This window comes from Triturus cristatus, chromosome 12 (genome assembly GCF_964204655.1).
Source record: "Triturus cristatus chromosome 12, aTriCri1.1, whole genome shotgun sequence".
NCBI classification, from domain to species: Eukaryota; Metazoa; Chordata; class Amphibia; order Caudata; family Salamandridae; genus Triturus; species Triturus cristatus.
The window spans coordinates 862933347-863077525 of record NC_140595.1 but is presented as its reverse complement, the minus strand read 5'-3'; the positions used below and the strand labels follow the sequence as shown (position 1 = coordinate 863077525).

The 144179-nt window shown below is 47.5% G+C and overlaps 1 protein-coding gene across 5 annotated transcripts; it reads left to right on the top strand.

The window, feature by feature from the left end:
- Nucleotides 1-29939: 29939 nt before the first annotated feature.
- On the top strand, nucleotides 29940-115621 carry LOC146783134 (uncharacterized). Of its 5 annotated transcripts, XM_085640064.1 has the most exons (5): nucleotides 29940-30118; nucleotides 50452-50568; nucleotides 60315-60403; nucleotides 60877-60977; nucleotides 111102-115621. In XM_085640064.1, exon 5 carries the CDS (start codon nucleotides 111760-111762, stop codon nucleotides 112621-112623), a length of 864 nt encoding a protein of 287 aa, XP_085496190.1. In that variant the 5' UTR covers nucleotides 29940-30118; nucleotides 50452-50568; nucleotides 60315-60403; nucleotides 60877-60977; nucleotides 111102-111759; the 3' UTR covers nucleotides 112624-115621. The 5 variants fall into 5 exon arrangements, with proteins under 5 accessions (XP_085496190.1, XP_085496189.1, XP_085496188.1 ...); XM_085640063.1 differs by lacking the exon at nucleotides 50452-50568; XM_085640062.1 differs by lacking the exon at nucleotides 60877-60977.
- The last annotated feature ends 28558 nt before the right edge of the window (nucleotides 115622-144179 follow it).

Sequence of the window (144179 nt, the reverse complement as noted above, 5' to 3'; positions counted from 1 at the left end):
CTCCTGTCTTGCATCTGGCTGTTCACTTACACTGGGACACAGCTAATCCCATGGCATGGCATGTGGAGGTTCACAATCTCCGTGTGTAGCTGGGTCTTGGTAGGAGTGTCAGCTGCCAGCCATACGTGTCCAGGGCATGTGGCACATACCTGACTCCGTATGTAGAATATGTGTATAGACAGATTAACATGTGCTCAGGACAAATTATTTGTTGTTGTGGGGCACTCACTCTTCCTTGTCACTTCCAAATTCATGCAGAGCGCCGCCTCTTTCCCGAGCAATTCCGGACTTGGCTACCATGCAGGAGAATGATCGGATCCGGTGCTACCGCTTCCCCCGACGGTTGATTCTGGATTTGACTGCAAGACTGGCACCACACCTGGAACCGCTGCACAGGTATCCTACGGCACTGACACCCCAGCTGAAGGTAATGGCAGCCCTACATTTTCTAGACATGGGTACCTTTCAAAATACCATAGCTCATGTTGGTGGCATGTCCCAGAGCATGTTCTGCCATGTGCTGCATGATTTCTTAGAGGCCATGTTGATTCACCTGGATGACTTCATCAAGTTCCCTACCCCTGAAATGTTGACTGGGGTCAAGCGTGGATTCTATGCCCTGGGAGGGATGCCCCATGTCATTGGGTCCATAGATGGTACACATGTAGCTTTGGTACCGCCACACGCACGGGAGGTAGCGTACCGCAATCGGAAGCACTACCACTCCATCAATGCCCTTGTGGTGTGTCTGTCCAACATGGTGATTTCACATGTCTGTGCTCGTTTTCCAGGATCAGCACACGATGCCTACATCATGAGGCATAGCAGGATGCCTGAAATGATGATGCAGCTGCGCAACGAACGAGCATGTGTTGTTGGTGGGTACAGTCTGTCTGTCCTGTATTTTGCATAGCCTACCAGCACGACCACTTCACCAGTTCTAACGATGTCCATGTGCTTCCCATGTAGGGGACGCAGGCTATCCCAACATGCCATGGCTGATCACACCTCTCCGCAACCCCATCACGCCGGCCCAGCTCCGCTACAACACCGCCCATGGCCGGACAAGGCGAGTGATAGAGAGGACGTTTGGCCTGCTGAAGAGCCGATTTAGGTGCCTCCACAAGACCGGCGGCGCGCTCCCATATGCCCCTGCGAAGGTCTGCAAAATCTTCATGGTCTGCTGCATGCTGCACAACATGGCAGTTGAGAAAGCTGTGCCACTCACCCTGGATCAAGATGATCAGGACCATCCACCCGTGGAGGACGAAGGGCTTGGCAATGGGGCTAGTAATGTGGAGGATGTGGAGCCGCAAGAGGACATCCGGACTCGGCTCATACGCGACTTCTTTGCTTAGTGGTGAGTACCAGTGTCTGAGTGTGCACACATTGAACCACGTGTGGCATGTGTTGTGATGTGTGTTTCCACCTGCATGTATGGCACGTGAGTCAGAGGTGTGTGTGGGTGTGTCACTGGAGTGATGGTGCCAGTGATGGTTGTATTTCCCCAGTCATAATTGTGACCTAGCATGTTGTCATCCATAAATGTGTCGAGTTCATGCATATGCAAGTGGCTGTGCTTTTCGTGGCTGACTTCTTGTGTGTCTCTCTTGCCCAGGTACTTGCGCATGGCGTCTGCTGGTTGCATTGTTGTGGCACTGCTATTCTTCATGGACACGTCATCGTCTGCTGACTCAGCGTTACACGCACAGACAAGTTTGGAAGTCTCCTTAGGGTAAGGGATGCATCAGGGGTGTATTGGGTGTGGCAGTTGTTCACGATGTATGCACACTGCCCCTGTCGCTGTTTGGTTCCTCTGCAGCCATGTAGCATCACCATGGGACACGACATGCAGCTGTGTACACCTGAATAGATGGTCTGACTGGTTGACAGTCATCAGTGATGGGATAGTGGATTGTGATGATGGCATCGATGTGTGTGACACTGCCCTCGGGCACATACGGTTAGCATTGGCTTGACATGGTGTGGGACTTCTACATCAGCGGACCAATGGTGTATGGCAATTTCTCCGTGAGCAGCTGTGGGTGTTTAGCTGTTAGCCGACAATTGTGTGCCAGTTCCATGGCTAACACGCATTTGTGCTGCAGAAGGGGGGTGCCAGTGTTGGACCCACATGTTACTCCACAAGAAGTGTTCATGTGTACTTCAATTTGCCTCTGCAATCCCGAATACATGACTAATAAAGGTGTCCCAATGCCTCCAAGGTGCCTCTTCTCAGTCAATGCTGGTGTGTTGCCACGGTGCATCCAGCATGTCTGGCATGGTTTTCCCGGATAGTGGCTATGTGTCGATGTGTCGAGTAGCAAGATGCAAGCTGTGTGTGTGGGCTGAGACTGTGTATTGGGCAGGATGTCCATGACTGTGTGGGCATTGTGACATGTGCAATCCCCATGCATCCAACGTTGGCCAGGCCCCCATTCTCTGCATCCACCGGACTCAAGCTTGCAGGACATGGTTCTGCCACCTGTCTACACATACCTGGGTGCCCCCCAGGACACTGGACTGGATCCCTGACCTCTGTGCATTACTGTTGCTGTACTCAATGTGTCTGTCAGCACGGTTGTGCATCCACCCCCTCAGCTGGTTGGGCCCATCACGGGTGTGTATGGTGCTCCATGTGTGTCTTGCCTAATACACTGTGACCCGTGTGTCCTGTGCCAGACTCAGGCCCCAGGGTGTGGATGGTTGAAGTCAAAAGAGAAGTCAGGCATGTTTAGACTTTACAAGACACATGTAAGGTAATAATGCAACCAGCAGGCATCTTCTCTTCATGGTGTGAATTTTTATTATTGGGGGGGGGGGGGGGGGTTGACGTGAGGGGCTTTCCGGGAGTTTGGAATCCAAAGTTCAGTAGGGGAGTTGGTGTCCTTGCCATTGGGAATCCTCAGAGTCCATGCCACAGTCTTTGTCAACATTGGTCAGACAGTGACCAGCAGGGCCATGTGGCAGAGAATGTCTCTTGATGCTGTGATGCTGTTGCTCCAGTGGGCCAGGTGCCAGGCCAGGTGTCCTGGGAGATGGTGATGTAGCGCCGACCCTCACGGTCCTTTCCGTGGACGACCCGGCCTCCTGCGGGAACCCTCGGAAGCAGGCCGTGACGATGCTTGGGAAGCTCCGTCAGATGTTTCCTCCTCCTCCTCCCTCCCTGTGGGTGGTGATGTTCTACGCCTTCTGGCACAGGGAGGGTTGCCCATGTTGTCGGCCATCCGACGGAGTGTATCGTGAATCCCCTGGAACACCGTCACTTGCTCAGCCTGTCTGTCCTCCATACTCCGTTGGTGTTGCAGTAGACAGGCATGTTGCTCGGCATGTTGCTGGGCCTGCTGGGTCTTGATCCCCTCGAGGATGGACACAACCTGGGCCATGCCCGTGGTGTCCTGCCGGTATGTGTCCAGGATGTTACGGACATGGGAAAATACCGGTTCTCCAGCCAACTGGTCAGGCTCGCGCCTCCGCCGTCCTCCACTCCCACCACCCCTGCCCACTTGCACCTGGCCTGCCCTTGTGGGTACATCGGGTCTCCGGGACCCCTGAGGGGTGGCATTGGCGTTGTCGCCTGCCTCCTCCTGGGTGCCCGGGACACCGTGTCCCTCCTGGCCAGCCTGGCTGCATTGTGGTGGTGGGGCAGGGATCCTGGGTGTCTCCTGGGATGTGGCAGGAGTGGGGGTGGTGGTTGGCCCAGTTGTACCTGATGCAGGTGCTGCAGGTCGTTGGACACCAGAGGGGCCAGGTCGGTCGGGGTCGTCCACAGAGTGGTGAGAGTGGTCGCTGCCGGTGGGATCGGGCTCCTGCAGATCCGGGTCCTGTGAGTCTTCCCCCCCAGTGTTGGGGGGTGAACCACGACGTTGACCTGTGTGTGAGAGAGACAATGTTAATTTTGGTCCATGCTACATCCATGTTTCATCAGTTTCAAAGTTGGCACTTTTCCTCTTGGAATTAAGATCTGTCTTACATTCCACTCACAGTGCACTTGTGCATGGGTGTGTCCCTTGGGCACCACTTTGGCCCCTTTAACTATATGTGGCACAGTCTTACTTGCTGCGTCAAGTGTGACTGCAGTCAGCAGTGGAGTGGGCAGGTGTGGCGAGCCATGCATTGGCGCCTTCCGTGTAGCACTGTACATGTGCACATGGAGTGGATCCACACACTTATATAATGCAGGTAGCTGTCGTGCTCGTGAACAGGTTGTGACATGGCCCTGTGTTTTGCCATGGGGAAGAGGGGGCGTTCTCGCACTGGCCACCCTTGGCTACATGCACGCAGTCTATCTGCTGACGAGCAGACATTTCCACACACCACACGGCTGATTTGCTCTCCCTGTGTCTCCCTCCCTCTCTGTCCCCCTCTCCCTCCCTCTCTGTCCCCCTCTCCCTCCCTCTGTGTGTCAGCCTCCTCCCTCTGCCCGTCTCCCTGTGTCTCCCTCCCTCTCTCTCCCCCTCTCCCTCCCTCTCTGTCCCCCTCTCCCTCCCTCTGTGTGTCAGCCTCCTCCCTCTGTCAGTCTCCCTATGCCTCCCTCCCTCTCTGCCCCCTCTCCCTCCCTCTCTGTCCCCCTCTCCCTCCCTCTGTGTCTCAGCCTCTGTCACCTCAGCCCAGCTTCCTGGCCACACACTGTTAGCAGATCTTTGAATGGCCCTTGACTTGTTGATGTGCGTTTGTTTCTGATCTCCAGGCACCCATTGGGTGTAGTGTGTGTCTGTGCGCTGCTGCTGTGGTGGTGTGTGCTGCCACTCTTTCACAATGTTGGCTGTTCATTAGCTGCTGTCATGTGCAAAACAGTGCCTTCGCCCCCATGTGTTGATGCAAGGCGTCCGCCATTTGCTGGAATGGCTTTCCTGAGTGGGTACACACTGTTTGTCTGGCTGTGACCTAGGCCATATGGGCAGAGGGCATTGTTGTCTGCTTCTGAGTTGCACTATGTGATTTTTGGGGCCCACCCTCCCGCCATCCGGGTTACCGTGTCATGTGTTGGTGTCTTCTGTGGCCTGTGACTTGACATTGTCCAGCTGGGTACATGGGGCATGGTGGCGGCAGTGGCATGTGCGTGTTCATGGAGTGTGGTTGAGTCATGCGATAGGTTAGGGTGGTTGCGTGCCTGTTAGTGATTTTGGTTGTGGATGACGTTCCCCCCATGTGAGGTGCGTTGTTTGTGTACTCACCCGGGTCTCGGAGTCCTCCTAATCCTTCGACTGCCTCCACCGGCTGTATGGCCATCACCCTCTCCTCCCAGGGCTGGTAGTGTACGGGTCTGCGGGAGGGCCCTCCTCCAGTGGCGTTGGCCTGGTTGTGTTCCTCCAGCATCTTGGCTCGGACCCTCCTCCGCAGATCGTACCACCTGGATTGGCATTCCTGCCTGGTCCTTCTGGTGTCCGCAACAGCATTCACAGCATCGATGATGGTCTGCCACATGGCTGTTTTTTCTGCCATGCTGGTCTGTCTGACCAATGTTCCAAAGAGCTGTGGCTCGACTCTGAGGATTTCATCAACAAGAACCTCCAACTCTCGGTTACTGAACTTTGGATTCTTGGTGGTGGGCATGGTGAGGGGTGTGGATGGTGGGGGGGGGTGTGGATGGTTGTGGGTGTGTGGGAGTGGTTGTGCAGGTGTGTGTGTGTGTGAATGTGATGAGGGGGTGTTTGTGAAGGTGGTTGTGTGAAGGTGTGCAAGTGTAAGGTGTGGTGAAGCTTGTAGTATGGTGCTGTAGGTCTGTGGTGTCTGGCAGCAGTGAGTCTGTTGCAAAGGCTCATGGTTTGTGTGTGTGGGCCCTTTTTATTGGTCCATTGGTGGGTGTGGCTGTGTTTGAATTTTGGGTGGGTGTGTTATAAGGAGTGGTGGTGTATTGGGCCTCTGTTTGTTTTTGGCAGTTGCAGGTCAGTGAATGTGTTATTTTAGTGGTTGTTGGACATGTTTAGTGGCTTTGTGCCATTCGAATGGTGTATTCTTGTGTTGTTTTGTTTTGTCCTGGTTGTGTACGTGCGTTTTTAGCGTGTGTACGGTGTGTACATGGGCCATTTGGTTGTACGGTGCTGTCCTTGTGTGTGGCTTGGTACGACTCGTACATGCGGTCGTGATGTTGGGGCATGGGGTGCGCTCCGTACTTAGGAGGTTGTGGTGGGGGTTCGACTCTGACGTACAGGGGTGTCCATTCAGGGGGGTATGACACGTACAGGGGTGGGGGTTCGACTCGAACGTACTGGGGTGTCCATACAGGGGAGTACGACACGTACAGGGGTGGGGGTTCAACTCGAACGTACTGGGGTGTCCATACACGGTGGTATGACACGTACACGGGTGGGGGTTCGACTCTGACGTACTGGGGTGTACATTCAGGGGGGTACGACACGTACAGGGGTGGGGGTTTGACTCTGACGTACTGGGGTGTCCATACACGGTGGTACGACACGTACACGGGTGGGGGTTCGACTCTGACGTACTGGGGTGTACATTCAGGGGGGTATGACACGTACAGGGGTGGGGGTTCGACTCTGACGTACACGGGTGTACATACAGGGGGGTACGACAGGTACAGGGGTGGGGGTTCGACTCGAACGTACTGGGGTGTCCATACACGGTGGTACGACACGTACACGGGTGGGGGTTCGACTCTGATGTACTGGGGTGTACATTCAGGGGGGTACGACACGTACAGGGGTGGGGGTTCGACTCGAACGTACTGGGGTGTCCATACACGGGTGGGGGTTCGACATGTACATGGGTGTACATACAGGGGGGGGTGTACATACACGGGGAGTACGACTCGAACGTATGGGTGCTGGGGGGAGTGTTGGTCGCGTATGCGGGCACATTTCTCCATGGTTGCTATGGGAGTTCGGTGCGGACGGTGTTTTTACCATACGGTTGTACAGTCGGACGCACGGGTAGGATCGTGATTCCTCGGTCGGACTTCACTTTTCACATTTGTACGGTGAATCGTCCGAGGACGTGTCGGACACATTTTCCGACCCGAGGACGTGTGGGGAATGATTCCCAATGCGGTTCGTATGGACTTTTTACCATGCGAATCGTAATTGGCAGTTTGTACGGCACTTGTACGATTCGTACGGTAAAAAGACCGGATACGAGTCGTACGGGGACATTTTTTACCGGATCGTAATCGGCACCTGGGTGTATCTTGTAAAGTGAGTAAACACTGGGTACATCTTGTAGTAAAGTGTGTAAACACTCAATATTTCTTGCACTAAAGTGAGTAAACACAGGATATATCTTGTAAATGGAGTAAACACTGGGTATATCTTGCAGTAAAGTGAGTAAACACTGGGTATATCTTGCAGTAAAGTGAGTAAACACTGGGTGTATCTTGTAAAGTGAATAAACACTTGATATTTCTTGCAGTAAAGTGAGTAAACCCTGGATATAGCTTGTAAAGTGAGTAAACACTGGCTGTATCTTGTAAAGTGAGTAAACACTCGATATTTCTTGCAGTAAAGTGAGTAAACACAGGATATATCTTGTAAATGGAGTAAACACTCGGTATATCTTGCAGTAAAGTGAGTAAACACTGGGTATATCTTGCAGTAAAGTGAGTAAGCACTGGGTGTATCTTGTAAAGTGAGTAAACACTCGATATTTCTTTCAGTAAAGTGAGTAAACACAGGATATATCTTATAAAGTGAGTAAACACTGGGTATATCTTGCAGTAAAGTGAGTAAACACTGGGTGTATCTTGTAAAGTGAGTAAACACTCAATATTTCTTGCAGTAAAGTGAGTAAACACTCGATATTTCTTGCAGTAAAGCAGGGGTCTTCAAACTGTGGGGCGCGACCCCCAGGGGGGCCGTGGAGTGATGCAAAGGGGGTCGCGCCTTCCCAGTCACACTTCTGCTCAGGCCCAAGGGCTTCAGCCCCCCCCCACACTTCCCCCGTACTGTCTCAGCCCGGCCTGCTGCAGTGAAACTTGAGCTGCTGGGGGCTCAGCTGGGCAGTGTCTGGATTCCTATCTCCGGCACCCCCGTGTTTTTTCACAGGTCTTTAAAGACCATTTAACATGCCTTTGTAAACTGCTTACAGAGGCTTAGGTTTTTTTGCTGGTTCCAGTACCCCCTGGGTCCCCACTGTGCCTATTCCTTACATTTGGATTTTCCATTCACTGCCGTAGTGTGAGAATGCATTTCATGGAAAGGAATACAAAGTTGGCTTCCTGGGGGCGCTGTGAGTGAAAGTTTATTGTGCTTTTGAAGCACCTGCTGCAGCGTTTCTTTCCCCAGCAATTACCAGGCCTCACATAAATGTCAAGATAACTTGTGTGATTAATTATCTTCCTGGAGAGAGATCAGAATGTTGTATAGTTGAGGTTTTGACTTAGGTGATGTTAGTGCAGAGGGTTAATATGCCTGCTGCAAAGAACGTGTACCAAGTAGATTACAGAGTGCGTATGATGTAAACAGATCAGCAGGTTACTGCTTTCAAAAGAGACATCCTTTTGTTACTTGCAATTTATAACTTAAAGTCCTAATAGAGAATAGTGAGCTATTAACTTTCATCCTAGAACAGCATGCACACTACAAAGAATACATTATTAGACCATTGATTAATGTTGCAAAAAGGGTTAATTTGGCTAGAAATCAATTCTTATTATTAAAGGAAACTCCCAACTATGCTGTTTCTTTTTCGACTCTGCGTTTGTGCTTCTCCACACCAAGCACTCTTGAACTATACTGCCTACCAGTATGGATGACATGTGACTCCTATACTTTTAGTCCTTTGGCTTATGTAACATTTCCTATACACTGATTTACACACTTATGATTGATTGTCTCTGTGTAATGTGTGTGTGATGCAAAGTGCTCGGACACCCTACACTGGTATGAGTGGCACTAAATTCAAATTCAAATTTATTTATTATGATTTGGCTCTCAAGGAGGGCCACATAAGCATGTACAAACAAAACAACACAATCATCAGAAATACAAAAATTATAAAAAACATAGTATTCAAACCATAATAGGTACACTACAAACCAACAGTCCCACATGGCCGAGCCGGCACAATCTTCCAGAGAATTTAATAAATAGCTAAAAATCCTTTAAAAAAGTTAAAAACATAAGCACAAAACATTTCATTTGGTGGGCAATAAAGTGCATGAAGAAAATCTTGTAAAGTGACAATGCTGAGGCGAAGACAAATTACTTTAAGCCATCGCTTGCGCAAGCTTCGTAACATAGGACAAATCAAAAGTACATGCATACAGTCCTGATTATTTAATTTACATAGATTGCACAACGGTGAAGTGCCATGCCATTTAGACAACAACACGTTAAGAGGGATTAAGTCATAACGTAATAAAAACCAAAACCTACGAATCCCATGTGGCAGGTTCCACTGGGCATATGGTTGGGGCTGTTTCAACCTATAGGAGGAGACCAGCAGCTCCACATTCCTTTTATCTCCAACTGTTTTTTTGTCGGATTGAAAACAATACTCCCACGAGGCCTCCCTGAGGACCTGCTTTAACTGCGTGGGAGAATAGGAGAAAAGAGCGCTTTCATCCAGTCTAAGGATTTTCACAGCCCTTCTAAAATTGGTAACAAGTTTAGAGAACTCCTTAAAATTGCCCAAAAGTTCATTTTTGAGTAAAACTCGCAGGGTTCCTTCTCTCGCTCTGGCTAAGTTGGCTACCCACCTTATCAAGGCGCACAGCCCCTGAACCCAGGCACTCCTGAGTCCGAAATCCAGCCTGCAAGCAGCCAGTGAACAGGCGTTATTAAAATTCGAGAGGGATCTTAGGAGTTTTCCCTCAGTCTTATGGCAAAAGTCCCAATATTTTATCTCAATTATTTCTATACCGTACAAGATGGTTGCGGGGATTTTAGCTCTAAATACTTCTAGAAGACTAGAAAAATGTCTTTTCCCCGTTGCCAGGTATAGGGACTTTAACCCATTGCCTTGGGCAAGAGCTTTGCAGGAGCAATGCTCTATATGAGAATTCCCGCTCATATTGGCTGAGAATATTTTCCCTAAAAACGTATAACAAGTTACGACCTCCAATCTAAGCCCTCCGATGGCCCAACCAAAATTTGTAGAGCGACATTTCTTCCTACCAGCAATACACATCACTTTACTTTTATTAATATTGATCTTCATATGATGCTCCCCAGCAAAGTCCTGAAGAGCCTGAAGCCTATTAGCCAGACCCACGGGAGTTAAATCGAGCAATAACACATCATCGGCATACATCAGACAGGCTATTGGCACCCCTCCTATCAACGGTGCAATCCCCTCACTACGGGACACAGCTGCAGGGAGGTCAGTTGTGTATAGGGAAAACAACAGGGGCGCCAATAAGCAGCCCTGTTTAAGGCCATTCTGAGCTGGTATTTTAGCCGACAGCCCCCTTTCACCCCCCATTAAGACCCTGCACCAGGTCTCAGTGTGCAGAGCCCGTACCAATTCCAGTAGGGGAGTAGGGACACCCATCCTCATCAATTTTCTCCACAGCGTACCCCGATCCACTTTATCGAACGCTGTGGAGAAGTCAATGAAGGCGGCGTATACAACACCCCCTCTAACCTGGACATATTTATCAGTAATAACCTGAAGGGCAGTCAGGTTGTCCAGAGTGCCATGTTCCCTTCGGAAGCCAGTCTGTTCCAACGGCAAAATGTTGTGCTCCTCGACCCAATCAGAAAGAGATCTCAGGAGGCATTTCGCAAAGACCTTTCCGATGGAGTCGAGGAGCGCAATCATGCGATAGTTACTGGGACTGTCCCTTACTCCCTTTTTGAAGATAGGGACCAGAATGCTTCCCCTCCACGATGCAGGGACACATTTAGTAAGATGGCATGCCCTAAACAGGGGGTACAAGATTTTACTCCAGGTTGAAGGGTCTTGTTTTAGGACCGTCATCGGAAGCTCATCCGGTCCCATAGCCCCAGAGGATCTCATATTTTTTATAGCCAACTCGATTTCCTTCTCAGAAGGAGAGAAGACCGAGTCATCAGGGGCAACATGCATGAAGTTATCCACACCTATGGTCCCAATCCCTGCATATAATTCTCGGATGTGAGAGGACCATAGATCTTCTGATATAGCTATGGGAGTAGGGGAGTGGCGAGTACCACATCCTTTCCCGATTATTGCCCAAAAATCTTTAATGTTGCCATAAGCAGCAGATTCCCTTAATTTAATCCATACTTCATCCTCCCTATCCCTTTTAATTTTTAGCTTAAGTCTGCTTCTCTTTCTTTTTAACCTAGCGATATCTTTCCCACGTTCCAATACCCTTTCGACGTACTGTGCACGGATTAGTTTGTTTAATTCCCTATTCAGATTACGGAGAGTTAGAGGAACTACCTCTCCTTTTTTCCTAGGGGGAACAGTTTTTTTAGCATTCAATAAAATCTTTGCCATGAATTCCTCAAAACAAACTATTTCATTTCCGTTCCACTCTTCTAATTCCTTAAGGGTATCGGTCAGTAACTCCTGGACCCCATTAATGGCAGCATTATTCCAGAAGCATCTTCCAGATATCGAGTGGAAGGTAGCCTCCCTGCCAGTTAGCGACCAAGATGCCATATTCATAGAATTTGATGAAATTAATAGTGACAATATACTATGGTCGCTCAGAGTCGTGGGTATAATCTTTAAGTCAAGAATCTGGGGAAACAGACTATAGCTGGCGATAGCATAGTCCAAAATGGATGACCCAAAGGGGGATTTATGGGTATGACTTGCAGGGGCGTCGGATGGAAATCTACCATTTAAGATAATGCCATCCCCGATCAGTAATTCTTTTAACAAAATCTTCCCCCTTTTATTTGTCTTTAAGTTTTCAGGGAAGAGCGTCTGGGGGATGCAATATGCTTCCTCCTTAGCTTTATCCCTGAAGAGTTTTAGACTAGCATTTGAAATTTTACAATTCAAATCACCGATAAGCAAAGTTACAGGAAAAGGAGGCGAATTTTTTATCTTATCCATATACTGGAGAACCCGCTGCAATTTATCATTAAAACATTCCTCAGGCGGAATGTACACATTAAAAATTACCATGGAATATTTTACATTGTCATGGAACATATTTTCTAATGTTATTGTGTGGAAGAGTCTACTGGAATCAATATAATGGGAAAATCTCCATTGGAACTTATTTGACAGTAAACAGGCGAGCCCCCCCCTAGCATGCCCTTTCTTAGAGGACGCAGCCGGAACTTCCAAAACATAGAAATCTTTTAAAGGCGTTAACCTATCTATGCACCATGTTTCCTGGATGCACAATATATCCGCCTCCAGAGTGGATAAAAAAGTCATTTTCTCCGGGCTACTATGGAATCCGGCCGCATTCCAGGAAATTATATTTAAGGCTGGGTTAAAGATGGTGGAACAATTTGGGGTTATCCTTATTTTTTGTTGAAAGTGCACTATGTAGCCAATTCCACCGGTTATTATCATCATTGAGTATAGAATTCTCAGCTAGTGGAAGAGGCTTCGCGTGCGATACTATGCGTTTTCCCCTGGATACCCAAATTTTCAGGTCACTCAGAGGAGAGGTTACCCCGTTTTGTTCACCACCCCTCAACCCCTGTTTATCGAAAAAATTTGGCTTGCCTGGGGTAGAGATAGGTAGTATATCAATACCTAAGCGTTGAAAATTTTCTGCCTGTTCTAGTATCAGATTTGTTATAATGGGGGAATAAAATTTCACCCGAGTACTCACAACCCGACTACTACCCAACAAAGTTACCAATTCAATGTCTCTAGACTGAATGTGATAGAGACATTCAATCTCACTAAAACACTTGAGAAGCCAGGCTCTATTTAATAAGAGGTCAGTATCAAATAATGGGACAAAATCTAATACACGCACATCCACAGGAGCCTTTGACGTAATTACAGGCCGGGCCGGAGGGCGAGTAATTTCAGAGCCAATTGTTACCACAAAGGGGGGGGCCAAAGGGTTTAAAAACCCCGATGAATTAGGAGTTGGACCTCCAAAAGCACTCCGAAAAGGAGAGCCTGGGAGAGAGCCCCCAATTAGTGGTAAGTCCTCCGGGGGAGGCAGGCTGCCTTGTTCAATTTCCTCCTCGACCAAAGCTGAAGAGGATAAATTCACACCAATGTCCACTTTTAAAGCAGTAGAAAAGGATTCCCCATTCCTTATTTCATTCTCCCTTGTCTCTATGCTTTTTTGGAAAATGATCCTCCGTTGCTTCTTCTTTCTATACTTTCGAGTGGGTTTCCTCTTACTAGCTTTGGTACTTTTTTGTTTACCATATGTTCTCTTTTCTTTATTGACCTCAGACTTATCAGCCAAGAGGTCTTTTCCGCCATCCGAGACAAAGATTGGAAATAGTTCCTGAACCGGTTTGGGTCCTGGCAAAACTTCATCCTCCTCCTCTATCTCCAGGACTAAATTCTTGATACAGTTAGAGGCTGCAGTATAAGGCAACTCCTTATGAGGGACCATAGAAGACTCTTCATTTTTCCTAGATTGTTCGCTTCTAATGGCTTTAAATTTCCTCTCAGATGCAGCTTGTTCAGACTTAGGGGGAGAGACCTTACTCGCATCCGGCACTTTCTGCAGCAATACCTTTAAGATCTGGGTAACTGATTCAAGGATACAGTCCGAGCTGGCTACAAATTTCCCTAGAAGCAACAAGATTGAAGCAAGGAGTTGTTCCAGCGCGATCATGGACTCAGAGATCGGCTTTTCTCGTGCTTCTGCAGAACAGATATTATCCAGGAGATTGAGGTCGGGGCTCTTGGAAGAGTTTAACAAGTCAGAGATCTCATGACTATTTAGCAACGGGGTGCTACTATACAGCATTAACCCTGATGGGGTGGCTCCCCCCTGAACTTTAAATTGCTCCAGGGATTCCACTTTAGCAGGGCTTACGTAGCGTCCCCAAAGTTCCAAATCAATGGATAGTGCAGACAGGTCATCCCCTGGCCTGTCATTCATTGAGAACTGAGGGGTCGATGGTATGTGCACTGGCTCACTTATATTCATCAACTTCCCAACTGTAGAGTCCCGCAAGGGAGACCCTTCTGCCATAGTTTGGGGGGCCCCCTGCTGGACCTGGGGAGATTGAGGCACAGAGGTAGTTGGTACATATGCTTCCAAGACTTTGGTGTCAGGATTATGTAGAGTTGCACATTTAGGCTCTTTTGTACCAGATGGGACCCAAAGTTCAGATAACAAACATTGTCTTTTTAAAGGTGGGATGGTTACAGCCTTGTGTCTTGTACGGGAGGTAGTTAAAGTCTGGGCAGGATTTTCTCCCACTACCCTTCCTGAGCGTAAAGTTTTAGACATTTTCCACAGTAATTGGTAAGAAATGTGACAATATAAAATGAATAAAATCTGGAGTTGAGTCAGTCACTGGCACAGCAGGAAGGGTGCAGGATAGCTATCACAGTGTTTGCATTACATTGCCCAACTACTCTAATGGGCACGAATGCAAACAAGTACTTACAGTGTGAAGAAAACAAGAAAAACAAATATGGGAGATAAGGGACCGGGCCCGGCCCGGCCTACCTCGGTCACTGAGGGCCACAGAGGGCCCGCCCTTTGCCCGGGCTTAGCCCGGCGCCGCCCGCGCGCGTCCCGCGACGCGGAGGGAGCCTCCTTCTCTTAAGCGCCTCCGTGCGCGAAGATTCAATTCAGCTGGTGAGCGCTCTGCCCTCTGGGAGCTGTAGTCTCCCCCTGCGATGGCCGCGCGATGGCAGGTAGCGGCTGCAGGGGAGACACACAGCGTCAGGGACCCGAGGGTAAGATATCAGGTAGGAGAGAATGCTTGTGATTCCTTCAATATCAGGACAGCGTCTGAGTATTCACCCGCTCCACCGAGGGAGCCTCCTTCTCTTAAGCGCCTCCGTGCGCGAAGATTCAATTCAGCTGGTGAGCGCTCTGCCCTCTGGGAGCTGTAGTCTCCCCCTGCGATGGCCGCGCGATGGCAGGTAGCGGCTGCAGGGGAGACACACAGCGTCAGGGACCCGAGGGTAAGATATCAGGTAGGAGAGAATGCTTGTGATTCCTTCAATATCAGGACAGCGTCTGAGTATTCACCCGCTCCACCGAGGGAGCCTCCTTCTCTTAAGCGCCTCCGTGCGCGAAGATTCAATTCAGCTGGTGAGCGCTCTGCCCTCTGGGAGCTGTAGTCTCCCCCTGCGATGGCCGCGCGATGGCAGGTAGCGGCTGCAGGGGAGACACACAGCGTCAGGGACCCGAGGGTAAGATATCAGGTAGGAGAGAATGCTTGTGATTCCTTCAATATCAGGACAGCGTCTGAGTATTCACCCTGAGTATTCACCCTGAGTGGCACTATATAACTAATTCAATGCATCTGAGAGTGTGGGGTTATAGAGACTTGGTCACTGTTAAAGGGTGCTAGAGAGAGAATCCGTGGTGGGGGTGGTCATTGTGGGGGGCACCAACAAACATTGTCGCACAGGGCACCACCAGCACTAAAGCCGGCCCTGGGAAGTATGCACAGATAAGCGCTGAAAATACCGCTTTAGGTGACTGCTTTTTTTTGTACCGACTGGGCCACCAAAATAATCTGCTGGCAACCCTAACCATAGGACTGGAAGTTTGTTGCAGGATCAGCACATTATTTATTTCCTTCACCCTCGATCCCCGATTAATGCCGCAATAGTTTAACTTAGATATTAAAGTCTACGCCCCCGTCAATAACATGCTGAGTTACTTCATGGGTCTGGGAATGCACCCTGCATTCAGACAACTCATTCCTCATTCTCGCCCTTCATTGTCACGCTCACCTTGCACTCACAGCGATCACAATGCACTCACACTGATCACCATGCACTTGCACCATTCATCCGCTCACCTTGCACTCACAGTGATCACAATGCACTCACACTGATCACCATGCACTTGCACCATTCACCCGCTCACCTTGCACTCACAGTGATCACAATGCACTCACACTGATCACCATGCACTTCCACCATTCACCCGCTCACCTTGCACTCAGTGATCACAATGCACTCACACTGATCACCATGCACTTGCACCATTCACCCGCTCACCCTGCACTCACAGCGATCACAATGCACTCACACTGATCACCATGCACTTGCACCATTCACCCGCTCACCTTGCACTCACAGTGATCACTCTGCTCTCAAAATGCACTTGTCCTGCTCACAATATACTTCAACCTGCAGTCACACGAGTACACTACTCATCCTGCACTTATGTGACACTTCACTCACCTGTCCCCCTCACTACTCAATATGCAACTCACTCAAACAAGCCCATCAGTAATTATACATTCATTCATCCCATTCTGAACTTGCATCCGCACCCAAAATGGGAGAGGACAGCAAGGGAGTGAGAGAATTTGATTGAAGAGGTCAGGGATGAGGAGAAATGTGAATTGCCGAAGAGAAGTGTGGACACGCAAGAAGTGAGTGTGATCCAAAGGTGAGGGCTTCTGTTAGAACAAATGGGAGATGTGGAAGAGGAATGGGGGGACTGGAGAGGTGTAAGATACAAATAGACAAAAATTTGAATGAAGAGGCGAGGTGAATGAGAAGTGCTGAGGGGCACGGGAGGTGACAGGGCCAGAGAGGCCATGAGATACATGTGAGAGACTGTTAGAGATGAGGGCAGTGAAAGGACAGAATGGCAAGAGGTGATTAAAGGTGAAGTGAGAGGTTGAATGGGGAGAGTTCAGAAGTTGTAAAAAGGGGTGAAAGAAAATGACCTGCAAAGTGAGAGAGGGATCCGGGGTTAGGAGAGGAGAGAGGGATGGAAGGAAGGGGGTGAGAGGAAAGCTGCATGGGTAAAAGGCTTAACTCTACACAAAACCGACAGGGTTTTAAGGGACCCCTGCTTCTTCCGGTCAGGGCCAGGTGAGCTTCTAATGTGGCAGCACGTATTGCTGCAGAGTGGAAGGCCCTTCACAAAGGTTGACTTGAAATCTTTCTGATGATAATTGCTGTATTTTGGTTATAAATGGGTACTGATTGGGTGAAATCTTTCCTCAGCGTTACGGTGTGTAACAAATATCAAAATAATGAAGCAATGCTATCCCAAAATACGCGGCATCACATAACCTTATTTACATTTTCATCCCACGCAATTTAGTCAACAGGTTTAGACATTTTTGTCAAGAGGGGGTCCTTACGCCTCAAAATGTTGACAGGGGGGTCTCGGCATCCAAAAGTTTGAAGACCTCTGCAGTAAAGTGAGTAAACCCTGGATATATCTTGTAAAGTGAGTAAACACGGGATATATCTTGTTAAGTGAGTAAACACTGGGTATATCTTGTAAATTGAGTAAACACTGGGTGTATCTTGTAAAGTGAGTAAACACTGGGTATATCTTGTAAAGTGAGTAAACACTGGGTATATCTTGTAAATTGAGTAAACACTGGGTGTATCTTGTAAAGTGAGTAAACTCTCGCTATTTCTTGCAGTAAAGTGAGTAAACACAGGATATATCTTGTAAAGTGAGTAAACACTGGGTATATCTTGCAGTAAAGTGAGGAAACACTGGGTGTATCTTGTAAAGTGAGTAAACACTCGATATTTCTTGCAGTAAAGTGAGTAAACACAGGATATATCTTGTTAAGTGAGTAAACACTGGGTATATTATGCAGTAAAGTGAGTAAACCCTGGGTATATCTTGCAGTAAAGTGAGTAAACACTGGGTGTATCTTGTAAAGTGAGTAAACACTTGATATTTCTTGCAGTAAAGTGAGTAAACACTCGATATTTTTTGCAATAAAGTGAGTAAACCTTGGTTATATCTTGTAAAGTGAGTAAACCCTGGATATATCTTGTAAAGTGAGTATACACTGGGTGTGTCTTGTAAAGTGAGTAAACACTTGATATTTCTTGCAGTAAAGTGAGTAAACACAGGATATATCTTGTAAAGTGAGTAAACACTGGGTATATCATGCAGTAAAGTGAGTAAACCCTGGGTATATCTTGCAGTAAAGTGAGTAAACACTGGGTGTATCTTGTAAAGTTAGTAAACACTCGATATTTCTTGCAGTAAAGTGAGTAAACACTCGATATCTCTTGCAGTAAAGTGAGTAAACCCTGGATATATCTTCTGAAAGTTCTGATCATCCTGCCTGCGCCCGCAGAGCGGAATAAGGGCAGATAAATCCTCTCCCAACGGGTGAACCGACGAAAGCTGTCCTCCTCTAGACTCTAAGGGTATTTGAGGGTAATTCTGTCTGAGTTAGGAGTGAGATGCACTCCTTGCCCCATCTCTTTACAGCTGCGCAGCACTTAGTGACAGCTGCAACGTTTAGATTTGCGTAAGTACGCACCCTGGTCTTTCACTGCATTGGCAGCAGCCCAGACATTCTGGACACAGGGCATTTGAGCCCCTTTGAGATGGCCAGTTGGCCAGGGGGACCGGGAGGTTTGTAGGGCGCCAGGCCCTAATGTGCATTTGTGGTGCTAGGAAATGTATTTCATGTAGTTTGATTTTCGGACCCTGTTCTGGCTACCTCTAAATGTGTTTTTATGATTTTGAGGTTGTCTTGCACACTTTGGTTTATGCTAGTGAGATTATGTTCCACCCTGTGCTTTATGCCCCTAATGTTGGAGATACTTAGGAGGTAAGCGTCTAATATTTGACTGTTGAGATTTTGGGCGTACAATGCGTTTGGGGCCTATTGTGATGCTGTGAATAAGGTGGTTTATGTCACAGGATGATGATAAGTACAGTGATTTTCCTCTTACACCACTCCTTCTTCAGTCCTATCTTGTTGAATCAGTCCTGCTCTGAAGTAACAACCTGTTCCTAATCGCCTCACTTTCCCGACTCCACATTAGCTCAGATCCCTTCACCCAACGTCTGATTATGTGCCCCCTTCTTGTCCTTATACTTCTCATCACCGCTGCTTTCCTAGCATCACCCTTCCCATATCCCCACCACCCTCCTCCTCCACAATTTCCCAACATTACCACCACTCGAGTTAAGTCTGGAATTAATTGCATTTACCCTTCTAACCTGACTAAAGCTGCAGCAAAACGTTTCAAGCATAACACCATTCAATGTTTCCCCGATTCCCTTTTTGTTGATCAGTTTTACAATGGTCGTTATGGGAGGCTCAAAAATGATCTCATTTTTTTCACTCATGACATCCCCTCTTGGTCTACCAGCTTTTACAACTCCCTTAACGTCACCTCCTCCTCCTCCTCTATCCCTCATGGGAAACAGCTAAAAAGTTCCCCCTCTGCGTGTTTCAACGGCTCCCTCACTGTCTCACTCTATAACAACAGTACTGTCATGATCCAAGCCAAAGACACTTGTCTCTCTCTCTTTGACCCCCTCTTCCCTTCCCTACTCCCCTCCCCTGTGACCGGGCTAACCCTTGACTCTTCATCTAGCTCCACCAATTACTCCCTTTCTCCTCCCCTGACCCCCCCACTCTCCAATAGGCTGCACCCTTGGGAGGCACAGGTCGACCCTCTTCTCTCCCCTCTGCCCTCCCCTCCCATTCTTCCCCCCTCACAGTATGCCCCCCTTCTTCACTTCAGCCTTACCTCTTGCTAACACGCTTCTCGTCCAATCTGCACCATCACGGTACTCCATTCTCATCTCCTCCCCCCTATCCCTACCGGCCACCCCCCTCCTTAGACCACCTCTCCTCCAGCCTTCTCCCCTAGTTAACTTTCCTTACGTTCCCCTTATTCCCTCCTCCTCTCTGCTTTTCCTCCCCCTCCTCCCCTCACTATGTACCCCGATTTCCCCACAAACACATTGCATCTCTCTCCTTCCCCACACTCCTCCAGCAATGCTGTGCTACCCCCTTCCCCCCCTGGTAACCCTTTCCCTCCCTCGGACCGAGCAGAACCACTTCCTTTCTTCAACTTCCCTATCTCCCAATCGCCCCCACTCTGCCGGGTACCCGCTCCCTCACAGCCACCTCACCTAGCTGCCAGGACCTCTCCAACCCCCTCCCCTCGCTTCCTCCCAAACCTCCTTCATCCCTATGACTCCACACACTCCTCCCCTCTCCTTCCGCCCCACCGCCTCACTCCTCCCCTATCGCCCCCTAATTTTGTCCTTAATTCCTATCCTTCTTGCAACGCCAACAACGACAAATCTCCTCCCACCCCTGGTGCACCAACTCCTGCTCTCATCCAAAACCTTTCCCCACCTCTGAACCCTATACCCCTACTCCCCTCCCGTTCCCCCACCTCTCCCTGTCTTCCACCACGAAGTGCACCCCCTCCTGTTTCCATCGAGCCACCCAACATGCCGTGCTCTGCCTTACTCTCTCTGGAAAATAAGCTAGGCTCTCTAATCACCTCCATCTCCCACTTTGAAGCTACCATTTTAGTTTTAAGCTCCAAGATCTCGACTTTTCCATACACCTCAATTCCTTTGGAAAACACTCACCCTCCCAAGAGATGCACCTCGCCCCCACACCCCATAATAGCTAAGCATAGCCTGTCGTCTGCATATTCACACAAGCACTCGAACGCCACCTGTCTCCCACTTTCACTTCCCAGTAACCCTGTTATCTACACTATTGCGACCATCTCCTCTGTCAGAACCACTCATCCACCTAAACCCTCCCGAGCGTCCTCATATATGTACAATATCCCCATCACCCCTCATAGCTCAAGTGCCCCCGTCACCAAAACAGTCGTGACAGAGCTGCGCTGTATGCTCCACAACTGCAGATCTGCAATAAATACAAACTTGAAATCTCCGATACCATCAACTTGCACAATATTGACATGCTCTTCCTCACAGAGACCTGGTTCAACGATACCTCTCACTCTATGTTTGATCTCCTTATACCCACAGGCTATTCTTTACTTAGAAATGACAGAATTGACAAAGTTGGGGGAGGTGTTGCAGTCATCTTTAGAAACTCCCTTCAACTTAAGGCTCTTCCTAACAGCTCCTTCCACACTTTTGAATGCCTATCTCTTGAGCTTCAATTGCACCACCGCTCACCTCTCAGATTCCATGTTATCTACCACCCGCCTGGTAGCAGCCCCTCGTTTATGGAGGAACTCACCGACTGCATCAGTGACCAATACTCGCAAAGTGACAATCAGATCTTCGTGGGTGACTTCAATGTCCACTTGGGCTCGCCTCAAGACACCTATGCGAATTTGCTGGCCACCTTCCTCTCTGCAAACGACCTTATCCAACACTGCACTGAAACAACACACTCTAAGGGCTCAATCCTGGACCTTGTTATTTCTAAAGCAGGCGTGCTGACTATCGCTACCCCTATTCATGTAGACTGGTCTGACCACCTCCTCATCCCATTCTCTCTTCACCTATCACACTCTATAACTCTTGGCCAGCCTAAGAGGGCTACTTCCTGGTTTCGTGACACTAAAAATATTGACCTCAGTACCCTCTGTGATTCTGCTTTGCTATCACTTCCAAGACTAGACCCGGACCTAGATGTTAACGAACTCACCTCCCAATGCCTCACAGTCCTTGCAGTCGAAATCAATAATGTTGCTCCTCTCCAAAGCAAAAAGAAAAGGCCCACTACCTCAGCACCTTGGTTCAACAAATCCCTCTATGAAGAAAGGAAGTACCTAAGAGCCCTTGAGAAACAATGGAGACAAGCGCCCTCCACCGAAAATTTGGCCATGCTTCGTTCCGCAAAATCCAAGTACCACAAGCACATCTTCCTTGGAAAAGCGTCGCACTTCAAATCCCTCCTTGACTCAGCCAAAAATAGACCCAAAAAACTATTCGACCTCATCAAGAACCCAAACAGCTCTCCCCCAACCTCCAAATTGGAGGATTCCACAAAGAAAGCAGCGGAATTCGCTATATTCTTTGACGAAAAGTTGAAATCACTTGTAGATCAGGTCATTCATCCTACCCCTACAGAGGAGCATAAATCCTTAACCATTTGGCAAAACTTTGACCCCATATCTGATGATGCCCTCCTTAAATGCATCCTCGACACAAAGCCCTCTAACCATTCTCTTGACCCCATCCCTAGTGCCATTGCCATTGACTTCTATACCCATTCTCTTTCCTATTGGACCACTCTGGTCAACCTCCCCCTCAGTCAAGGCTCCCTTCCTGTTTCCTTCACAGGCGCGTAGCTAGGGGGGGGCGGTGGGGGCGGACCGCCCCAGGCGGCACTGTTTTTAGGGCGGCCGCTCAGCACTGGTGGCCCGTTGCGGCTGCGGCGGCCTTTATAATTTATTTAGGGACAGATTTGACTGTCCCTAAATAAATTATAAAGTCAGCCGCGGCCGCAACAGCGCGCGCGGCCGGCGGCCCAGTTAAAAGTTAAACGTCTTCAAGCAGCGCGGTGAGCGCGCTGCGCACTGCACGCACCTGACGCTGACCAGCAGACCTACTTGTTTGTGGTGCGCCAGTGCGTCAGCGCCTGCTGCAGTGCTGCCTTGCCATCATGACGTCGGTCGGTTCCGGTTCGCCAAGACTAGAGCCAGGACTTCGTATTGGTCACCAGCCTGCTCCAGGGCCTCGCGATGAGAACGTTACGTAGTGGTGACGCGTCACGCGCTTCACCACTACGCACTCGTGAGGACCCAATTCTGTGCTGCAGAGGTCGGAGTCGGATTGTCGGAGAAAATACGTTTGTTTATTCCTATTCCCCTTTCCTGACCCCTGCAGCTGCTTATCGCATCAGGCTGTGACACAGAGTTCGACTAGTAGGTAAGAGAATGTGTTACTATTTTTTTTCTTTTAAAAATATGTGCAGGCCCAGCAGGACACATACTTCTGTGCACGTCATTTAAACAGTTTTTATCCTTCTCATGGCCGATGCAGGACACAATATGACAACGCAATTCAGAATGCCCAGATAACGCTAGTGATTAATGATCCTGCTGGAGAGCAATCGTTTGTCTGTTGGTAGTTTTTAAGTGCAGATGAACTGTATTTTATGTGGATAGCTCAGTGGGTTACTGCCTTTGTCACAGAGATCCTTGTGTTACTTGCAGTTCAGAAGTCACAATCCTAACATAGGACAGTGACCAATGAACTGTCATCAAAGAGCTGCATACAAACATGAATGGTATCGTTTTTTTTTGTTTTGTGATATAGTTAGAGCTTCCTCAGTCTTTCATCATTCTAATGTTGCTAAAATGAGTATGTTTGAGCAGAGATACATTTTTATCAGTAAAGCTGATCCCCATGGAATACTCTTTTAAATCCTAAGGTTGTGAAGGTTGTGTTTCCCCAGACCAAATCCTCTCAAAATATACTGCCCACCAGTATGGATGACATGTGATTCCTACACCTTGTAATCCTCATTGGCTTATGTGACATTCCCTGTAGACTGATTTACATACTTGTATGATTGATTGTCTCTGTATAATGTGTTTGTGGTGTAAAGTGCTGACACACTACACTACACTGATATGAGTAGCGCTAAACAACAAATGCATATGAGAGAGGGGCTACGGAGCGATGAGAGGCACTGGTGGAGGGTGGCAGTGAGGGAATCTGAGGAGGAGGTAGTTGGAGGGGCTGTGGAGCGATGAGGGGCACTGGTGGAGGGTGACTGCAGGGCTCGAGTCGGGGTACCAGGCGGGTGGACGGTGTCCCCTCACTTATTTTAACGGGAGCTCGATTACTGGAGCAAATGGAGCCACACATTTACTCTTTGGCCTCTCTGGGGCGAGATTGGAGCTCATTCAGAACGCTGCTCACGCGCTGGCTTCTCTGATGCAATGGCATCTAAGGGGTGAGCGAGGGGAGGCAATGAGTCTGATGGTGCAAGCCACTTTCGTGACATTACTTCCTGTTGTGACGTCAGCGTCCCCATACTTCTTTTTTTAGGACTTGTGCCCTGGGTGACAGTGAGGGAATCCGAGGAAGAGGTCATGGTGTGGAGGGGGAGCTAGGGTGAGATGAGGAGCACTGGTGGAGGGTGGTAGTGAGGGAGTCTGAGGAGGAGGTCATGAGGGGGAGAGGCTGCAGAGAGATAAGGGGCACTGGTGGATGGTGGCAGTGAGGGAGTCCAAGGAGGAGGTCATGAGGGGGAGGGGCTATGGGGAGATGAGGGGCACTTGTGGCGTGAGGCAGTGAGGGAATCTGAGGAGGAGGTCACTAGGGGGGCCATGGAGGGACGAGGGGCACTGTTGGAAGGTGGTAGTAAAGGTATTTACAGAGAAAGAGGTTATTAGTGTGGCGCCAAAAAAGACTTTCGCATCAGCGCTAAAGCCGGCCCTGTCATGGCCTTTCTGTTTTTGTTTATTTAATTAGCAGTCGGGTCATAAGGGCTACTGTGGAACATGCTTTAAAGTGCTGCTAATTATATTTACTGCTATATTCAATGTTTTAAGTTTTAAGGTGATTTTACTAATGTTTTTACCGGGAAAAAGCAAAGTGGAGCTCGATAGTGCCTGATATGGGGCTGGGGCCCAAGGACAGCTGTGAGAAAAGGTGCACTGGAGAGAGGAGTAGTGGATAATCAAGCCTGTAAGGGAGAGCGTTGCCGAGTCCGGGGTCAGCTGGAGGTAGTAATGAAGAGGGATCCTCCATGAAGGCTCAAACAGATGGAGCCTGAGTAGTATCACTTGCCTGATACTCCCACCTCAAAAAAATCCTCTTCCCATCAAAGGAACATTACATGGAAAAAGCACTTTTTGTGAGTGATAATATTTAGAAAGAGATTTGGAAAAGAGTGAGTTTTACTGGTCCTTATAAGGCTAAGAAGAGATAAAGGAGGGCTCTGAAGCAGGCCTGCCCAGACATATATGCGACAAATCGAGCCCGCAGTGGCCCACCCAAATGCACCCTTGGCCCACCCAAATAAAAATTCCTGGAGCCAGGCCTGATGTGTGGCAAAAATATTTGTGCATGTTTGTTATGTGGCATTGCTCTGTGGTGGTGACTGTTTTTAAGCTGCCTCATCTGGAGGCATCCGACTGGGCCTCAGTGGGTTTATCCTGCTGGCTACGATGCATGCTAGTATTTTACAATGAACATTTATGTGCGATGGGGATAGTGATATGTATGGTTAGGGTTGAATGGCCACACAGTGTTAAAGATCCTCAACCCTTTACGTTCAAAGAATGGGTGAGCACAGCTCTAAACGGTTTGAAGCTGAAAGGCTCTCCACAGAGAAGAGGTATGGGGCTTCAAAAAGCATTCCATAAGCGATCAATGACTGGGTGTATAATAATGTTAACAGACAAATCTTGTGGTTCCAGCAACTGAGCAGTACTTCCAAAATTAAGACCCATTACACACATTAAAATCCCACTCCACATTGAGGAAGAATGTAACAGCTTGGACCCAGGGGCTTAGTTGATCCTCGACCATTTACATTCAAACAATGGATGTCTGGAGCTGACAGCATGGCACTCCACAGAGCAGCCCTGCCCTGGCACTGCCTCCCAGCCCGTGTCTCTCTCGGCAGTGGCTCCCTTCCTGTGTCCTGGGTAGACTTGGGGGTAAGTTACAGGCTCAGCCCACAGGACAGGCGGCTCTCGGCTTCCCACCATTGGCTGCACTTCCAGCCCATTAGGAAAATGAAGACCCCTCTCCGGTTGCCCGAGCGGCTAATGCCGTTTTCTGGAAACCCTCCTCATTCTCTTTATCACTCCCTGGCCTCTCTCCCTCACACTGGCCCTCCTCATTCTCTTCCTGTCTCGCCTGTTGGTCGCCCCCCTAAGTATGTGCATCTACAGTCCCTCTACCAATTTGCCTGCCTCTACTCCTTCATTACCTCCCGCTGCTCTCTGACACAAGCCTGACCATGTAATTGCACGTTCTTTTTTCTTCCTGCATCGCGTCCTCTTCCATGAGGTTCCCTCCCTGTCCGGAGTGTGTCTTGCTGTGCATTGCCCTCCCAGGTTCTTTTGTGTCCTCCGTCCCCAGACGTGAACCAACCCCTGCCATAGAGACCCTGGCTCTGGCTGCCACCACTGTGGAGTGCTGCTGGAGGCTGAGTGAGGTAAGAGCTAAACGTTTTCAGAGGGGATATTTAGTGAGTGGCAGAGTGGCAGCATAGCTGCCAAGGTTTCAGATGTGTGACATTTTCTCATAACTTCAGTGTAATTATGATTGACATTTCAACGATTATGAGCATAGCTCCCAAGGTTTCAAATTGCTATGTGTGACATTTTCAGAATTCAATTGTAGTTGTGAGTGACATTTCAACGACTATGAGTGACACTTCTTTGCGAGCAAAACTCAAGCAATGAAGACGAGGGAAACATATATATATATATATATATATATATATATATATATATATATATCAGTAATTACACCCATTTGAGCAATGAGAAACTCTAAGAAGACTAAAACTGGTACAAATGTCTGCGGCGGCGGACTCATAATTGCAATAAAATTATGAAAATATCACACCCAGCAATCTGAAAGCTTGGCAGCTATGCACTTTGAGGCTGCTATTTACCAACTGACGTTGGAACTACTCAAAACAACAATGTACAGTAGAACTCTTCTTACTGTGTATCATCTGTGACTTGTCCATGCACATCAAGGGTTGGATCTCTTTGGCAGTACCCCCATATAAGTCATATAGATTGCACAATTTTCTTCTCTAATGTATAATTCAGATGTAGCTTACTCAAATTATTTTAACTTATGTTGGTAATAGATTTTAATGGGCACATATAACAGGGGGGCACAGTAGTATAGCACAATACAGCCCATCCCATAATCTCCATGATTATCTCATGTACATCCAGGGTTCGATTCCCTGGCTTTACATCCCTTAATTTTCAGTTTGATTGTTATTGTCTTCTTTAATTTAGCCATAATGTATGTGTGGTATTAGTTTGGCAATATATTTAAATAGACACACCTAACAGCATCTCATGTAAGTTTAGCATAATGCAGCCTACCTGGTATGCTCAAGACTCACCTCTGTACATCTACTTCCTTTAATCTAGATGTATTTCACTTAAATTTTAGCAGCTGACAATCACACTTAACATGCTTGATGTCGTCTTTGTCTTGTATCTATTTATTTGCCCTGCACATTTCTTTATTTCGAAACATTGACCATTCTTGGCCGACATCACTGTGGTTTAATATTTCTTGTTTCTTCTGAATATTCAAGGAGTGCCGCAGCGCCGGAACAGTTTGTCCCGGGTCTTGGATAGAGTTGAACAAGTCCCCATGGCCCCCACAACTGTGTTTAAGGATTGTGATCATAATGTGTCGGCCCTCCCTGTATTTTAGCTTTGGGCCCCCAGGCAGGCTGTGCACCATGTGTGTGCTGAGGCTGCTGTGAAGGAGAGATGCACTATTACAAGCTGGTTTTGGGTACCAAGAGCACACGTCTTTTCATTCCCAGGGAGTTGGTTGCTGCTGCTTTGAAGTAATGACAGGGAGCGGCCCCTGGATGTTGCCTTTGGGCCACCAGAGTGGGCTTTGTATCTGGTCTGTGTTGGCAAGGTGGAGCTGACTGACCCCTTTGTGCTGCGTTTAGTTTTAAGGGCACACAGTGAGTCATTCCCTGTGAATAATTAATTTGCTGTTTTTGAAAGATAAAGAATCACAGGCTTCAACACTGTTAAGTTGGTTTTGGGTCCCCAGAGCACATCACGTTCGTGCAGGTCCCCACTGCTTTAATGGTGGGACCATGATGTATGGTCATTTAATGTCAGCTGTAGATGAAGGTTACATGAACAGTGTCATGTGTGTGCATGTTTGCATTGTGTTGAGGGGATTACCAGGTAATTGTTCACGCAGCTCTCTGATGGATGTCATATGAGGTTTTTCTGAGTCCCCAGATAGATCATGCAGTCTGTGTGTTCTCTTTTGTACTGCCAGTCACCGGTGTATTCAACTGTGTAGCCTTGGACCGTGTCATGTATGTGCATGCAACTTGCATGATCAAGGTAACTATTCGAGGCGATATTACGTTTTTTTCAGACCTCTTTGAAGTGCATGCCCTCCCGCCAGGGGGGGGGGGGGGGGGGCGGCAATCTGAGGGATAGCCCCGGGCGCCACAAGCTCTAGCTACGCCACTGTTCCTTCAAAACTGGACAGGTCACCTCTCTGCTTAAAAAACCCACCGCTGATGCGAACGACCTCAACAACTACCGTCCCATCACTAACCTACCCTTTCTTGCGAAAATCACAGAAAAATGTGTAGCGAAACAACTCTCTCGCCATATCAAGGACAATGATCTTCTTGACAATTTCCAGTCCAGCTTCATTCAAAACTGCAGCACTGAAACAGCCCTGCTGCTAGTGATTGATGACGCGCTGCGGATACTCGATTCAGGGGAGTCTTGCCTTCTAATTCTTCTTGACCTTTCTGCAGCCTTTGACACTGTCAATCACAACACTCTCCTTAACACTCTTCAACAGAGAATGGGCATGGAGGGCACTGTGCTCAAATGGTTTGCCTCCTTCCTCTCTGATAGATCCCAAATGATCAAAATAGCGAACAGTCTTTCATCTCCTTTAGCGGTCGGTCAAAGTGTTCCTCAAGGCTCTATACTTGCACCCACACTGTTCAATCTCTATTTAGAACCGTTGGGAAATCTCCTGAGTAAATTCGGGATCCACTATCATCTATATGCGGACGACACTCAAATCTACTTTAAGGTGGCCTCCACTCACGATCTCTCCTTCCTAAGCTCTACTCTCGACTCCATTCAAAACTGGTTGTTAACTCATCAACTGATCCTGAATCCCTCCAAAACAGAATTCCTCCTCCTCTCCTCCTCACTTTCTCCTCCCCCAGTGCAATCATGGATGGATCAGATTAATCTACTGAACAATAAACCCATCATTGTCGAGAGCGCAAAATCCCTTGGTGTCATACTCAACAAAAAACTCAATCTACTCTCCCACATCGATGCCATTGCAAAGTCTGCTCGATACCAACTGCGCCTTCTTTGGGGGATTTGTCGCTTCTTCCTGGAGCACGACCTTAAAACCCTGGTCCAATCGCTGGTTCTCTCCAGATTGGACTACTGCAATTCTCTTCTTTCTGGCCTCCCCAAATCCCACCTGTCCCCCTGAAGTCTGTTCTCCATTCAGCAGCTCGTTTCATATATGGGGCCAAATGAAGCGACCACATCACACCCATTTTATCCACCCTCCGTTGGCTTCACATAAAGGCAAGATCTATCTACAAGACTGCCTGTATCACCCACAAAGCCTTGCACTCCTCCTCCCCTCGCTACCTGGCGAATAAACTGAAACTCTCTGGAGGTTCCAGACCATCACGTAATGCAGAAAATGTATTGCTTGAACCTCCCACTTTTAAGAAGGAAAGATCGATGGCCCAATCCTTTTCAGGCAACGCGGTGAGAATCTGGAACTCACTTCCGCCTCAGCTCCGGACCACCACCTCTTCCCAGTCCTTCAAAACTGACCTCAAAGCTCTCCTCCTTCAAAGACACTTCCAAATTTAATTCACCCTCTATTTTCTGAAGGAAGTCCTAACATTATAGGAAATTCTGTTCTCCATGCCTATAGAAGTGCCTTCCCAGTGTGTTTTTGTGTTTTGAGTGTCTGACATTTAATGCAGTATTATACCTCTACTTGTACTTTGTACTCTTTTGTAACATGCACACGTCCCCTTTCCTTTTGTAATGTATCGTTTGCTACCTCTTGTATTTTGTTTGCTTTTGATATATGCACAATTCCACTATTGCCTCATGTAACGTAACTTTTGTTTTAGTGTTTTGAGTGTCTGCCATTTATTGCAATCTTTTTACCTCTACGTGTACTTTGTATGCTCTTGTAACCTGCACACGTCACTTTTTCCTTTTGTAACGTATCGTTTGCTACCTCTTGTATTTTGTTTGCTCTTGATACTTGCACAATTGTCACTATTGCCTCATGTAACGTACTTAACGTTTGATTTTGTAACATGCTGACTTGTAATTTTTCTCCTTATGTATCATTACTGTTCCTATTGTGAAGCGCTCTGACACCTTCGGGTAAAGCCCGCGCTATATAAAAACGCATTAAATAAATAAATAAAGTTCCGCCAGTGTGCGGGCGCCTCCTGCAGATGGCTGAGCTTCGCGTGGACTTCCGCTTCCGGGTCGCTGGAGGCAGAGTCAGCACCGGCGTCCATTACAGACACGCGACCATCTCGGTTAGAGGGGACACAGGCAGACCCTGGGGGGCCGCACCCCGGTCCCAGGTCGAGAACAAGAGCCCGGAGGCGTCTGCGCCGCTCCCGCCCAGGTAGGACGCGAGCGCCGCTCTCAGCCACGGAAGGGGCCGGTTCATGGACCCTCCTCTGTGCCCCAAATCCTGCCCCGGGGTGGGGGACAGCGGGGACCCTCCTCTGTGCCCCCAGGCCTGGATCCGGGGTGGGGTGCCGCGGGGACCCTCCTTTGTTCCCCCAGGCCTGGCCCCGGGGTGGGGAGGGGGGTCTGGGGGTGTTGGAGCGTCGCTTGTCAGGGGCCTGGGAAGCTTTCAACTATATTCGGGTCTCTTTGAAACGAATGTAAAACTCGAGTCCAGGTCAGAATCTCCGGCTCCTGGTAAACCCCTGCAGGCGGGAGGGGTGGGGAAGCGCGATTTTAATTTGTTTTTCACAGGTTTTTTTGCTAGTGCTAACATATTACTCTGCCCTTTTTAACGTCCCCGCTTCGGGGATCCTGCTCTGGGACGCCAGGGTTCCTTCTTAAGTGATTCAAGCCCTCCCACCTCAAGTTCACATATGAAGGATGGTCCGACGTCCACGTTGGCCTCGTTCTGTCGCCTCTTCCCTGCAGGGCCTTGTCCTCTTGATCTGCTGCTGGGGTTTCGCGCAGCTGCAGTCACCCAGCAGATCCGGTTTCTCTTCTCGTTTTCAGGGGTTCAGTCTTGTATTTTCTGTACCCTGCCCAACTCTCCTGATTTCACACGGTTCCTTCGTATGTGGGCTACCTTCCCATGGCTTCCTTGCACGGGTTTCACGACTGTTGTTGTCAGATGCTACATGTAATGGTTAAATGGCAGTCTGTCGGCTTTCCCCCAGCCCTTCTACATTTCAAGGATTGTAGCTGTGTTAGCCTTCATTTTCACTCCTTTCCCACTTTGAGCCACGCCCCCCCTAAAAAATACCTTGCTTCCTGTGGTTCTGATTTGATCTGTCTGATGCAAATGTCATGTTAAAATCATTTATTCAGCGCAGACAATTACCCTGGGATATTATATTCACTGTTCATTTGCAGGACGGCGGATGCAGCTCTTTTCTGGATTGTGGTGTTGTATGGCAATTTTCCTCTCTCCCAGAAAATTATTACATTGAGTTTGAAATTCGCTAACCTTGCTTTTGGTTTGAGTCATTGAGAAAAGGTAAAGACCTTAAGAGTGTCCAAAATACATTAAAGGAGGGTGGTCTAGAGAGAAATCACTACATAGGAACAATCAACCTTACTTTAAGATTGGTGGTGAATTATCTCCTGAGCAACATAATATGCTGTTGAGAGGAGACACATTTATTCCCCCAGCTGTTTTAAGGTTTAAGATGATAATTCTGGAATGTGCAAAAAAAGATTCGAAATGTCAATTGTATTGCGTCTCATTTTATTTATTTTACAGAGTGTTATATAATGTGAACTTGACCCGGTATCGGGTATCAGAGCGCTTTACATAGCACCAGTTGCGTTACATGAGGACACATTCACTTTTTGTTTTTTTTGTTAGACACAGGAGATTAAGTGATTTGCCCAGAATCCCAGGATGATCAGCGTCATTGCTGAGACTCGAACCGGGTTCCCCAGATTCGAGGTCGACCGCCCTAGCCGTTATGCCAACTCCTCTCTCCATGTTGAATAACTACTTTTTAAGGCCTCACAGTGACCCAAATTGCCATTTTTATAGACTTTTCCTCCTACTCAGAAGCTAATAAACCATGGTGTAAAATAGCATTTAATTTTATTGTCTTTTTCAGTTCTCTACTATGGTACCCTAAGTTTCCCACAGTTCTAGTTGATTATTATATCAAATGGCGAGAGACAGAATTAATTGAAAAACCCAACACTAAGCCAACCCTTCATAAAAAGTTGTGCTTTTTTTGTGAAAGTTTTTTGTGAGGGGAAAATGTGAAGCATCACCATATAACACTCAGGCTAACGGTTTGGTAGAGAAAATGAATTGCACAATGAATTGCACAATGGTTGTGTGTGTCCAGTGGACAATAAAAGACAAGTTTGATATATCAGAATTGTTGATAGCATGTTTTTGTCACATCACACTAGTCCAAGCAGTGTCACAGGTATATGTCCTTTCAGGGTCATGAGATGTAGCATTCAAGATTAGACAATCATGGTTAAGGACATGGTATCCTCAATCTGGATATTAACACACAATGGGCATTTTGATTCAACCCATTAACCCTGAACAAAGCACGCGGGGACACCACCATGAATAAGAATGCCTCTCTATTGGAGAGGGAGAGCGGAGCGATGTGACGGGCTGTTCTCACAGGCTAAAATTACCAACGGTCTCTCGACCCACGTCAGTGCATCTACAATACATTGCAGATGCATGCCGTGGGAGAAAGACGAGAATGCAACACCACACATCTTCCCCACTTTACAACACTGATACAGAATGAGAAAATAACAAAGCAGGGAGAAGTAATGGTTAAGAACAGATGGTTTGGAGGATTGCAGCCAAGTCAGGAAAAAAAACATTCTAAGGACCAAGGGTCCAAGAAATACATGGTAAGTGCACACAGCGTGCATAAATAAGAATGAGCACAAGGAACAAATTCCTAATAAATTATTGTGTAATAAATATATGATAAGAATAAAATAAATACAGGATAATTATAGACAGCGACCATAAATAAGAATGCGCAAGAGGAACAAATCCCTGATAATTAACTGGGGAATAAATAAATGGTTAACAATGGTTTCAGCATAACGCATTTTAACCGACATAGAATATAGAGCATGACAAAGTTCAAGTAGGTTGCATGTAAAATTCATCATATCTTTTTGGTAACACAATCGTCCTACCCCTTCTGCTGAATTTAGGAGAGGAATGGTGTGAGTGTTCAACTCCTTCCGGGGATTCCACCTCAGGTTGGGTGACAACCTCCTCATTAGTGTCTAGGTCAGAAGAGGTCATTGCGTCTGAATTGTCAATTGCACTAGGTTCTGGATGTGGTGTGCTGGGTGTGTGATTAGAATCGTCTGTTTCCTCTGACTAACGGGAACTGCCCCATGCTACGCTAGATGCTAATTCCCTGTTGTCAGCAGTGGACCCTAGGCCTTTACATCGGACCACCATCACTCTCCATTTCTCTCTGTATTTCCCATGTCCTTCTTCCACCATAACATTTTATTGCATTTTGCCATTTTCGCTAGAGACCATATTTTTCCGTTACTTAGCATAGCTGAGCGGGAATAAAGCTCCTTGATCTGTAAAGGTTCACTGAACCTACTGCTCCCTTTCCTGCAAAGAGTGCCTAATTTGACTCGGAACTAATCCCCCACATTTAGGGAAAAGTCTTTCACTCCATGTTTCTTGACGTAGTACTCCTTATATATCTTCTGTGCTTTCTCAAGGTTGTTTTTACCATGGAAGGGGACCACATGCTCTGTAGTTTGAGGTTCATCCATACATTATAGTCTCTGGTGTAGGGCTCCCTTCCATGCAAAATCTTAAAAGGGCTGCATCCGGTCAGGGTGGGCGTTATATGATATGCCCATACCGGTTTCTCCAATTCCGATTCCCAATTCTTTCCAGCATTTATGGCAGCTTGGATCAAACCCATGATGACACAGTTGAAATGTTCCGCTGATCCATTCCGCGCTGGGTGATGAACTGGGGTGTGTTTTCCCTAATTCCGTTCCTCTTCAGGAAAGCAGTCCATTTGTCCGATGTGAATTGTAGGCCATTATCGTACATTATGCTCCGGATGCATGGCCACCCATTCTTGCCAATCTGATTCTAGGAATCTCGAAGACTTCCTGAGTAGACGAGCGCAATGCACGGGTGGGTTGATAGAGACGTACCAGATTTTGCAGATATTCGGGTGCAGTGCCATTCTTGATTTTAAACATGTAGCTCAGGGCCTTGAACTTTGTTCGATTTTCCACCCTGAGCCAGTGCAGATCTCTCACGGCATTCGAAATAGAAGACATTCTAGGAGTACCGCAAAGAAGTCTAGCTGCAGAATTCTGCACCAACTGAAGCTTAAGCATCACGTCCTTGTTAATACCCAAAAAAAGAATGTTACCGTAATACAGCCGTGAAGTTACCAGTGCCTGGACCACAGTCTTTTGGGAACCTGCAGGAAGCATCCAGATTTTTTTTAACCATCGGAGAATAGTAAAACAGGTGGCTGCAGTTTTTACTGCATGTAGTCTCATTGACAACTTGTCATCTATGATGATGCCAAGATTGCGAACCTGAGAAGAGGGCACAGGTAGAGGCCCCATTTCAACAGGCCAATGTTGCGAGCCCCAGAGATCTGTGTTTTTTCCCAGAATGAGGACCTCCGTTTTTTCCCCATTGAGATTGAGCAGATTCAATTGCATCCAAGATGCAATATTACGCCGGCCCGCTTGCAGGGTAGAAGGTCCAGAACTCTTTTCAACCGATAAGGAAAAGATTATCTGAGTGTCATTGGCATAAGAAAAGAGTGACAGCCCCGCTTCTTCCGCAATCACTGCCAGGGGTTGTACGTAGATATTGAAAAGAAGTGGGCTTAAGACTGAACCTTGTGGTACCCCATAGGACGAGGGATAAATCTTGGAGGCCGCCCTAGAGGAAAAGTGCGGTTGTCTAAAAAAGAAGACAACCAGCCAAGTGCCAATCCCGAGATACCTAGGGACCGTAAAGACTTAATTAATACTGTGTGGGAGACCGTATCAAATGCGGCACTTAGGTCAAGCAATATCAATGCCACTGTATTGCCTGCATTCAGACGTTGACGCAGCATTTCCGTTACGCCAAGAAGTGTTGTCTCCTTTGAGAACCCTGCTCTAAAACCCGACTGAGAGGGATGTAAAAATGTCGATGCTTCAACGATCAGTGACAGTTGGGTGTTTACATGTTTTTCCAGAACTTTAGAGAATACTGGAAGAAGAGAAATGGGCCTAAAATTGGTAGGCTGGGAAGGATCTGCATTAGCCTTTTTTAGCAGGGTAAGTACCATTGCATGTTTCCAAATTGATGGCATCAATGCCTCATCGAGTGAGGCGTTAAGTAATTCCATAATAAGGTTCAAAGATGGCTGTTCGAATTGCAGAAGCACCGACGCCGGAAGAGGGTCAGAGGGAGAGCCCGATTTAATATTGGCTAAAATGTTTTTAAAAGAGCTTATATTAAGAGGCGCCCATTTTCTAGATTTATATAGGGAACATCCTCAACAAAGAAACAGGAAATCCTGAATAAGTGACGTAGACTTAGTTCCGTCTAGCGTCAGGTAAATTTGTTCCACTTTATTTATGAAGAAGTTAGCAAGAATGTTGCATTGCAATTCATCCAGAACAGGAGAGCAAGGTTGCGTGTCCGAGCCTGCTAACTTCTTAACCATAGAGAACAAAGTGCGAGGGCAATGCTGTGCCCTCGAAATGGAAGAGGCAACATACTCTGCTCAAGCAGTTTTGCATAGAGTTCGATATCTTTTTAATGCAACTTTATAAGTGCCTTTAGATGCAGGGGAGTAATTCTTCCTCCACTGTCTTTCCATGACCTTGCACTTACTTTTTTCCATTTTCAATAGCTCAGTAAACCAAGGAGCCAGGGAACGATGTTTTTTTATTTTTTTAATAGAAGGTGGAAGACAGGCGTTAGCTGTCTCTATAATCCAATTATAAACATTTTCCACAGAGGAAAGTGATATAGAATCAGAGTGAGGGGCGCTATTAGACAATATTAAATTACATTTTTCAATGTCCAGTTTACCCCAGTTCCTAGATTGGCCATATGTACCTATTGGTGGTGAGTTTGGGAATACTAAAGTTGTAAATTCAAATTTAACAGCAAAATGGTCTGACCAACATAAGGGGAGTGCAGGAGGGCAATTAATGTGTGATAGATTCGAAAAAATTGGGTCCAGTAAAGGCCCAGCTGTATGAGTGGGGCCATTATTACAGAGAGGTAAGTTCATTGCAGAGAAATCTGCAATCAGTGTCCTGCTTGCAATGCAATCATTATTTTCCAGGTGAAGATTTAAATCGCCCAATACTGAAAAATATGCCATTTTAAGTAAGAAAGGAGCAATCAAATCGGGGAGTAAAGACACCCAGGGACCAGCTGGGCCCGGGGGTCGACAAATTAATACCACCGAAAAAGTGAACTGGGCTGTTAGAGTAAGTTTGAAGAGGTCTGCACGTTTGGTCCCAAGGGTCGCTAGTATCTTTGTTAATCAGTCACAACCGCTTTTCCGAGCTGTAGGAAGGTTCAGTTTTTACCTGTTTTCTGGAGCGCCTGTAGTTTTAAGTCCATGCTGTTATTTGTGCAGTCTAATATATTGCGTATTTTATCCACCGGTACTAGAGCGCTCTACAATGAAACGCAGCATTTCATGGGAGTTTAGGAGTGACACGTTATATTGTTTACATCATCTCGTTCATTCCAGCCACCCACCCACTACACGCTGAGCTACCGGACACCGTTACTTTGCAGCACTCCAACTTCAAGTTTATTGTTGTTGCAAATTGGCGCTTTACAAAACAAACAATCTGAGTTCATAAACTGACACACTCTCGCTCTCTCCTGCGAACTGGGTGTGTTCACGGGCCCTAATTATATGCTGCTGGACGTTTGTGTGTTTCTCCATCTCAGTCTGGGGAACTCAAATTAATTAAAATATTTTTAATAATGTTGTACACATTGAGCAGAAACTATCTTTTAACTCTAAATTGAATCCCAAAGTCGGAAAATATCACCCTATTTTCTCAAGCGGTTTTCCAGCCCCTGCCATTCCCAGGATACATTGCACCCTGTGAGTTGTGAAAATAACGCGGATTTCTGCGCTCAGGAGTGTTCTGCGTTCTTACAGTGGGTACCTCAACTCATGGAAGCTGTTTCCAGCATGTTGAAATAATTATCCGCTCCTTTGCTTTGGAGAATGTAAGTGTAGCAAATTCACGTGTCCCTCCTGCACCCCTCTCTGTCCAGGAGCGGTCATAAAATGTTTATTTCACGGCTCGAGTTCTACTTGTGTCTTAAAAAGTGCCTTGATGTGTCCACTTGATCTCTGACATGTGTTGACTGAGGGACACGCCTGCAGCGGGCACGGGTCGAGGCCTGGAGCTGTTGTGCCCTCCTGTTCGGAGCTGTGAAGTGCTGTCTAGTTCCCTAAACTCAGCCCCGGCCTGCCCACAAGAGGGAAGTTTAACAGTTTAAGATTCAGCTCTTTGCATAATACATGCAAACAAAGCGGCTCGCGGGGAAGTGAAATTGATTTTATTTATGCTTTTTGCATTGTCTTTATTGCTATTAAAGTCTAAACTCTTGGAATCTGGGGTGATGAAAGGCGGCTTGTCGGCCTACTTCAAAGCGGCGAACTCCGTTCGGCATGAGCGGCTTCACAAAGAAAACAGGCAGCCTCCCCGGTAGACGATTGGGGGGGAGGTGGGGGGCTCTTGCACTGTTGATGAGGACTTTGTTGAGGGAGGGAGCAGGTCACCGACAGTTCGTTTTACCAACGCAGGTCCTTAATACACATTTTTTTTGCCCAGCCTTATTTCAATATAGCCTTTCCCCTGCGCCTGTTATGGCACATACTCTTCTGAAGGGCCCAGTACAACCCCAGCAGTCCATAGGGAATACATTCAACACTTGAATGCACCTGGAATCGCTTCTAGGCGCTTCTCCTCGGAACAAGCTTTTTACCTACATTGCATACTTACTAATTTTACATTCTAAATCCTCGATGTTGGCAAGTTGTATAATTGGGGCAGAGGGATGCAAAAAAACACACTTCTCGACGCTATACGGGGGTATGTAGCGCTATATCATTTAAGGCTCGCAGCCCTTCGAAAAAGGGAGGACTATTGAAACAGCAAGCCTTGATTATAGTGCCCACTTACACTTTATTTATTTTATTTAATTTATTTAATGCGTTTTTATATAGCGCGGGCTTTACCCGAAGGTGTCAGAGCGCTTCACAATAGGAACAGTAATGATACATAAGGAAAAAAATTACAAGTGAGCATGTTACAAAATCAAACGTTACGTTACATGAGGCAATAGTGACAATTGTGCAAGTATCAGGAGCAAACAACATACAAGAGGTAGCAAACGATACGTTACAAAAGGAAAAAGTGACGTGTGCAGGTTACAAGAGCATACAAAGTACACGTAGAGGTAAAAAGATTGCAATAAATGGCAGACACTCAAAACACTAAAACAAAAGTTACGTTACATGAGGCAATAGTGGAATTGTGCATATATCAAAAGCAAACAAAATACAAGAGGTAGCAAACGATACATTACAAAAGGAAAGGGGACGTGTGCATGTTACAAAAGAGTACAAAGTACAAGTAGAGGTATAATACTGCATTAAATGTCAGACACTCAAAACACAAAAACACACTGGGAAGGCACTTCTATAGGCATGGAGAACAGAATTTCCTATAATGTTAGGACTTCCTTCAGAAAATAGAGGGTGAATTAAATTTGGAAGTGTCTTTGAAGGAGGAGAGCTTTGAGGTCAGTTTTGAAGGACTGGGAAGAGGTGGTGGTCCGGAGCTGAGGCGGAAGTGAGTTCCAGATTCTCACCGCGTTGCCTGAAAAGGATTGGGCCATCGATCTTTCCTTCTTAAAAGTGGGAGGTTCAAGCAATACATTTTCTGCATTACGTGATGGTCTGGAACCTCCAGAGAGTTTCAGTTTATTCGCCAGGTAGCGAGGGGAGGAGGAGTGCAAGGCTTTGTGGGTGATACAGGCAGTCTTGTAGATAGATCTTGCCTTTATGTGAAGCCAACGGAGGGTGGATAAAATGGGTGTGATGTGGTCGCTTCTTTTGGCCCCATATATGAAACGAGCTGCTGAATGGAGAACAGACTTCAGGGGGACAGGTGGGATTTGGGGAGGCCAGAAAGAAGAGAATTGCAGTAGTCCAATCTGGAGAGAACCAGCGATTGGACCAGGGTTTTAAGGTCGTGCTCCAGGAAGAAGCGACAAATCCCCCAAAGAAGGCGCAGTTGGTATCGAGCAGACTTTGCAATGGCATCGATGTGGGAGAGTAGATTGAGTTTTTTGTTGAGTATGACACCAAGGGATTTTGCGCTCTCGACAATGATGGGTTTATTGTTCAGTAGATTAATCTGATCCATCCATGATTGCACTGGGGGAGGAGAAAGTGAGGAGGAGAGGAGGAGGAATTCTGTTTTGGAGGGATTCAGGATCAGTTGATGAGTTAACAACCAGTTTTGAATGGAGTCGAGAGTAGAGCTTAGGAAGGAGAGATCGTGAGTGGAGGCCACCTTAAAGTAGATTTGAGTGTCGTCCGCATATAGATGATAGTGGATCCCGAATTTACTCAGGAGATTTCCCAACGGTTCTAAATAGAGATTGAACAGTGTGGGTGCAAGTATAGAGCCTTGAGGAACACTTTGACCGACCGCTAAAGGAGATGAAAGACTGTTCGCTATTTTGATCATTTGGGATCTATCAGAGAGGAAGGAGGCAAACCATTTGAGCACAGTGCCCTCCATGCCCATTCTCTGTTGAAGAGTGTTAAGGAGAGTGTTGTGATTGACAGTGTCAAAGGCTGCAGAAAGGTCAAGAAGAATTAGAAGGCAAGACTCCCCTGAATCGAGTATCCGCAGCGCGTCATCAATCACTAGCAGCAGGGCTGTTTCAGTGCTGCAGTCTTGAATGAAGCTGGACTGGAAATTGTCAAGAAGATCATTGTCCTTGATATGGCGAGAGAGTTGTTTCGCTACACATTTTTCTGTGATTTTCGCAAGAAAGGGTAGGTTAGTGATGGGACGGTAGTTGTTGAGGTCGTTCGCATCAGCGGTGGGTTTTTTAAGCAGAGAGGTGACCTGTCCAGTTTTGAAGGAAACAGGAAGGGAGCCTTGACTGAGGGGGAGGTTGACCAGAGTGGTCCAATAGGAAAGAGAATGGGTATAGAAGTCAATGGCAATGGCACTAGGGATGGGGTCAAGAGAATGGTTAGAGGGCTTTGTGTCGAGGATGCATTTAAGGAGGGCATCATCAGAGATGGGGTCAAAGGTCAAAGTTTTGCCAAATGGTTAAGTATTTACGCTCCTCTGTAGGGGTAGGATGAATGACCTGATCTACAAGTGATTTCACCTTTTCGTCAAAGAATATAGCAAATTCCGCTGCTTTCTTTGTGGAATCCTCCAATTTGGAGGTTGGGGGAGAGCTGTTTGGGTTCTTGATGAGGTCGAATAGTTTTTTGGGTCTATTTTTGGCTGAGTCAAGGAGGGATTTGAAGTGCGACGCTTTTCCAAGGAAGATGTGCTTGTGGTACTTGGATCTTGCTGAACGAAGCGTGGCCAAATTTTCAGTGGAGGGCGCTTGTCTCCATTGTTTCTCAAGGACTCTTAGGTACTTCCTTTCTTCATAGAGGGATTTGTTGAACCAAGGTGCTGAGGTAGTGGGCCTTTTCTTTTTGCTTTGGAGAGGAGCGACATTATTGATTTCGACTGCAAGGACTGTGAGGCATTGGGAGGTGAGTTTGTTAACATCTAGGTCCGGGTCTAGCCTTGGAAATGATAGCAAAGCAGAATCACAGAGGGTACTGAGGTCAATATTTTTAGTGTCACGAAACCAGGAAGTAGCCCTCTTAGGCTGGCCAAGAGTTATAGAGTGTGATAGGTGAAGAGAGAATGGGATGAGGAGGTGGTCAGACCAGTCTACATGAATAGGGGTAGCGATAGTCAGCACGCCTGCTTTAGAAATAACAAGGTCCAGGATTGAGCCCTTAGAGTGTGTTGTTTCAGTACAGTGTTGGATAAGGTCGTTTGCAGAGAGGAAGGTGGCCAGCAAATTCGCATAGGTGTCTTGAGGCGAGCCCAAGTGGACATTGAAGTCACCCACGAAGATCTGATTGTCACTTTGCGAGTATTGGTCGCTGATGCAGTCCGTGAGTTCCTCCATAAACGAGGGGCTGCTACCAGGCGAGTGGTAGATAGCATGAAATCTGAGAGGTGAGCGGTGGTGCAATTGAAGCTCAAGAGATAGGCATTCAAAAGTGTGGAAGGAGCTGTTAGGAAGAGCCTTAAGTTGAAGGGAGTTTCTAAAGATGACTGCAACACCTCCCCCAACTTTGTCAGAATAGCCTGTGGGTATAAGGAGATCAAACATAAGAGTGAGAGGTATCGTTGAACCAGGTCTCTGTGAGGAAGAGCATGTCAATATTGTGCAAGTTGATGGTTTCGGAGATTTCAAGTTTGTGTTTTATTGCAGATCTGCAGTTGTGGAGCATACAGCGCAGCTCTGTCGCGACTGTTTTGGTGACGGGGGCACTTGGGCTATGAGGGGTGATGGGGATATTGTACTTGTATTAGGGCGCTCGGGAGGGTTTAGGTGGATGAGTGGTTCTGACAGAGGAGATGGTCGGAATAGTGTAGATAACAGGGTTAATGGGAACTGAAAGTGGAAGACAAGTGGCGTTCGAGTGCTTGTGTGAATTTGCAGACGACAGGCTATGCTTAGCTATTATGGGGTGTGGGGGCGAGGTGCATCTCGTGGGAGGGTGAGTGTTTTCCAAAGGAATTGAGGTGTATGGAAAAGTCGAGATCTTGGAGCTTAAAACTAAAATGGTAGCTTCAAGTTGGGAGATGGAGGTGATTAGAGAGCCTAGCTTATTTTCCAGAGAGAGTAAGGCAGAGCACGGCATGTTGGGTGGCTCGATGGAAACAGGAGGGGGTGCACTTGGCGGTGGAAGGCTGGGAGAGGTGGGGGAACGGGAGGGGAGTAGGGGTATAGGGTTCAGAGGTGGGGAAAGGTTTTGGATGAGAGCAGGAGTTGGTGCACCAGGGGTGGTAGGAGAGTTGTCGTTGTTGGTGTTGCAAGAAGGTTAGGAATTAAGGACAGAATTAGGGGGCGATAGGGGAGGGGTGGGGCGGAAGGAGAGGGGAGGAGTGTGTGGAGTCATAGGGATGAAGGAGGTTTGGGAGGAAGCGAGGGGAGGGGGTTGGAGAGGTCCTGGCAGCTAGGTGAGGTGGCTGTGAGGGAGCGGGTATCCGGCAGAGTGGGGGGGGATTGGGAGATAGGGAAGTTGAAGAAAGGAAGTGGTTCTGCTCGGTCCGAGGGAGGGAAAGGGTTACCAGGGGGGGAAAGGTGGTAGCACTGGAGGAGTGTGGGGAAGGAGAGAGATGGAATGTGTTTGTGGGGAAATCGGGGTACATAGTGAGGGGAGGAGGGGGAGGAAAAGCAGTGGCTTTTGCTAACCCTGTTCTCTTCAAATTAACCAAGAAAGAGGCAAACTAAAATCTGGAGATGGGGAGAATCCACTGTTCTCCTCGGTCTGCCTGTACACCCTCAACTGTTGCTTTACTTTGGGCAGAGAAGGGTAAACCTTCCCAACCTTAAAGATAGTTTCTTTCCATTTCGTAACTGCATCAGTGATGGAAAGATCGCTCAGTGGGTTTGTGCTGTCACTGCAGCTGTTTCTTTGCAACTTGAGGGGACCGTTACTACTAACAGCATTGCTATTACTTTTCTAGTGTGTCCAGGGCCCCCAGGTCCAACACCGGTTGCTCTTCACCCGCTGACGCAACAAAAACAGTACTCCGAGTGAAAAACAGCATCCACGTGCAGTAATTCAGATATCTCTGTATATGCGTGGACAAACACAAAAACAGTTTGTACATTTGCGACGCTAGCCCCCATGAAAAAGTTGGCATACATACCCAGAGCCTTTTGAAAGAAAGTTTTTATAGTTTCGCTTTTGTTTTTACAAAATTAGAAAAGACGGGTTTGCCATCTGTCCCCTCTTGAAAGTTTAGAACAGACTTTAGGGTGCAAGGATGTGGGCTGGGGTCGACGGAAGGGCAAGAGGTGTTGGCACAGTGTCCTTCACCCCTCCCGAAACTACAACTCAGAACCTATGAACATAAGTGTCTGTAGGAAGAGTGACTGTGAACTGTTGCCTCAGACCTGCCGGCCAACAAATATGAACTGGGCTGCCCTAAAAAATGATGACCGTTGTGCCCTATTCAGAAGGAACAGCAAATAAGCGAGTCCTTATTTGTGTAGATACGGTGTCACAACCAGAACGCAGCAGCATGTGCATTAGCCCCCTGAGCTATCCCTACCGTTGGGAGAAACATTCTCTTCTGAAAAGCCTGACTGCTCGGCACTGAAGATGGTGTCCATCAGTGAATAGCGAGATTTTTTGGGAGCGAGTGTGAGGGGGTGTCGGTTGGGGGCAGGGTGGAAGGCAGCATGCAACTTGAATTTGAAAGCTAGCTAAACTGCTGAATGGTGGGATTAGTGGAGGAGAAAACTGCACGAAAAGAAGAATCGCTTCATTGTGTCCAGTCTTTACTACAGGGTGGGGCGTAGAGAGGGGGTGTTGTGTGTTTTCTTTTTCTTTTCTATGACGGGTCTCTCCTGACAGAAACTGTGCTTCTGCCTTCCAAAAGTGCAGGCAAAAGACACCTTATAGACTGATTTCTCCACAGATCAACAAAACTCTCAAATTTGAGTCTGCCCAGAAATTATGGGAACAAAAATTATCCAACGTTTTTTGTTTCTGCTGCTTTGCTTCATTCTAAAATTTTCAACATCTTTCCTAAAATCATTGCTTTATGCTTTCAGCACCCCTCCCCAGTCTTTGCGCGCTCCCCGTGCTTATAAATCGGCTTGTTCTTCTTCAGATGCAGAAGCAGCTAAGTCTTTTCCTCAGTCCTAGAAGCACGCTGTAGTGTCGTCGGAAGTAAGACTCAGACACTAGGTGAGGTTCACAGTAACTTTATTCCTTGCGACTTACTTCACCGCTTGCCTACTCTACTCTGTCCTCCTTTCCCGGGCATTTTCTGACCCCTCCCTGGTCCCGCCCTGTCCACGCCTCCATGGCCGAGGCGGTCCTGATGTCCCCTTGCTCAGCGCTACATTACATCTCCCCCTTTCTTAAGCAACTTGAAAACGCTCATCATTTCACTTTGCATGTATACCCAAATAGTGTCACAATGATTACAATTCTTCGATCAGGCGACTCGGCCTCTTGATGTGCCGGCGGGGGCGAACATTGGCTTCAGTACGATCATCGTCCCCTCCATTAGGGGCCGCTCTTGGTGGCAGAGCGCTGATCTCAGTTTCACGTGGACATATTTCCCCTCTGATGGGAGCATCGAGAGATTCTTTGACTTTGGGGCTACACTTCTGAAAGTGCGCCACGTTCCTGGTTATTCTCTTATCATCTGACTCGGCAGTGATCATAGTCCCTTTTTGTTTGACGACCACCAGTGGAGTCCCGCTAAAGCGACAGTCAGTCTTTCTCTGCTGCTCCTGTTTTACCAAGACCCAGTCACCTTCCTGAATCCCGGACGGGGCAGCTCGCCTGCGATGATCCGCATATGTTTTCATTTTCTCCTTCCTGAGTTGGTCCGTGTGAGAGATGTCATCAGTATCAGATTCTGGCCACACTGCTTTGTCAGTCCAATCAACCATCGGTATCCGAGTGCGTACGGACCTGCCCAACATTAGCGTGGCAGGACATTTGCCCATCGTGGAGTGAGGTGTGTTCCGGTACGCACGCAGGACTTCATTTACCACTTTCTGAATGTCTTGTCGCGCCGCCTCTGCTTGTTGAAGAGCTTTCTTTAAGGTGGACATGAATCTCTTGATCATTCCGTTAGCTTGCGGCCACAGAGGTGTGATTTTGCGATGTTTGAAATTCAAGTGCTTGGCGAAGTCTGCAAAGTCCTGACTATTGAACGGGGGCCCATTGTCCGTTTTCACTGTTTTGGGGATGCCCCAGGCAGCAAACACTTCATCCAGCACGGGTATTGTGCTTGAAGCTCTGGTTGATGAAATGATGTGGGCAATAGGGAAACGAGAGTATTCATCCATGATAGCTAAGATATATTCAGGGCTCGACAAATCCACTCGACCGCTCGCATTTGCGAGGTAAATTTTAAGAGGTCGAGCTATTTTTAGGTCCTACTCGCCCTTTCTGGCGAGTAGAGAAACATACTAACTTTTGTCCTCCGTCTTTGAAAACGGAGCAAATGTGACAAGATAACAAGATTTAAAGGCCTTTTTATTGCTCACAAAGCAAATGAGCAATAAAAATGCCTTTAAATCTTGTTATCTTGTCACTTTTGCTCCGCTTTCAGAGACGGAGGTCAAGTAGGTCACTGCTAGGGCGAGGAGATTTTTCAAGGTACTAGTCCTGCAGGACTAGTACCATTTTTTAGATTTTTCGAGCCCTGATATTGTCCCGACTTAAATGGTCTAAAGAAGTCTACGGCCACTTGCTGCCACACACCTTCCGGTAATCGGGACATTTGTAGTGGAGCGGGAGGATCCGGTCTGCTGACTAGTTGGCATTGGGGACAGTCTCTTAACGTGTTCTCTACCATTTGGTCGAGACCCGGGAACCACACTCTTTCCCTCAGAGCTCTCTTGGTGGCCACGATGCCTCGGTGGCCTTCATGAGCTAGATTGACGACGCCCTGGCATAGACGTCTGGGGATGACTATTCGATTGTCCCTTAACAGTAATCCGTTTGGGGCCACTGACAGGTCCTCCTTCACGTGCTTGAAGGCAGCAAGATCAGTTTTGTCGACCACGCTGTTTGGGTCGTCAGCGTCCAGATGTCTCCATTCATTGTTTTGCGTTCGTCGCTTCACTTCTATCAGAGTAACATCCTCAAGAGTAGCATCTATGATGGCTTCTACCGGGACCGCGGGCGGCCGGGCTTGGTCCACCACAAAGCATATGTATTCTTCTGCTACTGATGATCGGCACTTTGTTGTCACTTTGGGGTGCCTTGACATGTAGTCAGCAGGATTTTCCGCTTTTCCCGGCTTGTGCACGATCGTATAGGTGTACTCTTGTAGGCGAAGGCCCAACGTTCTATTCTTGGTGGCATTTTGGCCCGTGAATTGCCAAAGATGGTGATGTGGGCTTGATGATCGGTGATTAATGTAAAGTGTTTTCCATACACAAAGATGTGAAAGTGTTCACAGGCCCAGACAACGGCTAGGCTTATCATTCTCGGGTTGCGAGTACGTTTTCTCTGCCTCCGTCAGACTCCTGCTCGCGTAAGCGATTATGTGCCGTTGGTCACCTTCCGATTCGTATTGGGCGAGGATTGCTCCCAGCCCAACTGGACTGGCATCCACCGTAATCTCTGTTTTCTTTTTTTGATCAAAATACGCCATGTTGGCGGAATCCACGGCTGCCTTGATTTCCTTGAAAGCTTGTTCACACCCTGCTGACCTCTGGAATGGGTGACCTTGTCTCGTTAGCTGTCTAAGAGGATAGCTGATTGTCGCATAGTTTTGGATATAGCGAGCACAGTAACTGGCCATCCCTAAGAAGGACCGAACGTCTCCTACATCTCTGGGGCTGGGGGTGTCATTCAACGCCGCCACTTTCTCTGGGTCCGGTCTTATTCCCGCTTGGGAGAAGATGTGGCCAAAAAAATTCAACGTGGATTTGTGGAACTCACACTTAGCTTTGTTTAATGTGAGATTGGCTTCCAGTAGTGCATGGCAGACTCGCTCCAGAGCAGTGTCATGTTCCTGTGTGTTGGACCCATATACCAGGATGTCATCACTGTAGTTGAGGGCATTAGGAATATGGTGAATGGTCTTCCTGATGGCTTCTTGGAAGATTTCCGCCGCGGATGATACACCAAAGCTAAGCCATTTGTAACGGAAGAGGCCAACGTGAGTGGAAAAAGTTATGTATCGTGATTTCTCATGTAGTTCTAGTTGATGGTACCCTTTATTAAGATCCAGTTTGGAGAATATCGTGGCTCCATTAAGTGACGCAATCATGTCACTGATGTGCGGACCTGGGTGTCTCTCTCGCTCAATGGCGGTGTTGGGCGCCCTCATGTCGACACACAACCTGACTTTGTCAGGTTCACCCTTCTTTGGCACTACGACCACCGGAGAGACCCATGGTGTAGGTCCATCTGTTCGTTCAATGATGTCCGCATCGAGCAGATCTTGTAGCTCCTGTTCAACGGCATGTTGAAGATGGAAAGGAATCCGTCGATGATGTTGTGCTACGGGAGCTACCTGTTCATTGATGTGTAGTCGAATTTGGCAGTGAGCCATCTTCCCCAGGCCAGTGAACAACTTTGGAAATTTTCGTGTCACGTCAAGTTCATCACCCACGCGGTACAGGATGTCCACCAGGCGTAATCGTTCCGCAGTTGGAAGACTCAGGAGGCAGTCAGCTTCCGGCCCTTCGATGACGTGGATGTATGCAGTAATGGTCCGATCTCTGTACGTAAGCTGCGTTGAAAACTTCCCCAGGCATGGGAGTGGCTTTCTCGACATCCATATATATACTTTCACATGGGCAGGGCTCAGTGGTGGACGCGATTTGATTCTCTGGTATTCGGCTACTGGCATGTAGTTTAGGGAAGCTCCGCTGTCCATGACAAACTTCGTCCGGTGTTTTCCTACTTGTATGCTGAGCCGGGGATATCTTTTGAGTCGGTCAGGATCTGCTACCATGCAGACATACTCGTCACTATCTTGTGAGATGGGCGATAGTGACCTGGAGTCTTGAGATGACGTATGCCGAGGTCTGTAGCTTTTGCTTGATTGACAGCTAGAGTGAGAGGAGCCCGTTGAAGAATCCCGGTGATACCGTACTGCTTTGGCTTGATGTCGCGTGCCTGCAGATCGAGATGCCCTTTCATGATCTCTCGGTGTACTTCTGTGATTTCCGCATACATTTTCGAAATGATTCTCCCCTCCAGTCATAGCCACAGCGATAGCACTTGAGACGCCGATTTCTCCGTCTGGTGTCACAACTGGAGCTACGATGTCTCCTACGCACTGGCTGTTGTTCCCTCTTGGCTCTCGACGACCTAGGTTTCGCCGGCGAGCGTCTACGTCCGTTGTGAGATTGAAGTCTGAAGGCTTGCTCGCGCTTCTCACCTCTCCCAGCTTCCATTTTTTTGGCATGTTCTTCCGCTTGGTCGTGCACGCGCGTCATCTCTTCAATTTCATCGAGAGAGTAGCTCTTCTTCAACAGCTTCCGTCTCGGTGATTCGGATTGACACCCTTCAATGACCCTCAGGCGAAGGGCATCCTCGGTCGAGAAGGAATCAAATTCGCAGTAGCGAGCCAAACGTCTGAGACGGGTGATGAACGTGCACATGGGCTCATCTTTTTCTTGAGCAGCAAGATTGAATGTGTATCTCTCGTAATCGATATTTCGTTTGTGAAGGAATTTCCTGTTGAGTGCTGCGCACACATTGGCGTAAGATGTCGCGTCTGCAGCAGGTAGTTCTTTTATTATTTGCCCGACGTCTTTGCCTATTAGGTTGTGTAATGGTATTAGCTGTTGACCAGGATCCGCCACTTGCGATCCTTTCATAAAGTCTTTGAAGTCCTTGAGCCATTCTTTCCACCGGAGGCCCATGCCTCCGCCTGTTTCAAGGACCAACGGTTCAGGTGGGCGCAGGAATGACACACCGAGCATTCCCATCTGACCAGCGGTGGCCAACTTAGACCCAGATGGGCGGACCGGTGACGTAGACATGGCGGGAACCCAAGCCTTTAGTTGAGATTAGCACGTTGTCGTCAACTTGCAGCTTACAGTCCGGTGAGCTCGTCAAGGCTTGATTACTTCAATTCTTCCTTTTTTTTTGTTGTTGTACTTTTAGGCGTGGTTGCAGTTACTTGATGCTATTCAAGTTCGTCTTGTTACGTTCGCCAATGCTTATTAACTTTAAGACTCTTTTCTTTTGTGTTGGCCAATGCTGCTTGATTTTCTGGGCTTCCAGTTGCATGAGACTATGCTTATTGCCAAATTCTAGCTTCTGCCTGACTTAAAGATGGCCGCCAAGGTGACCTCGCAGGGGATTGGTGCAGGCGCCTGACTTCAAGATGGCCGCCCGCTCAGACACGCCCCTCAAGGCTCGATCTCCCCACGCCGGTTACAGCGTCCTAGCCAGTCCAGAATGGCTCCACACGTGCCACAATAAGGAAGGCACTCACCACGAGTCTTCCAGCGCAGGCAGCGCGCGACTGGGGTGGGCTCCCAGATCGTCACCTCTGTCACCAGAGCACCGGACCTCCACGCCGTAGCTCCTCCGGGAGGGGCACCTCAGACGACCCTCCGACTTACTGCCACTTCGGCACAGGCAGCGCGTGACTGGAGTGGGCTCCCAGATCGTCGTCGCTTTCCCGGGAGCGCGGGACCCCCACGCTGATTCTCACCGGGGGGGCACGTCCGCTGCCCTCACGCAATCAGGTTTCGCCACGTCGGGGCTTGCTGACGCCGCCACGGCGGGCAGCACTGCATACGCGACCGGGGTGGGCACCCGCGTCGCAGCCCGCTCAAGTAGACGTGATCGGGGTAGGCTCCCGACTCGCGCCACGTGAAACCTCTAACCTGAGCGCTCTACGCTCGCGCAGCTCCTCCAGTCGGCTGCGGACACCAGGGCACGCACCACGCGATTCGTGGCCTCCCTCGTCGCCAGTTGTAGTGTCGTTGGAAGTAAGACTCAGACACTAGGTGAGGTTCACAGTAACTTTATTCCTTGCGGCCTACTTCACCGCTTGCCTACTCTACTCTGTCCTCCTTTCCCGGGCATTTTCTGACCCCTCCCTGGTCCCGCCCCGTCCACGCCTCCCTGGCCGAGGCGGTCCTGATGTCCCCTTGCTCAGCGCTACATTACACAAGCTTCTTCTCCTTTAACGGCCCTCATTACGTGTTAGGCAGAGCGGAATCGTCTAGAATTCTGCTCCACTAGATTCTAAATAGGTCTGTTTTTCCACACCCGTGATTTCACATGCAGTAATTTCACAGAGTATAAAATAACACAAAGCGTGGGCTTCACCAGCAGCTGCCAAGTCTCATTCACCATTTGTTTTTTCTGACAAGGGCAAGCATACAAGCATGCCGAAAATAAATCCCCTTTCCTCCCCTAACTCCCTTCATCTCCCACACTCACCCTCCCACCCACCTACTGGTCCACACAAATATTACCAACTCCAATGCATTAAACTCCACAGAATGAGGTTTAATGCATGCAGTACTACCGAACAGAAAATCTGTTTCAAACTGTAATTCTACATTCCATGGGGTTTAACCTGTAATTGCATGGTACTGGGTCAGATTTACCACATGGTAATGGTAAATACGCCCCAGTACCGTACATATCGCAATGAAGGCGAAGTTGTGATAGACCAAGATTCTGCATCCAGTCCCATCTTCTTTCTACACAGGTGTACAGAGAACCTTGAAGTAATAGGTGAACAATAATTAGTCAATGTAGTCAGCATATTTCCTGTGCAGTAGCAGTTGATTGGCAAACAAATGTCCACTCAGATCCACAGTTCACTCCAAACATTTGTGGGAACCCATCATAACTTCATGCGTTTTCCTTTCAGTGCATCATAGCGTCATTGCCAACTTTTGTTTATAACTTTCACTCCCAGGTGTGAATTGGCTTATTGGCAACCTTCTGGCCAATCAAATGTTGGTGCAGGCATCTCCTGTCTCCAGTACAACAAGACAATGGATGAGGGGGAAGGCAGCCTATCTCTTTGCATTAGGTGAGCACTCCTTGTCCTTTATTTGCACCCCTGCATTATTTGTTCACGATAAATCTTTTATTAGGCCACAGGCTGGTATGCATGAAGTGGTTTGATGCAAGCCCATTGTGCACAATGGTCTTTTCTGCTTCTCTGAATAGTTTGTGTAGTCAAAGCCAGGCAGATGCACTTGGTTTTACCAGGTTTTTAAATGTAGGTAAGAATCTCGAGAGAAGTGAGAAAGCGGGGCAATGCAGGGTGTAGGGGTGCCAGCAGCATTGACTCGTGACCTGGATCTCGCGCATCTGGAACATTCCTGTTCATTTAGAATAAGGAATGAGGAGTAGGTTATCATGTTAGCCCAGTGTAATGGACTTTTAACTGCACCAGATACAGAAATGCTTTTATGTGCCCCATTTTATAATGGATTTCTCTCATTTCCTCCATGAAGTGAGATTTTCCAATGCCCAAAAAGCTGAATGTACTTCATAGCCCCAGGTTACAGACATTTGACTCCTTGTATAGTTAAAATACAGATCCCTGGTTGCTGCAATCAGTACAATCGTGCTCAAAAAAGTTGCTCCAGTGGAATATTGATATTCTTTATCCGAGATCCTCTCATTCCCAGCAGTGCAGGTGCTGCACCCGGGCAAAGATTATCTACATAGGCAGACTGAAGACCGTGTGCATTTAGTGAGTGCAATGGAGCAGCTGGCTATGGCCAAGCTCAAATATATGGAGATCAGGCAGCGGGCATTTGGGGCGGGTAACACAGCTTGGTTTCGGAAAGCAACAGTGGGCTCTATTTGATGTACAGCAGCAGGAGGAGCGCCCTAAGTGGGGCAGCCCACAACAAGAATAATAAGCACAGCACTGCATGCAAGTCCTAAATCCAGTGTGTGTCAATGGCAATGAGCAGAGCATCACTTTAGGCACTTAGCGGTTACACAGTTCCATTTATTTTTATAATTTGCCTTTGTTCCAGTGACCCTGCAGGCAGTAAAAGCCATTGCGATAAAGGGCACTAATACTCAACTGTACTGAGTCGATGATTCATCATCTGTTTATTGCAAGAGAGCATTCATTTTCCATAGGAGGGATATGCAATTGAACATAAGAAACGTGTGCTAAGAATCTAGCAGTTACTTTCTGCCGAGAAGTTAATGTTTTGGAAGTATACACTCCAATAGTTTCCACACTGTGGCATTTTCCACAACTAAGGTAAAACACAAAGAAGCGTTGGCAATGGCAATTGTTCTCACTTACCTTTATATACAAGCGAAACTGGTTGGGATTATCACTGCTGGTTTACAGTAGTCTGATTTGATCAATGTTGTATCTTCCACATTTCTGCTGCAGTTTTTTTTAGTGACCACTAAGTGGTAATTAAATGATGTGAATGGTGTCGTTTAAATGTGGCTATGTTTCAAATGCTGCATTCGGAGCAGGAGAAATGACGAATATACCAATAATGAAAGCAAAGGGTTACTATGGAAGGGTTAATTTACAAAAAAGGGAGGAAAGAAGCAAATAGAAGCAAGGCAACTGAGAGCGACACGAAAGCCATCTATTCTTGAACAAGGACTGGCTCGGTGGAGTAAGGTATACAATGCTGTTTGCTGACAGACAGCTGGAGCTAAACACTGTAAGATTGCAAACAAGCATTTGCAATGCAATCGGTCTTGCCTTTGGGAGAGTTTGAGCTATTGCCATTGTAAATGACAATGCCTTTCATTTATGTGTTTTGAAAACATGTAAGCCGTCCGTAAACAGGCAGTTTGTACTAATAGCTGGCAGTAAAAAAGGCGCACTTACTGCCAGCCTTGCTTCTCGTAAGCAACGACTATAAGTACAAAGTGTGGGTTTACGCACCGCTTGCAGGTTTTCAAAACACATAAATAAAAGGCATTGTCATTTACAATGGCAATAGATCAAACTCTCGCAAAGGCGAGACCTATTGCTTTGCAAATGCTTGTTTTACCATTTCAACGTACACTCTCAACCCATCTGGACCTAAATTATGCAACAGAAGTTTCTTTTTCTTTTTGCTAGTGAATTCTTCAGTACTCTCCTCCTCGAGGGCAGATAAATAATTAAGAAAGTAACATTTCAGTCAGCCCATTTCATTGCAGGCTACCCTAGCTTTGCTAGAAGAGGAACCGAATTTGTCGAGGAGAAAGTTTATGCACACATGTTGAATGCTGTGGTAGGACAACAGTATCCATTTATGATCCAACCAGTACCATCACAACTTGTGAACATCCACTTACACACAATGTACAGGCCCGTCGTTATTATTGCCTCTAACTTCACAATCCCCTTGGCATTGCATAAGTGTGTGTCACTGTAAAGTGCACGGCAAGAGGGACACAGCAGTTCACTGCTTTATTTTCCACAACACACTGATTCCTCAATTGTGGGTAAGGGTGTAAGATGCTCTTCGTGGTGTGCACATCACCGAGTGTGTGCTTAAAAGGATACTGAGAGCCTTTGATGGGGAAGACAAGCTGGATCCCCCTATGTTTCAGTAATTAAACTTCCTACATGCCAAAGGCTAATTATGGTGTGCGCATCACCGTGAGGAAATGCGCCAAACTCAAAACTTAAAAACTGCTCTTAAAGTATGAGGAAATCTCCACAGAAACGCTCCTCTAAAATGTCTGCTGCTCAAGACCTAAAATGGCCGCCGCTGCTCCACACGTCATAAAATGGCCACCAGCGTCCTGCGCATGGATTTCCCACAAGTATTTGATGACTTGACCGCAGAATTAATGGCGCACTTTTCAATTTTCACATGCGCCGGCCCCGGGATGAAGCATAAGCAGGATTGAAGCCTTATCTTCACTTATATAAATTTCCCACAGTCTTATTATGTACTTGTCGCCGCTCTCCCTCTCCCAACTGACTAAAATCCACTAGTGCGCTAACTAAGCATTTGACCTGTTCTTAGTAGAACACTAACATAATTTATACATCTGTAAGGTGACCCATCCTGTAATTGGTGGCTTATATCGGGCTAATTACATTTCTCCCTTCACGCCTCAGTCAGGCAAAGTACTTTATTCGGTTATTTAAAACCATAAAAGCATGCTATACATGAGGTTAAAAATTGTTAAAAAATTTCTATTTAGCAGCAAGAGTTTTTTACACCAAACATAACATGAAATGATCACAGATAAACGATTTAAACTGTAGCATAAAATCTGTCTCGTTTTTATCCCCCAAATTCATAATCTACACAGTTAAGATCATTTTTTTATTCTTAATCCTAGTTGCTGCGGTGAGAAAACTTGCTATACTAAAGATCTCCAAAACATTAGACAGCAACTGTAAATACATGAGTGCGGGTTTAATTTGTAAAAAACCTTTGTCTTTTAAAATTGGGACAATAAAACGCTTCCGAATGTGCAAAAAATGCTCACAAAAAAAGATAAAATGTATTGTATCTGGTACAGAAAAGTTGTCACATGAACACACACCCAAGTCCTCCACCTTTCTCTATCCCGGTGGTTCAACAAGGAGAAAATTTAACTGATTTAATCTAAATCTTGTTAGGAGGAAACGGTGGTTAGGATTAGATACCACTATCAGATATGGTTCCATTGCAGGGGACGTTTTTAATAATTGATGATCACGTACAGTTGATTTTATCAACTCCCTTTCTTCTCTCTCCATGGTAACCATAAATATAGATAAGAACGCTTAGCCCACAGCAAATCACCCTTGACTATTGTGGCTGGTGAGTTAAATAACTCTGGCCTACCCAATTTCATCAACATGCTTTTAACATGGCTCATCCAGGGAATGTGGCTAACTTGATCTAAAGCCAGACAATCATTTAAAATCTCCCGGTTTAGTTCTAATTCAGGGTTTAACCAGTTTGTAATCCATTTCAAGAGGGGTGCTAATGCAATTTGGTCCTCTACAAAACCAATCCCTAACTCTTGATGAATTATATAAGTGGGTGAGGAGTGTGACACCGCTAGCAAGTTTCTTAAGAATTTGTTCTCGACAACTTGAATCTCACTTGCCTTACGAAAACCCCAAATATCCGAACCATAAGTTGCAATAGAGATACATTTTGCTCTATATAGTTTTAGAAGGGCTTGCATTGGTTTTGCCCCTAGTTTGTGTGCGAAAGCTAAAACTGCAGATGTGGATCTTGCCAGGACATTCCTCTTAGCATGTAATTGCGGTAGCCAAGTGCCACGTTCGTCAAATAAGACGCCCAGATAGGGAAAAGTTGTGACCCTGGTGATCACATTGCCCTCACAATGAAGTGTGTTAACCTTTTTGGGCTTAATGCCAATTATCATTGTGTGTGATTTAGCAAAATTTACGCTTAAGTCCAGGGATTTCATAAAAGTGGCAAATGAGTTTAAAAGCAGTTGCAAACCAACCGCCGTTCTGCCTAACAATGCGGCATCGCCAGCGTAGAGGAGTGCCGGGATCAATCGCACACCCACACGCGGGATGTCTTTACTGGCTTGCCCTAAAACCTGATTATTGATGTAAAGGGAAAAAAGTAAAGGGGCCAAAATACACCCCTGCCTCACACCGTTGACAATACATATTCTCTGAGTACAATTTCCCTTTTGATCGTACCTCACGGTAGCAGTCGGGTCCCTGTGCAGGTCAGCAAGAAAATATACCATATTTTTATCAATACCTAAATCAAGGAGCATTGACCATAGTTTTGACCTATTTACTCGGTCAAATGCCGAGGAAAGGTCCATAAACGCAAGGTAGAGAGTTCCCTTCCTAGCGAAGGTATATTTCCCAATTAAAAGATGCAGATTGAGGCATTATTCAATGGTACCTCTTCCTTTTCTGAAACCATATTGCAGGGTCGAAAGCGTATTGGATTCAGCTGACCATGTTGTCAATTTGCCAAGTATCACCCTGCCAAGTACCTTGACTGCGGAATCAATGAGCGATATTGGTCTATAACAGCTTACGTCCCCTCTATCTCCTTTTTTAAAAATAGGGACGATTACTGATTCTGACCATGAGCTCGGTAGTCCTTTTTTACAAGCAGAGTTAAAAACTTGAGCCAGAATTTTCGACCAAAGCGTTGTGTCAAACTTAAAAAGGTCAACCGGGACTCCATCTGGTCCCGGGGCTTTGTTACCGGTCATTTGAACTATTGCCTCCGCAACTTCTACCTCCGTAAACGATAAGGAATAAGCTTGAACTTCAAAAGTCATGGCTGAGGATCCCTGCACTCCATACATCAATTTAAAATGATTAAACCAGTCCTGCTCCTGGATATTACAAACCAAGGGAGAGACGGTAGACTCTTGAGAAACAGGTTTATTGATAATCTCCCAAAATTTGGCGCTATTTTTGATGACATCAATAGATAAGTCATTCCATGCCTCTTGTTTAATCTCATTTTTACGATTGTGAATTGCCAATTTATATGATTTTCTTAATGCTGCTATGGCAGACCTATCTTCTGAATTAGATTTTAAAGCCGCTAGCAGCTTTCGATGGGCGACTGAACAGTTATGGTCAAACCATCTCTCCCCTTTAAAATGGTGTTCCCTAGCCGGGCGTTTAAGATCAGAGGCCACCTGGGTACAGATTTTAGAATATGCCATAAGGACACCCCTGTCCCTTGATATAACATCTAAACAGACGTTCATCTCTCCACCGACAGTGTGTATCAAGTTAGCCTGAAATTCCCCTGTACTATCATACACCGTTTGAGTCTACGAGCCTGATCAATAGGCCGTAGATCCACGATGCGAGCCAAACTAACCGGTTTCAGGGTTTTCTTAATACCGCCTGCCAATGTCAGGCTAATGGGATTATGATCGCTATACACTGACCACTCAATAGTGTAATCCTTTACCCAAGGAGTCAGTGCAACACTGATAAAAATGTAATCGATGGTAGTGTGTGCACCCCTGCCTTTAAAAGAGGGGATGTCCTCGGCCTCGCGCCTTATGTTAGGATAAAACAAATCTGGATCCGCTAGGATGCTATCCAAGAAACCGCCCTGCGGTGTATGTTCAAAGTGGGTTTCTGAATAATCTACAGGACTCAGACCATCCGAGATATGACAGTTTAAACGACAACGGTGTATATTAAAATCACCTAAGACAATAACCGAATAGGGAATAGTTTGTTTCTTGCTATAAGAGTCAAGAAAACAACTCAAACTGACCAAATGTTCATTGATTGTAATTTTATCAAATGAATTATAAAAATTAGCAATGAGCAAATTTAAAACATTGGGGAAACTGATCAGTACCACTAAGCAATTGGGTAAGCCTAAATCCGATTTACAGTGAATACCTGCCACTTTTAAGGAAATCAAGGTCATAAGGCCGCCCTTTGCCCTGCCTATAGCTGTAGGTTTAGCTGGTTCCATATAAATTGTATAGCCATCCAACCAGAAGTTATTCTCGGTATCCCAGGTTTCTTGTAGTCCTATGATGCCAAATTTGCTTAAAAAATCTAACCACCTAGCATCATTAGACTTGTTTTTAAGACCTGCTATGTTCCAACTTAAAATTTTGGTAAATTGGCCCGGATTACTCCGGGTCTCCTCGATAAATTTACTTTGGCATCTCATACTGCCAGCTTCGTCCCCATTTCCACCTTCAGGGCAAGGGGCTAGTCAGTCATTACTATCCAGCTGGTTAAGTGGGGCAAATCTATTTGAAGTCACGAGTCTGCTCTCTAGAACTCTATGATCTACAGTGGTGTCCTTTGCTAAATGACCTTGAATGGGAGCCATGAAGTTCGATCTCAAAAACTGAGTATCTTTGTGCAAGGAATGGGGAGCAAAACCATGTGCACCGATACTCACTCTATGTCTCGATACCCCCATACTGGCTCTTAGCCTTGTGCCCGTACCTGGTGGATAGAAAAAGCCCAGAGGTAAGGCTGTAATCCCTCCTGTGACCCTGTCAGAGCTCCCGTGAAGGACCCACCCCGCCACCCCTGCCCGATCAAAATTAATCACAATGCAATCACCATCCTTAGTTTTTGGTCCACTCCCCACCCGTCTTGCCATGATGATGTGTGTGGAGGCGCTTAGGCCTCCCTCAGAAGCCCTGCTACACCAAAATGTCACTTTTCGGATAAGCTCTTCAGTTGACTCAGTACTATTACATTTAAGAGGAGGTACCCCTGCTAGTACCACTACCAAAGGGGAAGCTTCCTGGGGCAAGTCCAGAACTGTATGTGTGACAAAAGCTCCTGGGATTGATAGGTGAGGCCCTGTAGGGGATGATATAGAGGGCTCCTGTGCCGTAAGGCTACCAGCACCTTTAATTGAGTTTCCTGGTTGGGTACTACAGACTATAGAACTAGTAATAGGCTCCCTAGGTATTGGGGTCAAGATAGTATTTTTGTCAATGCTCATGCTACACGATATAGGTTGGCTCCTAGCTTCCGCAGCTACTCCTGTTTTAATACCCCCCCCACATTAGAGTTGTAAACCTGGCTCCCACTCATACTAAAACTTTCAAGTTTGGACTCAATTTTACTTAGCCTGGCCATTACACGGTCCAAACCGGATTTAACGCATTTAAATAAATCATCTTTAAGTGATTCAACAAGATTGTCAATGTGTGTGAGGACTGGGTCCAAGTCTACAATGGTTGAGTTGATGGGAGGCAAACTCTCCATAGGACGTAGATCAGCACACATCTTCCGCGATGGGGGCCTTTTAGTCGCAGAGCCCGTTTTTAGATATTTTTTCCTCCCATGCTTTACAGAGGCTACAACCCCCTCACTTCGCGAATCCTCACTTCCCTTATACTCCGGTCCCCTGCTGGCACCGGCTGGGGTAGCAGCTTCAGTGTTGTTTATAGGAACTGCTGTATTTAGACTTTGATCAATGTCTAAGCTAATGCCATCCTCGATGACAGTTTAGGGTATAATGACAGTCCCCATCCCCAACTGGGCCTCCACATCTTGGATCTCATTCGTTATAGCCCCGACAGCAGTTGTCAAGTATGTAATAATGGAGTCGCAGTTACGTGGGATTTTAGCCTTGGATTTGATAGATGTAGCGGAACAGGGATCCTTTCGCTTACCCATTCCAAAGGCCTGATGTGAGGGGGAGGGCCCGGTCCGGTCTCAGCCGATCGCGGACTGGCGCGGCCCGGGCACGTCTGCGCGCGTCCCGCGCTGCGGGAGGGCTAAACGATCTTTAAAGCCCCCGGCGCTGGGATGACGCGTTCAACGTGCGCTGCCCAGAGCCTGCTGTGAAATGTAGTCCGTGGGAGGCCGTTTCCCTCACGGCGTGGCCCGATGGCCGGGATTCGCGCTGGCCGTTCCCCTCACAGCGTGGGTGAAGAGAGCAGGAGTAGTCTGTGCCGTTCCCCTCACCGCTGGTGAGTAAATGCAAAAAGCGTCCCGCGCTGCGGGAGGGATAAACGATCTTTAAAGCCTCCGGTGCTGGGATGACGCGTTCAGCGTGCGCTGCCCAGAGCCTGCTGGGAAATGTAGTCCGTGGGAGGCCGTTTCCCTCATGGCGTGGCCCGATGGCCGGGATTCGCGCTGGCCGTTCCCCTCATGGCGTGGGTGAAGAGAGCAGGAGTAGTCTGTGCCGTTCCCCTCACGGCTGGTGAGTAAATGCAAAAAGCGTCCTTTCACACCTCCTTTTCTCCCCATACATCAGTCTTGTTTCATTCATACCTGCTTGCCGAATAACAGAGGGTTCCAACTTTCCTTGAACTCACTTTTACACCAATTTAAAGCTTTTTCTTGGCTAAAATACACTACATACACCCCAATACGCCATTAATTTAACTAATTGATTTATAGGATTCCTTTAAAAATCACTATTAACGAATTCTTCAACCTCTGCAAATATTACCCTTTACTTTATTTTCACCATCATCGCTTTCAATCTCCTGACATGGCACTTTCTGCCTATCGCCACCCTGCACACTGGTAAAGTATTTTTTCCTTCCACGTTGTCTACACTCCTGTGCTGTAACCAGACGCAGTGAACTGCTCACTTCCTGTAATGCATTGTCGCACCCGTACTCCCACTCGAAAGCGAACTCCCTGTAATGCATTGTCACACCCGTACTCCCGCTCGAAAGCGAACTCCCTGTAATGCATTGTCGCACCCGTACTCCCGCTCGAAGGCGAACTCCCTGTAATGCATTGTCACACCCTTACTCCAGCTCGAAAGTGAACTCCATTAGACGTGTTACAAATTGGTTATTAGTTTCTGTTGATTTTGGGACTGGCTGTCGAATTAACAACATTGGTGAAAACTTTGAATAAATTGTTTCCAGTCTTTTCATTCTTCTCAATACATCTCTCTAAAACATAACATCCACCAGTAAAAAGTTATGTGCAGCCTTTCTGACTCGAAAGCATTCAAGAGAGAAGCTCTCCTTGTTGGCATGGAAATTCTGCCGATTGGTCCTTGATTTTAATGCTGTAAGATACCGAACCACTGCTGGTACAACAAGGGCGACTTCTCTTGCTGACATAATAAGCAGATGGCTCTACAGATCGCATGTGAAAAGGCAACCGAGCAGACCAGTGCCCACAGCAGTTGATGGTGAACCAAGAAATTTGGAAAATAAACAATTGCACCTACAGATGGAGATAGCACTGTGATCACACACAAACCCAGTTACAGGCTAAAGTTACACAAGGTAATCCTCCTTTAGAGATGTGGCTGCTTATCTAATGAAATGGTCACTACAAAGAAAGTTTTTGTTCAAAACAAAAATGTAGGCCTTGTCTTTCGGTATTGATGTATGTTCCTCCTCTGTCTTTAACAGGTGAAGAACAGCGCCATCTGTCTTTCAATGCACGGTTAAGCAACATTGATACAGTTTCGTGCTGAAGCAGCAGAAACCGTGTAGAAATGGTAAGTCTCTGCAAATCCTCATAATCTGCCATTATCATCTTCTAGAAACAGCACTCTTCCCTAGAGTTGGAATAGTCAGATCACAATGGTGCTGTCACATTGTGCAATCCGTTTCAAAGACTGGAATAGTGAGGCATTACTTACTGTGTTTCATATGACTCTGATCTATTGGTGCCGGTGACTCTTTAGCCAGTTTCTTGCACTGAATTGAAAAGCTGGTGGACAGCTATACAATCCAAGCTGAGCAATCAGAGGGTCAGATTCAGGTTGTAGCTTCTATGGCAGTGTGCTGCTGCCTAGACCCTGTGTTGCTACCTATTGTGTGTGCGCTCAGGTATGGGGTTGACAGAGTGAATGCCTAGCACCCTGTAGTCTGCAGCTGCTGAAAGACATTGATTGGTAGCAGTAATTTATAGGAACACATTTTAACTCCTTGTATTCTGTCTGTGCTTGTCTCCACCCTTTCGTCTTAGCATTCAGTGTGAACGTCTTAAGTAATCTATCAGCTTGAATTCCTGGAAATCCATATCAGCATTCGGTCTGTCTTTCAGTATATTGAGTACCACTTAAATGGGTAAGAAAATCACCTGTTCTTTACAGCACTTAGCACCACACTTCTGCCCTTTCTAGCTTTCTAAGTGTATTCGTTGTGTCCAGATATTCCCTCCCTCTTCTGTTATTTGCCCCCCCCCCCCCCCCTTAACATTCCCATTATGGTTCATTTAGCGGGGTTTGTATATGAAGAGATGTATTAAAACTCTGCACAACAATAGCTGCCTGCAAATACCTGTAATAACATGTTTATTATAAATGTCCTGTTAAAAGGCAAAAATAAAACGTGAAACTGAAAAAACGTGGCTATAAAAACTTACCAACGTGTGAAAAAAGTAAACCTGATGGGGGGGGGGGGGGTAGTGTAGTTAAACAGTGTTGTGCAGTATGGGGATAAAGATTTGAAGAGCGTGCCAGTAGTTGTGCATGGTAGCACTGATGCTGTGCATTTTGTGGCCTGCTGCTGTGTTGGATGTGGCTAGCAGTTGACGGAGCTCGTAGAGGGTTTGGTGTGGACCAGTTTGCAGAGAATGCCTGTTGTGTGCATTTTGGGGTTGAGGGTGTGCGGGGTGTGCGGAGTGTTTGTAGAGCATGCTTGAGGCAGTGCAGCATTTCAAGAGGTTAAATTGAAGCTCTGGAAGATTGATGTGGCTGCTCAGCCAGTAATCTCTGTGGAATTGTTTCTCAGGTCATCTTTGCTTCACACCAAGCAGCCACTTCCGTGGTACAGCCGGTGCCCCATACCATAAATACCTATGCATGTCCTTTCCCTTGTTTCCTTCTCGTATGTGTTACTGGAAGCCAGTATATGTTAAACCTGTTCTTCCTGATTTCTGCTTCAAGTCCCACATTTGTTGACATCCCCGACTCCTTCGGTAGTGTGGCCTGATGTGATTCAGTATATTTTAGGAATGGAAGGAGAGCGAGATTGAGAGAGAGAAATTGTTTGCCCTGGTCCGAGTATGGCAAAACCAAAGGGGGTGATGGACGCAGTGTTGAACATTGCAAACACTCACCTCCAGTCAACTGATCTGGGTTTAATCCATCATCATTCTTTAGCTCACTCCGCCACCCCAGTTCAGACATGGCCATATGCAAATCAGTCCGACCCTACCGGTTTCTGGCTAATCAGCTGCCATCAGACAGGCTAGCTTGAATCCAGTGGCAAAGTGAGCAAGGGACCCACGTCTGGGCATACCCTGCCAAATTAGGGCGAAAAAAGCAAACCCAAAGGGGATGATGGACAAACTGATGAGCGAGAAACCGGTCCCAGGATACTTGTTTCCGGTCCAGGGAAGACATGGCTTGGTAGTTTGGGCTGGACTGTTCCTATGAGGCACCGGATCAGACTGATTTGCATATGGCCATGTCTGAACTGGGGTGGCGGAATGAGCTAAAGAATGATTTTGAGAAGTTGGCCTGGTATATGCTGTCCACTAGTTATAGTGGGCACCTTGTATCGGTCCAAACAACCCCTTATTGGTTATAGGTTAAAGACAACCATTATTCAAAGCTATCCTAGTGGTAGCTATGGGGAGCAGCCTTCAGGCTAAGTCTTCAAGGAATGTAAATCAGCTTGTTTTACCAGTCTATAATCTCTTGAGTGCTTAAATGAAAGACCACCACACCATGGAATATATATAAAATATATGTATTTATTTCTAAACCCATCCTCCTAGTCTCTTTATGAGACTAGAGGTCAAAACACATAAGTTACACTTCAAATATCACAGTAATAAGCACAAATACTCGTCAGGCCCTAGGGGCGAGCCAAACCATATACTAAAATAGTGGTATAAGAACCACAACTTAACTAGACACAAGGCCTAGAGCCTGTAGAATTGCTGGGACCCCAAGGAACCACCCAAGGTAGTGACACAGGGGACCCACGGGGGCCGTGTGCAGTGTGAGAACACAGCCACGAGCTCCCGTTAGATGGGTCCCAAAGTTAGTCCAACCACTTCCTTAGGTATAAGTAAGAAACCTCTGTAACCAGAACTTTAGATATCCCTGGACGAAACTCTGAAGTTGAATCCTGGAACTTCAACGCTCTACTAAAGACTAGAGGACTGAAGAAATCTCCCTTGGGGTCAAGGAGTGACCCCCCTGCTTGGCAGGCACCAACGAAGCATTTTGCCGATCTGCATCTCCGAAGCTCCCATCGGACTCCGAAGTATTTGCAGCCCAGGAAGAGGATTTACGGACATCTCGGAGGCTGACCCGAGTCCCCAGCAAAGCTGAGACCCGCAGCCCTCGTGAGTAGCGTGTAATTGGAACTCCTGGTCACCGTGCACTTTGGCAAGTGCATTGACTTCTCGACTTCTCTTGGAAATCGTGCTTGGGCTCAATTGTAGCCCCCACCTCAAGCAGAGAATCCACCGAAGATTGTCGGCCTAGTCACCCCGAGTGACCCGTGGGCCGCCCTTTTGTGCTTCTTCTCGAGGTCCCTTCGCGATCCCTGGTCCGTCGACTGGTGGGTCCCTGAGGGGTTAACTTTGAATTATCCTACTCAAGAAAAAAATAATTCTAAAAATGAATTAATATGTATGTTCATACTCGGACCGGGGCAAAACCAAAGGGGATGATGGACGGAGTGTTGAACATTACAAGCACTCACCCCCAGTCAACTGATCTGGTTTTAATCCTTCATCATTGTAGGAGAGTAGGATCTGCTTCACATGTTTACCCCCACTTTTTGCTGGTGCTTCACTGTTTTTCGACTTTAGTCTGGCTGGGACCCTGCTATTCAGGGCCTCAGCCTAGCTGCTTCCTCTCTAAATTGATTGCATGTACTTTAGGTACACTCTAGATTGGATTCTGGGGTACCCTTGTGAGTCCCTAGTATATGGTATACTATGCACCCAGGGCATATGTACCCCAGAGGTCTACCAGGGGCTGAAGCATGTATTATGCCACCCATGGGAAGCCTTCTGAAATGACACCACAGGTCTGCTACTGCAGCCTGGGTAAGGTGGTGCATGCACCCCTTACTGAAGTATAGGTTCACTACACCTCACCAATCACTGCACATAGTAACCTATCAGTCACCCTTATGGCAGGCCTTATCAATCCTGAAGGTAGAGTGCTTGGTTATATGTGAGAGGGTGCCCAGGCATGAACTGAGCCCCTCTGCAGCCTTCGGAATCTCTTCTCCGGGGTTGTCAGTGGTGCAGCCTGACCATATACTCTTAAGTGCATTATATCTTAAACGGTTAATGTTAACTTTGGACTGGCTGCACGGTAACATGTTGTGTTTGTTGTCAAACACCTTGGAATCATACCCCCACATCAGTTCTTGATGTGAAAATATGATCCCACCCTTCTAGACGGAGAGACAGGACAGTACTGGTATACCCGGTAGAAATCTAATAGAGCCCTGTCATCACAAAATGGATGCTTCAGCCACAGACACGGGTCTGGCCTCCTGCTGCTGACCGAAACTCCGGCAGGGGAGGCCTGGACAATAGGTTTCCTGTCACAGGGAGGTGTAACCACCTCCCAGACAGGCTTATGTATATTGGGGCTGGGTGGGAGCACTCAGAGTGCTTTGAAGTGCTGCACTGGGGGCACATTTGGTGTCCCTGTGCATAGTCCAGCTCACTTACCTTTCCTCAGTTTCTATCGGCTGTAGCACATTACCCTGCATTTACCAATGCTTGTTCCTCGCCTGCTTCTCTTATCATTTTCCCTTTGCCGAAATACTATTAACATCTGATTTGGTGGAACTATATTTTCATAAAGTTTTGTCTTTTACTCTTGCAGCATATTTATATAAAACAAATTACACCCTGGCAGATTAAGTGATTTTCATAGAATCGCAGGATGCTGCTCAGTACCGCCAAGATTCGAACCGAGATCCCCAGCTCCTGAGTCAGTAGCTCTTGCTGCAGCACCACATCCTCTCCACTCCCGTGCCCTATGTCAGGGAATTCTTTCTCCCGGACGATGATCAATGAAAACAGCTCTCTATTCATTATATAGGCAGAACCGATGCATTACGAATGCTTGTTGCTTTGAGCAACAGCTCATCCTCTAAACTTTCTTTCCATAGTTTTTCAAACATGCTTTTTAGGTCTCGGCTAGCGATGGCTGCGCTTGCGCAGTCTCGCTCGCGAGAGATAATGACTTGGGAGAAGAGGGGCTTGAACCCGCCCCTCTTCTCCCCTGTTCTCCATTGGCTGGCCTAGTAAATGCTGGCCAGCCATTGGAGAAGAGGTCCCGTCACTCCAATCATGCCCCGTCCTTTTCGGATCGGGGGGCGTGTTTTTTTGCGAAAAGTCTCAGGGAGGAGACAACAGCAAAACACGCCCCCGAATCCGAAAAGGACGCTCCCTTTCTCCGAGGCATTTCTGCTGTGCCTCGGAGAAAGGCGGTGGTGTCCCGGCGTTGCTCCCTTACCTGATCTCCTTGTTCAAGAGGCCTGTGGCTTCTCTACCGAGGCATGTAGAGTCTCCAATCACCGGAAAAACCCCAGTCGCTGCGGAACCCGTATTTTTCCCGCCGAGGCTGCGAGAGTAGATGTTTTTCTTTCCTCAGAGAGTGGCCCCGGAGGAAGAGTCCTTTATACTCCGCTTTGGCACCACGTGTCTTTTCTATCTCACTAAGGCACCTGTGGGAGAGCGGCGTCAAGGAATAATGTTTCCTGCAGATAACCAAAGCAAGAGCTGATAATCGCCCTTCAGACCCACCGCTTGATCACTTTTAGAAAGGCCAAAGCATGGTGCTGAATTTCCAATCGGGTAGGGAGAGAGAGAGAGAGGGAAGAAACACTCGGCGCCAAATCCCGCTGCGCGGGTTTGCTTTTGAACAAAAGTGTTGTTAATTACCCGATTGATGTTTATGAATGGCGGCCATGTTGCGGGATTTTCACATGTGTCTGACTGAGCCTTGTTTTGCTGCGGCGGCCCCTCGGCTGATTGTCGCGCTTGGTTTGGACAAATCTTTCACCTTCTCCTCGTTCTCCTGCTCTTTCATTCCCTCCCCATTCACTTCTCCCTCCTCTCTCTTGTCTCCTTATCGCAGTCTCTCTTTTTCTCTTGCTTCCCTTGCTCGATCCATTTGATTCTTTTCCTCCTCTCTTTTTCTCTCCCTCTCCTCCTCTATTTCCCTTCTCTTTCTCTGTCTCTCTCCCCCCTCCTCCCAGCGAGCCTGTTAATTTCATTATTGTTTTTTTAGCTCTGTGAAGTCGCACCGATTTAATGAGCGATTTTATACCCTCCGTATCTCCAGTGAAACCGAGCGCGCGCGGCGTTGTGCTTTCTCGCCCCTCTCGTTCAGCCGTGTCATCGTTTTTCACTACAAACAGCCGTAATGAGTCTGCACGGGACAAAAAAAGGCAGCGTAAGCTTTATTCACCCGGTTATCGAAAGTGAATGGCATGGTTCAAACAGCCGTGGGCACCAGGGATTATAAATAAACAAGTCTCACGCATCTTTCGAGAGCATTTGCTCTGGGCGTGAGCATACTTATAGAACTAATAGCCCTTTACTTGCTTCAGGTATTTCATACAAAGATGACAGGCCTCGAGGGGCAGCGCGGGGCTGCAGAGAGAACATTTTTATTGCAGCAGGAGCAGGATGGTGTGTGGGGGTACCCCGGGAGACCGGTTTAGTCGGGACACAGAAGAGACGAGGAGCTGAAACACTACTAGACAGCACATTGTCGTTTTTCACATTTAGAATTTCAAGCAGGGCACAGAGTGATGTGCCCCAGATCACACGACTGGTTGGTCTAGTGCCGGAGCTGGGATTGTTACGCAGGGCGCCAGATTGAAACTGAGGTCCGGGCAGTAGTTTTGCCAGAGAACACATGTTTTACCTGGGAAGGAGATTCTCAGTGACACATTGTTAAATCCCTTATCACATCCCCAATCTTCACGTTTGCCTCTTTTAATATGTTCCTCAGAACGTGTTCCCTTTTTGTGGTGAGGGCTCATTGCGTGCTTCAGGGCGCCTCGTCGCGTTACCCCAATCCAGCAATCCTGTAATGTCTGGCATTGTTCAGGAATCTTAAACTCGAAGCTGCCACCAGGAAGCCATTTAACCCTCACTTCTTATGCGTGTCTCGCAGGCGCGCAACACCCATTGGACTCAAAGGGCTTCAGCCCCCTCCCCCCCCCCGTCGTGTGTGGCAGCCCGGGAGGAGACAGATTCCCGGCGCACACACAGCCGCACCCGAGCACTTCACAGGTCTTTAAAAGACCATTTGGCTGTTAATGAGGCCTCGCTGTTGTTTCACCCCTTCTAAGAGCCCCTGCAGCTCAATTCTGACTATTGCTTAAGGATTCAGCCCCCCCCCCCCCCTGAAATTTTTTCTTAGCGCCCCCCCCCCCCCCCCCCCCCCCCCCGCCGAAATTTGGCTCTAGTTGCGCCTCTGGTGTCTCGTGTATATGTTTACTAAGAAGTCTTGTATAGCGCTGAGTTCAGGTATGCAGTCATTGTAGAGCGCTAAATTCGGCCACACATGCGCTAAGCAGTCCTCCCAATTTGGCTCTAGTTGCGCCTCTGGTGTCTCGTGTATATGTTTACTAATAAGTCTTGTATAGCGCTGAGTTCAGGTATGCAGTCATTTTAGAGCGCTAAATTTGGCCACACATGCGCTAAGCAGTCCTCCCACCCGCCAAACAGACTAGTAAACACACAGCCGTGTAACATGACTACGTTTATTGAACACACATATGCTTGTTAAAGATGAAAATGGAGTTGATATTATCAGTAAGAACTTAATTTACAATGCAACGGTCTCGGCATTGTTAAAGTTTGAGCTATTGGCATTGCTCATGACAATGCCGTTTCTTTAAATGTTTTAAAAACAAAAAACATAAGCAAAAATAATGTCATGAGCAATGCCAATAGCTCTAACTTTACCAATGCCGAGACCATTGCATTGTAAATGCTTGTTACTGTATTGTATATATGAATTATTGAAGTGGCAGCTTTTTAGTCTCCTAACTTGTGAGCGTGGTTATTAATGACCTCTCTGACGTTGCTGTGGCCAGCCTTGTGTAGGTCCTGCATTTGATTACTGTGTTTAGTTGGGTTAGTGGTAATCCTTTTCAACAATTTTGTGTTCTGTTCTGGTTCATCAGAATTGTATCCACATTATTGTCATATACTTTAGGATAGTCCCATCCTGTTCATACGTTTTGTCCCATACACACGACATAACACGTGTACGCATGTGACCTTATACATAGTAGCTTACTTCTGTCTCTTCGACAACCAGACTCTCGGTACCCTATCTTAATCCCTGTACCAGACGTACATAAACATGTCCCCAGGCCTGGTAGATTTATTCTGTATACGGGTCACCACTTTTTTCATCCATGGCCATCAGCCAGCTGTGAGTGATCATGTTTGTTTAGAAAAGGATTAGCAGAGAATTCCTTGCAGGCTGGACTGAGACTCTGCAGGCTGTTCCTTAGACAGGCAGAGAGACCCGACATCCCTTGCGGGGTGTCATCCTCGACTCAGGGACTGGGTCCTTAATCGGGACCATCAGGTGAGGGGTTAGCACTTCCCCGGGGAATTTTTGGCTCCATTAAGAGCTATCCTGACATTTACATACACATAATTCACCTACATATCTAGGTTAGATACTCTTGGGTAGGCTCAGCATCATAGGAGTACGCCAATGCTATTGTTTTATATAATATGCTTTTATTCATCTTATTAGCACTATGGTAGAAATGTATCTAATTTTTACGATATAGGTACTAGCGATTAAAATTGTCTGCTCCTGTCTTTTGCTTGTTGCAGCTAACATGTTTCACACTAGACTGATGATTGACCAATAAATAATTGTTGAAACCATTCCAATTGTCATTCTATGTGTATTTTCAGAAAAACAAGCACGAGTAACTGAGCGAAAGATACCATATTGTTCCCACGATGCCTGAGGAATCAGGATTGTCATGTTCAGTGGTTGGCAGAATCTACATACACGATTGTAGAATACAAGGGGGTGGTAGTGGCACCGAAGAGCTAGCTGGTCTAACGGCTGACTCATCCTGTGGGGGGTGTATACAAGTGTAGGAGAACAACAAAGTGAGTATAGGGACATGAGTTGATGTTTGGGTTCAGATATCATTTAGCTAATATGTGGAAAGTCCTCATTGTGAAAAACGAAGGGTTTGTAGAGGGACCAATTAGACTTACGGGAGCACTGGCCATGGAAGGAGAAGGTCTAGGAGGGGTTGCATCTTCATGGAGGAAGGAATATGTTCATTAGTAGTTGTTTTACTCTTTGTTTGAAAAGGGCAGTTCAGGGGTTGGATCTGGTCTCGGGAGGCAGTGGGTTTCACATTTTCGGAGCAAGTCCGGAGAAGGAATTCTTGTATGTTTTCTCTTTTTTAAAATGTGTAGGTCTTCAGTGTAGGAGAGTGGGATCTGCTTCACATGGGTACCCCCACTTTTTGCTGGTGTTTCACTGTTTTTCTACCTTAGTCTGGCTGTGGCCCTGCTAATCAGTACCCCAGCCTAGCTGCTTCCTTTCTAAAATGGTTTCCATGTACATTAGGTACATATCTAGTTGGATTCTGGCGTGCCTTATAAGCCCCTAGTATATGGTATACTATGTACCTAGGGCATAGGTACCTCAGAGGCCTACCAGGGGCTGCAGCATATATTATGCCACCCCTAGGAAGCACTCCAAAATGGCACCACAGGTCTTCTACTGCAGCCTGGGTAAGGGTGTGCTTGCACCCCTTACAGTGGTATAGGCTACCTATATCCACACCTATATACAGACACATATAAACCTATAAGCCACTCCTATGGCAGGCCTTGACAATCCTGAAGGCATAGTGCTTGGTTTTATGTGAGAGGGTGTCCCAGCATGAACTGAGCCTCTCTGCAGCTTTCGGAAATACTTCCTTATGGCTGTTCTGTGATACAAAGCGGTACAAAAGGGTGTGGTGATGGACGGAGCATCAGAACTGTTAGACCTGTCAGCCCTTTGGGTGGTCCCTCCTCATCATTATTTATTTTGTCCCACTTTTGCCTCAAACCCTGTTTGAATTTTTCCTTTTTGGGAACCACCAGACTTTTTCGTGTTGCTGCAGATTCAGGGAGCCATTTTACCTACCCCTGAAACTTCTGTCTGAGGGCCTGGAGCACAAAATGGTGGCCATCTGTGACATCACCAGCATCCACTGGAACCTACCAGCACCTTCCAGAACATTCCAGAACCCTGTGACAGTTGGAGGCGGTTTAGAATGTTGGGAAGCTAAGACAGAGAGTTGGCAGTTGGAGCTGGCAGTTGGCACCTGACTGGTGAGGAGTGAGCAGCAAAAACTTGAAGGAGGAAGGAGTGAAGCAGCAGGGGTGGAAACTTGTGCCTGGAGTGGGGTCCATAAACCCACCCTTGATACTAGTCCCTACTGACTGAGCCCAGCCTGGAGCCCTGTGTGGGAAGAAGTCAGAAAAACCATCCTAAGGACCTGGACAGCAGGAACAGGCCTTAGGAACAGAGAACAGCAAGATCCTGACCTAGAAACTGGTTTCCCTGAAGTCCGACGTCGAGTAGCCTAAGACCTGGAGCCCGAGGTGGAGAAGCGGCGCTGACTGGAAAAGCAGACGTCGTACCCGGAGCCGCCAGAGGTCGAGAGAGGGCGCCGTCAGAGGTCGTGAGGAGTACCAGAGGTCGAGGAGGAAGTCACCCGAGGTCGAGTGAGCGGCGTCATCGGAGGAGTGAAGTCCGCCCTCCGGAGTCGTCGGAGACCGAGGTGAAGTGTAACGGAGGTCGGGAGTGAGGATCGCACTCCGGAGTCGCCGGAACCTGTGAGAATCGTGCCGGAGGTCGGGAGTGGAGGTCGCACTCCGGAGTCGCCGGAAACCTAAGGAGAGGAGCACCGGAGGTCGGGAGTGAGGATCGCACTCCGGAGCCGCCGGAAGTCGACATCGAGGCAAGGCCGGCCGACGTCATCGAATCCGAGGTCGCCATCGGACCGGAGCCGCCCGAAGTCGACATCGAGTAAAGACTGCCCGACGCCATCGAATCGGAGGTCGAGATCGAGCCGAGGCCGCCGACACCGAACCGGAGCCGCCTACCGGCGTCGTCAAGAACTGACATTGTGCCGAGGCCGCCGACATCGAACCGGAACCGCCTCACGGCATCGACACGACTCCAGCGGCGTCGGAGCATCAGAAAAAGGGCAGTAAGTGGAGTAGATGGCGCCTAAGGCCCTGTGGAGACCTGAGAGACTGCTCTAAGGGGCTAGGGAGGTGCTAGAACCAACCTGACTGTGCCAGGGGTGAACTGGGACTAATCTAGAGAGGTTGTGTGGAGAGAGAGAGAGCCAGGTCTCTGGTATTCCCCCCTTTATCTACCTCCGTTTAGGCCTCAGCCTTGTCCAAGCCAGGGAGTAGACACCCTCAAGCCTTCCACATCCCCACAAGCTGTGCCTGGGCCAAATCAGCCCTTAGGAATTCAAAAGTGATCTGATTCCATGAGTGTCACTGTCAGCTTTTAAGTATTTATTAGGGGCACTGTATTTATTGTATTTAACCTATTTATTGTTCCACTGTATTTATTGGTCCACAGTATTTATTGATGCACAATATTTATTGGTTTACAGTATTTATTGCCTCAGAATATTTAATCGCCTGTATGTATTGCACTTATATTTATGTCTTCATTATTTATGATCACCCCTATTTATCGAATCATTAAGCCAGTATTTATTTGACCTGCACTATTTGTATATTGTGATTGTTATTTATTTTATCCAATCAGCAACTAAGAGAAAAAGCAGATAAAGAAAGATATTTTCATAATTTTTACGGTGTAGAGTCGTTTTTGGAACGGATGCACGCATGGTTATTGTTTGGGTATGTCGTATGCTTAGCACGGAGCCTGATTCCTGACCACTCGAGCCAAGCTACCACAGTGTGTCCGGAAGATCACCACCACCCTTTCAGTGTGGGAGTGTGGTTTTCCAACAAGAACCAATCAACCACTCGCACCCAATCAACAGATCTGGGTTTGATCCATCACCGTTCTTTAGCCCACTCTGCCACCTCAGTTCAGATATGGCCATATGCAAATCAGTCTGACCCTGTGCCTCATGGGAACAGTCCAGCCCAAACTGCCAAGCCATGCCTTCCCTGGACCGGAAACAAGCTTCCTAGGACCGGTTTCTGGCATTTCAGCCGTCTTCAGCCAGGCTTGCTTGAATCCAGTGGCAAAGTGAGCAAGGGACTCACGTCTGAGCATACCCTGCCAACTTATGGCGAACAAAGTGGTACAAAAGGGGGTGGTGATGGACGGAGCATCAGAACCAATCAAACACTCACACCATGATACAGCCATACCATATACAGTTAAGTGCATTATAACCTCGCGGTAAATGCTAACTTTGGGATGGCTGCATCAAAACATGTCGTGTTTGGTGTCAAACGCTTTGGAATACTAACCCCCCGCCAGTTCTGGTGGCGGGGGTAGCATTCCACCCTTCTAGAGGGATAGACATGTTCACACTGGCTAAACCCGGTAGGACTTTCCTGAGCCCTGGCATCACAAAATGGATACCTCTGCCGCAGACACGGGTCTGGCCTCCTGCTGCTGACCGAAACTCCGGCATGGGAGGCCTGGACAATAGGCTTCCTGTCACAAGGAGGTGTAACCACCTCCCAGACAGGCTTATGTGTATTGGGGCTGGGTGGGAGCACTCTGAGTGCTTTGAAGTCCTGCACTGGGGGCACATTTGGTGTCCCTGTGCATAGTCCAGCTCAAACCGGTTCAGAGGCTTCCAGCCCCTGCTCTGGCATGAAACTGGACAAAGGAAATGGGTGTAGCCACCCCTCTTTCCAAACCCTCCCATAAGTGGGTCCCCAGAGCTAGTCCAACCCCTTCCTTAGGTATAAGTAAGGAACCTCTGTAACCAGAACTTTAGATTACCCTGGACGAAACTTTGAAGCCGAATCCTGGACCTTCAGCGCTCTGCTAAAGACCAGAGGACTGAAGAAATCTCCCTTGGGGTCATGGAGTGACTCCCCTGCTTGGCAGGCACCAACGAAGCAATTTGCCAGTCTACATTATCGAAGCACTGGCTAAACCCGGTAGGACTTTCCTGAGCCCTGGCATCACAAAATGGATACCTCTGCCGCAGACACGGGTCTGGCCTCCTGCTGCTGACCGAAACTCCGGCATGGGAGGCCTGGACAATAGGCTTCCTGTCGAAGGGAGGAGTGACCACCTCCCCAGACAGGCAGATGTGTATTGGGGCTGGGCTGGAGCACTCTCTGATGCTTTGAAGTCCTGCACTGGGGGCACGTTTGCTGTCCCTGTGCATAGCCCAGTTCAAACCTGTTGCAGGGGCTACTTGCCCCTGCTCTGGTGCGAAACTGGACAAAGGAAATGGGTGTAACCACCCCTCTTTCCAGGCCCACCCATAGGTGGGGCCTTAGAGTTAGTCCATCCCCTAAACTTACTACAAGTATAGGAATCCAGTTCCTAGGACTTTAGATTACCCTGGACGCAACTCTGCTACATATATCCTGGACCTTCGACGTTCTATCCTAACTAGAAGACTGAAGAAATCTCCCTTGGGGTCAAGGAGTGACTCCCCTGCTCGGCAGGTACCAAAGAAGCGACTGACCGGTCTGCATCGCTGAAACTCCCGCCAGACGCCGAAGTCTTTGCATCACCAGAGGTGGATTTCCAGACTTCCCCGAGGCTACCCTGAGTCCACAGCAAAGCTGTGACCCCTGGACACCGTGAACTTTTGCAGCAACACTATCTTCCTGGTTCTCCTCGAAGTTGTGCTTTGGGCTCTGAGTATCCCCAGCCTTGAGCACCTCCTGCACCGAAGATTGTTGGCCTCCACTCCACGAGTGACCCGTGGGCCAGCTTCAAGTGCGACAGCTCGAGGCTCCTTCGCGATCACTAGTCCGTTGGCTAGCAGGTCCCTACGAAGGCAACTCCTTTTCTGCTTGGGCTTTCCTGGTTGCTCCAGACGTGCCCTGACTTACCCTCGCTGGGTGAGTCCCTCAGACCTTGCTGGTCTGCACCGCAGTCCTTTCTCTAAATTCCAGTGACTTGCTGTTGCCAAGGCTTGTTGGGTCCATTCTGGTTGCCGACACCGCAGCACTCGACAGACTTTGTGGGACAGCTCAAATCCGGCTCGTGGACTTCGTCGACGCCTCCTGGACCTCGTTGCTGAAGAGTCCAGACACCCATCAACTCACCTGAAGCACCCGACATCTGTGGGCATTGGTCCATCCTGCCCTAGGTCACTGACAAGTGACCCAGACTCTGTCCCCTCTGCTTTCAGGTTCCTTCCATCCTCGATCCGGCCTTGGATCTCTTCGGACACTTCTCTTCACGGCTGCAGCAGTTCTTTGCAGGCTCCCATTGAAATCGACGACACGACCCGACACCTAAAGACACCTATGCACCCGGCTTCCCTGGGTGAGGTAACTCGAGTACTCCGGTGCTCACGTGGGTGCTAGCCCTAGAACTTCTTCAGTCCAAAAGGGTTTGGTCCTGACTCGATAGAAGTGTCCCTAATCTTTAAATTTCCAACCGCGACATTGTCCATAGAAGATAACAGGAACCCGCGGTGGGGTTTACACACTGCATACAGTCCCCGTGGGTCCCCTGTGTCACTACCTTGGGTGGTTCCTTGGGGTCCCAGTGATTCTAGAGGCTATAGGTCTAGTGTCTATTCCAGTCGTGGTTCTTATACCACTTTTTTGGTATATGGTGTGGTACGCCCCTAGGGCCCAAACGTGTATTTGTGCTATTACTGATAATTGCTGAATTGTAAACTAAGTACTTCGAACTCCAGTCTCATAAAGAGACTAGAGGGGTGTGTTTTTATACTAAATACATATATTTTAAATATATACCCGGTGTGGTTGTCTTTTCATTTGATCATTCAAGAGATTATAGACTGGTAAAACAAGCTGCTTTACATTCCTTCAAGGCTTAGCCTGAAGGCTACTCTCCATAGCTACCACTAGGATCGCTTTCAATAAAGGTTGTCTTTAACCTATCGCCATAAGGGGTTGTTTGGACTGATACAGGGTGCCCACTAGAACTAGTGCACAGCATATATCATGCCACCTTCTCACATTCAGTAGTAGGGATCCTGTGCTTCTTAAAGTACTATTCTCGCATGATAGGACACGTTGCTTGGCCAAGTACGTTGGAATGTTGTGGTGAAGAGCTTTGAGTCAAGCAAGCAATTTTTAGGTGAATCTTAGTTAATAGGATATCCAATTCAGTGCTTTGAGGTCTGGGGTGATGTGAACTCTTTTTTTTTTTTTTTTTTTTAACCTGTGCTGAGTCCAGCTGCTGCGTTAAAAGTTTCCTTCAGAGGTACCAGTTTTGCTTTTGATAGACCCACGAGGGTGGCACAACTGTAATCTCGTTTGAAGATCACTAGTGCTTGAACCAGCGTCTTGAGATCCGCAGCCGGAATGAAAGGTTTTCATTTGCGTAGTGCCTGCAGTTGACGCCTCTGGTGGTGGAGCTGATGTGATCCTGCATAGAGAGGTGATTGTCCAGGATTATTCCTTGAGGTTTTGATGTGGGGGCTACAGGTCAAGGCTGTAGGTGAATGGGCCATTCTTTGATGATAGGAGTGTGGTTGGGTGAAGGGAATAAGAGGAATTCAGTTTTGAGGACGTTTAGTTTGAGGTGGTTATGAGTCAGCCAGTGATAAGTTTTTGTCAGCGTGTGGTTGAGGATGCTGATGTCTTCTGGAGAGGCGATTTTCAAGTATTTGAGTTTCCTCAGCAATACATTTGGTATGAAATGTTAGAGAGTTGGAGGAATCTGGAGTTCCATGAGCAGGTTGAAAAGGGTGGGGGAGAGAGGATCCTTGAGGGACGCCAGTTGTGACTGGCGTCTGTGTAGATAGTGCGTGGTTGAACATAACTCTGTCATGTAAGAATGAGGAGAACAATTTTAACACAGTACCCGAGACACCCATCATGCATTCTAGGAGGTTCAAAAGGTTCTCAAGTTTAACGGTGTCAAACGCAGCTCACAGATCAAGCAGGATAAATAGGCAGGATTTTTTCTGGTCGAGAAGTCTCAGGGCATCGTCGACAATATGGACATGGGCAGTTTCAGTACTGTGACCCGACCTGAAAGCAGATTGGTATTGGTCGAGGAGTTGGAGTTGCTCTATGTGATTACGAAGTTGTCGATGTACACATTTTTCCAAGAGTGGCTGAGTTGGTATATTGGAGATAGGGCAGTAGTTGTTAGGATCTGACTGGTCAATGTTGGATTTGTTTTTAAAATTGGGGAAACCTGGCCAGTCTGGAATCGAACCGCTCTACAGAGTTCTTCCAAGGTGATTGGGATATCAAGAGCATCCCCACCTTGAGGGGATAGTGGAGTCCATTCGTTTGTCGACAGATCTTTGTCTATTAAGGCTGGCTTAAGCACTTCGGCTGTATACAGGGTCTGATAATAGTCCCAAAACATCCTGTATCTCGTTCCGCAGTCACCCAGCGCCCATACCCTGTTTCGCAGTTTGTGCTTTAGTGTGTGCCTGACATAGCCGAAGAGCCAGGAGTGTCCCTACTTTATTCCTCCCCTCATAGTTGCGTTGCTGCAGCGCTGGTAGGAAACATTCTGCCTTGCTCGTCCGCTGTGGTCTAAGTTGGCCCCTAAGATAGCAAGCTGGCTCTTATTTCGATGGGTAAGTGCATGTTTATCCTGCTGTTCTAGAGCTTTGATGTCTCTGTCAGCTTAGACTCAACCAGTTAGTCTTCAATCCCTGGGCAATCGCCAATGAAGAGATTACCTCCTGGTTTGGGGACTTAAGCCGATCCCATCTCAGATGGGGTGATATGTCCGGTAGGGTGGAAAGTGGAAGTATTCATTAATCTATTTGCGAATTTCCGCTTCATCTACTGGGTTCATGGAGGATGTGTGGGTCAGGTGCCAGTGCAGGGGACCTCGAAGCAGAGAAAGGCCATCCGATCAGGTTTCTTCAATGTGGGCATGATCGGAAAGAGATATGTCGGACACCTCTATTGACGTGAGGTTGCAGAGAAGGGAATGGGTTATAAGCATAAAATCAATGCAGGGTATGAGATATGCACATAGGTAAAAAAAAAATCCCGTATGTCGGGATATCTATATCACCAAGCATCCACGAGCCCCAAGTCCGTTATATCTTTCTTAAGGTCTGCTTACATTGCCCCGGTGTTTGGATAGGTGGTGGTGCTTCTGTCCATACCCCGGGTCCCACACGAAGTTAAAGAACCGCAGGCTATAACATCGCCCCCAACCCCTGCTAATTGCTCCCACAAGACTAGTCAAAGGTATTGATCCTGGGCCATATTTGGGTCATAGATGTTAAGGAGGGTGAGGGGTGGCTTACCCCACATTGTACCACGTCAGGTAGCGACCATCTCTGCCCTTTACTACTTTCGTTGTGTCAATATTAAATCTAGTTTTGCAGAGGATGCCCACCCACAGCAGATTTGTCTCTGCATACGGCCAGCTTCTGATGGGATATTTAGGGTGTGCCATTCTAAGCCTGTGTGCTCTCACGAGGCCAGTTTTTCGTAATAATATGACATTGGTGTTTTGCTGTACAATATACCTCCACACCTGCTTACGTTTGTTCAAGCAGGTAATTTAGTCTGCAGACATTCAGGGATATTAACTTGACGTTTGCTATACTAGCTAAAAATGTGAGAGATGAAGGGCTCTGAAAAAGAGTGTTTCACCAGGTGTGTGTGTGTGCTCCCTCCAAGGACGAAAAATCCTTGGTTATTAAGGACACAAGGCAACTCATGTTTGCAATGGGACATGTGTAACTACCTGTGCTTCGTCTATGTGCTTCGTGGTACCAGTGTGAGACCTGGGGAGAAATGTGATAAGAGAAAACAATAGTAATAACATGGACCAACAGGGTCCAACATAGTTGTTCAATTCTGCGGAGACCGGCACTGATGTGCCTGCTTCACGCTGGAGGAGTTGACCTCATAGATTGTGCAGCAGAGGGGGACGACCATCAGCATGGTCTTGCAGGATTCAGAATACTGAGGTTTTAGAGGTGGCTTAGGACGAACATCAGTCAGATTATAAACTCGAAAAGACATGTTCTTAGTCTATTGCGGCACAGAAATCAGTCCCTGAAAACTTTCTACAGACCCCTGGGACCCAGGAGCGTGGGTCCACAGAGCTTCAATTAAAATGAGTGTCAGAAGTATCACAAAGACTCTAAGGGTCGGGCTTGTCCTGCCCATGCCACTATTGCGAAGATACGGAGCCCTTTCAAGGGCAACACCACCTAGACCCCTGCTGTGGCACATCTGCACCCACTGACCTCTGAGGAAAAGAGTAATGTCACTTCCACATGCACGTTGACATCGCATGCATGTGGCAGTCTTGCGATGTTCGGCAGACATGTTGGGTGAGGCCGGGAGTGGGCGGCTTTTAAGGCGTACCCAGCCAGTGCACAGTTCTTATGGTACTGGCCTTACTAGGAATCTCAAGCGTCCGCATCTGACTCTCCTGTTCCTGATCTTCTTATTATCCTCAGTGGTGGCGCATCGCCTGTCGAGTCCACGGTTCCTCGCTGAGCTCTGGAGGAGAAAGAGAAAATACACTGGATTAACAACAAAGAGGTGGTAACGCACGCACTCACCAGCAGTATTCTGTTTCAGACTGACCTTCCCAATTCCCATTGTCAGAGCGCTGGCTATTAAATTGTTCTCCTTCTTTGTGAAATGCGGATACCTGTGATTTTCAAGAGGCTCGTATCGGTGTGTATCCTCCTGGAGCATGCCATTGTTATGAATGCATGTAGAACTATTGCAGTTCGTTGAGACTTGGTTATTTTACTGCATGCTTTATTATTGTGCATGTTCTTTGCGGAGTAATACTTGTGAGTTTGGTTAACTTACGGTGTTACTGATAGCACTATAAACCTTTTAAAACTCAACAAAGGGATCTTGACTACCTAGAAACTGAAACTATGTATGCTGTGCTTTTGGTTGTCTGTATATGACATTTGTTGGGTAACCTCCCTTAAATCTTTAAAGGCTCTGGTTCTTAAGTGCCAGGTGTTGTCCAGTAGCCTTGTGGTATGTATTCAATTCCGTACTTTCCACGAATAAATGAAATGTATATATACACATTGCCTCGACAGAATGAGAACCCTTTCCTTTGTTTTCTAACGTCAATGTCTTGAGTTGAAACTAAGTAATTTGTTACATAAGCTATATAGTGCCATTGAAGAATTTGTCTATTTGTTTTGTGACCCAGAAATGATAGGTTTATAATCCAAAACAAAACTCAGACATTTCGTTTTCTTACTATCAGAGGCTTGTTTTCTAGAGGGTTTTATTAAGGCATCAGATTGTACCCAAGGGTGCTGTTGGTATTTGGTGTGAAATGGGACCCATTCTCTTTTCTGGTTTTGATTTAAAAAGTTGCAGAAGATCCTGCATTAAATATGAATGCCTTCTTTTAGTATTTTTGTGTCTTGTTCAGATCTTCCTCTTGGATAAAGCGGGGTGTCAACATATTTATGCACATTCAGATCTACGTCTTCAAGTTCTTATTGAGCAGTTCTATTCATAGGTTGAAAGGTGTAGTGTCCAAAATGGAGTCTTTTGGGACCATTTGAGATAAAGGCGAGGGTAAGAAGCAATGATTTGGATCTTAACTGTATTGACCCTGCCTCTCAGTTTGTCTTAACCAATTTAAGTCCTTGCTATTGATTTCATCTAATTTCACCAAGTGTTTAGATATGGTATTGTTCCGTATGAAAAGCCACTATGTAGTCAAAATGAACTACGATACACGCCTCTCTGTTGCCCAGTAAGTTGATGGCGTCACCTATTACAATTATTATTGTTTCTTTGCTACAGGCCTTCCTGAAACTAGATTGGCGCTAGTCTAAACGGTTGTTTTTATTGATGTGATTTTTGTTGTATTATTGTGGCATTTTGTTAACTTCTTCAGAAGTGCTAACTATATCATGCACCCTCCACCTCCTACTTGCAAGCTCTTATAAGAGGGATGCAACCCCTTCCACTTCATGTCCCTTGAACAAACCCAGTACCATCTCACCAAAGAACCAGTACCAGTGCCAGTACTCCGCCACAAACGGATCTCCCATTAATCAAATGGCACCACCAAGGTCTTCCGGCAACTATCCCTGATGATTGAATATACACTACACACCGAGCAATTGATGGCATTACTGGTGTACATTACTTCTCTAAAGAAAGGAGTGCAACGGTTTGCTGCGGTTGCCCTGCTTGTTGCGAAACAGCAGGCCTCTCTACATTGGGGTAGTGCGCAGACCCCCACTGCGAAGGCCTAGATCCGTGATCTGATAGACTGCGACACCACGAGTGAGCAGCCACCGACTGCGTGCCCGAAAAAGATCTGGCAGCCATTAAAGTATTACTTACGGGCTCATCCCTTGGAGATTTGATTAATCTTTCTATATGGATGCCGAATCATAAACGGTATCCCTACAGGACAGGGGTGTGATGTACTAACACACGTTGTCCTTTGATGCTGCCGATGTACCCATACTGGTTAGGAGGGTGGGAGATGCATGCATGCAGTGCCCAGCCTGCTCCTAACTAGTGAAGGGACTCTTATTAGGAGAATGTTCGCAGAGCTGGAAACGCCCTTAATACCCACTTTATGTAATTTTAACAGTTATAGGGGGCTATGAATGTGATATAGACCAATAGTTGACTGATAGCTGACAATGTTTAAGCGTAATGTGTGACCGGGATGCATAATTTATTTATTTAAGGAGTTCTATATAGCGCTGGCTGAACCCGGGGGTATCGGAGTGCTTAACAGCAGTTTTTCACAGGAATCATATAATAGAGCCTGTTATCTTGTTATACATATAGGATAGGGAGGTCCAAGTGTGCTGTGTAGTATTGAGGTACTACGTGTGACCTGAGATAACCTCGATTGGTGCACTTAGGCTTGGGATGAACCCTAGGGGGCGGGGGGGGAACAGGAGGTGGTCAGAGAACAGGTAGGAGGTAGGGCATTGTGATACAGTGTCAGGGCGCAACGGCGAGTAGGGATTTGTGTTGAGGCGGCAGCTATCCCTTCGGGAGGGAGCGGCTGTGTACAGGGTTTGTGCATGAGGCAGGCAGTTCTGAAGCTGGCACGCAGTTCGGCTGGGAGCCACTTTAATTCTCTGAGTGCTGGAGAGATGTGCTCGTATTTCTTAATTCCAGTGACCATTCTGGCTGCTGCATTGAGTGTTGTTTTGAGGGGAGCTAGATGGGATTTTGTTGTACCAGTAAGAGGTGCATTCCCATTGTCAAGCCTGGATAGTGCCAGTGATTGGGTGGCTTGTTTGAGGTCTTTGGTTGGGATGAATGGTTTAATTTTGTTGTGTAGCTTCAGATTGAAGCTCTTGGTAGAGTTTTTGATGTGTTTGGCCCTGTCGAGTTTTGGTTCTAGGGTGATCCCTAGTGATTTTACGGAGTTTGCCAGAGTGAGATTCCCGTTCAGAGCATCCATCACTTTTAGCCATTCTGAAATTTGAGTGTTCTCTTCTTTGTTGGTGATGAGGAGGATCTCGGTTTTGTCTTGATTGAGTTTTAAGTGATTTAGAGACAGCCAATGTTGGATTTCTTTTAGGGTGACATTTAGTCGGTGGATGGTCATATAAGGAGGAGGTTTCTAGATAGATCTGAGTGTCATCCGCATATAGGTGGAAGGGATGTTGGCATTTTTAAGAATGGTGGTGAGGGGTTCCATCTATATTTTGAACAGTTGTGGTGAGCGCACTGAGCCTTGTGGGACACCTCTGCTGACGGGGTGTATGTCGGAGGCAAAGTATTTGGTTTTTATCCTTTGCAAGCGGCTGTGTAAGAAGGAGGATAACCAGCGTAGGACCACCTCATCAGCACCTACCCTTTCTTGTAAAGCCTTGATGAGAAGTTGGTGATTTACCGTGTCAAAGGCTGCTGATAGGTCCAGGAGAATGAGTAGGCAGCATTGATCGGTATCGAGGGATTTGTGGATATCATCTGTGATGTTGAGGATCGCGGTCTTGGTGCTATAGCCTTTTTTGAACCCCGATTGGTGGGGGTCCAGAAGGTTGATGTTGTCCATGTGTTGAGTCAGTTGCAAGAGGACGCATCTTTCGAGGATTTTGGATAGGAGGGGGAGATTGGAGACGGGTCTGTGTTATTCAGGTCCTTGGTGTCCAGGCCTGTTTTTTTTAGTAGTGATGTGACTTGGCCAACTTTGAGGCATTCAGGTATGATGCCGGTTTCCAGGGAGCTGTTTATGATTCTGCACCAGAAAGGGGATATGGAGAGTTTCAGTTTTTTCGTCAGTTGGGTGTATAACGCATATGTTACGGAAGTACTCTGTATCAAGTTTTTTATTTGGTTTTAATTAGTTTTTCTGCTACACCGACTTGAGAATATCTAAGACTGGTCTCTTGATTGATATTATGCTGTACCCTTATACAATGCAGAAATCTCAATAAATAAAATATGGCACCACCTGACGGACCCGCGCAAATGAACGCTCCCCTGTCTCATCATCACTATTCAGAGGCCGAAGGGCACCCTCCGGAAACGCAGATCCTTTTGTCCCTCAAACCTAATCCACATAAAACAGTTCCCTGCACCATCTGCAGTCTCCTTCGGTGCGCTGACTGCTAGAAAACTGTTGATTTTCTTTTTTGAATTTCATAGCTCGATCATTCTTTATTCATTGTTATGTCATCTCTAGGAATCTTTACTGTGCCAGTCTGAAAGTTCACTGAATTTCTAAAGCTAGATTTGGTATCCGGCGTTCTACTATTTTGCCATTTGGATGTGTAATGCTCTTCCCATTAATCTTAAAGCGATGAGTTCTTGTTACACTTTCAGAAACATGAGTTTATTTGGAATTCTGTTTCAGTGTTCCACTCCTTCCTTGCCCGAATAGATCTCTGGAAACCGTGCTCTATGAAAGCCACCATAATCTATTGAATATTGATCACCAGTTCCAAAAGCCAGGACATTGAGCTCCCTATAAATTGATTGGTGCCGCTGTAAGCTTGCAAGACTTGTCCAGCAGCCACAATATAGACAGAGTTCAGCAAACTTGCTCATCTTTGAATTAAATGAAAGGTTCTACCATTGCACTTCTAAATGCTTAGGAAAAAAAATCTCCTGCTGCTCCCAGCTACACTCACTCATACTAAGTAGGAGCAACTGCAGAAACCATCTGCGTAAAACCAAGGCTGACTTCCTTAAAACTCTAACCGAAACAGCAGGAACATTTTCAGAAATCTATTCTAAGTGGTAAACCATGTACTCTGCTCTCCGATCATACGTTTTTTGACACCAGATGCAGTGAATTTGCTAATTTCCACATAAACAAGTGTCACAGCTCCCCCACCCCAACTCCATCACCCAAGTGTGTACGACAAACTCTGCAAATTGGGCCTCACTCATCTTATCGCTGCAGAAATAATGCAAGAGGTCCTACATGCCTCCAAACATGATGTAAATTCCTCTGCAACAATGGCATGGATAGATGCACCACTCACACCATCATGTGCCAGACTCACTAAAAACTGCTCATGTGAAACCACTGCTCAGAAAGCCAGGCTTTGTCCTCAATCTAAATTACGCACATCATCCCATTACCTCCTTTCTTTCGTGCCAAAAAGGTGTGTAGACACAGAGCTTGATTGCTGCTTGTAAATGAACAACCTACTTGGTAAATGCCAGACACATTTCTGAACTCGGCAGAGAACAGAAAATATGACACTTAAGATTGCCCAAACTGCCCGTCTCACTTGCAAGGTCCTCAATCTTAGTAACTCCCGCTTCCTAATCCAGAAACTTGCTTTCTTAGGTGGGTTATCCAGAGGTTTGAAGAATGTGCTGCCTTGAAATGTCCAATTTCAATGTGAAAAATGTACTCTAGTGCTTTCATTCTTAGGATGTGCCCCAAGAACTATGCACCTCTCTCCTGATGTGCAACAAGCACTGCAGTGTATCTGGATAGGAACACGCACACTGTCTTTAGCTTAAGATTCCAGCACCGGCTGAAAGACCTTCCTGAAACGATCAGAGTGTCGTCAGTAATGCATTTTTTGCAATGTGTTCCAGAATGGAATTAAAGCTGCAGAAATTTGCATGACTTGGGAGGTTTACATTTTAGTATCTCAGAGGGACCAACTCAATTTTTCATCCTTCCAATGTCCATAAAATTAGTCATTCTAAACATAATACATTTATAGCGCCTACAGTTTTCTACCTCAAGTCAATTCACTTACAGTGTGCCAAACAAATTATGTTCATTTCATCTAGAGTCCTTATCCCGCAAGACTTCTGCTGTTGGCAGGAACATGGTAGTAGCATTTTGGGTGTACTGATCTTTAGACTGCGGAATACCTTGGACCCCCAGCTCAAAGGTAAACTGAATAGCCACTGATTCAGCAAAGTCCTTAAAATGTTTTTCTAAATTTATGCACTTTTATATAGCAGAAGCAAAACCTAAAAGGGTATGTGAGAACTTCACATCAGCACAGTTACTACGCAAACAAGCAGTTACAAAAGCGCCATTACATGAGAACGATTTAGTCAGTTACATACTTTTAAACAAATGTGTCAACAAATTACTGCAGAAAGTTAGCATTTTGCCTCGTGGCTTTGTGGTGACTATCAAGCAGTAAGCAAAAACTATAGGAAAAAAGAGATGGTTTGACATTCATTTTACTTCTAGTATGGCTGTTGTCATACCAAGATGACGTGATGTGGGTGAGGAGGGTTTATCAGTCGATTTGTTCTCTGGTTGATCAATCAGGCATTTGTTAAGCGCGACTGCTCGCCCGTAAGGAGAAGAAGCGGCCTCCCGATCTGGTCTTTCTGGTGCGGAGAACCACAGCGTAGGAGAGTTGGGCTGATCGTAGGGTCCTCTGGAGTGCGTGGAATTTGTCGGCCGTTCAGGTATGCTGGTCCGGTGTCATGGAGGGCCTTGTGGGCGTGGGTGAGCATCTTGAAGGTGACTCTAGCTTCGATGGGGAGCCAGTGGAGTGTGCGCAGGTGCTGGGAGATGTGGCAGTGTCTTGGCAGGTCGAAGACCAGTCTTGCGGTGGCGTTCTGGATGTTCTGTAGCTTGCGGGTGAGGTTTTTGTTTATTCCGGCGTTAAGTGCGTTGCCGTAGTCAAGTCTGCTGTTGACCAGGGCGTGAGTGACAGTCTTTCTGTGTTCGAGGGGGATCCATTTGAAGGTCTTACGTAGGAGGCGGAGGGTGTGGAAGCAGGAGGACGAGACAGAGTTGATCTGGTGGTCCATTTTGAGCTCAGAGTACAGGATGAGTCCCAGGTTGCGTGCATGGTCCGTGGGGGTGGGCGGGCTTCCGAGGGCAGGGGGCCACCAGGTGTCGTTCCAGGCGTTGGGGTTTGGGCCCATGATGTGTACTTCTGTTTTGTTGGTGTTTAGTTGTAGGCAGCTGTTTTTCATCCATTTGGCGACGGCTTCCATACCTTCTCGAAAATTGTGTCTGGCGCTATTGGGTTCGTTGGATAGGGAGAGGAAGTGTTGGGTGTCGTCTGCGTATGACACAATGTTGTGTCCGTAGGTTCTGACGATGGGGGCAAGCAAAGCCATATGACGTTGAAGAGTGTAGGGCTGAGGGAGGACCCCTGGGCGACTCAGTAGGTGTAGGGTCTGAGAGGAAAGGGGGGGGGGGGGGGTCTGACCCGCTGCGTTCTGCCGGAGAGGAAGGAGTGGATCCAGTTGAGGGCCTTGTCTTGGATCCCTGCGTCGTGGAGTCTGCATATTAGGATGCGGTGGGAGACTGTGTCGAACGCCGCACAGAGGTCGAAGAGCACGAGGGTTGCTGTTTCTCCTTTGTCCAGTAGGGTGCGGATGTCGTCTGTTGCAGCGAAGAGGGCGGTTTCTGTACTGTGGTTTTTTTCTGAAGCCAGATTGGGAGGAGTTGAGGATGTTGTGCGCTTTGATGAATGTTGCGAGTTGGCTGTTGATGGCTTTCTCGATGACCTTTGCTGGGAACGGGAGCAGGGAGATGGGTCTATCGTTTTTTAGGTCGGTGGGGTCCGCCAAGGGTTTCTTCAGGAGGGGGTTGACATCAGCATGTTTCCAGTCGTCGGGGAACGTGGCGGTTGCCAGGGAGCAGTTGATGGTGTGGCAGAGCATGGGTGCGATGGTGTCGGCAGCTCTGTTGAAAATGTGGTGGGGGCAAGGGTCCGTGGGGGCCCGGAGTGGATTGACTTCATCATCTTCAGTGTCTTCGGTGTTGAGGGCTGTCCAGTTGTCGATCACTGGCTTAAGGGTGATGGGTGAGGGTTCAGTGTGTTGGTTGTCTTCATCGAAGTTGTCGTAGATGCTCTTGATTTTGTGGTGGAAAAAGTGTTTGTTGTAGAGGTCTTGTGACAGAGGGATGTCGGTGGACTCGCTGGTGGGTTGGGCGAACTCCTTGATGATGTTGAAGAGTTCTTTGCTGGTGTGTGCGTGAGTGGAGATTCTGTCTTCAATCGCTTTTTTCCTTGTTTTTCTGATGAGTTGGTGGTGGGCGTTGGCGGCGGCTCTGAAGTTGTTGTGGGCTTCTGTGGATTTGGTGTTTCTTGAGGGGGGCTATGGTGTTGTCGCTGTCGGAGATCTATCTGTGCAGGGTTCAGACTGCGGTGTTGGATTCGTTGTTTTCTGCGATGATTGGGGTGGAGTTACTGAGTGATGAGGTTAGCTGGTCGTCTGTGATTCTGATCCACTTTCTTCGTGGGAGCAGGTGTCTGTGAATGGTGGGTGTTCTGAAGGTAAAGCAGACTCATCGATGGTCAGTCCATGGGAGTTCGGTGGTGTGGCTGAAGGTGATGGAGTAACCTGTTGTGAAGAGGGGGTCGGAAGTGTGTCCTGCTGAGTGCGTGGATTCGGTCACGTGTCCAATGTTGTGGAGGGATGTGGTGCTGGGGTCCAGTTGGTTGTCGAGGTGGAAGTTGAGGTCTCCCAGTAGGGTGTAGTTGGTGGACGCGATGGCATGCGGGCAGATGATGTCCGTGATGGAGTTAGCGAAAAGTCCGCGGGGCCAGGGGGTCGGTAGATGAGGGTTCCTCGGAGGGTGGTGGTAGGGCTGGCCAGTATCTTGAAGTGAAGGTGTTCCATCAGGTTTGTGGGCTCGTCAGGGAGAGTGGTCAGGCGGAGGGTGGATTTGTGAACAACATTGCAGCCTCCAAGTGAAAATGAGGGATCATTGCAGGGAAAATTAGGTTTTTGCATACACCCTGCTGGGGATCGCCCTTCCTCAAGGAGGACTCGGGAAAAGACTGCACTGCCAGCCCAGGAGAAAGGCGGAACCCTTCAGGCGACTGGAAGCGTACTGTCTACTCTGGCGTGCCTGTGTCTCTCAGCCTGTGACGGTGGTAAAAGAGTGTATGGTGACTGAGGCCACTGTGGTGGCATCTAAATGATGGAGTGGAATGGGAGGTGCCTGAAGAAGTCTGCAAGTGCTGGCCACTCTTGATTGCAGATAAATACACCATGCGAAAGGCCCACAAGGCTAGGGTGGGAATACGACCATATGAATGCGCCGCCCAACAGAGGGCAGGCAGCTACCACTGCCCATTGAGCCCTCTCCCACGTGCAGTATTGCACAGAGCACCACAGGTTCAGGTGCAGCCGGAAAAGTGGCTGTTTGCAAGGGGGGCAGCAACAGGTGTATTCTCTTGCTACTGCTGTTACATGACATATAGCACATTTTCCCTCATCCTGCAAAAAACAAGGGAGCAAGGTGGACACTGTGAGCCCCAGGAATTAGTGGGGAACCCACAAGTCCCTTACCTTGCAGGGTGCACAGACTATTTTTCAAGACTGCTGCTACCTCAGTAGAAGCAAAATGGCATAGATGGTCCAAATGCAAACCTTGTGTGGATCCAGGCTAAGTACACTTTCAAGTCCATGCCTTGGTATGAAGGTCAGACTCTGAGGGGTGTTTTGTGTCTGCAGAGCAAATGGCCTTGAAAAATAATCCACATACAATTGATACATTTGGGGGACTTCTAAAGTGTAAAAGACTCAATCTGTCCACCTAAAATGTTCAACTTAAGTGTCCTGTGACATCAAATTATATTCTTTGACAGCGGAGATTTTTGGGAAACGTTTTTCAACTGGCAAGTGTCCATGGTCTTTGCAGTGCGACCATGAACTTTACATATATAGTTACAAGGGCAGGACTTACTCTATATTCTACTGACTTTCCCCCTAGACCACGGACTCTTTCCCAAGTTAAATAAGCATTCAGTTTTCCAGTGGTTGGAAGTTCAGGAATCCTTCCACCTCATGAAAATTTTATTTTCCTTGGTAGCAGAAGACACATCCATCATTCTGTTAGGAGACCTGAGCCAGTGGAGTTTTGTATGGCTGCTGGAAACCCACTCTAAACAATAACAAACGGCACTTAGAAGAACATTGGCAGACCATCTTCTGTGTCTGCTTCAGCATTGGAAGAGCAAGCACTGATCTGAAATGGGTAAACTGGTGCACAGGGGATTCTGTTGTATAGAAATTCTCCCGCTATCCCCCAGGCGAGAAAAAGTTAAATGTACGGATGGTTATCTGCAAGCTTGTGACTTATTGCCAAATGCCAGGCTTATACGCAGTGGGGGTTGACCACCTACGGCACAGCCTGGACATTGACTAAATGCTGTGTGGAAAATGATGTTCCCCGCCCACAGATGGCTATCAAGAGCAAAACATACCAGAAGGTGCATGTCTTTGTGTGTGTTGCACACCGTAACAGGGTATTTACAGCATTTTCAGGATTGTATAGCTGAACTCTAACCTTGTATTTGTTTTTTCCAGTGAGAGAACGATCAGTTGACTCTGCCACAGAAAAGTGTTTTTTTTTTTGTTTATTGGCTGCCTGAATTTCCTTGTTTGAAGAATCTGAATACTGTCTCTATATTACAGTGAAGTGCCACTTAATGTTGATAGTGTAAAAAATTCCTGTTCAGTGCAAGTTGGGTGACTCTGAGGCCTTCATTTCTGAACGCTGCACACACTGCTGTAATTCATTGTCCATGTCCCCAGCCTTTTTTCCAAAAACCACTGCCTGCGGGTGCCTCTGTTCAATTGCTTTTATTCAATTGCAACTGGACTACAATACCCTAAATGTCTCAAGTTGCTAAAAGGAATGTCTGTACTAGAGCATCACACCCACTGGTGACCCCAAGAGATGAGCACTGGACACCAGAGGAACACACAGAAAAGGTGAAAAGGGACCCCTTTGAAGATACAGCAACATTCAAGCCTAAAAGGACATTTGGTAGTTGTTTCAAAGTGCCTCCATTGTGGGTGGTCACTCAGTTTTCTTCATTTTTATTTTTTGGGGGCAAACTCACCTACTGCTAATCTTAAACTCTAACATTTGGACACTGCTATCTAGTGTCCAGTGTATGTGCCCTGACCCCTAAACATGTTGACATTGACTTAAAACATGGTCTGCACATTTAACTTTTCTATAAGGCCATAGTATATGATACTTACATATACTCATGGCATTGAAAGTTAAATGCCCACTTGTGGACTGCAACGCATATTGTGCCTTCCACTACAGAGGCCATAAACAGCCCTGCCAAGTTTCTGATGTGATGTGCTGCTACAGTCTGTTTTTTTTTATTTCTGGGACTTGTCCTATTTATTGAATTAAAAAACATGACTACAAGTCCCACAATTCAAAGGAAAAAACCCGAAGTGGAGCAGCACATTACACATGGACCTGGGAAACTTGCCAGCTATGCGTGAAAACATGACTCCATTTTTACCCTGTGTAGCCTGACAGCAGCAGTTTGAACCTAGATGCCAACACCTGTCAAAGTAACCCTTTTGACAGATATGAAAACCTGATATTTAATATTAATTAAGTCTGCTCTAGGCACACCTTGCTGCCATTATTAAAGAGTGGAACAAGTGTGATATTAGAAATAGCAAGTCATCACTACCCTGGCCACACCAGGGTCTGTTCAAGTTTATTTTATTAGCATAGTTGCTTAAAACCATTGCATAAAATGTAGAGTATTAACATTTTCTAAAGAAATTTAAAAAAATGTGTTTAAATCTGTTGTAGTCTGTTGTGAGTGCGAATTTAAGCTTTGAGTTCAGGTTGTTCATCTTAAACGGTATGACCATTCGTGGGGAGCCCTTGTCCCCCAGTGAGCTGGTATCTTTTGGCAACTAGTGTCAAACATTTTACCAGTCGACAGTTCTGCTGTGGGTCCTCTGGTGCGAAGCAGGCCAGCACTGCTTGCCTCCGTGTTAGGTGGAAGTGAGTTTTCAGCAGTTGTTTCCGTTCCTTCAGAAGATCTTTGCAGGTGCAGCATGTTCTCTGGTGCTGTGCCACATAAGCAACAAAGGGAGCCCCCGTGATCCCTGAGCCAGTGCGGGAGATGCCGTGTGCAGGGTTGCAGCCCCAGGGGATATTTCAGGAACTGAATGTTGACATTTTTGGTATATCCTAAGTTAAAGTATTGTAGGTACTCGAGGTCATCCAGCCATGAGCCTTCTTCGATAGTGCAACTTTGTCTTCGATCAGTGATTGGAGTTATACTATTTTCCATACTAATGTTTGGAAAGTGGTGTTGGCAATGGGTGATTCCCCAAGCAGGCTGCACAGGCATTTTTTGAGGTAGTGTGCGGCAGGTGATGAGTGGCTGTGTTTTATTTCTAGCCATAAATAGTGGTTTAGGGTTTCTGATGGAGCTTTCCGGATTTAGTTCCAGGTGTTAATGTAAATTCCTTGCATTGCCAGAGACTGTTTTTGTAGTGCAAACTCCAGCCTGATCTGTGCTGGTGAGGTGTGGTTGGGCAAGCCAAAGAAAATTCTGTACCCTCTTGTGATTGTGCTGTCCATGGTCTTGGAGTCCCTGCCCCCCTGTATTTTGCTGTCGCAGGCTATCGTTGATAGGAGCTTGGCTTGTATGACTTGGACTAAGGGGAGTAGCAAAGGGCCGCTCAGTTTTGAGCTGAGTTTCCTTAGTGTCATTGCCAGAGCAAGGCCATTCCTTCTGATTGAGTCTATCTGGGCAACAAAGTGGCCTCCCTTGTCTATGATCACGCCTAGGTATTTGTATTCCACCGCTGGTTCAATGCGTGTGTAGCCTCAGTGCCAGACCGGTGTCTTTAGGTTTTCCTTGATCGTCCTTGTCCTAGTTTTCTCCAGATTGATGGTTAGACCGTTGGCTTCGGAGAATTCCTGTGTGGTGGTGAGGAGGTGCTGCAGGCTCACCTGCACGTGGCTTATCAGGACTATGTCACCCGTATCGAGAAGACATGGCATTGCTAATCCTCCAATTCTTGGTGCATGTGAGTTGCTAGTGGTCAGTGCCGGTACCAGGTCTGATAAAAAGAGGTTAAATAAGATTGGAGCCGGTACGCACCCCTGTGTCAGACCGTTATTTGTTGGTATGCGGCTGGACAGGAGCCGTCACAAGCTTTATCTGGACCCATGGATCTGTGTGGTTATTGATTAGCAGTGTCTGTGGGATCCCCATTGTGCCAGTTTGCTCCAGAGTCTGTTCAGGTTCACATGATCGAAAGCAGCTTTGTAGTCTGTGAAGCATAGGTGTAACAAAATTATTTTTTGCTTCCGCCTTATCAATCAGCAGTGACATGGCCAGAATGTTTACTTTTGTTCCGACAGATTTAGCAAAGCCTGTCTGATTGAGAGGGATGATTGATTTCTCTTTGGCCCAGAGCTGGAGTTCTTCTGGTAGCGTTTCCACAAAATATTTTGCCTCATTATCTAGTAGAGCGACTAGGCAGTAGTTCTTTAGCAGGGACTTGTCTCCAGATTTGAATATCGGGGAGATTGAGCCCCTCCAGGAGAATGTAAGTGTGCCGATTTGTCTTATCTCGGTAAAGAGAGGTTCATGGGTGTTTGTTCATAATTCTGCGTCCTGTTTGAACAATGCTGAGAGGATTTCAGTTTGTCCCGGGGCCCCCTCTCTCCTTCCATTTCCTACTTGCTTTCTGAGAGCTGTGATATTGTCTTCTGGAGATGAGGTAATTATTGTGTTCCTTTATGTTTGGGGTGTTGCAGTGGCACTCTCTTCTTCTGTGTGGATTTCCGGTAGCGTCTCTTGTGGGTTGCCTGTTGAGTTTGTTGTAGGTATTGATCTGGTAGTCTGTGGAGAGTGGTCTTGATAGAAGTGACACACGGGATATCTTGCCCAGACTTCTTCCAGGATGTTGGATGAAACACCCTAGTGTGTGGGGCGGATAAGTCTGTTAATTGTTCCCCGGAATGTTGCACGGTCTGTTTGAATCGGCATGCAGGTTTGCCCAGACTCCGCTTCGGTTTGTCTATTGACAACCCATTTATGTCTCTTGAGCTGTACTTTTGCTGTCTTAGTAATGTTAGAGAGGCTTTTTTGGTAGGGTTGTGATGGAGGGATCTTATTGTGCGATAGATCGTGCTTTTGTTGTTCTGAATTTGGGCCCTTTATGCTTTTGGAATGCTATCCATCCTGTTGTGATCATGTTGCGCCTTTGGTTTGGTCTGGGTGGCTTAGGACTCTGTCATTTTGTTGGTAAAGTACTCCCATTGCTCTGTTTCGCTTGTTCCAAACCGTGTCTCAAAGAAAAGTACTGCGGGTTGCAAGAGGCTCTCCGTTGATGCTTGTACAAATTTGATTCTTCTGTAATTGATTGTGGAAATTGTTTCCGGGGCAGCCCGAGACTTTTCAAACATAGGCGTAGTGGTTCGAAATGAAAGCTCTTGGGGGCGATAGTCACTGTCGTCATTGTCGCCCAGGTGAAATGAGACAACCTGTTTAAAAAGGGAGCGAGAAACAAAGGCATAGTCGAGTATCGCACTTGTGGTTGAGGAGTAGTAGGTGGCTGCCGGAGGGTTATCATCAGCAAATCTGCAATTTGTGGCTCTAAGATTGAGGTGTTTGAGATCCTCCAATAGGCGCCAGCCCGTTTTAGTTAGATGTCCCAGTTTGCTTATTCCCTGCATTGGTATGTCCCAGAGTGAAGTTTAGGCAGACACCTTATCTGCAGTTGATGAACCTAATATGTGTAGATTTAGGTTGCCAGTGAAGATGTTGTCTGCTGTTTCCCCTTTGCAAATGCATGCCTCAAGGTGGTCTACCAGTTGGTGGGCTGCCTTGATTTTCACTTTTGGGTGAATGTAGGCCTTAATCAGTATGATGTCTGGCCTCCTGTGTTTTTTGGTGTTGCAGGTGGTACAGACACTATGGGTGGGTACATAGGCTCTGCTCGAGGGGAGAAGGGACTTTCCATTGTTGATTTTGAGTGAGGGGCATTGTGGCATTGCTAACTATAGGGCAGACAGGAACTGCTGAAAGAGTGGTTAATGACCCCCTCCCCCCAAGTAACCCGTTGGTTAGAGAGTGCCCAGAGGATCCCACTCCCAGCCCTGCCCCCCCCCCTCCTTCCTCTACCCCCACCCCAACACATACACCAGCTAGTGCCAGGTATAAATGAGGCACACCAATGTACCATCCCCAGAATACTTTCTGGACCTTGGGAAGAATAGTAGAGGTCTAGGTTTGCTGTCTGTGAACTGAGAGTAGATCTCAAGGACTATATCTGCTTCCTTTGGAGTCCACTGTTGTGTCCTGGATACAAAGTCAGTTGGCTGACCTCTTCTGTGGTTACAGGGACACGCCATGCTGCAATAAGCCTTTTCCATTGAAGTACCAAGCTGGCCAATGGCAACTGAGCCTGGACTGAAGTTTGCTGTTGACCTCTACCTGACACCCTGTGAAACTCTAAGTGGCCTCCCCGGAGGTCCTCCTGGGCCTTAGAAGTGTACTGCTGTGGTTGTTTGGCCACCAGAAAAAAAGTTTGGAAACTTTGAAACACTTTCCTCTAGAGCATCAGGGGGACTTCTGAGGAAAACATTTGATTGGTAGTTCCTTTCCTCCCCCTTTTTTTGTTTATTTAAACTTCTTTATTGATTTCCAATATCCAAAAGTATACACGATATAACGACATGCCAGGATATCCAATAATCCTGCGCACCCCAAGGACATCCCACCCACCCCACCCTGGCTGGTCCTTGTGGGGGAAAAAAAAAAGGAAAACCCAGAAAGAGAGAGATAATATTGCAGTGACGTAGTAATCTTGGACATGGACTAGGACAAAGGGCAAACAATTATAGGGAGCACCAGTATAACACAACCCCCAAGCAACCAGGCATATAAGCTCTCTACCTGCCGCCTAGCCATTATCCAGCCATTTTGTCAAAGGAGCCCACGTGCCCATCCCCTTGACTCTTGATCCTTGCCCCTTTCTGGCGTATTCTGCTGATTCTAGCCGATAGACGGCTAGGAGCCTCCCCAGCCATTGTTGCCCCGTAGGGGGAACAGGATCAAGCCAATGTGTAGCCAAACAGAGACGAAACACTATCATGGCGACGTATAAAATGGTTTGAATCCGGGAAGGCAAATGAGAGCTGCTTACCCCCAATACTATCAGTTGGGGAGTCATCTCTACTTGCTGTCCCAGATGGGATTCAAGAATAACACCGACTTCCCTTTTGATTGGGTTCAGCTCAGGACAAGAAGCAAACATGTGCACAATATCTGCCTCAGGATAGCTGCAGCGGGGAAATGAAATTCCCGCACCTCCTCCCCATTTAGCGATCTTCTCAGGTGTTATATAGAGATTAAGCCACGTCTTGAAACATTGTATTTGGAGATTTGTAGCGATACAAGAGATTTGGGATAGTCTTAAAGAGTCTTCTACTTCCCCCGCCTCAACCTGAAGCCGCTCCTGCCACCGTCCCACGTGTTTGGGTAGATCATCCGACATTGTCTCCATTCATTTTTTATAGATCCCACCTAGTGTACCAGGCTCCTTAAGTAATCCCACAACCAGCAACACTCGATCGAAACCCGTCCTACCCCCGGTTTTCTTCCCTAGGAAACCTCTAATCTGGAGGTACTTAAAAAAGTGCCTATTATCTACCCCACAGATTTCTGTGATTACATCAAATGACCTCATCCCGGTTCTATCAATAATATCCCCAACCATCTTCACCCCTTTATCATTCCAAATCTTCATCAACCCATCATTAAAATTACTAGGGAGTGATTTAACCTAGGGGTGTACGTGTGGATTATGCCCATGCCGAGCCTTTTGCGAACGGCAACCCAAGTTTTAGAAGCACACATTAGTGTCTTGAATTTCACCCTTTTGTAGTACTTGAAATCGGTATAATATAAGAGACAGCCCCTGGCCTCCGAACCCAACAATAGATCATAAATTGATAAGGGACCTGTCCCCTGTACTTGCGCTTGTTCAGCCCCGATCAAGCTGCCTATTTTGGATAATATAGCCGCCCAGTGGTATAGCTGAAAGTTCGGGACCGCATATCCACCTCTCTCCCTGGGTAACGTAAAAAATGTGAGGGCTCTCCGAGGACGCCAATTAGCCTAGAGAAATGTAGATACCAGCTGCTTTAGAGACTTAAGCCATTTAACATTAATGGCTAGCGGGATTGCCCTAAAAAAGTATAACATTTTGGGTAGAAACAGCATTTTAATAACATTACACCTCCCCACGAGGCTTAGTTTAAGATTATCTATACGCTGAAAGTCCGTTTTAAATTTTGGCAACAATGGTTTCAGGTTGGTTTCCACAATCTTAGAAACTTCCACCGTTATCTCAACCCCTAAATAGGTTGCCTTCTGGACAACCCGAGGGTCGCTAGCATGCAGTCCTTTACCTAGTACGACAAGAGTTTTATTGGAGTTAAGGCGATACCCAGAGATTTGCCCAAAAATCTCGGCTTCTCTTTCAATTTCTGTTAATGCTTCCAATGGATTAGGCAACACGATGAAAGAATCTAGACGAATGTCTAGAAAAACAAATGCACTACTAATGCCCAGGTGGGGCATATTCGTATTTAAACATGAAAAAGTAGCTTAAATGTAGCATATGTCTCAATCAAAGGATAAACAATTGTTCACAAAGACACCATGATAAAACATTGAATACATTAACATAGATAATTTTCCACACAGCGAAGACAAATTGACAGTGGAACTGAATCCATGTATCCTTTAACTTTAATCAATGAAGAAAAAAGACTTGACAGAGCGTTGCTTTTTCTCAGCAAAAAGGTCTGTATTCACAGTTTCATGTAACAAATCCCAATGCATTTCGGGCTTACAATTCAGCCCTTCATCAGGGGAATCTATAAAAACGAACAATAATTGTATCAATTGTAGAAAAAACATCATAGATTGTCATAATTGGTACATGTACAATTCTGCTGTTCAAGGAAAGGCAGGGGAATAGCATTCTGGTCTTTGCAACAGAAGCGAAATGCCACCACCACAAGAATTGCGAGAAGAAACCGAAAAGTGAAAGCACAATGTGCCTAAAATGTGTGCTAATTACAAAAAGCAATAGGTGCTCAACACAGAAACAATTCGTACCTTAAGAAACTACGATGAGTGGAACACGGTTTAGAATGTCAAAAACAAAGGACTAGATGTATCTGAACCAATCCTGAAGTTGCGCTGCAAAAAATAAATCACACCGAAGCCTCAAAACATCGTCCCATTTGAACGAACACCGATCCAATCATTGTGAGAAAAACTTACCAACACTATATCTCACTGTAGTGTGGATAATCCAAATAAGTCTCCATTAGTTATCCCAATCGGCAACCCGCGTCAAGTTAAAAGCTGCGGTTGCAGTAGTACTCAGCGTTCTGGCTCTAAAAATAACGAGACCCAAATATCAAAATGCTGGTCTCCCAAACGCTAATTAGGATTTAGGTTTCAGAGATAAGGAAAAAGCGCTTACCTAAACCAACTGTATTCCACCCGAACTAACCACCAACACTGGCTTCTCGAAAGCCGTCCGTGTCGGCGTGTTTAAGACAAAGATAGTCATAGAAACAGGACTAACATGTAGACTATCCTAATGCAATGACACAAAGCCGCCATCTTAGAAGATACAACCAAAGCTAAAAACTAATGAAAATAGGAAACCCAAAAACGACAGAATAAAAATAAACACAGATGTAAAAGAAAGAAGAGAAAGAAAAAAAGCAACTGATGCAAGAAACCTGTAATGCTTTACAACAAGTAGGGGTATAATTCAAAAAAATGCAATCAACACTGTGCATGAATAATCATTAGTAGATGTGCATTTGCCTGAGGGTGAACTTTAAAGAAAACAAGCCAATTCGAACTTATCAATTCTTGTGGTGGTGGCATTTCGCTTCTGTTGCAAAGACCAGAATGCTATTCCCCTGCCTTTCCTTGAACAGCAGAATTGTACATGTACTAATTATGACAATCTATGATGTTTTTTCTACAATTGATACAATTATTGTTCGTTTTTATAGATTCCCCAGATGAAGGGCTGAATTGTAAGCCCGAAATGCATTGGGATTTGTTACATGAAACTGTGAATACAGACCTTTTTGCTGAGAAAAAACAACGATCTGTCAAGTCTTTTTTCTTCATTGATTAAAGTTAAAGGATACATGGATTCAGTTCCACTGTCAATTTGTCTTCGCTGTGTGGAAAATTATCTATGTTAATGTATTCAATGTTTTATCATGGTGTCTTTGTGAACAATTGTTTATCCTTTGATTGAGACATATGCTACATTTAAGCTACTTTTTCATGTTTAAATACGAATATGCCCCACCTGGGCATTAGTAGTGCATTTGTTTTTCTAGACATTCGTCTAGATTCTTTCATCGTGTTGTTCTACTTAGGTGGCTGGCAGTGCCACTTCTCAGGTACACACTAAATTAGTTGAAGCGCGTATCACTTTTGAGTAAAATTGAGATAACAGTTGGAGTTTGGTTTAACCGAGTGCATACCTAGCTGCTTTTGTATAAATAGTATATTCCTTTCACTGCCTTTGCAGCTTACTTTGCACCATTGTTATTAATTTTTCACGTAAAAATGTCGTTTGAAGAGATTGTACACTTAACTGATAATCGAGCTCATACGAAAGCATATTCATCAGCTGAAGCTAGTGACATTTATGGGCTGATCAAGGAAGTAAGGGCATTTGATACATCTTCAGGGTCGACTTTACAGCAACTTCGGCAACTTGAATATCTGATGCGCCGTGAAGTTAATCAACGCCTGCACGCGACGTCTCTCGTTCAGTATCATAAAGCGAGTCGGATTCCAAGGGGTTTACGTCTAGCTATTAAGCCTATGCTATTTAACATGAACAAGAAATTCATGGAGAAATGGTACGCCATTCTTAATAAGTGCTCCTTGGATTTAATCCTTTTGATAGTGGAAGAATTGTCTCAGGTTATTACTGAACTGGAATCTGAAATTAAAAATTTACAAGCCACTTTAACAGCACAAATGGCACCGGAGGTATGGTCTAAAACACTGGATGACATCAACCTTAAACTAGACAATTACGCAAAAGAAATTCATGAGCGTAAAATCAGAAAATTTCGTAGGGACACCATCGACTACAAATTAGCTGAGGTTTATACCTGGGCGGAAGTGTACGCCCAGAAACGTAACTGGCAGAAACAGGGTACCACTTCGTCAGAGGAGAGTCTCGCATCGGTTACAGACACTCAGTTATCCCGTCCACCTGCCCCCACCAGTGTACAGCCACAAGAAAGTGAACCAGCTGATGCTGGGCCAAGTACATCAAAAGTGTCTTTTTTAGAGATAAGCCCAGCTTCAAACCAACCCCCCGCACCGACAGTAACACCCTCCGCAAAACCCGTTGAGGGCACAGATTCGACAAAAACAGGATCCACGAGAAGGGGGAAGAAACACTAGTGGTGAACATTTCTTCCAAATCTTTAACTTCCAAACAAACTGCTGTTCTTAACAAAGGCTGTTCCTTTGTTCCATCTTATACAGGAAAGGCTCTTGATTCGCAGGTTGAACTTTTTAAGTTCACTAGGAAGCTCCGCCTACGATACTTTTTTTCCACTATTGAAACTACTCCCAATCCCACTGTGGATGAGGGTAATCTTGAATTCAAACCTAAAAGCTCCTTTTTACCACCTTTCTCCATGTGTGGAAAATTATCTATGTTAATGTATTCAATGTTTTATCATGGTGTCTTTGTGAACAATTGTTTATCCTTTGATTGAGACATATGCTACATTTAAGCTACTTTTTCATGTTTAAATACGAATATGCCCCACCTGGGCATTAGTAGTGCATTTGTTTTTCTAGACATTCGTCTAGATTCTTTCATCGTGTTGTTCTACTTAGGTGGCTGGCAGTGCCACTTCTCAGGTGCACACTAAATTAGTTGAAGCGCGTATCACTTTTGAGTAAAATTGAGATAACAGTTGGAGTTTGGTTTAACCGAGTGCATACCTAGCTGCTTTTGTATAAATAGTATATTACAATGGATTAGGGTCATAATGGCTAAATCGTCTGCATACACCAAAATCTTAGTGCTCCCCCCACTACTATGTACTGCTAGAATCTGATTGTTTTCCAAAATCCTCCTAACCAAGGGATCCATGTATAGAGCAAATAGTAGGGGGGAGCATGGGCACCCCTGACCGTCCCCCTGTTTATTAACACCGGACCTGACAATTCCCCCATTATGGCGATTCGAGCCACCGGGTTGTTGTACATTACTGAAATAGCCTTAATAAAACCACCACCGAACCCGCATCTCTCCAATGTTGCCCATACAAATGGCCAGGAGACCCTATCAAAGGCTTTCTCCGCATCTAGCAAGAGCAGCCCGATAGGGTCCCCCGTAATCTCGGCCGCATCAAAGATAGCAATCACCCGCTGGATATGGTCAATTGTGCTCCTCCCCGGAACAAACCCATGTTGGACCGGGGTAACTAGATTTTTAATCACTCCTTCTAACCGATTTGCCAAGATCTTGGCATAGATCTCGACATCGCTATTAATTAGTGTTATTGGCCTATAAGAGCCCAGTTACTTAACCGGCTTCCCTTTCTTGGGAAAGACCACCATATTAGCCGACCCCCAAGAGGCGGGCGCCCTCTGACCTGACTGGGCTTGGCGAAAAACTTCGACCAGTAATTCTAATACACAGGGTGCCAATTTCTTATAAAACTCCCCAGGGATAAGATCAGAACCCGCCGCCTTCCAATTAGCCAATAACGCCTGCAACCTCATCCGCTGTAATGGGAGTTTCTAGTACTTCTCTCTCCTCCCCGGTTAGTCCACCCCCAAGCATCCCTGCTAGATAATCCTGTATCTCTTCTTCGCTTCCCATTGTATCTTCGGAATATAAAAGTTGGTAAAAGCGTTGGAAAGCAGCCCATATATCTGGGGCCTCAGTGAGTTCCCCCATTTGAGAATCATTCATTGCTAGAATAGCTCCCTGAGTAGCCCTCTGTCTAGAGCGTACTACAAGCAGATGTCCCACTCTCTCGCTGCATTCGTACATTTTGGATCTCCACGCTGTATATTTCCCTGCTGCTTTCTTGGTTGAAATTTCCAATATTTTATATAGCCAAGGCTACCCTAGTCTGTGCCTGGCCCACCTCTCCCCCAGTAGCAATAGCCCCGACCGGTTGGGTTTCTGCATCTGCATGTTTGGCATATAATTCCTGGGGATTAGCTTTTGCTGATTTCTGTATCCTCCAACCATACCTGGAGGTTTCCCCCCTAATCCCTGCTTTCATGGCATCCCACACGAAATTCACCCGAGTGCTGTCCTTGTTCTAAGATATAAACCTCAGAACCCATGTTTCCATATGTGCAATATAGTCTATCTCAGATAAGAGAGCTCTATCAAAGGTCCACCGTGGTGTTTCCCTTTTTACATCCTGGACCGTAATCTCAAACAAGTGGATTGTGGTCGGACACAAAAAAATAATCCAGCCTGACATGTGATTGATGTGGGGGAGAAAAAATTTGAAACCATCGTCTTGAGGTTCCTGCGAGGTCCAAACATCGATATGCCCATGGGTCTGCCAAAGTTCCTGCAGTGATTTAAAAACTTTGGGTTTACGTCCTCTGTATAAACCTGACCCCTGCTTCATTGTATTAACTCACAAATTAATATTAAAATCCCCACAAATAATCATTGGCAATGGCCACCCAACCAATTCCATATTCAACCAATTAAACAAAGCCGGATCATCGAAAACAGAGCCATAGACCGAACAAAGCGTGAAAGAAAAAGAATCCATGTTGCATAGAGTCAAGGCACATCTGCCCAAGTGATCTGCCTTAGACCGTGAAAATGTAGTGCTCTTCCCCCGAGCCATAATAGCTACCCCCTTAGTCTGTGTACCTTGAGTTGTGTAGTAAATGATCTGGTGGCCCCCCAGTTCTGCCACCTTCTGCCTCCCTACTTCAGTGTGCGTCTCCTGTAAACATATTATGTCTGCGTTCAATTACTGCATATCTTCACTGATCCTGCATTTTTATGCGGACAATTCAAACCACAAATGTTTACTGACGCAATTCTAATCTTGCCGCGTGCCAATAAAGCATTCTCTATTGCCTTCCAAAAAAAAATCAATTACCAAACCTATAATCTCCATGCCACTGCAAATATCTAACCCAATGAACCAGCCAAAAACCTTAACCCCCCCCCCCCTTCCCATCCACCCCCTACCTTATGGCAAGAAAGGTCCGAGGACCCATGAGATGCCCCCTGAATGATACTGCTTCCCACCACCACCCATCTAACTCCCTTGTGCAAACACCAGAAAAAAACAGAAATCCAATACAACAATAAGTCCAATACATCAGACAGCCAGATATGCCTCTTTAAGAGTCCTTGTGGGCCGGGGCTCTTGATAGCTCTCGTAGAAAATCCTGCGCTTGTATCTCCGAAGAGAAGACCCTGGTATTTCCCCGATGGATAACCTTGAGACGGGCAGGACTCCATAAATACACTTCACAGCGTGCGTTTTGGAAGGGAGAGATAAGCTGGTGAAGCCTCCTCCTCCTTTTGACCGTTGCATGACAAAAGTCTGGCAGACGAAAATGGAGTTGCCCTCCGCTGAGCACTTTGCTTCCGGACGTGCTTTGTCGAAAACTGCTTGTCGTAACAGAAAATTGCCCAAAAAAACAATATTGCTCTAGGTTTAATAACCCCTTCCATTTGGCCTTTTCTTTTCTTTAGCATAAGTGGGAAGCGATGCACCCGTTGCACTTCAGAGTCCTAGTCCCAATGTGAAAGTTCGGGAAGACCTCCCTTCAACAAACGGAGCACAAACCCACGAATATCCTCCCCCTCTGCGTTTTCCGGAATGCTCAGTAGCCTTAGATTATTATGCCTTTGGCGGTTCTGAAACTCTTCTAGCTTCCACATGGCATCCGTCATCCTAGATTTGTTGGATGCTGTTTGTTGACTAGTGCTCTCTACTCCTGTCTCCAATGCCAGCACTCGTTCTTCCTGCACCGTTGTTCTTTCTGTTATTTCTGAACGGGTTTTATTGATTTTCCTGATGGCCCCTTGTAAAAACTTGGTAACATGGTGAGCCCTCTTATGCTCCTGTCGAGCCTCCGTTTGGCTCTATTTAAGAGTTGAGTAAATAAGATCCATTGAGGGAGAGGCCGCGGAGGTGAATTAAGTTAAGGTAGACGCACTGCTCGCTCCACGCGTAGTAACATCAGGAGTAGGTCCATCATCAATAACAAACGGCGTCGTGGTGTAGTCCCATTTTAATTGTCCTGAGAGGCTCTGATCAGAATCAGAATGTATAGTATCCCGGTTTTTCTTTTTCCCCCCTTTCTTGTTCCAACTCCGCTTTTGAGTGCTAGGGTTAGAGAGGGAGCTGCCTGAATCTGACTCCTCCACCAGAGATAACCTCGTCGCACCTAACACAACCACTAACATTAGAGGTCTCAGAGTCCTCATTAGGGGAATACAATTTATCACCACCATCAGGGGTTCCTGCTGGTAACTAGTGACACAGGCAGTTTAGAATTATCAGACATTCCCTCCTTAGAAATCTGCTTCAGTTTCAGCCCCCTTATCCTCCCATTAGACCATGTGCCTCCGTGTGTTGACCTTCCCCCTGTGTAGTTGCCTGTATAATCGCTCCAAAGTCTACATTCATGAGCAGAGAGGGTATTGATTCAGTGCTTACAGCTCCTGAGACTGTAGAATCCTCGCTGCTTACCACCAAAGTTTGTAGAGCCTCTGTAGTAATGCTGATGCTACCCTCAGTGGAATTATCCACAGCGCTTCCACCAGCTCCAACGCGCTGTTCACCCCTCTACTGGGTCTTTCCGCGTCCCGCAAACATTCCCGGAATCACCTGGGGTTTGTTCGTTCCAGCGCCCTCCTCCACGCTTGGATGCTGATCCCCTACTTTCCCTTTCGAGGGCGGCACCTCCGCGCTCCCTGACGCAGCTAAACATATTCGACTGGTAGTTCCATTGCATTAAATTGAATTTCAGCTTCATTCTGGTCAAGGCTACCAGTATGCCTGGGAAAAAAAGAACAGAGTTCCATTCTGCTTTGGGAATTACAATATTTTCAGCAAGAAATCTCCAAAAATTCAGTCATTATGACCAGTATTTGACCTTTGGTTCCATGGGAGCCTGCTCATGCAGGATTTTTCTTGTATAAAAGTGACAGTCACTTTCTGAGTTAGGACATAGAAATTTTTTTGAACTTACTGACTTTGTGACTTTTCACTATGAACAATCCACTTGTGTCCGACTAAGGATCCATCACAGTGGGCCTCCAAGTCATGCTTTGTGCATACTCATCCACTTCTGCATTCTATGACTTCTCAGCCTCTTTGGTCTCCCACCAGGCTTTTGAGGCCCTCTGTAGATCATCCTTCTTAGACCTACTCCACATGGGACATCCCAAATCCTTGCAAAATTGCTTGAGTTGATCTACTTTGTAGGAATACAAATCCTCAATGTGAAACTCCAATTCTGCCTTCTCACTTGCTGCTTTACCATTTTGAGACATGATGCGTGGATGACTCCGGAATCAGATCAAAAATAGAACCAAAAAATAAAACCCGGTATGTGGTTGCTTAGTGGTCTGCACCACGAAAGTGATGTACACCAATCACCGTGGGTCAAGTACAACTGCACAAGTTCAAATCCCACCACTGCCACCAATGTTAGAAATGGGGATCTCTAGTTGGCAGAGGTAGGTACCTTTGTCCAAATAGGGAGCCTTGCTTCTAGTCAGGGTAAGGGGGATACACACTTTAGATAACCCCTGCTCACCACCTTGGTAGCCTGGCACGAGCAGACAAGCTTATCCCAAAGGCAATGTGTAAAGTATTTGTACCAACACTCACAGGAACACAGTGAAAACACCACAAATGAACACAACACCAGTTTAGAAAAATAAATATCTTTATCTAAATTAAACCAGACCAAAACGACAAAAATCCAACATCCAGATACTCAGCAGAATGTCTTTAAAAAGGGTTGTTGCAAAAATAAACTTGTAGATGGTAAATGAGGCACTTTTCTCTCAAAGTACCTTAGATGCATAACGCAAAACAAACAAAAGGGTCGCAGGGAAGGCGATGTGTCGATTCTTCCTGCGCTCCGGTTACAATGCGACAAGATGGCGCCTTGAAGCGTTGCGACGATCCGGTGCGACGATCCGGTGCGACAAAATGGCGTCTTTGATGCGATGCGTCAACGTGGAGGCAATGCGTGCACGCCAGACGGCCGTGCTGCAAAATCCGTGGTTTCCTGAGCCGTGACAGGCCCTGCAACACGCTTCTCCGGTGATGCGATGGCGATCAGCGGCGGCACGCTTCCTTACCGATGCGACGGCCATGTGACCCGCTTCTCCGGGGATGCGGCGGCGAACAGTGGCAGCAGTGGCAAGCTTCCTCGACGATGCGACGGCAGCTGCTGCGGCGGCTGCCCGCTTCTCCCTTGGTGCGTTGCGCTTCCAGCTTCCAACAGCAAGGGCCTCACACACAGTTACAGGCACCTCTGGGCAGGTCAGAACTCCCACAAAGGAAGTCAGGTACGCCTGGGGGGAGGGGGGGGCTGGGGGGAGTCCTTTTGTGCCTGGGACATCAGAAACAGGAAGCCAGCTCTCCTCAGGCCCTTGGAGACTTTTCTTCAGATGGACACAGCAAAGTCCTTCAAGCAGGGGACACAGCACACAACAAAGTCCTTTTGTCCTCTCCTCAGTAGAAACCGCAAACTGCAGGCTAGCCCCAGGCACACAGCAAGGGCACTACTTCTCCTCAATCTCTTCACTGTCCTCTTGGGCAACAGGTTCCTCTTGATCACGAAGTAGTCTGACTTACAGGGCTCTCAGCTCTCATATTTATTTATTATTTATTTATTTTTTAAATTTGTAAAGCGCAACGTTTACCCGTGGGCGTCTTGGCGCTATAACTCGGCTTAAGTCTCTTTAGGAAGCAAGTAAAACATGCAACAGATGAGGCACAAAATAGGGAACTATTGGTTTAAAAGCCAGGTCTTCAGCAGTTTCCTAAATTGGACAAGTGTGGGTGTGGATCTAATAACCAGTGGGAGAGTATTCCACAGTCTTGCTGCGGTGGTAATGAAACGTCTGTCTCCCCAAGAAACGGTCTTAGTCCGTGGCACCACTAGTTGGTAGGAATGTTTGGATCTTAGCTGACGGGTAGGGTGGTAGAAAGAGAGATTCTGTTTAAGGAACTCTGGCCCTAGCTGATGGAGGGCTTTAAACGTGAGACCTAGTGTCTTAAATTTAATCCGGTTTTTGATCGTCAGCCAATGATAATTCTTTATTACTTGCGTGATCGGTTTGAATTTGGGGGTCCCAGATAGCAGTCTTGCAGCCGCATTCTGGACCAGTTGCAGCTTGGCTAGTACCCGACATTGGGCATTTGCAAATAGACCGTTGCAATAGTCGAGCGATGATAGTATCAGTGAAGTCACTACAGTTTTCCTAGCACTTTCTGGAAGAAAAGGAATTATTTTTTTTAAAAGTTTAAGTTTATGAAATGCTGAGGAAGCTGTTTGGTTGGCATGGTTAACAAAATTTAGTTTCTCATCGAAGATGATACCTAAATTCCTAACCTTCTGGACTGGGGTTGGAATGGCTCCGAGTAATGGAGGCCACCAGATAGATGACCACATGGGCGATAGATTACCAAAAATGATCACCTCAGTCTTCTCGGAGTTCAGCCTTAGACAGTTACAGGCCATCCACTCCTTTATTGCCAACATGCCTTCCTGAAACTGGGCCGCCACTCTTTCTCCATCATTATTGATGGATAGCACCAACTGGGTATCGTCGGCATATGTTGTTAGGCTCATCCGATAGGTCTTAATGACCCTGGCTAAGTCTGACACATAGATGTTGAAAAGTGTCGGACTTAGGGATGAGCCCTGAGGAACCCCACAAGGTAGAACGAAATCGGCCGATTTGAAAGGGCCTAATGTTACGGCCTGAGTTCTACCGGCCAAAAAAGAGGCAAGCAATGCTCCTGCCTTTGTGTGAATGCCCAACTTTCTGACACGGTCATTCAAAATGGAGTGGTTGACCGTGTCGAAAGCCGCAGACAGATCAAGCAAGACCAATACCGCCGTGCCCCCCTGGTCTCTAATAGTTCTAATGTCATCTGCAGCTTTGATTAAGGCGGTCTCAGTGCTATGCAATTTCCGGAATCCGAACTGAGAATCATCCAGCAATGCGTTGTGTTCAATGTATTCTGAAAGTTGCTTGTTCATTACTTTCTCAGCTACCTTAGCCAGAAACGGCAGGCTAGCAATAGGCCTATAGTTTTTCAACAGATCTTTATCTAGACCGGGTTTCTTGAGAAGTGGTTTTAATAACGTGTTCTTGAGACTATCTGGAAAAATCCCGGAATTGAACATTGCGTTGCATATTTGCATGATGGTTTCACTGATCAGATCAACTACTGGATGAAGAAACATTGGGGGACAGGGATCAATGGCCGAGCCTGTTTTGACGGATTTGATAATGTCGGCTATTTGGTCTTCTTTTATGTCTTTAAATTGGTTTAATGAGCATTCAAGGTGTTTACTTTGAGAGCTGGGAACCGGAGTCATAAGTGAGTCATCCGTTGCGAACTCAGAGTAAATATCGTTTACTTTGGAGAAAAAGAAATTTGCCAATGCGTCACAAAGCTCTTGAGAAGGGAGGGGAGCCAGGTCGGGTAATTTCCCAGCCAAAGATTTTACCACCTCATACAGTTGTCTGCTTGAGTTTTTGGCTTTTTCTATTTGATCCCCATAAAAGTTTTTTTTGGCTTCATTGATCATTGTTTTATAGGTAAGCAATGTGTTTTTGTATAGAATTTTACTTTCGCTATCGTAATACCTTCGCCAAATTCTTTCATGGCTCCTACAAATTTGTTTTTGTTTTCTTAACGATTCCGAAAACCAGGGTGCAGACGGCGTTTTCCTGTTTCTAGAAATCGATTTGAGAGGAACTAATGTCTCCACAGCGTTACTTAGCCAATCTGAGTATTGTTGCACAGCTATATTGGCATCTGTGGAAATGGTTGGACGGGAATTGTTTAAGGATGCCCTTAGGGTCACATCATCGACATCCTTCCAAACTCTAAAATATTCTTGGGTTTGAGGAAGCTGATTAGGTGTATGAGTCGGGATGATGGAGATGTTACTCAGAATGGCGAAATGATCGGACCATGTAAGAGGCAGTATATCACTTACTATTATATCTTTAGTATTGGAGAAGATACCGTCTAATGTATGACCCGCCTCGTGTGTGGGTACAGTTATTAGCTGAGATAATCCTAAAGTACTGAGATCAGCCGTAAGGGACTGGGTCTCCGTATCTTCCGTTTTTTCCAAATGGAAGTTAAGGTCTCCAAGTACCACAAAGGTATCGTCAATGGCAAGGGGTTCCATAAGTGACATAAATGTGGCCAAAAATTCGGAGCGAGGACCTGGTGGTCTGTAGATAAGCGCTCCTTTAAGGTTATATAAGGGGATAAATTTAATATTAAAGTGTAGAGCTTCGCAAGTGTTGGAGAGAATGGGGGAGATTCTGACCTGGAAGTTGCTGCGGATAATAATTGCCAGACCCCCACCTTTCTTCCCCTGTCTATCGTGACGATATACAGTGAAGCCCTGAGGCACTGCTACCACTAAATCCGGATCGGATGCCTCATTCATCCATGTCTCCGTGACAAAGAGTAGATCAATTTTTTTGTCCTGAATTAAATCGACAATCTCCTGCCTGTGTCTGCCTAGGGATCGCACATTAATAAGTGAAAACAGGATGTTCTTAGTTTTAGACTTATGAACTTGAGATGAAACGGCTTTGGAGGTACAGAGTGGTATAAAGGACTTACATTTAAGGCAGTGAGTGATGACTGTTCTAGTGATGGTGCTCGGATCATACTGTGGGCACACAGTCTCACTAGACGGTCTCAGCTGGGATAACTGCGCCGTAGAGTATCTAATCCGTTCTTTAGTTAGTGGACAGGGGGTTATGGCGCTGGGCGCTGGTCCGGCGCGGACGGGATAACATACTCTTTTTATCCAGTGAGGAAGAGTGGAAGAGGGTGGGAATCAGCCAACTACTGGCGCGGCACCCTTTGTTCCCCCAATATGGCGGCTGGTCACACTTTCCTCCCAGCGTCAGCACGTCATCGGCTGCGCTGGAGCAGCGTGATGAATCAAGTGAGATGCAGTCCACTCGCAATTTTTTAAAAGCAGACAAAAATGTGAGTAAAACTAATACAAACTAAGCAGTACAAATGCACGCAATTTAAAAAACCTTGCTGAGCCCCCGGCTTCCGCCTCAGGGGTGAGACTAGTTTTGGAGTCGGCGCAGTCACACTACAAGTCTGTAATTTGTAACCTTAGAGGGCGGGAATCAGCCAACTACTGGCGCGGCACCCTTTGTTCCCCCAATATGGCGGCTGGTCACATTTTCCTCCCAGCGTCAGCACGTCATCGGCTGCGCTGGAGCAGCGTGATGAATCAAGTGAGATGCAGTCCACTCGCAATTTTTTAAAAGCAGACAAAAATGTGAGTAAAACTAATACAAACTAAGCAGTACAAATGCCTCAGGGGTGAGACTAGTTTTGGAGTCATACCCCAAAAGTTCTTTGTTCTCAATGTGTGAGGGGTCCTGGACCCAGTCCAAACCAGTTCTGGGTGCACTCTGCCAGGGCACAACTTCTTCGTTTGTGAATGTGGGCCAAGGTCTTCGGACGCACCTCAGAAGGTGGAGCCAGCATTGTGGAAGGCAGGCACAGCCCTATTCAGGCCCAGGTGCTACTCCTCCCACCACTCCAAATGCAGATCGGTCCATTCAGCCTAGTGGTGACTCACCCAGACTCCTGGAGCCACCCCAGCCCCTTTCACTCTCAAACCAGACAGTCAATCCACAAACAGGCAGAGGCACACAAAGGTTGAACAAGAAAACAGCCACTTTCTAAAAGTGCTATTTTCAAACACAGAATTAAAAAAACATCTTTACTAAAAGATGTGTTATTAAAGTCTGAGTTCAGGGATACCAAACTCCAATTTTCTATCTCCCTCCTATGGGAAGATATGCAGATAAACATGTTACACAGCATTCCCCATTCTGGCCTATGGGCAAGATAGCCTTTCAATAGTGAAAAACTAAATTGCCAGTATTTCACTATCAGGACATGTTACCCACACTAGTACAAGTCCTACCTTTCACATACACAGCACCCTGCCCAGGGTGGTACCTTGGGCCTACCATAGGGGTGTCCTATGTGTAAGAAAAGGGAAGGGTCACGCCTGGCAAGTGGGTACACTGGCCAGGTCAACATGGCAGTTAGCAAACTGTGCACAGGCACTGTAATGGCAGGCCTGAGACATCTCTTTGGGGCTACTCATGTGGGTGGCAAAATCAGTGCTGCAAGCCCACTAGTAGCATCTGAATTACCAGCCGTGGCACACTCGGTGCACTTTACTAGGGACCTACTGGCAATACAAATATACCAATCATGGATAACCAATCACCATAACAATTTACCCAGAGAGCATATGCACTTTAGCACTGATCAGCAGTGGTAAAGTGCCCAGAGTCCTATAGCCAACAACCACAGGTCAGGAAAAACAAAGGCGGAAGAAGCAAAAAGTTTGGGGATTACCCTGCAAAAAGGGCCATTTCCAACACCGCGCAAATGTGATCCCATGACTGCGTAAATATTGATCTACTTTGTCCAGGCCGGCGCACTTGGGGGTGCAGAGGCTGGAGGGCAAGGTGTCGCAGTCAGCCTGAGTGGGAGTACGCGGCAAACTGGTTGAGGGATGTGCCACGCTACAGGCCACCTTAATGTCAGTAGTAGCAAAAGTTCTTCAGGAGACCCTTTCTCCCCCCCCCCCGGTCTACGCCAACAGCAGGCCCAGACCCACGGGGGCCCGAGGTCCAGCAAGAGTACAGGCCTTTCCTTTCCGACTCCTCGCTCCTACCACTCGTAGGTCTCACGGGTGTCTCAGGGTTCTGCCGCACCGACACCCCCGCAGCCCGTGATGAGGCATGAGTGGCAAGCACTGTGGTGGGGGACGTGTAGTCCAGTCTTGTCGCCTCAGTGTCCGCTGAAGTGTGGGGACCTGGGCCCAGGCCGCCATGCCCAGCGTGAGAATGAGGAAGGGCCAAGGTCCGAGTTGCGCCCTCACCGTCTCAAGGGGGGGTCTCAGTAGCCCAGCGGGCCCGTGTCGCTGCAGAGGCTCCCCTAGCTCAGGGCAGACTGTTGTGGGCGCAGGCCACGTGGCCGAGCGTACCTGTGCCACAGACTAGTGGCTCCAGCGTCGTAGCGTGCATCAGTAGCGGAGCCTTGCGTGTCCCAGTTCGGGACCCCGGTGTAGTAGCGGCGGGATCAGGAGCCGTCGGAGACCCTGTCTGTCGATCAGGGATATGACGCTCGCGCAGGCTGAGTGGCCGATGGCCTGCGCCGAGTCGCCACGTCGCTGGTTGGGGCGGCCGGGCCCCATAGGCACCGTGCCAGAGCGCGCAGGATTCGGGGCTCACAGCGGCCCAGTAGGACGTCAGACAGCACCGGAATGGTCGGGAAACTGAGCGGGAAACCTTCCATTTTGATACTTGTGTTAATGCCAGTTTTAATGAGTTCAATGTTTTTGTAACCCCAACTTACATTCAAGTTTTATTTTATTTATCATAGTTGAAATATGTTAATTCTTGAAGTATTTTCTTTAACAAGTATTGAAATATGTTAATGTGGGGCTTTTCATTTGTATGAAACATATCTAGGTTTTAATGATGGTAAATATATTTACATTCAACAGAAATCCATGATCACGTGTAAAGAAGATGGAACATGAATTGAATTACTGCTTACTCCGATCAGATAACTGCTAGAGGCACCGGGAAGACATGGTATGCAATCAGAAACAGAAGTAACAAGATTGAAACAGAACTCTCACATGAACTGACACACTTCAAGAAACGAGCAAGACCAGTCAAGTGTATGAAAGATGCAGAGCTGAGTGCCACCCGGCAGTTGGACTCCTAAAATATCTGGATAGTATCTGAATGAGTCAACTGCACTTCTGGTCCACATATTGGGAATAAGAGAATTCTTACTGTTCTAACCTTTTAAAAACCTAAAAACATTTGTTGTTAAACCTACTAATCGATGAGGCGCTGCAAACCAAGATAGCTCAAAGGAGCAACAAACCTAAATTAATAGCGGGACAACTGAAGATTGATTAGAAAAGATGTTTTCAGTTTAGTGCAGAACATTTGGCTGTAATTCCCCAACTGAGCAATAAGGTTATTTCTTCAAATTATTTATCAAGAAAACTCTTGCCCAACTTGGAAACTGTACTTCACACATATAAGAGTTTGTTGTGCCATAACTGTGATAGTCTATTAAGTGACATTTAAACAGTGCTGTGAAATTGGCAAACGTTTATCTGTAATACCATCTACTAGTGTTTAAAAATGATGGCCCAACAGCAATTGCATGAACACGGATTCATACCCACGTTTGCCACTGTACCTGCAAGAGAAACATTATACATATGTATTGAATGTGGGAAGAGCTTTACTCGGTCATCTAGCCTAAAACGCCATCAACAAACACACACAGGAGAAAAACCATACATGTGTAGTGAATGTGGAATGGGTTTTAGCCGATCATTTGAGCTAAAAACACATCAGCGAATACACACAGGGGAAAGACCATACACGTGTAGTGAATGTGGAAAGAGTTTTAATGACTCCTCAATCCTGAGAAAACATGAGCGAACACATGTAGGAGAAAAATTGTACATGTGCCAAGAGTGCAAAATAAGTTTCTATGACTTACCCTCACTAAGGGTCCATCAGCAAATACACGTAGAAAGAAAAACATACATATGCAAAGAATGTGGGATGGATTGTTCTCAATTATCAAATTTAAGGGCGCACGAGCGAACACACACAGGAGAAAAGCCATACCTATGTGGAGAGTGTGGGGCAAGTTTCAGTGTCTCATCAGCCCTAAAACGCCATCAGAGAACACACACTGGAGAAAAACCACATACATGCAGTGAATGTGGGATGAATTTCAGAGCCTTATCAAACCTAACAGCCCATCGGAGAATACATTCAGGAGAAAAGCCATATGAATGCCATGACTGTGGAATGACTTTCAGAGCCATATCAAATTTAAGGACTCATATGCGAAGACACACAGGGGAAAAACCATATAGCTGCAATGAATGCCAGAGAGTTTTTGGCGTCTCATCAGCACTCAAACGACATCTGCGAACACACAGAGGGGGGAAAAACATAACGTGTGAAAGTGGAGTGAATATCAGTTGATCATCAGGTCAAAGATCCTGTCAGTGAACACACACAATAGAAGACAAACCACATGGTAGAGGTATTCATGTAGCACATACAACCCCTGAAGAGGCACTGAAATGCTTTGCAGACGTGCAGCATGTTACTCCACACCCAGTGGTAATGGTTAGTGAAGTATAGGCAGTGTAGTTAGTCATGTCTTTTCCATTAGATGCCATGTAGTGTGAAATATTCTTCTCATGGCCATTAGTGCAAGATAGTCTTGGCTCAAATGTAATGCTACTTAAACATGCTTAGATTAATAAGGATGGTTTAACGCTTGCTAACATTGTAATCGCTGTGAATAATAGATTGCCATGCTCTATGTGGACGTGTATCGGTCATGCATTGTGATCCCATTCGTAGACAGTTGTCAGAGTGATAATGTTGGGAAATTTGTAGTATAAAGTTTTAAAGCTGCCGTTTAGCCTGAGTATGAATGTTTCAAGTTGTAGTATGCAGTAGTGTTTGATAGCACAGCAGAATAGTGATTTAGGGAAAAACATTCCTGGTTATTCTTTAGTTCAAACATATGTCAGGACCACATTTAGAAATTACGTGCAAGGTCATGTTAAGTGTGAAATTACGCAATAATAATTTTCACAATTTCTGAGCTTGCTGTAAGAAATATTTTACTGGAAAAATATGTATGCTCTGAATTGTGAGGGGATTCCCTTTGTTACAGATGCACTGAACTTTACGAGTTATAACACCGAAGGACTTTTCAGGGAATGCACGCAGGTCAGGAAGCCTGCACATGCATTGAATGTCGCAAGAAGGATAATTCAATTATGACATCTAAACAAACCTCCGTGAACCTATTCACTGTGTTGTCTAGTCGATTTAGGTGTGTTTGAATTGGCTTTGTTTCCAACACGTCAGACATCTTTGCTGTGCCATCAGTCCCTCATGAACATTGGTGGTCAGTAGTTAGATAATAAATCCTAAGATGCGGAAGCCATAACACTATATAATGTGCATCGTATTGGTGCTCAAAGCTCTAGTGTTGTGCTACCTACGGCAAAGACCATTATTCTGGTGTGCCTTCACTTACGAATGAGGTTAGATCCTGTAACTGTGTGTAAGCTACATCTAACACAGCCTAGAAATTCGAGCACCGAAAAGGAGCCTGATATGGAGTTTGGCTGGCGGATTATCCTCCCTGCCATATTACTAGTGCATCATAGCCTTTGGCACTTGTAATAAGACAGACAGACAGGATTTCTGGCTCGTTTGTGACTGAGTTACCCATCTATCAAACTCTATATCGGGCCTAAATTGTGCATTAGTGGGAAATGCTTAAACTGGTTCTAATCCACGTGACCTCGCCAAAACTGACAGGAAAGTAAAAATGAAGTGAATTCTAAATGCATTTCAATGACCTGCGCTGAGTAAGAACCATTCAGAAAAAGCAGGCACCATCAGTGGATGCTGGATGATTTTCAATCCTGGTTGGTTCCAGGTATTCGCACTTCATTCAGTAGTCAGTAACATGCCTTATTGTGGTCTTAATTCACTGCAAAGCTTGTTGATGGTCACACAGTTGCAGTCTGACCAAAAAGATTGGAAATCACAAAATCATGAGAAATGAGAACTATTTGGGATACCAAAACAAACCATATTTGGAGATAGAATCCATTGGGGTAAAAACGTGCTCTGGTTTACACATCAGTGACTGAGAGATTCACAAGTTGTTCTTGATGAAATCAGGCTGTTCATCTCCTGATGCAACGTTCTGGAGAAAGGTTCAGCAGTTTATAATCCCTCCTAGACTTGTGTACATATTTACCTCCTTTACTGCTGAGGTTGTCCCAAGTCTGCATGCTATTTTGATGTGCCTGCTTTCATCTTCTCCTGCTCAGTGGTTCCCCGCTACCTTGGCTACCAAAGATTGCCGACTGCCCAGAGGGCTTGGATACATTTGCTCTTGCACATACCGCAGCATGTTCATGCTGGCTGTAGTTCACAAACTGCTTGACCAAAGGAGAAGATGCAGCATCTGGAGACACCAGACCATGGCGGTGTGCTGACACTGACTGGAATAATGCTGTAAAAGAGTAGGGTGGCGGAGACGGCAGAGCCAAGTGCTGTCCACGGCAGAGCCAAGTGCTGTCCACGGCAGAGCCAAGTGCCGTCCACGGCAGAGCCAAGTGCCATCCATGTCCTGTGTATCGGGGCAGACTGAGCTAAGTGAAGCCATCCCTCCACAGCAGACAAAATGCTGTGGTGAAACTATCCAGGCTGTGAGAGGAGCCTACACTTGTGAGCAGTAATGCCTTAAGTATTTAGGGAGTGAGAAATGTCACGTCCTCGGATGATCTCTCATAGTAGTTGCCACTCTTATAGGTGCTACAGGCAAACGTGATGTCTGTGCGTACAGGAAGTGAATGCTTAAAACTGTATCAATAAAGAGAGGTATTCCTGAACTCTAAGCAGACTACAGTCCAGGATCTTAAGCTGGTTTGAGTTTTGTTTTTGAAGTGCCTACTTTGGAACGGGAAGAAAGACTGGCTGGTAGGGTTTTACATTTTATTCTATTTCCTTTCGTTTGGTGTGAAGTTGCTGTTTTTAATTTGTGTTTTTTTAATATTAGTTTTATTTGTTCTGTTAGTTTATTTTCCTTTGTTCATTGCTTCATGGCACAACCCCCTATGTTTCCGAATGAGGGTGGGAGCCTTTTGTTCATGGAAGATTTTTCGATAATAGCAAAGATTGGAGGTTAAAGCTTTCCAATATTCATCGTTGAATTTTGTTCTACTGTTTCCTAGTAGCTCCGACCCTGATTTGGGCCTTGTCATTCGGTAAGACTCTGTATGTTGTTGTAAACCACTTAGCACCTGGTGCGAAGGCCAGCACACCATGTACTTTGGCCTCAGTCAGCTCTTCTATTGAGGAGCTCCATGGGTCCTTGTCTGTTTGAGTAATGCTTGTTCCTTGAAACTTTGGCAGGTCTTAATATTAAATATCTTCCTGACTTCAGCAAATATCAGATTCCTTGTCACCAATGGGTCGTGTACCATCACACATTTCAGAGTCCACTACCAAGACCTATCTGTCACTGGGCACCTTCTAAAACCTGGTAGGGTCCACAGTGTGCTCAATAACCCATTCTCAAACTGTGTCCTTTTTGTTGTTAAGCAGAAAGACGCTAGGGCTTTCGCCACCAAGTGAAACAGAAAAGATGAGAGAGAAAGCCATGTCTTGTGCCTTGTCCAGTTTCTCATTACTCGGACATTAACTTCAGTCTAAATCTATGCCAGGGAGGGGGTGGCCAAGATGGCGGGGTGAGCGGTCGCACTCTCCGTGAGCTCCCGAAACCCTAGGCCCCTGGACCGCTCGTTCTAGCAGAATCTCCCCCCGTTTTGCTGGAAATTGATGTGGTGGTGGTGGAGTGTGGACAGCTGCACTTTGTAGCTCGATGCGGGCCCGGAAACTCTGCGGCGCGGCTCGTGGTATGTGCCCGGAGAGCGGGCTGAGGCCGAGCTGCGCAGCGTGACTCCGCAGGGTTGCACAGCCTGGTGGAGGGTCGCTGGTGGAGCCGCAAGGTGTGGAGACGTTGGGAGGCGGCTGGGGGCAGGATCGGGCCCCGGAGCCAGCGCCGCTCCCCTGCGCTTAGGGGGGGGCGCGGCCTATCAGCGCGGCAATCCTGAGCCCGGGTGCAGAACGAAGCAGAGAGGGGCCTAACGGCGGCCGAGGTGCAGTGGGAGGATGACAGCCGGGAGGCGCCCGGCGGAGGACCCGACACACTGCAGGCGGAGGGACTCCTGATCAGCGGAACCTACAAGCGTGGACGGAGAGTCGGCCGAATTGTGAGGAGGAGGACCCAGGGGATACTCTGGCCCTGGAGGTTCGACGGCGGCGCCGGAGGTGTAGGCGCCAGAGATGCCGGTGAGGTGGTGCGGCGGAGGAAGCAGACGCGGACGGAGGGAGCCCCCGGTGTCCCGCGTGGCAAAGATCGGGCAGTGGAGACCCGTGGCCTGGCTCCAGCGGGGGTCCTTGTGGAGGGAGCCAACTGCCCGGTGGCGAGGGGGACTGGGGTCGGTTGGAGCCCCCCCATGGGCGTCCCCCCGATCTCCTGACCCCGAAAGTAGAGCAGCAGAATAGCCCTGTAGCGCACGAGAAAGATCGGGCCTGGTGCGCGTGGGGGCCGCGAAAGCTGGTGTGCATCGCGGCGGCCGGGCTTGGGCCCCGGCAGACATCCGCCCGGTGGCGACGACTGTGTGCGGTCCGGAGCACGGCTGATCACGCGGCGGTGGAACCGGCGGGACCCCCGGGGCATTGCAGTGGCGGAGCGGCTTTCGGACTGGGTGTCCTGCGATCCGTGCAGGGACTTGCTACGCGGAATTGCCAGGAGCCTATGGAAGGGGCCTCCGGTTGCGGCAGGAGCTGGACACTGACTGTGTGGCCTGGCGACAGTGGAAGGTGCCCGGGAGCACTGCGGTACCCTGGGAGTGAGAGGAGTGGCCACCCCCTTCGTTGGCGATCGCGTCGCAGACGGCCTGAGGAGCGGGGTCCCGGAGACGAGGTGGGCCTCATTGCCTGGCACTGATCCCCGGAGGTGAAGGGGAGCGGGGGCTGACGGCGGTTGCAACGGGGCTGGAATCCCTGGAGTGGTGCCGACTGACAGGCCCTCCTACGGTGGGTGGTGGAGTCGGGCCCGAGGAGCGTGGCATGGACTAGCGGGGCCCTGATGATCTTGAGCGGGCTGCGCCCGATTGAGCTGCCCCGAAAGACGACGGGTGCCCGGTGGAGTGTAGGGAGGCTCCCCGGGGCACAGCGCTAGAGGTTGGCGCGCGGCTGCATGGCGGACAGAGCGCCAGTGGCATAAGTGGGGCTGGCTGACTTTTGTTCCCACAACCATGGCAGGCAACAGAGGCGGTAAGAAGGGGGACCACACTCTCCCCGAGAGGCTTAGCAAGCACCATCAGAGGGCAGACAGGGGGTAGCCGTCGCCAGGCTCCTCCAGGGGCTTGCAGGATGCAAACGAAGGGGAGCAGCCGGTCACTAGATCCTTCCTGAAGTCCCTCTTCAGCTCCCTCAGAGACGACTTCCAAACATTGAAACAGGAGGTCGCCGGCGAAGTCGGGGAGGTACGGAGAGAGGTGGATGGCCTAGGAGAACGTGTGGCCACTGTGGAGAGTGCAGGCCAGCGGAGGGACGAAGAAATCGAACAGCTGCAGCAGGAGGTGCTGCGCCTCCTCGACCAACAGCTAGACCTTCAGGCGCATAACGAGGATCTTGAAAACAGATCCCGGCGGAACAACATTCGGGTCCGGGGAGTTCCATCCACAGAGGAAGGCTCCGATGTGGCAGGTTACCTACAAGCCCTGTTCAGGAAGATCTTGGGAGAGTCGGTGGACTTCCCCATTCGGATCGACAGAGCGCACAGAGTGGGGCCGCCGAGACGGGCGTCGGCACCGCCGCCGAATATTCTGGCCTTTCTCCCGGACTTCCCGCTCAAGGATCGCAGCACGGCGGCAGCGGTCCCTGACCTTTCACGGTCACCCGGTTGCTTTATACGAGGACTTATCAGCCATTACACTCCAGAAACGCAAAGCATTCAAGATCGCCACAGACTTTCTGAGGGAGCACGAGACGCCCTATGCCTGGGGTCACCCTTTCCGTCTTATCTTTCGGTGGAATGGCACTATGCACCAACTACGCTCACTGCAGGAGACGTGTGGGATCCTGGGCATTACCGCGACGGAGGAAGACGCGACTACGCCGCGCCGGAGGCGCTCGACTAGGGATGGCTGGCAGCGGGTGTCAAGGCAGCGCTCCCCTGAATGTGCCGGGAGGCCGGACTCTCCTACCATCAGGGCCGGCATTGACAGCGCAGTGCTCGAGGTGGCCAGGGACACTGCCTCCAGTGACATTGCGGTGACACTCCGGGGGGAGATCGCCACAGCCTACTTCATACTGCAGGTTTGGGAGCTCTGGAGGGGGGGGGGAGGGGGCTGCGGGGAGGGGACAGTGGCTGGACGTCCACTCAGGTAACTTACCACGGACTTGTCCCTCTGGGACTCGACTGGGACTATGGTCTGCTGGAATTTGGGGTTGGGTGAGGGAGGGGGGAAGAGGGGGGTTCAAGGGTTGTTGGCCTTCTGCCGGTGGGGTGGTTTGTTGGGCGTTCGGGGATTGTGCACAGGCTGTTTGGTAGGGGAAGGGAGAGGGGGTGGTCTGGGGGGGGTTGGGTAGTTGGGGGGGAACTGGGAGGGGAGGGGGGGGTCGTCCAGTGCACCACTGGGGTCTTGGCCGCGGCAGCGGCATCCATGAGATGGACTCCGCGTAGGCTATCCGCTGTCTCTTCTGTCATCCCCTATGCCACCCACAACTCTTAAGATCGTGACACTTAACGTTGGGGGCCTCAATAACCCGGTTAAGCGGCGAGCGGTGTTGTCTCTATTAGAAAGCACCCAAGCAGATATTTGCCTCCTCCAGGAGAACCACTTGGTGCCTCGGGACTGCTACAGGCTACGCTCTCCCAAATTCCCGACACAATTCTTTTCTTCCTGCAATACTAAGACGGCGGGGGTTGCGATCCTCGTGGCCAGGCATTTTAGGGGAGAGGTCCTCCATAAGCACACAGAACAGAAGGGTAGGTTGTTGGTCTACCGGTTTCGGGTAGGGGGGGGCTACGCAGGACAGGCACATTATCCTCGGAGGCGACTTCTACCTGGTCTTTGACTCTGCCTTGGACAGGTCAGCGAATCGCTCTCCGCAAACGGGGGCATTCTCGACCGGGTATAAGGCACGGCTGGCGGAGCTGGACCTCCATGATCTCTGGCGTCGCATGCACCCTACTGATAGGGTCTATTCATATTATTCCCACGCACATAAAACTTATGCGAGGCTGGACCATCTCCTGGTCACAGCTCCGGTATGTGCGTTAGCCACCGTGACGGAGATAGGGGTGGTTTCCCTGTCTGATCACGCCCCGGTCTCCGCTACGCTTTGCCTGCCGCCGATCTCATGCCCGCCGTGGGTTTGGCGTCTACGGGATACCTTATTGCACAGGAAAGCGGTAGTCACGCGCGTAACGGATACGATTCGGGACTATTTGTCCCATAATGACGACTCCGATACCTCCCGGGCAACCCAGTGGGCTGCTCTGAAGGCTGTACTTAGGTGGGAATTGATAGCTATCTCTGCGGCTGACAATCTGGAGCGGCGACACAATCGGGAGGAGCTCACCCGGCGGGTTCGCGAGCTTGAACACATACACTGCAGGACAGGGGCTCCCCGAATCTGGCGGCAGCTCAAGGAGGCGAGGAAGCTCCTGGTGGCTTTGGACATGGACCGAGCAGAGTACGCAGCTTTGCGCCTGCGCCACGCCTATTACACGGGAGGGGACAGATGTGGCCGGCTGCTGGCGAACAGGCTCAGGGTGGCACGACAGCAGCAGCTGGTGAGGGCAATTTCCGACCCCGCGGGGATGACGGTTACGGAGGATGCCGGTATAGCCGAGTGCTTCTGCAGGTTTTATGCGGACCTATATTCGGGGGATCCCCCGGATGAACCTGCGATGGCGGCGTACCTGGACTCGGTTTCTCTCCCCTCCTTAGCGCCTTCGCAGGCGGAGCACTTGGACAGGGAAATACGAGTCGAGGAAGTGATCTCCGCTATAGCTCACCTTAAGCATGGCAAAGCCCCGGGGCCAGATGGCTATACGTCCCTTTTCTATAAAACGTTTTGTGCAACGTTGGCCCCGCTCCTCGCGCGCCTCTTCAACTCGTTCTCTACTCCAGGCGCCATTCCGCCGGACCTGTTGCGAGCCTCTCTCACGGTTATCCCCAAGCCAGGGAAGGACCCGACGCAATGCGGTTCTTACAGGCCGATATCACTGCTAAATATAGACCTCAAGCTGTACACCGGGATCCTGGCGGCTCGACTGGCCCCACACCTACCGGGCCTTATAGACCCGGATCAGGCAGGCTTTGTCCCGGGACGGCAGACAGTGAACAACACCAAGAGGATAGTTCACCTCCTGGAGAAGGCATCACGGATTCCCGGGGAGAGGATGATGCTCTTGGTAGACGCTGAAAAGGCGTTTGACCGCGTCCACTGGCCTTATCTGGAGCGGGTTCTGCTGAAGGTGGGTATAGGGGAAAAATTCCACTCTATGATTCTCAATTGCTACAAATTCCCGTTGGCGGTGGTGCGGGTGAATGGCTATAGCTGTAGGAGTTTTGACATCGAGAGGGGCACGAGGCAGGGATGCCCGTTGTCACCTCTGCTCTTTGCCCTGTATATGGAGCCCTTTGCCCAGAGGATACGTGACAACTCGGCGGTGAAGGGAGTGAGGTTTGGAGGCTTTACTCATGCTGTTAGCCTTTACGCAGACGGCGTCATATTGTCGTTGGAGGATCCGCTCTCTACCCTTCCGGCGTGTATTGAGGAGTTGACCTCCTTTGCCGAGGTCGCGGGCTTCAAAATGAATATGGGGAAGTCGGTGGCATTAGATGTGTCTCTCACGCCAGCTACCAGGACCTACTTACAAGGCTGTTTTCCAATGCTCTGGTCGACGGATCTGGTGCCCTATTTGGGGATCCAGCTAGCTCCCACCCTACCAGCTATGGTGACTGCTAATTATGCCGCCTTGGGTAGGAAGATCCGGGAGGAAATTGGCCGGTGGGACCGGAGCACCCTTTCGTGGCTGGGCAGGATTGCTGCTGTTAAAATAACCGTCCTACCCCAGATTCTGTATCAATTTAGAGCGCTGCCGCTGCAGCCGCCAGTTGGCTGGATCCAGCAGACGCAGTCGGACCTGGCGCGCTTCATATGGCAGGGCAAGAAGCCCAGGATGAAGCGGGCGCTCTCTATGCTGGTGCCGGAGGCCGGGGGCCTGGGGATTCCAGATCTCCGCAAGTACTTTCAAGCGGCGCAGCTCCGCTACCTCGTGGAGTGGAGCAGGTGGGAATCCGATAAGCACTGGCTCTTTCAGGATCAGGCGGTGACGGGCAGGCCACTGCAGGAGGTGCACTTCCTGCGTAGGGCTCACCGCCCTGCGAATCTATACGCCTCCTTCGTCACGAGGGTGGCCATGCGGGTCTGGGATGCCACCAACGCCAAGCACGGCCTGACAACATTCCCTTCGCCACTCACGCCCCTGATTGATAACCCTGACTTTACCCCGGGGCTGGAGGGGGGGGGGCCTTCGCTCACTGGCGTGCGGCAGGGTGCAGGGCCCTGTGCCATATGTACGACCCGGAGGGAGTCATCCCCTTCCCACGATTCCGACAGGTATACACGCTCCCGGAGACCGAGAGGCTGCGTTACTTGCAGGTTCGCCATTGGGCGGTGCATCCACAGGTGCGAGAGGTGCGAGGTCTCTCGCACGTCCGACGCGAAGCTCATAACCGACCTTTATCAGATCCTACATCCTCCTCCTTCACACTTCTATAATCCGGGGAGGGAGCGATGGGAAAGAGAATTGGGCAGGTCCCTGAGTCACAAGGAATGGGAACAGGTAGCGTATAGAACCAGGCACTCGGCCTATCATATGGGGCTTACTGAAACATTAACCAAAGTGTCAACATACTGGTACTACACCCCGGAGCGGGTACACAACATGGACCGCAGCAAAGATAACTAAGGCTGGGGGGGTTGCGGGCGGGTGGGTACGCTGACTCACATCCTCTGGGACTGTCTGCTCCTCGAGTCCTACTGGAAAGAGGTGATAGACGATATCGACTCCCACTTTGACACTGAACTGCCACGCCTCCCGGCATACATCTTGCTAGGCCTCCCGAACAGGTTGATGTATCCCTTACGATCTCGCAGGGTTAGGCAGATAGCTATTGCGCTGGGATCGGCGATGCAGAACATACTGGCACACTGGCGTTCCACTACACTCCCCACTGTCACGGGCTGGCTTCATAGATTATGGCATGTACTGGGAATGGAGAAGCTGTCCCTTACGGTGGCAGGAGATGCGGAGCAGTTCAATGACCTCTGGCAGCCGTTCCGGTCCCTGCTGGTTACTGAATTCAGGGAACTGACCTGCCCAAGATATCTTCGCCTCTTGCGGCTTACGACGCCTGAGGAATCGACCTCCTGAAGGGACATGAGGCGGGGGCCTTTCCTGGGGAGGCGACGGAGGAGGGCGGGGATAAGCGGACCCAGGCACTGGACGAGGGGAGGGCGGGTAGGGGTTCGGGGAGGGTGGCTTTGGGGGGGGGGATGTTATGACTTTGCAACGCCACTTGCCTTTGAGTATCATAGCGGACTATTGGTTTGTCAGACTGCTCTTTGGAGGGCCTCCTGCCTGGTATATGGCTTTGCCGCTATGTTTTGCCACGGTCTGCGATTTGTCTGTTTTGGCACTATGTGTTGCACCAATAAAAAAACTTTAAACCTAAATCTATGCCAGAATTCCAGCTTCCTGCATCGGTCGGGATAGGGTTCCTTTTATGTAAAGTCCACATCACCCTTATTGGTTTACAGGGCTTAGATTAATTATCATCCCTGATGCTCTCTTCTGTGCTAGTGTGGGTGAGCAGTTTATGCTTTTCAGAGGGTAGTGTTTAATGCATTTGTTGAACACACACAGAGTCAATAAATGAGATGCTTGAGAAGAAACTCAAGACCAATTTTAGAAAAATAACAAGTATTTTGTATATTTATTTAAAGCACCAAGAACTTCGTAAGAGTAAGTACTTTTCAGTTTGATCAGTTTTAGCATGTAAGAAATGTTCACTCGAATGCGCTTTACACGGCAATGCTTTCCTGTGTTGGAAAAAGACATATACTACATACGGGTCTTTGCAAGCAATTCTTGGGGGTCCCATTACAGACTTAAGGTTCTAGACGGCCAGGGTCCAAAGTACCACCACCAACAGTTCAGGTTTACCTGCCCTGGAGTGTTCATGTCCAGAGGTGCTGGTCGGGTTGGTAGCCTTGTGCACTACACTGTAGGTAAAGGGGGAGACCACCTGGAAGCAGGCTTAAGTGGGGGGACTTGGGGGCAAGTCGGAGATCTCCCAACGCTCCTCCACTTCCAGGGAGATGCAGACGGATTGGCGAAGTGCTGGAGGCCCTCAGGCAGCCGTTGGAGGATGCACGTTGTCGCAGTTGTCGGCATAGGAGCAGGTAGGAAGGCGGGGTTTGGCGTCAAATTCTACCAGCAGTTCTTGCATCTTCAGCTCTTCTTGCTCCTTCAGCTCTTCTTGCTCCTTTTTTTTAGTGGGATCAGAGTTCCTTCTGCCAGGGGGGCACATAAATACTGAATTTAGAGATGTTAAGGGGAGTGAAGGGTAGTAGCCAATGGGCCACTTACCCTTGGGGTCACTGTGCCCCCTACATGTCCACCTCATGTGGGTAGTGGTCATAACCCTGTCCCAGAGTTCTTAATGTCTCCAAAATCAAGGTGGTGGAAACCTTCTTTCCTGAGCCACATCAGGCAGTCCACCTTAGGGGTGTGACTAACCTGGTAGTGAACCACACCTCCTAGCATAGGTAACTTTCTGCCTCTTTTGGTGGCACATGGGCGTCCGGGTAGGGGGTGGCATCTCCCAGGTTTCTGGGAAGCCATGGTCGCATATCAAAGGCAGCAGGGGCTTTGAAGTCCCTGTTCTTGGTATGCAGATTCACTAGCTATCCTGCTGGAGGAGGTGTGAACGCCTTCCTCGGTAGCAGGTATTGTTTCTGGCCTCAGAGATCGAGGGCTCTCACCTGCAGGGGGTTAGAAACATGTCTATGGTGGCAGGCTGGACGATACTAGTCAACCAGCACACTAAAAGGCTGGTAGGTTTTAAGGTAGCACCTCTAAGGTGCCCTCTGGGTATATGTTTCAAGAAATCCACTACTGGCATCAGTAGGGATTTATCAAGACAGGTTGTTTGATACCAAACACCATAGGATTTTAGTGAAGCCATCATGTAACTGGGGAACTCGTAATGACCAGTGCCCAGTACATGTGCTTAAGCTGGCTTCCCTGTTCACTTGTATTATCTAGCAATTGAACTAGACAGCACAGGGAGCATACCTGCTCATGCAGATATGTCCTCACATGTAATATAATGCACCCTACTTTAGGGCTGTAAGGCGTGCTGTAGTGGTGCCTTACATACATTTAATGCAGTGTCTGGAGTCATGGCACACGGGGTGTGTGCCATGTCATGTTTTCACTTTTGTGTGCACTATTTCACACTGCCTGCAATGGCAGTCTGCATGAGTTTCGTTGTGGGTCCTTTAGGGTTGCACAATACATGCTGCAGCCCTTAGGGACCCTCTTTAGTTCCCATGCCCTGGGTGCCTGGGGTACCATTTACTAGGAACTTACAGGGGGTGCCAAAGGTCTTGCCAGCTTTGGAACAATTGCATAGTTAGCTTGTTTTAGGGATATTGTATTGGCACTGGGGAACTGGTTAGCTGGCACCCAGTGCACTTCAGTCAAAATTGCATCAAATACCAGGCAAGAAGTGGGGGTGACCATGTCAAAAAGGGGCACTTTCCTACAGTTCCCTTTACAGCTGCTTCTTTAAGCAGTAGTGTGAGTCCATCGGTGACAGCTCATCAGGGAGATTGCCCCCACACATTATTTTACCAATGGATGGACTGCTTTTTGCTACCACTATCTCGGTTCTGTTTAGCAACTTATTCAAACCAATCCTGTACTATCCATGTTTGGAGTCACAGAAGCTATTAGTATGTTCTCTGTATGTTCGGGGTGTTGGCTCGGGCATGGAAATCTCTAAATATGCTCTTTGTTGCCTGTTGTGTGAGAATTAAGGGGTCCTTGCATAGTGCTGTCAGTATACTGCAAAGTTCTTCCATTTCATGGAGCCTAGCCAATATTTAGCCACCATTGACTGTATGAAGTCTTTGTATCGCGTATTATAAAAATTCTAACAGTTCTGTGCTTGTGTGGAAGGAGTTTGATGAATCAGTGGATTGTGATGGACATATGGGCAAATAATCGGAGGAAATTCAAAGTTAAACAGTCATGAAAGAGTGCAGGAGACTATGTCTACGGTGGGTGATCTTGTGTAAATGCCTTGTTCTGAAGTCGGAGGTGGAGATTTTGACATTTACTGGTCTTAGTGCCTGAGAGTACCACCAAATTGAAGTGAAGGCAATGAAAGAATGTCTCTTCAGTGGGCATATGTTAGACTTCTCAGCCTTAGGGTGGTCATCCCCCAAACATTTTGCCTTACTCTTCCTCTTTTTGCTGAATTCATTTTGGTTCTCCTTAGGACTTTACCACTGCTTACTGGTGCAAAAGTGCATGTGTTCTTGTTGTAATCACAAATCCATATTCACAAGAGGAATATATTCAAAGATACTTTATTCTGAGCGCAGAGATTGCATTGGTGTTCCCACTGCAGTTAGAGGATAACTGACAGTATGGAAACACGATCATAACAAGAACCTGCCCACAACCAGAATAACATATCCTCTTTCCTTTACACTTTTAAGTAAAACGTATATCAAAATATCACAGTTCTCTTCCCTAAAACTTGGTAACATTGGCTTACACCCAATTGGCACATTGAATTTACTCGTAAAGTGGCACTATGTGTAAACAGGGCCTATAAATTAAATGCTACTAACACCGATTGTGCCACCGATTTGAGTAGCCCTTTCAAACATGTCTCAGGTCAGGTAGTTTTAAACTACCATTTCGACCTTGCAAAATAAACCTTTAGCTAGGCCTAAACCTTCCTTTTGAATACGTACATCACCCCTAAGATAGGTCCTAAACAGCCATAGTGTGGGTGCAGTATACTTAAAAAACACGGCATATACTTTTAAGTTGTACATGCCCTGGTGGTGAAAAACTCTTAGATTCGTCTCTTTTTTTTTTTTACTACTGCAAGGCATGACTCTCCCTTAGGATATCATTGGGTTACACTATTACATTTAATAAGTGATATTTTTCAGTTGGGAGCAGCTAGGAATATTTAATGTGGTGTCTAAGGAAATGTCATTCAAAACCTTCTATTATGGTAAAGTTTAAATTTAGGTCTCAATTATAAAAACAATCCACAACTAGGATTTAAGGTACATTGTTCAGCGGGCCTAACTTGGTCCCAGTGTCCGGCCCATGCTCCATCGCGGTCAGCCTGAATTGGGGACTTTGTCCCGGTTCAGCGTGACCCACTTTGTCCTTTTAAGCAAGATTTTTATCTAAATATTTAAAATTGCATAAATTCAGTCCTACTAATTGGATTTCTGTAGCTTTGGTCTCAAAGTATTACATATTACTGTATTTTTCTAAATTGGTGTTTGATATCTCTTGTGTGGTATTTTCACTTCATCGCTCTTTCAAGTGCTGCATACATACTTTACACATTACTGCTCAGTTAAGCCTGACTGTGTTGTTCCAATCTACCAGAGGGTTCAGCACAGGTTAATTTGGGTTTGCATGTGACTTAACCCTGACAAGAAGTGTGGTTGCTGTCTGAGTAGGCCCCCCCCCTCCCCCCCTTAACCATTAACCAATTTCCTGCCGCGGGGAAATTATATTCGACCATACACAGTGTGTTTTCATGTTCACAAGTGTTGCTGCTTTTATTAGGTGAGGGAGGATTATTTCATTTCTTTTAAGAAAGGGGATGGGTTGGACTCTGGATACCAGCTTGTCAATATTGTTTAGTGAATGCAAACTACATGGGAAGTTGGATAGGGGTCCACAGAATGGAGATTCTCCCAACTCAGTATTCCCTCTACTGTCAGTTGAGCTCAGAAGGGTGAACTGTTTAGTGTTTTATGGTGTTTTGTAGTTTGTTGAAAAAATATCTGTTCAATCGTGAAAGTCGTCATTACAAGACTGAAATAATGTAAGAAGTATCTCTTGTCAATTAAGAGTGACAGGAGCTTGGCTAATGTGCTGAACCACTGCCCATCAAACATGCTTCAAGACCATCCAGATTTTTGTTTTAAATACATCATGGTCACAACTCTGCTGTATTCCATATTTAAACTTAGGTGGTTGCATCGTAGTTGGAACATTTATCTTTTTCACATATATTGATTGTCCCAGGATCCAAGAAACCATGTTCCTCAAATACATCCAAAACTAACTTATCTTACATGTTACTACAGAATTAGCAGACTGATGAACTGTCTGGCATCTTAGTGGAGGAACACTGAAAGTGCACATAGAAGAGAAAATGATTGTTACAATAATATGTTGACGTTGTGATATCAGCTGATAGGTAAGGAAAAGAAAACCTATATCTACCATACTTATTCATAACACTAGTCCAGGTCATCCCCAGGGGAGTTCATACAGAGTTTCTGCATTTCTAGCGTCTCTGCATTTGTTGTCGGCAGTGTTATAGCTGACCTTCCAGGCCCTCTTAATTTACTTTCTTGTTCCCCAAGTAACAAATTCCTGGAGCTCAGAAAGGGAGTTGAACTGAGTTGTAAAAGCAGCAGAAGGTCAAGACATTCAGATCTAATGAAACACTTTCAAGGATGGGATGCAGCTTGCTATGTAGTTTCCGTGTCAGTCCTACACTTGATATTAAAAGTTTGCTTCTTTCTTTTCTTTATTAGTGTCTCAGTGACTTTATAATTCACTTGGGTATCTGTTTATTTTCTTTGGATTCTGCATTATAAAAAATCCCTTTTCTGTGTAGTAGGAGCTTTTTTCTTTCTTAGTGTATCTTAAATGTGTTGGTCTTGTGTGTGTTCGTATAAATTCGGCATCAGAAAATATGTATATATTATCAATGCTTTCTTTATTAATATTTCAGCTGCATGTAAAATAAACAAGATGGCTCAATCTGTTCTCAATGGATTGTTTCAAAAAATAGTTATGCAAGATAATTTAAAATTCGTTTTCTGCAATAACCTGAAGGTGACATGTAACACCATATGAAATTCCTTAATAAATAAAATTAGCTTCTCTTCTTATCTGTGTATTCTTTCTATGTTTAAAAAAAAAAACCTGATGTCTCGCTTCAAATTTACTTTGCTGTAACAAAACATAATGTGCCTCTGGGCGTTGTGGCAGTGTTTTGTGCATTTGTGTGATAATGCTGCTTGAAAAAAGAAATATTTGATTTTTTTAGAGAACAAAAATATTTACTCACCAAGCCCCGCAAGCTTGACACCTAGCGGGTGAGCAGGTCCTGCTCCCTGTCCAGGATAGCTGCCCAGAGATGTGTCAGCTGCTTCTGGGTGTTTGTAATGCCAGTGCTGCAGTGCATCCATCGTCGCACTTGCCCCCAGAGTACCCGATGCTCTTGCAGGTCATACCTCCGCGGACCTGCTGCCATAATGCTGGGGAGGTGGCGCTGCACCCAGAAAATTAGTGTGGCCACCTCCTCCTTGCTTAGGATTGGGTGGGGCTGCGCCTCTGCCTGCCTGTGTCGCCCACCAGGGATGCGGGTGGCTCCTGCTTTTGCCATGATGAGGAGGGAGGATTGGAGAAGATTGGAGTCGGATGGGCGAGAGTCTGACTGGGATGGGAAGGAAATAGGAGGACAGGTCAGAAAAGGAAAAGCAGCATGAAAAAGTAAGAAACACAGATAAAAATGTAAAATGAAAACGGAAAGTAAGACAGTGACACAAACAGGTGAACAAAAGTTGGGATCTGGAACTAGGAAATCAGATGGGGTGGATTGGGTTGGATTAAGGAGTGGAACATGCAGCCGGCAAAGAGAAACAGGAGCACACAAAACAAAATGGCCATGCCCTTGCGCACCTCATGGTGCCGTTTGTGCTGATTTTTAAGCCTGGAGCGCACTGCTGCTGTGGAAGAAACAGCACGTGTGGAAGAATTCCACCGAATCTCCAGAGTTTTTTCTTTTTGTAACTCCATGGGGTGACACCACTATTTTCCCCCCCAGGCCTACTTAGGTGCACTATTGTTCAAGACACATGTGTGAGAAGTTGGCCTGATATATGCTGTCCACTAGTTATAGTAGGCACCCTGTATCAGTCCAAACAACCCCTTATTGGTTTTAGGTTAAAGACAACCTTTATTTTAAACTATCCTAGTGGTAGCTATGGAGAGCAGCCTTCAGGCTAAGTCTTGAAGGAATGTAAAGCAGCTTGTTTTACCAGTCTATAATCTCTTGAGTTCCTAAATGAAAGATATCCACACCAGGTATATATATAAAATATATGTATTTATTACTAAACACACCCTCCTAGTCTCTTTGAGACTAGAGGTCAAAACACATAAGTTACTCTTCAATAATCAAATTAAAATAGCACAAATACACGTCCGGCCCTAGGGGCGAGCCAAACCATATACTAAAATAGTGGTATAAGAACCACGACTTAACTAGACACAAGGCCTAGAGCCTGTAGAATCGCTGGGATCCCAAGGAACCACCCAAGGTAGTGACACAGGGGACCCACGGGGGCCGTGTGCAGTGTGTGAACACAGCCGCGAGCTCCCGTTAGCTTTTATGGGGAAAGTCACGGTTACATTTTTAAAGATTAGGAACACTTAGAAATGAGTCCAGACCAAACCCTTTTGGACTTAGGAAGTTCTAGGGCTAACACTCACGGGAGCACTGGAGTACTCGTGTTACCTCACCCAGGGAAGCCAGGTGCATAGGTGTCTTGGTGTCGGGTCGCGTTGTCGATTTCAGTTGGAGCTGGTGAAGACGTGCTGCTGCCGTGAAGATTCGAAGTGTCCGAAGAGATCCAAGCCTGGATCGATGATGAGAAGAACCTGAAAGCAGAGGGGACAGAGTCTGGGTCACTAGCCAGTGACCAGGGAGGCAATAGGCAGATGGCCACCGATGTAGGGTGATTTCAGGTGAAGAAGGTGCAGCTTGACTCTTCATCCACGAGGACCAGGAAGCGTCGAGGATGACCAGGAGCTGGACTCAAGCTGTCCCACGAAGGATGTCGAGTGCTGCAGCATCAGTGCCCGGATTGGACACAATAAGCCTTGGCAACAGCAACCAACGCAGAAACGAGAAAAATGCTTCGGTGCAGATCAGCAAGGTCTTGGGGACTCACCACTTGGTAGGGAGTCAGGGCACATCTGGAGCAACCAGGGAAGCCCAAGCAAATTCAAAGTTACCCCCTCGGGGACCCACCAGGGATCGCGAAGGGACCTCGAGATGAAACCCAAAATGGCATCCCACGGGTCACTCGGAATGACCAGGCGGAGAATCTTCGGTGAATTCAGTGCTCCAGGTGGGGGCTACAAGTCAGCCCAAGCACGACTTCAGGAGACGTCAAGAAGTCAATGCACTTGCAAAAGTGCACAGTGACTAGGAGTTCCGGTTCCACGCTACTCGCGAGGGCTGTGGGTCTCAGCTGTGCTGGGGACTTGGGTTGGCCTCTGAGATGTCTGGAAATCCTCTTCCTGGGCTGCAAATACTTTGGAGTCTGGCGGGAGCTTCGATAATGTAGACTGGCAAATTGCTTCGTTGGTGCCTGCCAAGCAGGGGAGTCACTCCATGACCCCAAGGGAGATTTCTTCAGTCCTCTGGTCTTTAGCAGAGCGCTGAAGGTCCAGGATTCGGCTTCAAAGTTTCGTCCAGGGTAATCTAAAGTTCTGGTTACAGAGGTTCCTTACTTATACCTAAGGAAGGGGTTGGACTAGCTCTGGGGACCCACTTATGGGAGGGTTTGGAAAGAGGGGTGGCTACACCCATTTCCTTTGTCCAGTTTCATGCCAGAGCAGGGGCTGGAAGCCTCTGAACCGGTTTGAGCTGGACTATGCACAGGGACACCAAATGTGCCCCCAGTGCAGGACTTCAAAGCACTCAGAGTGCTCCCACCCAGCCCCAATACACATAAGCCTGTCTGGGAGGTGGTTACACCTCCTTGTGACAGGAAACCTATTGTCCAGGCCTCCCCTGCCGGAGTTTCGGTCAGCAGCAGGAGGCCAGACCCGTGTCTGTGGATGCAGCATCCATCTTGTGATGCCAGGGCTCTATTTCTACCGGGTAACCCAGTACTGGCATGTCTCTCCCTCTAGAAGGGTGGGATCATACTCCCACACCAGTGAGAGGAAGCAGCTAGGCTGGGGCCCTGAATAGCAGGGTCCCAGCCAGACTAAAGTAAAAAAACAGTGAAACACCAGCAAAAAGTGGGGGTATACATGTGAAGCAGATCCTACTCTCCTACAACGTGCTCCAGTTTGACACTTACCCATCCTTTTCATCAATCGCATTTACCCTCTGCATTGTCATAGGCACAGAACAGATGTTTGGCGTGCAATCACTACAGGTCAATCACATGTCTGCAGCAGCTACACTAACTGTGAGTGCAGTGCTTGAGGGGATAATGTCATGAGACCTTATTGGGCCCACTTTGGTTCTCCATTTTAGTTTCATATTTTTACACATTTTAGGTCAACAACGCTTTAGCAATGTTATGTTATTATTTTAGGCTTGCATGATATTATTCAACAAAGATAATTGTACATGCTGCTTGCTGTTAGAAAGCATTTCTCACTACATAATCTGTACACTTTTTTTTCCAAGGCTAGTAACACATAACAAGATATCCTAATGCTTGTGTTGCCCATTCAAAGACCGCTTCTAACATCTAGACACATCATTGCATCAGAGCTGCACCTCTAACACAGTGGTTTTATGATATAAGCAGTGCACTGTCCTTTTACGGGCCAGAGGAGCGCTCCAGTCACGACTCCTGGAAAAAATGCTGTGTTCAACATGAATCTCTGCTGACACTGATCTTCCACCTTGCATAGAAAGATTGACCGTACTACTCCAGGCTGATTACCTGGTGCAGTCATACAGGTTTGGGGGCTCAGGCTAACCTAAGAGAAGGGGCAAAGAGTACACCCACTATGCTCTCAAGGGTACTGATAAGTAGGAATACATAGAAATCAGACTGCCATGGTTGGACTGTTTATAATTATGATTACTTTGCTTTATCTGCCTAATAATCGCAGCTCACTCTTTCTATGCAAGACTATGATTATTTCAATTAATGAATTGAAAACTTTATTTGTACTCTTCCTGTGTTTACCAAGGGCATGCATAAGTAATCAATAAAAGGGTCAGAATCTGTTTCCACGATTCCCTTGGGGATCAAAGTGTCTTGTTCGAGGTTGCCAAAATCACCTGCCACCCCAGGGGGGGCTTGGGTGAGGCACTGTCAGCTAGCTAGTAATTGAGCAGACAGTCTCTGATGATGTAGATGGACTCCGGTACTACATTCTGAAGCTTTGTCATACTAATACGCTGTCCTACTTTCTAAGTAGGAACAGTATAACAATACTGCCCTTATATTCCTTGTGTATGCATGTTTTATGGGCAGCATAGAGGTTATCTGTAGCAAGTGTATGAACCCACTAGTATATTACTATTAGTGTCATAGTGAGTTGGGCAGTCAAGTCTCTTGAAAACGCAGTTGTGAGTTAAAGGGGCTGGTTGGAGTCTATTTTGCTCACTGTAACACAGATTACTACTTTCTAGTTTTCCTTGGCAACAAAGGATGCATGTTTTATGGGCTTAGAAGATAACTCTGTGTGTAGGATTACCCTGCAACGGAAGCTAGTATTTACTGTGGCTGCAATTGGCCACGCTGTTTTCAGAGATGAAGTGACGTAACAAAAAATGATAAAGTGCAGCACACACCTGTAAACTTCACCACGGGACGGGTATAAAGACGGAGACAAACATTGGGTGAGGTACTTGTTAAGAAAACGCCTCCACACAGATTGAAGAGAAGGACGTTTATTCATTCTAGATCCTCATGCACCAGCTGACAAGTGAAGTCACCAACATTCTAAGGTGAGCTTCACACAAACGTTCTACTAGAATGGAATGTACTACTGGGAGGAGAGGAGGAGGAGGGGGGAAGGAAGGATGGAAGGAACGAACCAAGAGCAGAGGAGACGTACAGGCAAGGGGAAAGGCACTAGTTACAACACATCTCCCTTTGAATAAGGGAAAAATTAAGGATAAACGAGGTGACGGTGATACCAATCACAAAGAGAAAACAATGCAATGAGACCTGAAAATATAAAAGGTTACATTTTGTAATCCGCCGGCCAGACTGGAGGTCGGCGACTTCTGGATTCTTTAGAGCCTTGCGAGATGGAGGATGGCACATTTTGACTTTCTTCACTGGAGGACAATGAGGAGAGTGCCTTGGAGCAGCGCGCTACATTGTCCATGCTCCAGGTGCTAACGTCTTCCAAAACAACAGAGTTGTTATTGACACGTTTTATTCTCATAGGTTTGGAGAATGATGAAAATTTGGCTCAAAGTACATTAGGCCTTTTTATGACCACCCATTGGCCTACCTGCAAATCCTTGTTGACCGTACCCCATTATTTTGTCGTATCTGGATTTGTAGTCTTGTTGATGTTGTTCAGCTTTTTCAAGCACTGACTTCCTTTCTGCCCAAACTGGACACCCCCATTGAGCCAATTGGGTGTTAAGTTTATATCCAGGATTTCTCCCTTTAAGGGAAACAAAAGGAGAAACAACCGAAACAGAATTAGGTATGATGTGAAATGACCATAGCATCTGTCTTATGGCTTCTTCCACAGGTTCATGAGATGCCAAAGCTAAGTGAATAGTGTCTTTTATCATTCTGTTGGCTCTTTCTACTAATCCATTAGCTTTTGGACAGTAGAGTGGTGATTTGAGATGAGATATGGATAATGTGGTCAGTTTGTTTAAATCTTTATTCGATCTATGTACCGACGGATCATAAAAGCACAAATTCATCGATTTTTAAATCATATTAAAACTCATTAAGTAAAAAAGCATAACTTTTTTAATTTATTAAAACCGAAATCGTCTGTACAATTTAATTTGTGAAGATTAAGAGTAATAATTCATGATAGCAGACCACTGGCCCTTCTATTCCTCCAAAGGCCCATAAAAAGGAAGCTACAAAATAACAGACGTGGGGGTTCGAGAGAGCTTTCAGAAAATGCAGTGCCACTCTGCATTGCAAGAAGTGTTTCCGCCTTCAAATTGGGAGGAGGGACTGTGGTCATAAATTGTTTCATTTCATCGGAAGTGAATTGAACACCATTGTCTGTGATCAATGTGCCGGGAATGCCCTCTTTGGAAAAGGTATCTTTAAGGAATTCAATTAATGATGATGTGGTGATTGTGGAGACCATTTTTGTAGAAATCCAGTGGGAATGGTAATCGATGAGTCCGAACATGTGTTTTTGAGAGAAGTTGAGCAAGTTTAATGGACCAATAACGTCCAGGCCTAATTTGTCCCAAGGTTTAGTAGGGATAGGTACCGGGATGAGTGGAGATTTGCGAATAACTTAAGCTTTGTCACTGGTTCCACATGCAAGGCAGTCTCTTACTTTGTCTTCTACCATGGAATCCATATTGGGAAACCAATAGTCTTGTCTGATTCTACTTTTTGTCATGCTCCTGCTTGGGTGACATTCATGGGCTATTTGTATTATGCGTTCGTACATGTTTTCTGGAGGAACAATCCCATTACCTCTGTAAATGTGGTCCTTTATGATTGACAAATCATCCTTTTTTTTTTTTTTTTGCAGAGCGCTTTACATAGCACCAGTTACGTTACATTAGGACACACATTCATTTTTGTCAGGCTCGGGGAGATTAATTGATTTGCCCAGAATCACAGGATGTTCAGCGTCATTGCCGAGACTCGAACCCAGCTCCCCAGATTCGAGGTCGAAAGTCCTAGCCATTAGGCCAACTCCCTTACTACCCAGAAGGATTTAAGGGATTCTGGCAGGTCCTTGAGACTTTTCGGCCATCCTTTACAGATAGTGTTTTTTAGATCGGTGAGAACAATGTCCTCATTCATGCATTTTTCCCATTCCTCCTTGTTAATGGCCGGGATAACTACTGAGAGAATGGTTTCATCAAGAGGGTGCATTTGGGGGTTTTCATTAGTGATAGGAAGTCTGGAGAGACAATCGGCAACACAGTTTTCATTGCCAGGCACGTAGTTTATGGTGTAGTTGAAACCCTGTAGACCTAAGATCCATTTGGAGATGCGGGGAGTCGTTTTTTCCAAGCACTAGGTAGAAAACAAAGGAAGCAAAGGTTTGTGGTCTGTTTTTAGAGTGAATGGGATCCCTCATAAGAAGAATTTAAAGTGATTTATAGCCCAATAACGAGCAATGGCCTCAAGGGACTTAATCGTGGAGTAGTTACGTTCTGGTTACTTCAAAGTTCTGGATGCAAAGGCTATCACTCTCTCTTGTCCTTTTACGTATTGTGTAAGTGAGGCTCCCAACCCTTTCATGCTGGCATCTGCTGTCAAAGTGGTTTTGGCGTTGGGGTTAAACATACTTAGAATGGGTGCCTCTATTATAGCTTGCTTGATCTGTGTGAAATCATTGTGACATTGAGAGTTCCCATCAAACGAGGAACCTTTTTAGGTCTCGCCGGAGCCAGCCCATATGAGCTGCTTTTTGTAAGGGCTTCAAGCTTTACTTTTTTTTTTTTTTTTGCATTTTTCCTAATGGGCTTTGCGTGCAAAAACTGCACGCAATTGGACAAAGGCAGGTGCATGTCGAGTATTTCCCAAGAAATGTATCCGCCCAGGCCTACGGCTTGCGGTTATGAGCCACAGCGCGCAGTGTGCCATTTTGTCATCTGTCGGATGTTACTCGAGTGTGCACGCACCACGCAGCTCGCAATGGTGACTTGTTTTGTATATCTTCACATCCCACCTGCCCCCGATTTCTCACTCTGCCCTCCTTTCGCTCTCACTGACCGAATCGCTTTTTAATAAATAGTTCAGTTTACTTTCTCGATCCACTCCCTCCCCGTAAGACGCATTTGAGTTTTAACTTTGGCGTTTTCATGGATGCCTGTCGCATTCACTTCTTTCTCCTCTTGTTCATCAACTGAGCTTTACCTGCCTCCTCCCTCTTATTCCAGCATCTTCGCTTGAAGCCCGTGATCTTTCCGCAGTGAGGACAAGGTAATGGAGCAGTGCTGAGAAGTGCCGGTACTCGCCCTTTCGAACTAAAGAAGTACCGGGCAGTATGTGCCCATTTAAAGCACTGGCGCCGCCTTTTTTAGTAGTTCGTGTCAGGAACTATGTGAACGCCATGACTCTAAGTAATCACTCTCTGAAAAGACATCGAGTCATCGTTAAGCCATCTCTTTGCAACTGTTGGTCTGCTGTTCCTTGTAGGTCGACCGTTACAAGATGGCCGCCTAGTTTACCCCAGTATTGAAGGGAGTTGTAAGTCTCGCGGGAAGTGAGATTTCGCGCGCCGTGGAAGAACGTTCCACTGCGCACTTCAATTCGCCTAAGTCTGAGAGAGGTTGTGTTTGCGGAAGGCTCTCCGTTATTCCAGTCAGAGCGTCTGTCTTGTACCTTCGTGTGTCACCACGCGGAAGGAACTCTTGTCCCAGACCTACACTCATGAAGTGGGAGGTCGTGAATGAGCACGTCAAAAGAAGAGCGTGTCCAGTCAGAGAAATCTGTTAGCCCTTCTCGAGTCAGAAAGGGTAGCAGAATCCAGATACACAGATTATCATCGAGCTACTGAGAACAAGATATCTCGTGTCTCCTTTACTCCGGTAGGCTTACCGTCGAGAGAAGGAGACCGAAGTTTGTCAGCCAACCAGTTGTCACAAGAAGCAAGTAAGCACTAGACTGTTGTTGCAGCGCATGCCTCGTTCTTGACTGAAAGTACTTACGCCTGCAGCACGGAATTCCTTGCCTCCCTTGCGCTTTCCCTATTCTTTCCTTACTGTTTTCCTTCCCTGTCCCTTTTTGCGCGATTTCAAGCCGTGAAGCAGAGCTACAGTGGAGCAGGGATAATCCTTCAAAAGCTAAAGCTCTCCTGAACTAAACTTTCATCTTTTGGACTACACCAAGCATTATCAGAAGGAGGTAACGATAGGAAGATCAGAGAATAGGTAAGAGAGAGGGAAGAGAAGGAAGTATACTGTAAGCAGAGAGCATAGAGATTTAGAATAGGATCACTTAACCTGTATTTATTCCTCTGTGCATTAGGTCATCCACTTAATCTAATCAGAAGTGGACCTCTGATCATAAGAAGAGAAGCAAAACTCCTGCAGACACCTGGTAGGCAAAGGGGGGGGGGGGGAGGAAATAAACTGGAACCGTAGTGATTAGGGGGTAAGTTGAGGCATTAAGTTGAAATGATGTTCCCATCTGTGCATTAGGAATCCTCCGGAAATCGTCACCTGACTGAGGAGGGAGTCCAGGCCAGCACGAGTGTCTCTTCTCTGTCCCAATCCCCTTTCCCCCCATCTGGAGCAGCTGCTCATACGCAGTGTGTTCCGGAGAAGGGGCAAGGGGAGCTAGCATCATTCTGCCTCCGTGAAGATATTGGTGCCGCAGTCTTGACAGATTGAAGTGCCCTAAAAGAGTGTTCTTCACCCGGGTAGAATGGCGGAGGGGTTTAGTTTAAAAGCTTTGGGAGAAATGTTGGAGGGAATTCAGAGAGATCTAGGGGTCCTGAAGGATGAGAATAAGACCTTAAGACAAGATGTAGTAATGTCTAGACAGGAAACAATTCAATTAGCTCAGAGAGTTAGTGAAATTTCTGCCGGGGCGTCACCTGCTCAAAAACTTTCAAGTAGTTCACTCCCACATCAAGACCCTCACACAGTAGCTCAGGTGGTCCATTCGGTTTCTCCCATTATTCCTTTAGCTCCCCCAGAAAGATACAGTGGAGATCCCCAAAAGGCCCAACTCTTCCTCACTCAGTGTTCTTTACACTTCATGTGTCGAGCAAATCTCTTTCCTGATGCTCAGTCACGGGTTGCGTTTATCTTATCCTACCTGGGAGGGGATGCAGCAAATTGGGCCATGCCCTTAGTTGCCCGAGATGACCCCTTTTTGTATAATTTGGACAATTTTAAAGCAGAATTCCTTAGGATTTTTGATAGACGTAGAGTGTCCCAGGCTACGGACAATGAATTATTAGAATTGTGCCAAGGGAATAGGGATTTAATCACCTATCTAACACAATTCAATAAATTATTAGTAGAGACTAATTGGCCTGAGGAGAAAAGAGCAGCCTTATTTTATCGGGGGTTGAGGGATGATATAAAAGACACCTTGGCACAGATTCCCAATCGACCCACCAACTACTCTGAATTAGTGGATTTGGTTTTAGAGATCGACTTTAGAAGTTCCGAGAGAAGAGGAGAAAAGAAGACCAAGGATTTTCGTTGGAGTTTCCCACGATTCGAGCGAACAAGAGCAGAAGTTGGCAAATCTCCGGGTGGAGGTGCAGAAAGTGAACCAATGCAGATTGGGTCAATTCGTGAGCCCCTCAGCAAAGAAGAGAAAGAACAGAGGAGGTTAAAGAAACTGTGTATGTACTGTGGAGGAGCGGGGCATTTTGTGAGAGAGTGCCCAAAAAGGCCTAAGCTGTCCAATTCGGGAAACTTGTAAAACCATCTGTAGGCGGAGTCGCTCAGGTGGTGAAAGAGGTAGATTCGGCTCCAAAGATTCATCATATCATGAACACCTTGCAGACTCAGACCCCGCATTTGATTTTATCAATGGTTCTTAGGTTTCGAGAAAAGGAGATTACTGGTGTGGCCATTATGATTGATTCTGGAGCCACGTGCAACTTCTGTGATATCAAGTACGCAAATGCGATGGGGATTCAGGCAATTCGCAAGGAATGTAAAGAATCAGTTCGAGCAGTCGATGGAACTAATCTCTCTTCTGGCCCAATTACCCATCACACAGAAGAATTGGAATTAATTCAATCCAATGGTCACCGTGAGACCATTCATTTCAACTTGATTGATGCTCCACAATTTCAGATCATTTTGGGGCTTCCTTGGCTCTCCTTGCATAATCCTACAATCAATTGGGAGGATCGCATTGTGGAGATGGACTCGTCATTCTGTACGGAACACTGTTTCGTTGATCCTACTTCTGCCTTGGAGCCTTCTTTATCCACTTTGTTATCGTTTGGTGGAGGAGCTATCGGAGTGGTCAACACCTCGAAGATTCCAATAGAATACCAAGAATTCCAAGAAATTTTCAGTGAGCAAGAGGCAGAGAGGCTCCCACCACACCGTCCCTATGACTGCACCATTGACCTGGAACCAGGGGCCATGCTACCATGTAGTCGGATTTATGCCTTGACTGAAGCCGAGAACAGCTATCTAAAAGAATACCTGGACCGTTACCTGGCTAATGGATTTATCAGACCTTCCCAGTCCCCAGTGTCATCCCCACTTTTTTTCATTCCTAAGAAGGAGGGATCACTGAGGACATGTATTGACTATCGAGCAATCAATCGGGTCACGGTTAAGAACCGTTATCCTCTGCCCTTAATTTCGGACCTTTTAGATCAGCTGAAAGACGCCAAGATCTTCACTAAATTGGACCTTCGTGGTGCTTACCATCTTATTCGCATGAAGGAAGGTCACGAATGGAAGACTGCTTTCAGGACCAAGTATGGGCTCTTTGAGTACCAAGTGATGCCATTTGGTTTATGTAATGCCCCGGCGGCCTTTCAGCACTTTATAAATGACATCATGAATGATTTGGTGGATCGAATTGCTGTAGTGTATTTGGATGACATCTTGATTTATTCTAAGGATCCTCAGGAACATCCTCAGCATGTCAAAACAGTTCTTGAAAGACTACATAAGCACAAACTATATGTAAAACTGGAAAAGTGTGCTTTCAGCGTACAGACTGTGGAATTCTTGGGATTTGTGCTGTCTCCTGGAGGCATTACAATGGAGAAGAAAAAGGTGCAAGCAGTTGCCGATTGGCCTTCCCCCAAAGATATCAAGGAGATTCAACGATTTCTGGGATTCGCTAATTTCTATCGACGATTTATCCAGGGATTTTCTCAGAAAATCATTCCAATTACCAGACTACTCAAGAAAGGAGTGAAGTTCCAGTGGTCAGAAGAGGCTGAACAAGCTTTTCGTTTCCTCAAAAACAGCTTTACTGGAGGAGGAGCCTAGCGCGCAACCAAGATGGCCGCGTAGGTGCGAGGCTCCCGAGGACCTCCGCGACCTCCTGAATTAATCCTGGCGATATCCTGTCCTTGTTGAGGGGACTGTGTCGGTAAACCCGAGCTGAGGCGCCACCCGTTTTTTGGGTTCGAATCGGACCCCGGACACCGGTGGGAGCACCGATCGAAGGTTGCGGCCTTCTCCGCGCCGGCCCCCCGGATTGGAGTAGTGGGGCGATCCGGGGACAAAGTGAACAACAGCGGCGGGCAAGGCTGGGCGACTCGCGTACCCCGCGCTTTCACTTTCGCTTTTGCGCCCTCCTTGCCCTCAAGCGAGGTAGGGCTGCGGAGCGGGGTGCGGTGGTGTGGCCTTGTCCAGGTGCCCGGCTGGCCCGCCGGCTGTGGGTCGTCCTGCGGTCCAGTGGTCGCCCTCCCCCCCCCCCCCCCGGAACCCGTGAACTGGTTTATCGGCCCGTTCGAGGAGATTGGCACGACGGTGGGAGAGCAAGCATGTCCACCAAACAAGATGGCGACCGGGCGAAGGTGAAGACGACCCGCCGTGGCCCGGCGCACCAATCCAACAGTATGGACCGCTACACTCTCCAGAAGGGATCCCCGGAGACATCGCGCACATCCCCGGCGGGCCCGACGGAGGCATCTGCTCAGCCGGTGGATCTGACCCTCCGGGACGTCATGGGCGCTATCGCAGAGATGAAGGCCTCGGTGGACCAGCGCTTCGACACCCTAGCGCAAAAAATAGACTCGGTCCTTGTGGATGTGAGCCTCGTGAGGGCTGACTTGTCCAAAACGAACGACAGGGTCGATTCCCTGGCCCACACTACAACGAGCCTCACGACGGATGTGGTGGCCCTCCAGAAGGAGGTGCGCCGGCTCGGCCAGGCGAGCGCCCTGATGGACCGGCGACTGGAGGATTCCGAGGGTCGGGCCCGGAGGAATAATGTTCGTATTGTGGGGGTGCCGGAGGGACGAGAGGCGGAGGCGGCAGATCTTTTTGTGGAAGAACTGATCCTTACCCATCTCCAGCCCCGGGGGCTGAGTAAGCTTTTTGCGGTGGAACGTGCTCACCGGGTCCCTGGGGGCAGACCTAAGGCCGGTGCCCCGCCACGGCCTCTCATTGCCCGGATTTTTAACTTTCGGGACAGAGATGCTATCCTGCAGACCTCCAGGCAACAGGGACCGGTCAAGCTTGATAACATGGATGTGCATTTCTACCCAGACTTTACTCCGGCGGTCCAAAAGCAGAGGCTGAGTTTTCTCGGTGTTAAACGTCGCTTACGTGACCTGAACCTTAAGTACTCAATGCTTTTTCCAGCTAAGCTGAGGGTGGAGGTGGATGGTCGCACGCACTTCTTTGACCGGCCCGAGGCGGCTGGGGACTGGTTGGACACTCTGCCTGGAGATCGGGGCCGAGGGGGTGGGGGGGGTGCGGTCAGCGGGGAGGGCCCGCCGGATCAGAATTGAGGGGTGAATAATAGGCCTTGCTCTGGACAACATTCCTTTCCCATTTATTGATCGTCTATGTTCCCCTCCTATGGAGGTCGTTCGGGGTCTGTTGGGGGCTTCCCTCCTCCTCTGGGGGACTAGTTAGTTTTCATCTATGGGGCGACAGGCACACTGCACTTTGGGGGGGCTGTCTGGGCTCATGCAGTGGTGCAGGGAGGGGGGAGTTCTGTTGGGATGGGGGGGTGGGGGGGGTGAGTTGTTTGTTTGCACCGCAAGGCAAACCCGCTACTGTATTGTTGCTCTCAAGATGCTCTGTGGGGGACGACTGATTGCTTCTGCGTATGATGGGGGGTAGGGATTTGACTGTGTTGTCATGGAATGTTAACGGCCTGGGGGATAGGATTAAGCGTGGTGTGGTCCTGCAGTACTTGAAACGTACTTCACCAGATGTTGTCTTCCTGCAGGAGACACACCTTATAGGTAACTCCTTTCATGCAATGAATCGGCGGGGCTATCGTTTGGTGGCCCATTCGGGCTTCACTTCGGGCTCGCGGGGGGTGGGTATCATGATCAAGAACTCGCTCCCGTTGGAGATTGATGAGGTGCGCCATGATGAGAGGGGACGCTACACTGTCCTGGTGGGTAGAATGGAGGGTAGAGTGTTTATTTTTATATCAGTGTACGTCCCGCCTGGGTTACAAGCTACTACATTTGCGGACCTGGGGCGCCTCCTCCTGGACCTTCCGGGTGGCCTGCTGGTGGTTGGGGGGGACTTTAATGCGGTAGCTTCTGGGTCTATGGATCGTCATCCCCCTAGGGACCTCCCCCGGGCACAGGCGTGGCTGTCCGGCCTTTCAGACACACTGGGCCTGGTGGATTGCTGGCGACTAAAGCATACCGCACAGCTGCAGTACACCTTCCACTCGGGTGCCCATGGTAGCCTCTCGCGGCTTGATTACATCCTTGTCCCGGCGGCCTATGCTGGGAGGGTGGGGGAGGTGTGCCATCTGGCGCGGGGTATTTCAGATCACTCCCCATTGCTGTTACATTTCGATGTCTTCCCGAGGGGGGAGGGCAGGGTGGCTCCAATCAATGCATGGTATTTGCGCGACCCCACCATTCGTGCCGACTTGATCAAATCCTTACAGCGATATTTTGACGAGAATGTGGGGTCTGTCCCTTCGGCCATCTCCCTGTGGGAGGCTTTTAAGGTAGTTCTCAGAGGGGAGGCCCTCTCCTTTATCTCCCATGCCCGGAGGCGCGAGCGGGAGGAAGTGACCCGGGTGGAGGCTGAGATTGCGGAACTGGAGGGTGACCTGGGGAGCGGGGTAACGGATGCCAAGCTGCATGTTCTACACCTCAAGCAGGCGGCCTATAGGGCCCTCGTCACAGAGGCGGCCAGGGGCCTCAGTAGAGAGCAGCAGGGGCGATTGTATGATGTGGGTGATAAGGCTGGCAAACTGATTGCGTGGTTGGATAAGAGGGAGAGAGCGAGTCGTGTGGTTCCGTTGATTGAGAGGATGGATGGTGCGTGTGTCACCGAGCCGGAAGCCATTGTCTCCTGCTTCGCGGATTACTTCCGCGAGGTGTACTCCCCGGTTTCCCCCTGCTCGGAGGAAGATTCCCATGCCCTGCTTCGGGACATCGCGCTGCCCTCCCTTACGGTGGAGGACAGGGATTTGCTGGATGCTCCTCCCACCTCGGACGAAATTGCCCTGGCTATTCGCTCGGTTGCATCCGGCAAGGCCATGGGCCCCAATGGTATCCCCATCGAGCTTTATAAGCTACGCCCGGATGTACTAGCGCCCCACCTGCGCGCGATGTTCCTGGCGGCCCACTCGCAGGGTTCCCTCCCGCCGGACCAGCGTCTGGCCACAATCGTGGTGATCCACAAGGAGGGGAGACCCCGTGAGCGGGTCACATCCTATCGGCCGATCTCGCTCTTGAACGCGGAGCCCAAAATCCTCGCCAAGGTGTTGGCCAACCGGTTGGTCGGCGTGGTGGGCGATTTGGTCCACCAAGACCAATCTGGCTTTATACCCCACCGCAACACGGCTCTTAATCTGCGACGCTTGCACGGGGTGCTCGCGCGTGTCCCGTTTGTGCGGGAGCCGGCCATCTTGGCGTCCTTGGACGCCACCATGGCGTTTGATACGCTGGAATGGCCATACATCTGGGCGATGCTGGCGAAATTTGGATTTGGACCGGGATTCATTAGCTGGGTCAAATTGTTGTA

Coding starts and splice junctions, on each gene's coding strand:
- LOC146783134 (XM_085640065.1), top strand. CDS start 111,760: ATGATGGCCCAACAGCAATTGCATGAACACGGATTCATACCCACGTTT.